The sequence below is a fragment of the Amphiura filiformis genome, chromosome 1 (genome assembly GCF_039555335.1).
Source record: "Amphiura filiformis chromosome 1, Afil_fr2py, whole genome shotgun sequence".
Classification (NCBI taxonomy): Eukaryota; Metazoa; Echinodermata; class Ophiuroidea; order Amphilepidida; family Amphiuridae; genus Amphiura; species Amphiura filiformis.
This window is the reverse complement of record NC_092628.1, coordinates 51,039,137-51,161,032: the sequence shown is the minus strand read 5'-3', so window position 1 is coordinate 51,161,032 and position 121,896 is coordinate 51,039,137. Positions and strand designations below refer to the sequence as shown.

The window sequence follows — 121,896 nt, the reverse complement described above, 5'->3', positions numbered from 1 at the left end:
GTTAAAGGTGGGTGATCCAATTGTAGCTCAATATGTTTTCTACCTCGCATCGAGACCCATCACCCATACATCCTGATTCCGAGTTTTGAGCTTAAAGAGGAAGTCCCACTTGGCCAGTTCGCCACAGAAGAACTGACTTATACCTGTTACTTTGATGACAAAGAACAAAATTTACATGGATAAATTTTCACCTTGACTATGGACTTTGATGGATTAAAGTGGGGGGGGGGGGGGTGAAGCTGTCAATCGGGTCACATACCTTTACAAATGAGGACAATTAAAATGGATTTTCAGTTGCCAATAAGTCATTTTGTTTTGATTATATCTCATGTCTAACATGGCTATCAAACCTTTTGGTGTATTTTTTCAAATTTTCTATTTTTACAACTTTTCACCCAAGTTTAATGCCTACATAAAATATTTCATTCCTGTTGTTTACCTTAAAATTATGATATGTTGTTGTTATTCTTGTGTAAATCACTAATATTACAATACTGTTTATAGTGTTTAATCAATTTGATTGAACAGACCTGTTTCAATTTAATGAGTGATATCATGAACTCGTCTGTTTTGTTCCATATTATTTGTCTATAATTGTTTGACTGGTCGTTGAAAATTGTAAATTACCAAAGACTGGATCCGTAAGGTTTTTCTCCTGACATTGACAATCTGTGAAATGCCTAGGAAATGAACTGTTAGAACAAATCCTGGTCAAAAGAAACAAATATGGTTTAGGAAATGTTGCATTTATGTGAGTTTTTTTCTTTGTAAGAATATCTTTCTTTCAAGATTTCATATAACTCCCTTTCTGAACAGTAACATGATACAAATGTATTACTTCCATTGCCATTTTTACATTGTAGTATAGTAATATATTCCAGTATTATAAATAGGGATATCATTGCATTCCACTATTTTTTTGTATAATAATATTATTAGCATGATATCTCATATCCACCATGTTGTCCACCATCACCTGTTGCACCAAGCTGTACGACATTCCATTCGGTTTCAGGGTTGCCAAAAGATTTCAGCCCGAATCGCGGGTCAAATAATCGAAAAGTCACCCAATTTTTCTCTTTACCATTGGTTTCTATGGGGCAGGAAACTATCGGAAGTCGCAGGAGCCAACATGGAAAAGTCACCCAAATTTTTCTTAACCATTGGTTTCTATGGGACAGGAAATTGTCGTAAGTCGCGGGAAAAATCTTCAAAAGTTGCCCAATTGGGCTACTAAATCGTGGGTTTGGCAACCCTGTTCTGTTTATAACAGGTGAATGTATTGTGTTATTGTATTATTGATTTTAATGCAAATAATGTGAAAAGAATGAGTTCTATTAGTTTATGAATGCATTTTGGAATGCTTAAACAATATTATCTGAATCATGTAATAATATTTTGGGAAAGTAGAACAGTAAAATGATTTGTGGACAATTTTAGGAAATGGTGAAGTTATTACTAACCATTAGGTGTGTGGGAAAGTGATTAGAATATGAATTGAGAACAAATAACACTGATGCCAAGATTGTGACTTTGATAGGATTCTTAAACTGGGGATGTAGAAATAGAATTGGGACCATATAAAACATTGTGGGTAAAATGCTGGTGAAGGTTTGGGAAATGGGTATTTATCTTATTAATTGTTTATTAAATTTGTTAGTGTTAAATTAGGACAGTGTGGGTGAGTGATAGTGTGTGTATTGTAGAGGGCACAGACAGTAAATGTGAAATGAACTGATCCAATCAGATCATAGTCGGCAATAATGAAATTGAAATATTGGCAATTATAAGTAGTAAGAAACAATGAAAACAGACATAAATGTGACACGATCTGGTCCATGGGGGCCAAATGCGGCAAATTTGAAATTGAGATAAAGGCAAAAATATGGAGTAAAAAACAATAAACAATAAAATACATAAGAAAATAGACATCACAAAACTTCATAACTTTAGAACCAAGTATGCTAGACCTTTGGTGTTTTCAGTATATGATAGCCTAAAGTTTATATATGGTGATAATTATTGTAACTCAATTTTCAAAAATGCCTCCTTTGGCCCCCATGGAGCAGATCGTGTCACAAATAGTCATAAACTTTGCAAACCAAGTAGAATATTGGATTTTAACACCCAGTAAGCTTAGGTACTGAGCTAGTTAGTAATGGTAGGTAATAACTCAACTCGTAAATATTCTTCACTTGCAAACAAAAGTAGAGAATATGGGATTTTAACATCAGTAGGTACTGAGCAAGTTCGTAATGGTAATAACTCAACTCATAAATATTCATAACTTGTAAACCAAGTAAGGACTATTGGATTTCAACATCAGTAAGCCTTTGTACTAAGCAAATTGGTAATTGTAATAACTCAACTCATAAATATTCATAACTTGCAAACCAAGTAAGGACTATTGGGATTCAACATCAGTAAGCTTTTGTACTGAGCAAATTTGTAATGGTAATAACTCAATGTTCAAATTTTCCAACTTTGATCCAAGTGGATAGATCAAATCACATCATGAAGAGTTTAGATGCAAAATGCGATATACACCATTTTCAAACTTACTACTACACTACTTTAAAAATCCAATGTATATTTTCTAAAATTGAGAAAAATGGATATATATCGCCTTTTGCATCTGAACTCTTCAAATATATTATTTTACATATTGGACTTGTGTAATTATTAATTGGCCTGCATTAATTACTCTGTGATGTTTGTCTCAATAGAAATGGTAGATTGTTAGTTAGAATCTTGGGTCCATAAAGCATACTAATTATGCTTGGATTAGTTTGATGCCACAACCATATACGATAGCTCAGTTTGTTAAGACAGCTAAACTAGAGGCTCAGAGATACCAGGTACCAATCCTGGTCAACATAGCTTTTTCTTTCATTAGTCGAATGGAGGGACAGAAAAATTTACGACCATACCATTAACATCGAGTATCAGCAAACGATTCTTCATGATGACATCAATATTCAATACTACATGTATTGATATTTTATTTTCTAGCAGAGCCGTGTTATTTCAAAACAATGTTTGAAAAAAGTTGAGCTTTTCAAATTAAACAGATAAAACAGAAATTGAAAATAAGCAAAGGTTTTAAACGATGAACTCCAAATTGGTGAAGATTTCTTGGCACAAAACTATTTGTGTGCCAACTTGTATGCATGAAAAGATTATGGGCGACCCTACACGGGAGGCAAGGTGTGTGCATTAATGTTTGTTCCACAATCACTTGTAAGTAACTGTCTATACGTACGCATTAATCTGGATAAGGCATATCCACATGCAGTGCAAGTATGTAGCACACACAGTGCAAGTGCAAAATACACGCATGCGAAATACACGCAATGTAAGTGTATATAATTTGCAAAGCGCTTGTGTCGTCTGCACGTTCAGGAAGTTCACATTAATTTGGATTTCATTAATGCAGATCTTGGCTCCCGTGTAGAGTTGACCAATATTGGCAGTTACATTCACAAAATTATACTTTATATAAATATTTGTACAAAGTGAATATGTGGGAATGTCAGTTTTATTGTGCTGTAAACTTATTTTTGTCTATGAACTTCTTGGAAATGAGAAAATGTAATAAATTGTCACAAGTAAATCTTGTGATACGAAATAAAAACCATATTATAGACTTGTTACTTAAGAGCAAAGTATGTATGTAGCAACCTTTATTTCTATTCTTTTACCACAAAAATAGTGTGATTTCAAGAGAAAATATCACTTTTTTTACCAAATATTCTACACTGTTTACATCAGGGTAAAGCATCATGTACCTGTATCCATAGTGCAAATGATATCGCGCATCACAGAATGTTCCAACTATACTGCATTCCAGATACAATCGGGGCATATTTCAAATATGGGACCCTCGCGTTACGCATTTACAACAGTCGGTGTACAATTTTGAATAATGGACCCATTGGACGTTTAAGTATTGATGATGATTTTAATTCAGACTTCTGTGATTTCCAAGCAAGTGGTTGGGTCAAATTGCCTATAATAAATCATAACAAATATTTTTGATGTGTTGGAAAAGTACAAATGGCCCACACAATGAGAACATCTGTCAAATCCAGTGATGTGAAAAGTCATTTTTCCTTATCATAAACATGTCATACATATTATTCAAATAAACAAAGCTGAGTCAGCAAGTTAATAATTGAACACAAAAAGAACCAATATCATGCTCAGTCCATTCAATGACCAATTGAAAAAAAAAGCCTTTCACATAGGTTCAAAATGATACCAACTAAAATCATTTCTGCTGCAACTACCATTGCATATACATGTACATGGCTCACATCTGCCCTTTATTTCAGAGTTCTGATGCTTTTTTTATGTTGGAAATATAAATATGATTTTGCCCATAAATAAAGCAATAAAGAAATACTTTCACAAGTTGCACTTTTTATGCATAAGTTTGCATAAAATTTAGAAGGAAATTTACACACAAAATGTGAAAAACAATGTTACTACTCAAATGTCAGAAATGCCATGAAAGGTTATGAAACAAAACACCCTGTGAACAGAGCCAGGTGTGTGGTCCAATTGTACAACTACATTGGTATTTTGTACCTCGCATTGAAACCCATCGCCCAAACATTTTTATTCCAAGTTGCAAGTTAAATCAATTGCTCCAGCAATATGGATTCTACAAGCAAAATTGTGTATCGCACTAAGTGGTCGACTTCAGCAGTAGTCAGTCACTAGGGTGATTCACAAAAAATGAAATTGGTATTTTTCAACGGGACACCCCCTCATTTTGTTCATTTTGATAATAAAATCATACCTGCAAAATATGAAAAAAATTCAAAAAAGTTTAGGGGGTGCTACCGGTCAATGAACTTTTGTACACAAAGTCAATGGGATTTTTGTCAAAAATTTCAAACTCTTATTTCAGGGCCTAAAAAGTCTACCAGGCTTGCAAAACTGAAGTAAATGTTCAATGATATGTTAATTTTCCCTGATTGTGCCAAAAATATTTGATCATAGTGTGAGTAATGTCCTTAAAATAAATGCTAAAGAAAATTGTAAAAATGTTAACCTGCTTTCCAGAAAATTGCATTTTTGTGAAAACTGTTACATTTGGGGCAAGGCAGTTGCTGGAACAGCCAAAATATTATGGTACTTGGCTGTAATATAAAGGTGTAGTTTTGAACTGGCCACTATCCAATGTTGTGACCCCAATTTATATACATTTCTTTTCAACCATGGTGAATCTAATCCTTCCTGTGGTCATTCAATTCAAACAATACAAATCTTCATCAGGTATGGCCATAATGACCACCCCTGATACAGATGTATGGATTTTGATAGTTACTATTACATAAGATTTCAAAAGCTGGTATCACCATTGGGGTAAACTAATATGTGAAGAATTTTAATCTTTTTTTTATCAACAGTTCAGTTCAATAAGGTATAAATTTGGGGTGCCTGGTGGGATTCCAGGGGATATCCCAGGGTATTCTTTTCTTGAGCTACACTCCCTCTGTCACTTTCGAAACATTTTTTATTATTACAGTCAACTATGAACTTTAATTTGGTAAAAACCCATGTTTTCACAAAGTTAGGTATATCATTGAACATTTACTTCAGTTTTGCAAGCCTGGTAGACTTTTTAGGCCCTGAAATAAGCGTTTGAAATTTTTGACAAAAAATCCCATTGACTTTGTGTACAAAGTTCATTGACCGGTAGCACCCCCTAAACTTTTTTGAATTTTTTTCATATTTTGCAGGTATAATTTTATTACCAAAATGAACAAAATGAGGGGGTGTCCCGTTGAAAAATACCAATTTCATTTTTTGTGAATCACCCTAGCCAGTCACTCAGTGGCCGACTTCAGCAGTGGTAACCACAATACTAGCATGTTCCATGTCTAAAAATTTCACTAGGGTTATATGAGAAAATTAAAGTTTGCACCCAGTATCAAAATCTGCATTCTTCATTACACTCCCAAGGAAAGACTTAATGCCTGCCAAAATAAAACACACAAGACACATATTTTGTGTTGTGTTGGCATTTTTAAAAGCTGAATGAAGTTTTTTTTGGTTTGAGTGACTTAGGCACAACTTTGAACGTGGTGCCTTACCATTGAGAATCCCACGCTACCAACAAACCATGAATGTGTAATAAATTACAACAAAAATAAGACAAAAACAGTACCAAAGAATGATTTTAACCCCCTGAGCACTACCTGCCGATCTAACATTGCCTCTGATTGGTCAACTACATGATATCTTCACTTTAATCACCAATCAGAATGGAGCTTTGCAAATAATTCACCCCAATTTTTTTGTGTGGTGAAATTATTCTAACAATGTTGCTGATTGGTCCCATTGATAATGAGAACTTCTTTTTGGCCAATCGGCAGGTAGTTCTCATGGGGTTGTATTACTGCAGGTTTAATACAGTGCATCATTCATCAATTTTACAAAGGTTTACAACTGACATGCATTATGAGTAACAATGATCTATAACAGGAACACATTGTGAAGTTATAACATGCAAAGATTGTTTGGGCTATTCCATCTAAAAACATACACCCTACCCCTTGAGTAAGAGTTTGGAATTCCAACCACATTCACCAGTATAAATTATTTCATATCCATCCATTTCATCCATAACAAGTGGAAAATGAGTGGAGGATTTTGGAATTCCAAACTGAATTGTTTAATTTTAGGGCCAAATTGTACTATGTTCAACTGGAATTTAACAATTATACTAGCAAAAATGTCCAGCTGGACTGGGGGGGGGGTGGATTTATAGAATAGCCCACTGTCATTCTGCAATTGGTAAGTTGTCAGGGTTTACTTTAACACACAAAACACGCATATTTACGTGTTCACGCACTTTGCAGACCCCTTCAAATCCCAGAGTTCAAAGTCCAACGCGTACAAAATCTTGAAAACGTACTCGTTCAAATATTACAAGATTTGAATATAGAAACACCCAATATTGTTAAAAACGGTTTTCCAAAATAAAAAAATACCCCTTGAGCAAAGTTTTGGACCCCTTCAGAGTAAACATTCACAATTGAAAGGGTCCAACAAATTTTAAAATACCCCTTCAGCAAAATGCTTAAAGAAAACCCTGTTAAGTTGTATACCTCATTTACACTAAAGAATAGTTGCAATTCACACTAAATAAAATGGCTGTTTATAATTTCAATATATTGAAGTTGCCTTCATGAAAATTCAATAACAATGTTTTGTTTACTCAGAAGATGTGTATGAAACATGAATTAATGTGACAGAGACTGTGTATATGATACAAATGAAATAAGTCAAATTCAATTCCCGTAAACGAGTGTTCCTCTGCAATATTTGATAGTGGCATTGTAAATTGTATGTACTCATAGATGCAAAATATACAGACCATTTACCAACAGGCAAAGTCCCTGTGCTTTATATGCTGAGAATTCTTGCATATTCATGAGGGCCGATGTCTAACAAATCACACACACACACCATTTGTGCCTCTCATGGAGCTATATTTACTGTTTTAATTATGGCTCTACTATAGTCTGTCCACATAGAAGTACAAAGTAAATAGACCTCGGAAATGGGAAGTATGAGAATAATTATTTCAGCGCAATGCTTCTTTGGCGCGCCAACTGCTGCGCGATTTGTACACCGCGCTCTTTACGCGTCGCGTCGCGCTTATATAATAATAATAATAATATAATAATAATAATCTTTCTTTATTGAGGGTAATTCCACTTCAGTGTCAAGCACTGCTTTCCAAGCAGGCCCTCATACAATTATAAAATACTGTAATACATATTGATACATAGTAAATTTACATCTTACACATGGTAAATCAATAACATAATAAATAGTATTGAACTCATATGGCAAAGATTATACAAAATACAAGCTAAAGCTAAAATGTCCTTATAAAAAGTACAATTTATAAGGTAATAGAAATCCCAAATTATTTAGCAGAAGTATTTGTTCAAGCGCTTTAAATTGATACAAAGACATATTATTTAATTCTTCGCGGATTTGAGGTGCAATTTCATTCCAAGTATTAACAGCTCTGGCATGGAATGTACGCTTGCCTGAATTTGAATTACATTTTGGTACAACAAGAGTATTTGATGAATGATATGAGTGTGACACAAAGCATCGACCCCCGATGCCACAGATTTGGTTTGTACTTCTAAGTGGACAGACTGTATGCCTATACGTTTCTGCTAAAGATGTCAAGACTGCTTTGTAAAAAAATGTGGTAACAGGTGCAGAATGAAGGTAACATTTTTATGTGCATGCACCCTTCATTGAATAATTGGCCCTCATTAACAAATGTTGCAGGACTTTGGCTATTCGTGAATGGTCTGTATATTTTTGTCTATGTATGCACTATACTTGGCCCTGAATTTCTTGCAAATAAGTCCAAATCTAATTGTGAATTTCTCCAAGTGTTAACAGGGTCTTACAAAAACACCTGTTACAAAAACTTTTTGAAATGATGACCGCTTGGGACATTCTCTTTTGCAGCCAACTATAATTACTTAGAATTCAAGGTATATCGCTATTTACACTTCCCCTTAAGTCACCAACAGTCAGGGAAGAAAATTGCGATCCGGATTTGAACCTAGGACCTCTGAGTAAACTGAAAAACACACTCAGAATTTGGTTAACTGATTGAAACCCTTATTTAGCATGTTTGTCTTTACAACATAGTTACAAAATTCACAGACTTGGCGTAAGTCTTAGCATTCAGTATCTCAACTGCAGGTTAAATTATTAAAAAACACTTGTCATGTGACAAAATGAAAAACATGTTTACCAAAAATCAAAAAGAATTTTCTGAAGTAAGCCTTTGAGCTTGATTGTTCAAGCACAGATAACTGACAATGCAAGTTTTTGGCAAAGAAAATATATTGACAAAATATTAATATTGTAATGCAGTCTAATCTAAAGAATGATGTGGTCAATGAATGGTGCAAAACATTCAAACGGAACTCTGGGTAAATGAACAAACTTGTTTACAATACACTATAGAAATTGCAGGTTTGCATATTATGGTGAACCTGGTAGACTGTTTGAGCATTGTGTTACGCTAACCTCCTCTATAGTGACGGACCAATGGCAATTTACGCTCCAAATTTGACAGATTTTTTTTATATGCAGCAGATATTCATATATATTTTGATACAGAGTATATCATTTTGGCTATTCAAAATTCCTGTCAGAGTTGTCAAAAGATTTAAAACTAAGGTCCAATCAATGAGGGATAACCAAAGAGTAGCGACCCCACCATGTTTGCATGTCGCTCATGGAAATCAAATAGTCTACCTACGGATAAGTTTGCAATGTGCCTGGCAAACTAAATATTGGCTGTTTGCGTTCTGCATGTAACATATGTTGCGCCAAAAAGAGCATGCTAAGCACTGAGTGCGCAAACCTTTGTAACGCTTTAATAAGATCGGGCTCTTGCTGAAAAATGCTGGAGGTACACAATTTGACTTTCATAAGCGATAAAACAATCCAGCGATTTACCATAGCGTTACACGTGGGGCAATTTTGAGTTGGTACTCATTGGGTATCATTTCTTGAGTGTAACGCTTAAATAAACACAAAACTTAACATAACACTAAGTACTGTTGTTATCATGTAATATTAAATTATGATCAACAACTGAAACTGTGTATAATGTCATAGAATGTCCGACACTTGAACTAGGAACTGTAATCGTTATTACAGTGACCGACTCAAATGACATTCTCCAAATGTCCAAATACACACACTTTTCCATGAAGGTGTCCCTTCTTATCACCCTCTTCCCAGTCTTGCTGCTTATTTTTTTCCTCCTTAAAAGAGCTGTACATATGTAGTTGTACCACCATCCCTCCATTTTGGGCTCTCCACAATTTTTGCCCTACACATAGGACAGGTCCTCTCTCTGTCAAACCACATGGCGACACATTCTTCACAAAAAATATGCTGAAAGATTGAAGCAAAACAAGATATTTACATCATCTGATGCTAATACTAATGAAAGTACAATTATGAATATTTATTTGAATACTAGTAATTGCTCGATGAATGAAATCCATGAGATTTTATAACATGGAAACTTGCCGAAGTTGGAAACACAGAATAACTCTGCAATACCCTATGCACCCGAACTTGAACCCTTGACCTACTCCCTTATCCTAAATAAGACTAATCCTAATTACCCTTGTCCTGACATTGATGTTTTAAAGCAAACCCTATCCTAAGCCTCAACTCTAAACCTCAGAGTGCAAAGGGTATTCCAGACTAGCCAAATCAGTCACAAAATAATTCTGAAATACACTCCTTTGGTTCACCCTAAGTTTGTTAGTGACATTAATGTTTTTTCACGGTTGTGCACAAGTGTGCCAACAACCTGTTCTTGTATGGGTGTGTGTACAATCTGTGCGATTTAATTTAAGGTGCAATTCTTATGTCACAAACCAACTTGAGGTGAACCAAGTGTTTTAGGTTAGTTTATGCATCCTAACGTTTAACTTCAACACTACCAGGTCTAGCCGATTGGAACCCATAGGTTATAGTGATTATAAATGTATAAATGTATGGACAAGATTGTCACATCCAAATGCAACATAAATTTTACTTTTCAAGTTGATATTTGATGGTTTGTTACTTACTTTACAATGAAGCTGTATTGGTTCTTTGAATACATCTTGACAGATTGGGCAAGCATCGCCTGCATTCTTCATATCTTCTTCTGCTGGTGAGTTACCATAATGCTACATTACATGCAAGGAAAATCAATAAGTCATCAAATACAAGGTTTACATTATCTACTAAATGGTACATACTTATGAAGGAAAGTTAGAAAATGTGATGTTTATGATGTTTCATTTTATGTCAGATGTGTCCAATTTGAAATGATTTTTATGGACTTTATCAGCAGTGGGCATTTGTATCTTTAAAGTCGGACATTAATGCATGTAACAGTGCAGAATGTTGATGGGGGATCCATACTTTTTTGTAGGATATTTTTGTTTGGGAAATCCACATAAACGGCCTAGTCATTCCGATCGATTTTTATTATCAAAAGAAATTTGGTTATCAATAGGGAGGACGGCAATAAAAACCAGGTGCGGGAGAAATCTTTCTCTCACTCTCTCACTCAAACTCATCGGACCAACACACATTATTGGTTGCTCTGTATTCAGTTATCATTTATGTATTTTGATGTTATGGAGGATGAAGATAAATAAATTCACTACCAAACCAATTCCTGTTTATCAAGAACTTTTATTTAACCAGTGGCCTACCGCATTATCTTTGATATTACACTAACAACCTCGTTATATGCATATTGACAACGTTTAGTTTGACCTCACTTTATTTGGTACATTCCATAAGTAAGAACAACTCCACTGACAGTTCTTACATAATGTGGAAAATTATGTCATGATATCAAAAGTTGACATTCTACCAAAAATGTTTATGTTAAAACTACTATTTAAAAGGCTTATTCAGCGATTTGTTCATCGGTAAATCGTAAAAATCATCAATATCCAGGTTTTGCACCTTTGTTAGCAGCATAGATGTGCTACACATAGCCTGTTAAAGGAAATCTGTACTATAAACTAATCAATGGCTAATATAGTTATATACCCCTAAATTAAACATACCAGACGGTCTATATGAATTTTGGAATATTCCTAACAAAGAAAAAGCACTTTTAATCCTTCGTTTCTGTGATTCAAGGAAGCCACCATGATAGCTGCTTGCGAATCCTTTCTGCCACAAGCGGTAGTGTAACCTTTCACACAGACAATCGGCTACCTTTGACGAGCGTGTGTTGCTGTGTGGCATTCGCGACCCCACAGCGAATTTTGGTTTTTAGTGCTGTTTTTACACTTTTCGTTCTCAAAAGACATTGTTGACCATAAATATTACTTAAAATACATTTTTTATGTTCTGTAGTTTTATGGGTAAAAATTGACGCGTTTTCTTTTGAACGAATGTTGAATCTGAACTTTGGTAGTATTCGCTTCATGTCACCAAAGTTCACGAGGGACGAGGCTTGTGGCACGGATTTTGCTGGTTTCAAAATCGGGTACCGTTACAGCGTAATAAAAAATACATTGGGTATCAATATGGCAGCCACCATGAATTGCAAACTGATCGCTGATCGTCGTACGGAATTAAGAATTTCTCCTTTAATATTTGGACGTATATAAGCTTGGGACTTTTATTATTACTGCAACTATATATAGCCATTGATTAGTTTATGTACAGAATTCCTTTAATGGTTAAGCCAAAAGCCATGTCAAAATAGAACATTTTACATGAAACTGTTATGTCTCTACTTAAGGTTAGCCGAGAGTTTTTCATGCGCTTGATATCAGAGGGGTGTAAGTTCATAACAGAAACAGCCATGCAGAAAATGAACAAGCGTGTACACTGGGATGTAGGCCTACTTACAATAGCATATCGATCCACGGTCAAGACATGAAACTTAGCTCGTGCCCGGAGCTCGTCAGTCGGTTGGGGGGGGGAGGCGGGGGTGGGGGGGGTCACGAGGGGCGGCATGCCGGGTCGGATGCTGGGGGGGCACCAGCCGTTTTCGGCAATTTTCATAAGGATTTAAAAAAAATTAAAATTGATTGGGGCACTTCGTCAAGCTACGCCCTGGAAAATGTGTTGATTTTGAATTTATAGCCTTGATATCTTTGATGAAATAAATCAATGCTGCTATTCCCCTGATTACAATGTAATAGGGTACAACAATAACATCAACAACAATATCAAAAAGCAATTATTTGCAAATCGAATTTGGGAAGAACACCGGGAAGAACAACGAGACAGACTTTAGCAGGCCTACAAATTTCTGAATTATATAAAGTGAACAACAATCAATCATGATTCACTGCAGTCAGCGAATCAATCAAATAAAACTAAAAAGAAAGGAGCAAGAAAGAATAAAGAAATAGTGAAAAGAGAAAGAAAGAGAGAGAGAAAGAAAAAGAACGAAAAAGAAAGGAAGAAAGAAAGAAAGAAATGGAAAAAAAATGAAAAAAGATAAGGAGAAAGAAAAGAGGAAAGAAAGGAAGTAAAATGAGAAAAGAGAAAAAAAAAAAGAAATTCAGCCTCACGGGACTCGAACCCACAAAAAAGTTCACAACAGATTCCCAGTCTAACGCCCTATCCACTCGGCTATACATCAACTTACGCAATTGCTTGTTCTCGAAGCGGATATATAACTTTAATATGACGCAATTACTTGATTACAATCGCGTCCGCACAATGGCTCTTAGAATAAACAAGCATGTCGGCGCTGAAATTTTGAACGAACTGATGGAGGAAAAACCTCGTTTTTTGCCATACTAGCTTCAATTTGGAGTGAAAATCAAATGGGATAGCAATTGGCAGAATGTTGAGAAATAATGTAGGTATTCAGATGTCTAAATTAACGTCCCGTAATCAAGATATCGATAATTTCACAAAACAGTTTTTTCTCAGGCAAGATTCTCGAAAATGTTCCCCAAAAACGGGCTTTTAAAATTTAATCGGTACTGTATTTGGTTCTTCCCCATGGCAACATTATTTCTTTAATCGATTTGTAGTACAATGCAAAAAAGAAGAAAACAATCACTCGTCGTGGTTTTATACGAGGCGCACATTTGAAAAAAACGTCATGGAACGCGTTTTTGATCTTGTGAACATGGTGCGTAAAACGGCCTTAAACGAAGGATTTTCAAATTTATTCTAAAATGTGTATAAACACACAAGAAAAATGTTAAGTTACATCCAATGCACCAACATTTCACTTGCTGCGATATTTGATTACTGAGAAAACTCTGTTTTAGAGAACAACTTTATACGTCTTTTATACGTTTTTTATACGTTTCTTTGTATAACCTTAAGTAGAGAAATTAGCTGCAATTATTTAAATGGGGGGGGGGGGGGGCTTCAACTTTGTCAACATTGCAATTTTCCTTGTTTTTTGCTAAATTTTTCATTTCAAAAATACCCAATGGCCATTGCAATAACTTGATCCTTCACTTTAAAGCAATTTAGCCTATATCAATTTTTTTTTTACACTTCTGCTGGGATCAATGAATGGGCCTTTTTTTTATTAAAGGTAATCCAATAGAGTGGATGTTCAGTGTTAAACACTGGACTATACATACATGTACTCTGGTCATCTAAGCCTATCTTTAAATAACTTTCATCTTAGGAGCACTAGAAACAAACATAGCATACAACTATTTGCATTACCATGGATACTTACAACATCATGGAATACAGTTCTTACAGCTGTTCTTACTTCCTGTCCCATCACATACACAGCATTGGCCTGAATAAAGTAATAAGTAAACATACTTTGAAAATTAAATAACAAACAAATAAATATAACACAATAAATAGTAGGTAATAAAATACCTCAAACATGATGCAATTCTTTATGAACAACAGCTAGGGCAGTGTATAACTTTCAATGAAAGTAGCTTGTAAATAAAGCTTAAATAACCCAAACAAATGATCCTGTAACATACACAAGTAATAACCAATTTTCAGTAGGGCATTTTAATACATACTCAAAATGTTTCAAATCCAAATGAGAGTATTTATCTACATAACACTTAAGACCACCAATGGATAGCATTTTAATGGTTTCTTGGAGTCAATGACCTTACAGTTTGAAAATTTAGGCTGCATTGAATCATTCCAATGTTCCTATTCCATGTTTCCTGCATCCAGAGAGGTCAGTGTTCCATGTAGAGGTTACATGTGGGTCACAAGAGTAATTTCATACTTGTACGTAAAAACAGTACAAGATATATTACACCATAGAGTCTAAAACACCCCATGCCACTAAAAAAAATAAAACAAACTAAGACTTGGAGTGTCTTCTTACCTTAGCTAATATGTAAACAAAGGTGAGTAAATAACTAACTATCCAATGTGAGTCTGTATAGTCTGAGAGATACGCTATCCACACGGGTACAGGAGTTAACAGGCGATATAACTGAGATACTTGTTCTATCATCATATAATGTTTACCCTGAAATGAAATTATATACAAAATTGATAATACCAAGTACGATTGAACTCATTAATATTCATGATATAGTAGATGGCAACGGAATAGTGTGTTCCACACATTAATGCTTGTTACAGCAGTGGTGGAACTATTCGGACATTGTTACTGTAAAAGTCAATATTTTCGCGAGAAGATATTTTCACGATTTGTCAAATGCGCGAGAATTAAATTTCGCGGTTTTGATATTGATACAATAGAAACCTAATGCAAAAGGTTATTTTCGCAAGTTTTTATTTTCGCGATTTTATGTCCACTCGCGAAATTTGCGAAAATAAAAACCTCGCGGAAATTTCTACTTTTACAGTATGTAAGCTTACATAATTGTATGCTGCCCGGAACCAGTCCTGCTGAAACACTCAATCAATCAATCAATCAATCAATCAATCACTGACATTTAGAGGGCCAAAAAAAAACCCAAAAAACCCCCACCACATCACTAAATTCCTGTATTTACATCTGTGTGCAGAAAATTCAAATTAATAAGCTGATGCAGATGCTTTCAATGAATTATTCAAATATAAAATGCTTCTTTCAATAATTGGGTGATTAAAGTCTGCAACAGCCTCATTCCCCCTGATTTTTCTCATTGTTGTTTTTTCTTTGGTATCACATAATAGATCCTATTTGTTTCATTATCATCCTGAAATTTGACACTCCAAATCAATGTATTAGCGACGAAATTGTGAAAAAGCAATGGATTTGTGGTTCCCAAAATTGGAATTGTGGACAGTCAAAGAACGATAGTTCGGGTCAGATATGTTATGATATATACTTCAAATTTCCTCAATGAATACCATGGAGTTGATAGCTCAGTCGTATCAGCATTAGGGGGCTGGCATTTTCTTTGGAAGTGGGGGGGTCACAATAATACAGGGGGGGTCATAGAATTTTCAGACCAAAAATAGGGGGGTTATAATTTTTTTAACACCCAAAATAGGGGGGTTATAGAATTATTAAGGGCTGGTGACTCAAAATTTTGGCTGCCACAAGCATTTTAAACTTCATGAATCAAGTGTGCATACAATCTATGCAAAATTTTTACACTCATGCGCCTTCTTTACACTTACAATAAAAATTTTAACGCTACTTCTTTACACTTACAATAAAAATTGTAACGCGCTACACACACTTTCTTCACTATTAAGTTTTGACGCGATCCGCGACTGAGTTCCGGCGATGAATAATTTTTCTTGAGTCTGTGTAGTTGGAAGGGGGGTCATAAAATTTTTCGATCCGCGATAGGGGGGTCGTAAAAAATTTGCCCGCGATAGGGGGGTCATAAAAAATTGACTCGGTCACCGACATATTTGGGACCCCCCCCTTCCGAAGAAAATGCCAGCCCCCTTAGACTATCACAATGGAATCCTGGGTTAATTTCCTGGTGTGGTGGCTTGATTTTTTTTCTTATTCTATCCATTTTAACACAAAATTTTTTACTTTCATGTTAAAATTTACATATTGCACTGAAAAAAAAATTTTGGATTCTTTTTTTTTTTTCCTGAAAAAATAACACTTTGAGTTCAAAGTACTACAGGTAGTGTTGTACTAAATATACTCGAACGGGAATACTGCACACAGTCATGACAGTAGTGTTGTTTTGGAATGCCCGACCAGAATGCAATTCATGCATACCAACTTATCCTTTAGTTGATAAGAATTCTGCAATCTTATTGGTCAAACACCACTTGGATAAAAAGTTGTATTACCTACGTACTCCTCCTTAATATACAGGCAGGTAGTATTTCCCGTATTACCTGCGTAGTCCCAACACTCGTGCGTCTGCGTAACATGACTCACGCGATATCCTAAACTGGCGCGCAAGATCGCGCATATTTCACGCGCGGCATGGCTGCACTGTCAAAAAGCAAGGAAGAAACTGGCCTACTTTTCAGTAAGATTATCAAACTAAATTCCTTCAGCAAAGTTTACGAACAAGTCGGAAGATGATTCATGTTCACTAAAGGATAAAATCGTTACCCCCTGTTTGTTCTCACGAAATACGGGAAAATATCTACGGTCTGATGTCGTATTCCATTCAGCCTTCGGCTTCATGGAATACGGCACCAGACCGTAGATATTTTCCCGTATTTCGTGAACAAACAGGGGGTAACTAATAGTATTGGCTTGCTAATTGTGGTATGGAGAGCGATTTATTGGTGCGTAACCGAAAGCATGCTGATAATGTCATAATACTCACCCTTCTTTTAAAGCTGAGGCAAGATCTTGGTAAAATAGCTACTGCACATTTGGCTGCAATTGTCATAAATTTGATCACTGTATCAGTAATACCCGTAACCCAAAGTAATGTCCACAAGTCGTAGTTCTCAAAGTTTGGTTTTAAGAAAATAAGACTGAAATAAATTGAGGATGAAAAGCACAAGTTACAATAATGTTGTCAACAGCTAGAGCAAGAAAGTAGAAAACAGATTTTATGAACAACCTTTTAAGAATTGAAGCCATTCCAGTGATTTTCCTTTTAACACATTGACCCTTTGCGCGGTCATCTCAAAATGAGATTCTGCTCAGAAAGTGTGTGTTGTGTGCGTGTACGCCTAAAATTTTAAAACCGTTTACGCTTTGCAAGAAGAACCTTGTTTTGGTAACAAGATGGTGGATCCGTGCAAAGGGCGAATAGAATACCAGAATAATAAATCAAAGAAAATATTATATGAGGATATTTGACACTGAATTTAAAGGCCAACATACACATGCAGCTCAATTCATATGCAAAAACATGGTGATTCTTTTGATAGCCACACACAGGTTGTTGCAAGTGTAACTGTGGTATAGGCTGAATTAAAGGTCCTTGACCCAATCGACAGCCTCATTCCCCATTTTTCTTCATCAAAATTGAGATTTTGGTATCAGAAGAAAGCTCACATTTTTCTCATTATCACAGCGCATTTTAACACCTGAGATATTTTTCCTTTAATGGTGTGAATAAAAACGTAGTGATTTATGGTAACCACGCCAGAACATTGTTATACACATTTTTGCTTCCCATATCAAAACCGCTGGAGCAATTCAACTCAAAATTTGTAAAATGTATTATTTTAAGGGTACTACACCCCTGGCAAATTTTGTGCCTATTTTTGCATTTTTCTCAAAAATTATAGCGCATTGGTGACAAGTAAGATATGTATATTATAGGGCAAGGACTACAACTACTGCACAGAAAATTCAGCAACTCAAGGCAAGTAGTTATTGATTTATTGATCAAATATTGGTTTTCCCCATTTTTGACTGTAACTCCACAACTGTTGTCTGTGTTGAAATAAAATTTCCAGTGCAGTAGTTGTAGAGAAAATGCAAAAATAGGCAAAAAAATTGGGCAGGGGTGTAGTACCCCTTTAATGGTAGGCCTCAATGTAAGATGGCAAACAGAACATTTGCCTCTTGAACTAAACCTTACCTTTTATATAGTTCTTGTTCTAGAAATACATAGTAGCAGAAAAATATATTGAAAGGCAGCAATACAAGCATGATTAGTAGAGAGTGGATCTGACGTTTATCCTGAAATACAAGAGAAAAGAAAATGCATTTATAAACAGAAGCAGAGATGCCACTCAGTTCCACTCAAAACACTTGAAACAGGTGAGAATTTAAACCCTGATTTTGGGCTAAAATACCCCAACCCCAGTATATAGTTGATCTGACTTGTATCTTGAAATAAACAAGAAAGGTTCGAGCCAAGTGTACCAACTTGATGTGGGGAACATGACAAACACAAAATTAGATCAAAACTAATGCAGTACATGTATGTACACCATGGAGGTGTACACTGACACCGCACTAGCAAAAATCAAAAACCACAGGGAGGTAGACAAAAGTAAACAAAATTACAACAGACGTTTCGGGCAGATAAACTGCCCTTCTTCAGGGACAAACAATACCAGCAATGCTATTGGGTATGTCATGCTACAAGTGCAATGGTAGGTGTTTTTGCCTCCTATGAAGGGAGAGTGAGGATAATTGGATCTAACTGTACAAAGGGTGCTACAATATACCTTATTTCTTCTCTTTTTTCCCTCCCTTCCCCTGAGCATATATCTCCAAAGAAATTTCACCTGATTCACACATCATCAGTAGTTTACTTCTTGATTAAAATCAGTAAATTATTCTTTATTACATATTCTACATGTAGGTAATCATACTTACCCTTAACATGACTTGTCTTTTCAAGCTGCTATTGTGATGGATAAATGTTCCTATAAGGCCTATTAGAACTACAACACCTGCAAACATAAATGAAAATCAATGGTCAATGTGGATGGATGATGTGATGTCACAGATTCAGCCTTAAATAATATTATTTAAAAGAATTGCAATGAGCAGGGACAGTTGTTTAAACCATACAACTAGCATTATTTCATATGTCTACTCAAATACTCTGTTAGTATTTCTCTTGCAGGAATCTTTTCTATTTTTGAAACAGTTTTTTTGTATGACAGTGCTAAGAAACTAGCATTTAATCTCTCATAATAATAAATTTGGATTGGATTTGTGTAGAATTATTGGAATTCTTTTTTGATGTTGCCATCTAATATGGCCTGGTACACAGAAAGATATGTAGTTGCGGAAACGGGAGAAAGAAGGAGAGAAAGAAGAAAGGGAAGTGGATAGAAAGTAACAAAACAAAAGAAAAAAGGACACAAAGAAAGACCAAGATAAAAGCATAAGAAAGAAAATTCAACTTACCTAATCTATGATCATACAGAATTTTGACCAGTAAGATGAGTACAAAGGGCAACACCCTTTCTAAGAGTGGTCTAACAGCTCTGATTTCAGATGCAGTGTTTCCCCTTGCCTCAGCATTGTTTCCTGCTTCATTGCCATTACCCTCTGCTGGGTTATCTCCTGTTCCACCAGCGGCGCCCTCGCTGGGCATATCAATAATGATAGCGCCCTCATTGTTGTCATTCGCACGTGGATTACTGTTCAGACTGACTGGAGCGTCCATGGTTGATAGTCCAGGGATGAAACCTTGTAGGACATTTCCTAGTCTATTGGAAAGAGGCTCCTCCATCTTGCAAAATCTGCCTTGTATTTGGGTAATATGCTTCAAGTATTGTTGGTTTCGTTCGTCAGAAGGTGATCATTATCGCATGAAAATATCCTGTTGAGTTAATAAATATAAGTGTTCATGGTAAAAATTGTTTGTATGAATTATAGGTTAATGAACGCGTAATACTTGTTGGGAGAGAAATTAGACAAAATAATGCATGCACGCTGATGTTGATGCGTCTAATGCACACTCCCCCGTTGTCCACAGCAAGTACAAGGTACAATTTACACTGTAAGAATGGATAATAGTATACCAGCAGTACAAAAAAAACCCAACCAAAACACAAAACACTCTTAAATTTGCTCACAAATATACTTAAAGTTCTTGACACTGGATTTCAATTGGGCGTATTATTATGGAAATTAATAATACTACATGAATGCACGACCTTGAATGTAATGAAAAACTAACCAATCATGAGTGAGTTGGGTTCACATACATTTGTAAACACCTACAATTCTTCCCACAGACAATCATAGAATGGAACTCCCTACCTCCTTTTGTATTATCATGTATTGCCAAATCAGCTGACTGCTTCTAGAGTTGTATTACTGATAACATGTAATATAAGTCATTTTTTCCTTCTTGTCAATTTTGTATAGCAATGTTGATAACAACTGGTAGCCCCGGGCTGGTAGCTTTAATCACCTCAGCTCAGTCTTTGAATTATTTTTTTTACCTTGGGGCACACTCTTGCACCCAATTTTGAAAGTTGTGGTGCAATTTCATCTGACCCAGAGCAATTTGAAGTGCAGTTTTAGTCAATCAACACATAAAGTCACTGGTACACTGTGGTATCTCATTTGCACCACACTTTTAAAGTTGTACCGTATCGCAACAGGCGAAATTTGGGGTACAAATTGCACTGCCATAGAGCTTATTTGTTGATTAATTTTATGTAGATGGAGACAGCTGATCACGATGGGCGATCGCGAGTGGCTTCCCGAGTGGCGCACAGCGCCGTTTAGATTTTTTTTAAAATAAATTTTAAAAAATCAAATCAAATCAAACCCTTGGATCAAACTTCATCCATCAGGAATATCTCTATTCTACATTTCAACATTAAACAATGCGATTCCCATGTTATCCTTGTAAAGACAGGCTAAAATAGTACAAAATGTTGCACCAAATGACGTCATTTGTACCTCAAATTTCAAAAAATCAGAGAAGGAAACCTCCCTTTGACTCCCCCCGGCGGTGCTATACTTTCATCAGCACCTAATCGGCGGGCCTTATAACATCGCGGATTAATATCAAAATATTTTTCTTTGAGAATTTTTTTGTCACACCTCTCCAGAAGCATCACAAATTACTAATGCAAGTCCTATATTTTGTCTACTTTCTTTAACACACAAAATAAAGGCCGGACAGGTCAACTAATGGCTCTCTTAACGTGGGTCTACTTTCGGCGTAATGGTAAAAGCCTAACAAGTCCCGCCTAATACGAGCTGATCAAAGTATAAATCACTGTGATGGCTGCTTCGCAGCCATTGTGTGGTGCTTTACAGTTTTCTTTTATTTCATGTGGCGCTTCAAGAAATCTATTTGAGGAATCCTCCTCTAGCATGTCTAGCCTCGAATATACACACTACGTGCTATTTTGTGCAAATTAGATAGAAGAAAGCAGAGTTTTCTAGTCAATCATAATAAATAAGTGATGAATTCATGGGTGTAAAATGCTAGCTTCATTATTTTCAGAGGGTCATACCATATTACAATACAACCGCTGGAGTAACATGCATGGGCGCTAGTAGTAAATTCCAATTTTCTTTGCTTTACCTCAATTGTTCGGCTCAAAATTAAGGGGACATATCTGACAGTAAAAGCTGACATTTTATGGAAAATAATTAAATACTAATCTATTTTTACAGAAATGTTATAATATGGCTTTAATAATTATATTAAAATTTATTCGAGAACTCTAGCTTCGAATTTGCACACGATAGACTGCGTTGGTCAAAATTTTAGCAACATTTCAGATGCAATCGCCTGTCGTGATCGGCTGTGTTTCAGCCCTCGAATTAAGGATCTGAAGGGGCACGGCAACTTTTTAGGGCAAATTGATAATTGCCTTGGATTTCCATTGAAAAGGCGAGGCAGCACGGCAATTTGTAATATTTCAAAAGGGCATCACGGCAACTGTTTAAAATTTGAGAAGGGCACCAAGGCAATTTCTCAAAAGTGAAGAAAACTCATGTTAGCAATCATGATAGATGATTTTAGTGCTTATCGAACATTGGTCTTCAAATATTGAAGTTCGCAAGTATGCGGAAAGAATTGGGGAATTCCCTTTTAAATTTCAGTCTGTAGCTATATCGATTTGGATTAGGTTTATACTTGTGTGCAGGGTATACCAGAATTATTCTGTCCTTTCTAACACCAAAGGTTAAGGTATTTTCCTTAAAAAATTGCAAAATATAAATGTGCAAATTTACTCATTATATATGTGACAGGCCCACAAAATCCACGGGACCGCGGGTCCCAGAAAGAAATTAACAGCTGCAGAAAATTTTTAAGCCAATAAAAAAAATTTTTAAAAATGAAAAAAAAAAAAAAAAAAAAAAAATCGCAAAAATTGTAAGTTTCAAACTCTCAAACTCAACTTCAAGATTTATTATTTATTGTTTTCCACCTTATTATATGCCTCTTTGTCCATTTTCCCCTTCCCGCTCCCTATCTCCATGTTCAATTTCAGTCATTATTATCCATAAAATAAACTCAGTGCGTCGTGGTCGTCGCCAGCGACTCGGTGCTCATTAAAATTCTGCAAGGACAACGTTAGTCTTTTGTACAGTCTTTGTGAGCCTACTTCTACCACGTGCTCCAAGTACCGGATTGACACAATACGATGCATGCGGAAGAGACCAGTATTAAATGACAGACACCCAACACGCTATTTTTAGACATAATTATCTTGCTTAATTTAATTATTGTTTGGTATGAGTTTCGTATGAAAATGGTATTCCCAGCATCAAGAAATATTTCTCATTTTGTTTCAGCCTTAGTATCAACTTTTAAGTCCTTTTTGAAAAAAAAAGGGTTTTATTGTCAAGCTATTTCAAACTGGCCGTATTCAACAATATTCAACGATGGGACCGGGCCTGTATGCATTGGTATGGCTGGCATGGCTGCCGAATTTTGCAGAAACTCATGAAGAAATCAGATGCAAATGATAAATAGTTTTGTTGTAGTATGATTTATTATTTTCATTGTAATGTGACAAGAAGATCATCAGTCTGAATGTCATTACAGTGTGATGGTGACCATCCATTCATGTATAATTTATATAAAATTTGTTATGTATTACTAATACTATACTCATATCATACTGTAATAATACAAAAGGTACCCATTTAAAGGTGCAACATTACATATTTTCACACAATTTTTATCAATAGCAGGTCATTTTATGCTATATGTGTTAATGTGTTTTGAAATTTAAAGTCCTAAACATTTCCAAAAATGGTCCAAAACTAGGCCCAGATCGCACCAGAGAGCATCAAAATACCTTTGGCTTCCACGGCCCTAAGGCGGGCCCTGGACCCCAGCCGTGGGGACTTCGCGCTACGCGCTCGTGATGTGCGCTTCGCGCACATATTTGACAGAAAATATTTGCCATTACAATTTAAGGTCCCAGAAAGAGTCAACATTTTTTGGGGCCCTGATATGTGACACGATCTGGTCCATGGGGGCCAAAGGAGGCATTTTTGAAAATTGAGTTACTGTAATTATTACATTATACATACAATAGGTTATCATTCACTGAAAACACTAAAGGTATAGCATACTTGGTTCTAAAGTTACAAATGTTTTTGATGCCTATTTTCTTATGTATTTTATTGTTTTTACTCCATATTTTTACCTTTATCTCAGTTTCAAATTTGTCGCCTTTGGCCCCATGGACCAGATCGTGTCACATATGTAAATGCTATGTATCGGCATCTCCTGGACATCATCAGCTAGCATCACAAGCATTAAGCATAAAGTCATTTTAGTCTACTGATCAGCTTAATCATTTTCACAAATATGAATGTTATACTACAAAACAGGTTTCCTTATTTGGTAAAATATGCAAATTAGCTCATTGAAATATTTAGTGACATGACTGAATGCACTAAAAATGTGTTTTTAATGCAATGATATAACACGATAGATTTGAAGTTGTTTTACTCCACCAGACAATGATTTTGGCCAAAAAAAACAATTTAACACCATGGGATTTATAATCATGTCTAAGTGAGGGTATATGAATCCAACAGTTATAAGAATTGATTCGAAAATGTCCAGAAATCAAATAATAAATCATCTTAATTATGCATAGTGTTCTTTCAAAAAGGTCATGGAAGGGAAAATAATAAATGTAAACATTTAGTTGGAAAAGTCGGCAAAAGTGACCTTAAGCTTTGCATAGGTGTCCCTTCAAAAGGTCATAGAAGGGGAAACAAATGTAAATAGAAGTCGGCAAGACTCATCACAAAGGAGTGCACAAAGGGGTTGTCGGCAAAACTGTCTTCTGAGGTAAGCTTTGAGCTTAGCATAGGTGTCCCTTCAAAAGGTCATAGAAGGGGAAATCAATGTAAATAAAAGTCGGCAAGGACCTTAGAACTCATCACAAAGGAGTGGTTGGCAAAGTGTCCTTTGAGGTGCAGGGCACCGACGGCAACTTCTTTAAAGGGCACGGCAAGTGACTGCCGTCGGTAAAGGACATATTTTGAGGGCATTACGGCAATGGGGGTGGGCACCCACGGCAATATGCCGTCGGTGCCGTGGGTTAATTCGAGGGCTGCTGTGTTTACTTCTGTACTTCCATTGCTTCAGCGAATCCGACTAGATTTTGAATGCAATGTCTCTAGCCTAGAATGTGAAGCTATCGGTGAGCAAATTCTTGGCTAGACTTCTCGAGCAAATTAATATCCCCCATTTATATAATTTTAATATACATGTTGTTCGAAAAATTCTAACTTTCGTATGAACAACCGATAGCTTGTGATACGAAAGTTAGAACGTGGAAGGATTTGCGATCATGTAACGTACCTTGTTTGGTACATGTACACGGTTGGCATGCAGGGCCCAATATCATGCATATGAATAAAAACTTCTTCCTCAAGTTAATTATTGTCTCAAAAATATGAGGATATATTATTCTTGACATATTAGTGACATCATGTGCTATATTCCTTCATAAATTCATCATGACTTTACTCACGAAAAACATCATTTTGTGCCAATTTTTCTCGAGTGATCGCCAGACATCGCACAGTCCCCATTGTAAATAGGTGATCAACACGTGTAGTGCTGGGCTCACATGTTCAAGAACCGGAAGGGTATCACCATCAGTTTGCAATGACAAGTCAACCGTTGCAAATCGGGAGATGGATTGATTTGCCCAGCACTGGATTTTCTCAAATCTTTAATCACCGACGCAGTGGCAGTTGTCAAAACATCTTTGATCAAGGAAGGTTGCAGAATTAAGCGGACTCATAATATGGTCGGAATTTGTACTTCAGGGCCTGTGTTTCCAGTTAAAAGTAAGCAAACACTTCAGCTAAGATGTATGTTAGCCAAGCTAAATTGAAGCCAAACTGGACAATCTAAAAAATTGTTTTGCTGCGTTTTAAAACTGAAGACGCTACGATGACTGACCGTGTTATACTAGCAATCTCTATCTTCTATTCACACATTAACTTAGTCACGATTATCGCACTTTCAGTTTCCCACACGCTTGAACGGGAATTGGATTGCGACTTTTTTCGATGTCTAGTGAGCAAATTTTTTCAATATTTTGAGAAAATGATGTCAAATTTTCTATTCTGTATTGTTTGGTAATAATGTCTTTTGCCAATAGTATGTTTAAAGTTGTAATTTTGTGTTTTTGATCGCAAAGATCGGATATTTTCGCTTCGATTCAATTCTGAACCCTTCGCAAGGGTGCCGATTTCGCAGAACTTTGACGATAATTTTGCCTTTTTGAACACTAAAATGCTTTCGATCCTTAATTTTGTTTCAACCGAGTCTTAAATTAGCAAGCACAATACGGTTGGTACCACTTTTATATACATTGATGAAATTTTAAAGATTTTTTTCAAGTTTCTAACCGGCGCAAATCATTAAGTGTGTATTTCCCATTGACATCCAAAATGGCGTAAGCCAGTCCTCAATATACATAGGTACGGGCGATATAGGACTGGCAAGTTTAGTCTACATTAACTATCGTGGTCGTCGTGGATAGTAGATAGATTTCTCGATCAATATAAGTAGGTATCCCAGGCAAACCTTAGTTTTAAAACACATTTGCTAGTCAGCGAAATTCGCCGAGACCGGGGCCCAAACACAATGCATATTTACATAGAAATTTCAATTTTTTTTCGAGAATAGGTCGGTGAAGGAAACCTTCATAAATATGTTTTCTATACTTCACTTGACCCAAATATATGATTTTTTATGGTGATAATCAAGTCACACATGGAATTTTAGAGGGATTTTGATAGCAGTTCCATTAAAAAAAGCTGCTATCACCATGAGACTAAGTCTAAGATCTAGAAACACCCCTAAATGCCGTTTTGGGGAATTTTGCTAACCAGAATCTTTTTGATGAAAGTCAATCTTTGACAAGATGTAACTTTGTTACGGAAAGTGCTATGACAAAAACGTTTTCAGTTTTGGCTTTCTTTACTCAAGGCCGGGCTTTAATTTGATATGTAAAATGATGCAGTTTGATGGCAAATTTGAATTCACCTAGCATACCTAATATAAGCTAATATACATGTAATGAATGATATCAACATCTGACTCTAGTACAAGGAACTTATACGATGTCCTCATTCACAAACTGATACTATCTGTCCATCGTATAAGACTGTTACCGCACGGCAACTGGTTGAAGGAATATTACACAGTCAAGAATAGGCTCCATCATTTTTTTGTTCTGAACCCTCCCAGTCTCCCAAAACATCAAAACATCAAAAGCGTTGCACTTATACTTACTTAAGACTGTCCTTGTTCATATAACTCAGACAAAGTAGGGCCAACTTGCCTAGAAATGGTCAAATTTTGGCAAGAAATATCTCTGTGTAATCCTATGTAAGTCCCATATCACATCGTTTCAGGCGATCGAGGTTTTTTTTTCTTTCTGAAGTTTGGTTAGTATCCACCAGCGTCATGCATGTGACGTGACACGGCTAAAATAAGCGACCGGAAATCGGGGATCGTTAAAACGTCAACAAATTTCAAAACATAGAAAGCAGTAAACTTATTGGCGAGCGGTCCGAATTTTGAGCCATAACATAAGTTTACGTGGTGAACTAATCTGACTCTGAGTGACTGGACATCAATGTCATGTAAGCTTATGCATGCCATTCGGCCCGGGATTACGCCGGTATTTACTTACATCACAATGTCAATGTTACCTATGTTGTGGACCTATTCTGATTCGCAGAATTCATACATGAATATTTTCAAATGTTGTTTTGTACATGATTGTACATAAAACATTCACTGTACTGCCATTCGGATTTCGGATGACTGATTTTCTATTTTTAGCACGATTTCGTCATTCTTGTTTATAATGTTTCTAGGGTTTTTTTTGCAAATTCTCTAAGTGTACAAAATAAGAAATATTTCAATAATAATCGACATACTCTTGTGCAAAATGTTACAAATAATGTTGAAAGTATCTGAATATTTTGTTTTTTAGCTAATTATGATCAAAATACAGTGTAAATTAACTCATAAATGACCAAAGTAAATTTCAGACCATTTTTGACAAATCAAACGCTACCTGTCACTCATTCTCAGAAGTGATATTTTCTTTGTTAGCCTTTAGATTTAATAAATTAATGTCATTTAAATCGACTCTGTTTGAAAAATATACAAATAAATTTTGATTAAAGATTTTAAAATGATAATTCAATATGTTGATATTTGTTTTATTTGACTACTTTTTAAAATTATGAGAAATATAATTATAAATTTTAATGAAAGTATGACGATATAAAATAAAGTAGGGGTCAGAGTTCGAATAAATTTGACGTTGGCAATCTGAGAAAAAAGAAATCAACCATTCATTTTAGTGCCGCCCTTGGTCACAGTTATGTTCGGTATTTATTGTAAATTTCGTTGTAATTTCATATTTGATTTGTCGTTAAGTTACGGATGTTTCCGTCACGTATTCTCAGGAAGCGGTGGGTGTTAGCAGTCATATTTTTGATCTCGCTATTTTACTTCTTGAACAGTACTCTAAATCAGGTAAGCTTGCTTTGAAATTGAACATTAAAAATACTTTTGAATTGAGTATTAAAAGTAAACTTCAATGTACTGTAAACAGATATGAACAAAATACAATTAGGGATTCAATCATGTTTCACCGGTGTTCATCACCGATTAACAACGATGCGTCCGCGTCGTCTGCGTGGTTTACTTCGCGAGCGCGAGGGCGGCTACCTTTAGCTGCCCACGCGAAGTAATGCAGACGCGCCGGACGCGAGTTGTTAATCGGTGATGAACAACGGTGAAACATGTATGAATCCCTTTCAACAACAAAAAGAAGCTAAAGATCGTATAATTCACGATTATTTTACGAGGAATGTCAGTCAATCATTGCCACTCAGCCTTACAAAAACTCCGATGATTTCTCTGTTGATATCAGCAATAAAACTACAGAATAAAACGGCAATGTTTAGCCTCTACCTGAAAAATACTGAATTCAAATTGAAAGTTTGCATACGCACAAAGGTTCCAGGCGTGACAAATTTTACGCGCTCTCGCGTAACACATAAGTCTTGCTCGCGTTCGCGTATACGCTACAGTAAAAGTGTGGATTCATCATGGATTAACAACGGTTGGCTCCTGTACAAAGGTATAGGAAGAGTTGTTGAAAAAGAATTGAAAAAGACCATAAAGCTGAATTTATACTCGATCGCCGAGCGATTGCGATGTACCGCTTTTGAAAGTGATGGGCAATCGGCGAATCACCGAATTTTGCGATGCATCACCATCGCTCATCGCTTTTCCATTTATACTTAGCACAGCATCAGCGATTGCAGGCAACAATTAAAATGTTCTAAATGCTACAAAATATTTTTTTAGAATGTCAATTGCTGTCAATAATTATTGCTTTGAATTAATTCAGTACCGAAAGTTAATAATTGAGAAAGGTAAATTAAAAAGCAAAATAATAGATCCAGTTGGTTGAAAATTATTGGTTAATGCATTCATGTGTCGAGCGATATCGCTGGGAAGTTGAGATTTCTTCAACTTGCAAAAGCGACATCGTTTTTGCCTCAGCGATTTGTATCAATTGATCGGCTTGATGCTCTGAAAAGTGAACAGAAGTAAACATTGAGCATGTGTATCATGGATATTTCATTTGATTGATTTATTGTTTGATTTGTTTGATTTGTTTTCAGACACCCACTGGTTTAATCAGCGATCAGTTTGATGAAGCTGCTCCCACCAAGATTCAATTCCCATTGAGACCCAGACTCAGAGTACTACCCAATATAACTACTTGTAGAAATTCTGTGCAAGGAAGAGTATTGCTTGTAGATGAGAAAGGTATGTTGAGTTCTGCATTTTTGTTTGAATGCTCATTGAGTTTGACATTATTATCTATTGTTAACCTTTTCAGCGAAATCTTGGTATTTGGTATTTAACTTGTACTTAAGGTGGTAATGGAGGCATTATGAAAGTGCTCTAAACATGTTTTAAACAGATTAATTGAGTAGAGCAAAGCACCCTCATCAATATGCCTTTTGTTTGAAGCAGATCGGACATACGGTTTTCAAAATATATCAATTTATATTTTCTTTATATCTTATTGTTTTTATCAATAATCAATATAGTTAATGAGCTAAAATGACTGGAAAAGCTCATTAACATATAACATTTGCCAATATTTTGCTAAAAATCCATGCATAAATGTTCAGGGTACTTTTATTTTGCATACCTTTGCTTTGAAACTTGGTCAAAGTGTTCCTAATGTGTTCTAATGTATTCTATAATGAAGCCGCCCCCTAATTTGCATATTTGCATAATTAATTAGCATTTATGCAAATTAGCTCATTAATTATGCAAATATGCAAATTAGAGGGCTGCTTCACTATATAATACATTAGAACATATTAGAAACACTTTGACCAAGTTTCAGGGCAAAAGTATGCAAAATAAAAGTACCCTGAAGATTTATGCATTGGTTTTTAGCAAAATATTGGCAAAAATTACATATTAATGAGCCTTTGCAGTCCTTTTAGCTCATTAACTATATTGATTATTGACAAAAACAATAGGATACAAAGAACATATAAATTGATGTATTATGGAAACCGTATGTCCGATTTGCTCCAAACAAAAGGCATATTGATCAGTGTACTTTACCCTACTCAATTAATCTGTTTAAAACATGCTCAAAGCATTTCCTAATTTCTAGAAAATGCATCCAATACCACCTTAAAATGTCTTTGCAACAACTGACTGGTGGCCATGTGACTGCAGGAGTGTAAACCCAACACTATTAAATCAAATTAAATATTGGTTACTACTTTCAGGCTATGTTTGCAAACGCAACAGTGTTTTAGCCAGTGGATGCTGTGACTCTGAAGCTGAGGGCTCTAAACAACATTCCTGTGATGGTTGCCTTGGTAATGGTTGCTGTGGTATCTACGAATACTGTGTGTCATGCTGCCTACAACCAGATAAGGTGAGAAAATTTTTAAACATGGTATCACACGTCTATACAAATGAATGATTTGTTGTTGTTTTGTTTGTAAAGGGGGAGGTAGAATTTTGAAAGTTTCTTTTTTATGATCAAGGTTATCTTAAAGCAAATGAGACCTGCTCCCACAAAACCTGAATAAAGTCATGAAATTGTGATTTGGAGATATGTCCAAATTTAAAATGCTCAGACTGTCAACTTTGAAATAATATACATATCATTTTTTTGTCCTTCAAAATTCATCTTTAGCTTTGTTCTATCTATTGATTTTTGGCATGTTTATTGAACTATATCTCAAATAAAGCTTCGCTGACTTTTGTCAGGGTTTTGTGGGAGCAGGTATCATGTAGTAATATTCATCAATCAGCTATATGCTTGAAAATACAAGTTTGAACTTCACAGTCCTTGCTAACACCATTTTTTTATCACCTTTCTTCCTCTCTTTCAATAGGAGATAGTACTACAAGGAGTTTTAGGCAAAGCTAGTAATACATTTAAGCTGTTATTCCAGTCTGTTGCGGATCACTTTGAATTGTGCCTTACTAAGTGTAGGACATCCTCAGAAGTAAGTCTATTCACATCTCTGACCTGTATTACAACCCATATTGCAGGAATATGATTTAACTTGGACTTTAACTTTTTAAATTTTAATATCCCTTTGTGGATTTTGAATTAGGTATACAAATTATAGGGTAACTGCAGAGTAGTTGCAGCTGGTACAAAGCAGGGGTCCTTATAGTAGAATGGGAAATTTTCATGTTGTGCACATGACTACTCCCCCCTACTTGAATATAACCAACTCTAGGAAAGTTGCTAAATGTTATAAAAATACATCACATACCATTGGCATCTTCAATAGAATAACACACATTAACTCAAAATGTTAACATAGGATGTTATCATAATTGAAGTCTTTGTTGCGACTGACATCAAAATGTTAAAATAGTTCCAACTATAACTATCTTCTCTACAAAAATACAAGGCTCATTTCTTCATATTTTACCAGTTTACACTTTCAGCGAGCATTACCATCCTCCATTTATATTTTTACAGAGCGTTCAACACGAGAACACATACCGAGACCCATCAGCAAAGTACTGCTACGGTGAGAGTCCACCTGACCTAATGCCACCAAGTAGATGATCCATGCTGCAGGTGCATCTGTACTTACTAAGTATTGCTGCTGTTGTCCCACGAAACAGTATTACAACTCCTATGCAATAATAAACAGGTAAAAGTGCCAATTGTGGCTCAGTGTTTATGACGACTCAAAGATTTCCGTTCCTATATGCCAACCTTTGCTGGTATCTGTTATAGAGCAGTTTGCGTTTCTTTAGGATGGGTTGAAGTTAGGCATTAAATGGGGGTAAACTGTAAGAAGTACCAATATGATCTTGTGTGCAGAATAGAGGCCGTCAGCCTTTTCTGCGGGATCCGCCATCTTGTGGGTACTGCCGTTCTGCATGTCATGCGTTAGACATTACGCCTCCGGTTACGCGGAAGTCACAGCGCGTGACGCATCTCTTCAGTCAAGCGTCAACACAGCGATCTTAGCAACAAGGCACTCCGTACCCACAAGATGGCGGCGTTGACGTCACAATGACTACCTCTATACAGATAAGGAGATGATTAACCATTAAAACTGGCAAATATTCCTGAAGATGAACGGGCAGCTTTCTTGTGAGAAATCTGTAAATCCATCCTTTGAGTATTTTGTCATTAGCAAAGAGCTTTTGCAAAGCAGCTCTGAGATGCTGAATGGTCTGTTTAAGTGCTATTTGATTTGCACTTTTATTGGATAAGCCTGATTTGTTAGCTTTTATCACTTGTGGTCCAAATTAGCAAAATGTGTGATAGCAATTTGTACCTTTAGGCAGGGAAAGTCATCACAGTTTATACAGGGGGCAAATTTTGAAATTGCTTGCATCTTTGCATCTGGTTTAAAACAAGCATCCTGTGGTAACAATGATTCAGATGGGGCGGGGGATAGCTCATCCAGTGAACTGAATAACCTGTACAACTGGAAACCACCTGTCTACCCAAATGGTCACATCCATCCTTGAAAGTAGTATGCAGAGGTGTAAGTCTTCCGGAAATTCCTGGAATTCCAGAAATGTGGCCCCCCTAAAAAATTCTGGAAATGTAAAAAAAAAAAAGATTTTTTAGTGGGGGGCGATACCCTGCAGCCTATTTCCCGGACAAGCCGATTGCACTTCCGGAAATTTGGCGAGGTGCTCACATTTGGCTCGCATGTTTTTCAGGGAGTGGATCGTTACCTCACTTACACCTCTGAGTATGGTATGGGTTCTTTGTATGTATTGAAAATGCTTGCAAGTTAACATAGCATTGCAGCCAAAATATTGGACAGCAAAAATTCAGAATCATTGATTATGTGATTTGTAAAAGCAAATACATATTTTAAATTTGTACTGTATTAATAGTAGACATCAATATTGATTAACCTCTTATTTTACTATTAAATGGGGTTGTGCAATTATAAAAGGGTCATTTATAGCAACTCACAAAGAAAAATGCTCCTTTTTATGTACACAAATATCCAAACCATACCAACACATGCCTAGGGGCTGTCTTTTGGTATTTGTAGGAGAACATTAAATAGCTCTTCTGGAGTTTTCAAGGAGAGCTGTTTAGAGTATCTACAATATAATGTAAGGAGGGAATGGTCAACTAAGGAGAGCTAAAAATAAGAATTATCCACTGATTTCAGTTTGAAAGTCATGTCAGTGAAAAAGATTTCAGTTTGATATTCATAAAGTATTGTATTATTGGCTAGAGAAACAGGGTATTACCGTCATGTGAGCATACATAGCCTAGTAGCAAAACAGGAATTATTCAGCTTAGTGGATAAAGCTCTCTAATTCCTTAATGAAGTCTTGATAATAGGTTAATTTTGTATATGTTAACATGAAGGATAGACCAGCAGCTTTTACCAAAGAGATTAAAGAGACTCTGATCTTCTAAATGTTTGTGCGAGAGTAGTGGACCTTCAGATTATTTTGACATGCAGAACGCAAACAAGCAGCCACTATAATTTGGTTTACCAAAAGTTTGGTAGTGACATTGTATGTGTATATTGCTCGCCGCAGTATCGAATCGCGCACGTAAAGTTAAGTGCGCTGATTGTACAAGCACAGGTACAGGAGTGGTTTGTCAGCATGCTTGTGGGTCAACCGCGAATCGAAAACCACAGTATCGAATCCCGCACGTAAAGTTCAGTGCGCTGATTGTACAGGAGTGGTTTGTCAGCATGCTTGCGAGGCATTGACGTCACTACCGAACTTGAGGTGAACCAAATTATAGTGGCTGCTTGTCTGCGTTCTGCATGTAATAACATGTGCCGATAGATGGAGGTACACTATTTTGGTGTCCACACATCACAATTTAATATGGTGGATTTACCATCTAGTTATGTGCAGCATGGTCCACAATCAGAGTCCAGACTATTTTAAGTCTAATCTGTTTAGCTTCTATACTTTTCAGCTTTGCTTTTTGAAAAATGCTGCGTCCCATTGTTCTGTCCAAGTATATTGCTAAACGTGCATCAATTGTTTGTAAAGAGATGAATAATTGAGAAGTATTTATTAAAAAAAAAAAAATATGTATGTTGAAAATAAATATGACATTGTTTCAATTTTTCAAACTAAGATTCACTTGAGTGAGTCTGCTCTTCCCTTACAAAACTATCATGCATTCCAGGGTCTCCTTTTTAAGTTGTCAAATTTAAAGCAGTGACATTATATGGCAGAATATTCTACAGTGTTAGGGCGCGTTCTCACTATGACTGTTTGATACCAGGACGTGGACTCGATCCTACATCGAGTCCACTTCCAAGCATAGTGAGAACGAGCGAAATAAGTGGTCTCGATCCTACATCCAGGATAGCATCGAGACCACCTCATTGAGGTAGTCTCGTACCTAGGACGTGGTATCAAACAGCATAGTGAGAACGCGTTTACAAGTGGACTCGATCCACTTATACCGGAAATGCTCTATGCACGACCTTGATGGCCGTCGTTGTACTATAGGCCTATACAATACAGTCTACATTATATAATTTTCCATTATAAAATTTAAACATGCATTTTCAACTTTAAAAATTCATAGCTGGTATTATAGAACAAATTTCTACAGGCTTTATTTCATGTAGTAATTTACAACATTTATTTTTTATGTGGAAAAAGCTCGGAGAAAGTGGCTATACACGGAAGTTCGTTTGAGATGCTTGCCGTAGTTTGATGAGCAGCATGCTTCTCGTGCAGTGTGAAAACAACGGCATCGCATGGCAAGATACAGATTTTATCCAGTTTCAGAATTAAACAAAACGACATTGAACTTTACAGGATAGTACAAAAGGATATTATTCAGGTGTAATATTCGTTTTTGAGGTGTACATTTTGCTAGACTGAGTCAAAATTACCAATCAAAAATAGTATTTTTGATAGTGATTTAGAGGTTGTGTTGCGTGTAAATCGGTGTGCTTGACCAAAATCAGAAATAACAACCCGATGTATTTCTCTCATTTTGCACGTATAGGCCTATATAAAATAATAGTTTTTAGAGCGTTTTATTTCAGATCTTTCCTAATTATAGGCCTACATATCACAAAATAACATATCCATAGATTGCAGAAATATATCAGGGGGCCTGGAAATAAAAAATGATCTTTCAAAATTGATAGTCTAGTAAAGTTTGATTTGTGCTGTGAGTTCGGCTCAAAACATGTATTGCAACAGAATTTGTGACGTCATGCATTGATATTATAACATCCGGGTAAGTGGAGTCGATCCTATATCAGCATTTTGGTGTTAGTGAGAACGCTGAAATCAATGTGGACTGAGTCCACTTGTATGTGGACTCGGACCTAGGTACGAGACCCCATGTCTGTAGTGAGAACACGACCTTAGAAACAAGATAGGCCCTTCCCGGATGCCCTTGGCCAAAAGCCTTTGAAAATTACAGCGGGCTCGCTGATACACTCTCCTGCGGGCCCGTTAAATTGTGTTACCAAAGTCCTTCCCTGCTATTTGATTTGTGAATCTGATATCTTTGAAAGTGTCACAAAATGTGAACCAGTGTAACATACAAATCTTAAAATCATTAAACATTTTCATGTTGCATTGTGTGTCAATTTTACATTTCAGTTAGGGCCCATAAAAACTGATGCATACCCAATAGCTATTCAGACCTGGGGGCCTGAATGGCCCTTGAAGATTTGTTCTTATTTCTAACACTGATAATATATCTGTCCATTTATAAATCTGTGAAAATGTTAGTTCTGATTTTTTGTACTGACTTTAATATGTAATTATGTGTTGCTTTATTATTGCAACTTAGGTCATATGTAGCATAATGTAGCATGCATATGATTCAAATCCAAGGTGCATGTGATATGTAGAGAGTGCACATATTGAGGTTAAAGGTTAATTAGAAGTCACATAGGGTCATATTTCATAATGGTCAATATTTCAAAGAATTATATGAATTGGCATTCAGATTACATGAATTCAGCAGGCATGAATTCTGAAGATTTTCACTGAAATGCACTATTACATGTAGCTCCAAACGTGGTTATTGTTTCACTCTATCCTCCTGGAATTGAGCATGATAGTTTGAAGGGAATTTAGTTCAAAGGTCAATAAATGTATATTTATCAAAGGTCAACTCAAATTTACTCTTAAACTGTTAATTATTTGTAAAAGTGAAAACTTTATTTTGTATTACAATGTCAAGTAATAAATGTTGAAAACAAGTTACGACAATATCGGCTTCTGCTGTCCTTTTATGTGTGCACTTTCTATATCTTGAATCATATGCATGTTGTTTGATGTGCTGTATTAACAAACAGAGTAACACAAATTTGGAACGTTTTTGGATCCATTTTGGAAATTTATGTACTTCCAATTTGAGATGTTTATGGCCAACACTTCTTTTGCTCACAAATTCTAAACTATCACAGATCTGTGTTAATGTTTGCTTCAACTGCTGCTTAATACTACTGTCTACATATCCACTGCTTTGCTTGTTACCACCCAGTCAATGCAAGTGGTGATTGTTGCAGTGGCGTAACTCCTATGGGCTCTGGGGGGGCGTGCCCCCGGGCTAAGGGGCACCCAAGCCTGGATAGCCTTTGACACGATAGTACTTTGTTATAGGAAAGAAGTGGAAACCTTTACCCACCATGCATTGAATTACTCTTCATTTGGGTGCCCTTCAATACAAAATTTTTTCGCTTGCAAGCATTGCAACTATATAAATTGTTATTTTAAAGACCTAAATTCAACTTGATTAAATACCAAATTAGTGGTATTTATGCACATTTCAGCGCTACCAGACGCAATTGTTTTAGGAAGAGGGGGTATTTTGTATTCTTGCCCCCGGGCGCCATATGCTACGTCGCTGCAGCTAGTGACGAGTCTCCAAAGTAAAGACATTAGAGAATATGAAAACATTTTGTTTTATTAACATGAACTGCATTGAAACATGATATAAATTTAATCTGAAACACTTCGTAAGTTATTCGGTAGGTCTATGGCTTTCAACTTACTACAATTGATTAGCTCTGCACCATGTTGGTCAGGGGCACCCGAACTACTTTCGCCCCCGGGCACCCTGACCCAAAGTTACGCCACTGGATTGTTGCAGAATCTGCATTATTCTTGTTGTAGGACTATGTCAAACAATGCAGTTGTTAGAAGACACAAAAAGATCAAATTTTATGTCAAAAAGAGTAAAAAGGGGATTTCTCTTTTTAATTAATTACTCTTTTTACTTGCAACCTAAATTTTGTTTTATTTTATATTATTGATCTGTTGTTTAAATCCCAAATCTTGTGTCTCATCATGTCCCTAGAGACAAACTTGTGCATTTATTTGATTAAGCCTTAAACAATGATGTTACATGGTCAGTCCAGCACCAGTGACCTCATTACATTCCATTGACCTTTGAATGTATTGAAATAAGTATTATTAGCCTTTTACTTTGAAAAATTAATATAATAGGGCTGACAGTAGTGCTCTTTTTCGTGCCCCTGCGGTAAACATATAATGACAATCTTACCCAGGGCAATCTGCATGAGGTGTCATTGGAATTGGAATAGGTAATAGCAATATTCAATTTGAGGCAATGGATCAGAGACTGATTTTACATACCGCAACTCCTAAACCTATCGTAAGTCCCCAACCAATCGTATCTCTTCCACAGGATATATTTATTTATATACAGGAGGTATTTTTTGACGAAAGAGACGAAAGGCAAATACCCTCTGCAAACACATTACAACAGATTGATCTTAGAATAATGTGTTTGTACAGCCGCCTATATCAGTAATATATATAGTTGTTCAGACTCCAAATAATGTTTTTGTGGAGAGTGTCTGCCTCTCGTCTCTTTCGTCAAAAAAATGCTTGTAGACAAGGTTTTACGGTATGTGACGTGCTTCCACAAAATGAGTGTAAAGTCGCAAATTGGGAGTTTTGAGATGTTCCAACTGTTGAGTTGATGCCTGTATTGTTGGTATGTGTTCCAACTGTTGAGTTGATGCCTGTATTGGTGGTATGTCCTTTGTGAATGGGGACAGAATTTAATACATTGTACAGCATATATGTCCCCATTCACAAAGGACATACCACTGACTTCAAACAAAGAACAGCAACTCAACAATTGGAAGGTCTCTAAACCCCCAACTTGTGACTTTACAGTTCACTCATTTCGTGGGAACAGGTCATATGTGAGAGTTCTGATGGGTTTGGACTTGCAATGGGTTGAAGAATAAGTCGCAACTGTAAGTAAAATTGACCCCAGATCACATTTGTGAAATCCTTGAAGCATGCAGCCTGAAAAATCAAGTATGATGTTTTTCATTCCTCAGAATCTATTTTGGAGATGATGTGGCGATGACATGGCAGTTTAGTCGGCAGATGTAGAATGCTTTTTAACTCACAAAGAAAGTGTTGAAATTTAGTTTAGTTGAATATAATAAATGCTAGATGTGCCGCTGTGGATTGCCTTTTGCCTGTGGACAGAAGAATATTTGCATCACAATGTGAAGGCTTAATTACTGAAATACCAGTACATTTTGTATCTTTGTGAAACAACTCAATGTTATGATTCTGGTACCTGTAACTTGTTAAACGATATCATCACAGAGCTGTTATACATCTCAAACATTCAACTCGAGCACATTGCTTTTTTCATGGATCTGAAACGGAACTAAGTTTGTATCAAAATTGATTGGATACAGTGAAGACATTTGTCCAACAAATCAAGCAGACTACAAGAAGGTATTCAATTCTACAATGAGATTTGAATACTAGTAGTGACATATTCAGATACCTGTGTAAAAAGTGTTGAAGATAGAAATTAAACACAGGTGGTACACACTGCAGCAGTTTGCAAGCCAACATTCAGTCAGGCATACTTTCTACGGGCAAATATAACGCCCTGTTTGAAACCCAGATCTGTCCAAGTACTCAGAAATCCAAAGTGCCAATCATGGATGACACAAGTGCAGCTAATTCAGGCAACTGGTCACATGGGTTAGAAGGAGGAGAGGGCGCTTCATTTCGTCCATTCGGTGTTCATTGGTTAGATTCGGCGCTACAGGAAACGCTGTTGCCAGGAACACCATGGGAACAGGTAAGAACATTGCCGAGGTAATATTTATGTGAAGAATTCAGTTGCCAACTGTGGTTTATGTCATGTGGTGGATTGTGTCATTGGTTATACCGGTATTGACCTTTTCGGTAAATCCCATAAGCCTTTGTGAGTATACCTGAGATGTCGTCATTTGACATCACGCCGACTTGCAATGCGCAGAAACGATGTTCCCTAAACAAAGGATCGGTGTCAGACAACGTGACGTCAAATGACGACATCTCGGGTGTACTCGCAAAGGCTTATGGGATTTTCCGAAAAGGTCAATTGTTATTTATGGCTCCTATTTTATATTTTGAGTAAATATTTCTTTTACATTCACTATATTTAGTGCCACTCTCCAATGACCCATTACAATAATATCTCTACATACATCAACAATAATACAAAATGTACATAAGGGAACAAACCAAAAGATCGATGAAGTCCTATAAACGAAACTAGTTTCGTTTAGGGGGAGGGGGTAAAAATACTAGATTACGTTTGTAAAAAACATCGGTCTGAAGAATGTGTCATTATTATTATTATGTCAAAATGTTTCAACATTTCTTTATTACGTTTCTGGCAGGGAGGGAGGGGGTCGGCTGAGAAACGAAACCAGTTACGTTTATAGGACGTCATCGATCTTTTGGTTTGTTCCCTAAGGCAGTCTTTACATGGATATTGAAGTTCGCATCCGAACTCTTCATAAAAATATTGGAACCAATGTCCATTCCAAAGAGACTGAGATGCACACCAAACACTAAATCAAGATCCCAAACATCATCCCTTGGCCTTTTTCCCACATGAGATGAGGTAGGCATAATCATCAAACTGTTTTTGATATGTCAATCATTTGTAGAATATACTTCTAGACTCTATTAGTAATGAATGGATCTAGGACTGCCCATAATAATATTGCAAAAGTGACTAAAGGAAATTTGGGAATTCTAGCATGTGTAATAGTACACAGATCTATCTGAGCATGTCATGAAAGTATAAATCCCTTCAAGCCATAATGTAAGATTTTATAATATGAAATTGGTTATTTATTTTCAAACCTGAATTTTTGCTGTATTATATGTTTGTACCCTAAATTGAATTGGATAATTTGTTGTGTTTGTAGGTCAACAGAGCAATTTCAACATAAAATGAAATGAAACCCCTTTGGACATAATAATAATATTTCAGCATTTTGAGAAAAGAAGAATAAAATCAAAATTTGACTAATTTATTTCTATTCTAGGTGGAAGAAAAAGTAAGTCGTGGGCTTATTGGTAAATTGAGAAGTAGCCAGGAGTTTAAAGACATGGAGAAGAAACAGATGATTTTACAGTTACTTGGAGCAAAATTTGTAGAGAGATACCTGAAAGATGAACTGTATGTGCCTAATATATTGGTAAGAAAAGTAACAAAGTGGTTCATTTATACAGTAGATATAAACATATTTTGATATTTGATTTACTTATTTGATTGAACACATTTTGGTGTGCAGTTGCAGGTTTTGTAGGAAACAAAAGTTGTTGGGCACATGTCTTGATTCCCCCGACTGTTCTGAAATTTTTGGCTTGCTTTGCTTGCCTTAAAGGTCCGTAACCCGATCGACAGCATCATCCCCGATTTTTTCATTGTTGATGAGGTTTTGGTATCACATAATAGATACTATTTTTCTCATTACTATCCTGAAATTTGACGCTCCAAGTCGATGTATTTCGGAGAAATCATGAAACACAGCGGCTTTTACAGGCTACCAGTTTGTAAACAATGGTAAATACTTTGGATTTCTGGGCCGTGAATTATGAACGAAATAGCTCGAAATATCAGTCTCCTCAACAGCTACTTTGGTTTCAAGCGTCATACACATTCTGTGAAAAAGCGAACCACACTAACTGCTGAGGAGACGCGTCTAAACGGTGTGCCGTATTTAATTATAAAATTTCCACGATGGAGGCAGCGGGCCGATTAGCTCAGTCGGTTAGCGCAAGCGCTTCATGTTACTACCGAGAGGTACCGGTTCAAAATCCGCATGCGGAATGGGGTTTTTTCCTCTCCATTTTTAACCCAAACTTTTTTTTTATTCATTTGAAATGTACATATTGCAAGGGGAAATATATTTTGTTTCCTTTTTTTCTGAAACGGTACGAAAAAAACAAATATTTTTCGTTCAATATGGGCCGGGCATTGATTGTACAGCATGTCAGCATTAAATTCGTCATACGAACGGAAATGGTTGTTGTTGCTTGCCTACCCAGAATGCAATTCACGTATACCAAGGTATTGGATTGCAAATTTGGCTATTTATTCACATTTACGCCGAAAATGCTCTCGTTTTTTCACAAAGCAGCATAAAAGGGGGCGATATTTGATATTATTATGTAATTTTAAAGACAATCCATATCCAAAACCAATAGGGTTACCCCCCTTTAATAGTTAATTCCCCAATTTCCCCCTGATTGGGTGCATTTCCCCTGACTTTTGACAAAACTGGGGTGCACATGCCCCCCCCCCCTTTGCATGCACGCCACTGGTAACAACAGCAACAACAAATATGGAGCACCAACAGATGGCATTTTAATTAGCTGCTTCTTCAAAATGCCAAAAGTCTGAGAATTCCTAATATTGATGAGATAGTTTGTTCCAACTCTTTGGTCCAAAGCAAGATAAAGATCTATCTGCAAATAACATGCTGGGGGTTCTGAATTCAAGAAAATGAGGTGATGATGTTGATGACCGCAATTGTCTAATAACTGGTTGCAGCTGAAGCAACTCGGAGATGTAATAAATAAATAAATGTAGATATTTATATAGCGCTTTATGCCGTAAACAGCCTCAAAGCGCTTTACATTTATTCCGCCGTTATTAGAATATGTCGGAACCACGTTTGCTGCCTACAAATGGCGCAGGGTTCATCAGTACAACGACTGTGACTACCCCTAACAGCTTCCCATTGCACCTGGGTGGGGTGAGGCAAGCGTGACAAAGCGCCTTGCCCAAGGGCGCAACACGGTGGCGGGACGGGGACTCGAACCCACGCACGTCAAGCAAGCTCTCAGATTATGAGTCCAAGGCCGGAACCACTGAGCCACCGTGCCCACCGTAATAAGGTGACAGTTTGTGTTGAGCCTTGTAGACCAAAAGGAGGACTTTGGATATGGGAGCCAGTGGAGCACTATGAGTTCAGGTGTGATTGAGTCAAATGTTCTACACTTGGCAATCAATGATCCTGGCTGATGTGCATTGAACACTTTGGAGTGTTATGAGAGATTTGCTGATACTAGTCAAAAGACTGTTGCAGTAGTCCAGTAAAAGTCATTTTGTAAGATTGCAGCCACCATTGCAGTTGAAAGCACAATTTGATCAACATGAAAATGATCAAAATTGGTATCAATTGCTTGTCATAAAGTGTTATATTACATTTTGCCCATTACGTCAGACAGACCTTGCATTGAAAGATGTGACTAGTTGGGGACTAGTAAGAAAGGTACTGGTGGAGGATGTTTCTTTAAAGTGCTGTCTACTGGCATCAAACATATGCTCAATAAGTTATATGAATTGTTCTTTAGAGGAGGTAAACTTTCTCCCTTTAATGTTTCATTTGGTTTGGCATAGAACGAGGCCACCTTTCCATTACTATCACTCCACATGCCAGCAACAAAACGCAACTTTATGCCTTTTTCATAGAGGGCTCTGACTTTTTCAGACTAATGTTGCTTTTCCTCCAAGTCCAAGTCACAGTGAGTCAGGTCTTCAACAATAAAGAATGTTTCTCCACGTAGAGCTTGTCCTGTACTTTTCATGATGTACGTATTGTCTTTGTAACGCAACAGTTTTTGACGAGGGCGTGGGACCTTGTTTCCTCTCCCTTGTTGCGCACGTTCAATTTCAATATCATCTTGTCCAAATTTAGTCTTGATGATATGATCCACCGTTTCCATGACAATTTCACTTGGACCTTCCGGTATGCCAACCAACTGAATATTATTTCTGTGTGAGTGTCTTTCAAGTTTATTGGTAGAGTTTAAACCGTTACACACAACTAAATTTGTTCACTTATGTGAGCTTTCGACACGACGACTCTGTGTCTCTTTCAAACTGATGATGACTGGTTTATTGATCTGGGATGTCACATGACGAGCTGACGATGTCATGTGACAGAACAGGTTCATAGACCGGTGGTAGCTGGTGGCGGCCTTTGTCCTTATTCAGTGAACTGGGGTGGCGTCTGATGTTGATGGCTTCCCTTACACCTCGATTAAACCAATTGGAGTCCTGGTCTAGCACTTTAACATCCTTCAAGTTTGTTTATGCTCTCTAATAGAACTTGAGCCTGGTTGGTTTGACTATCGATAGGCTGCAAGGCATTGTCAGTTTTCGTAGAAAGTTCCTTGAAACAAGTATTCTGCTTCTTTAATTGGGATTGTAAATTGGCTATTTCCTCTCCTTGGAATTCAGCAGTTTTACAAATATCAGCTTTAAAAGTGTCCAGCTCAATCCTCACAAATGTATGTGATTTTCTTTTAATCTTTAAAGGAGCCACCAAGAATCACATTGCTAAAAAGACAACAGCTCCAACGTACCATGCAGAAGTTCCTCAAAGACAAGCTAGATGATGTTGCACGATTTCATGATTATCTTCCTGGCACACCTGATGGTGGTGGTGAGAGCAGCCAGAGGGGTGAGGACAGCAGACAACAGTTGCATTCGGTAGAAATGAGAGTGACACAAGAACACATGACAAGTGTGTTTCAGAAAGGTTTGAATAGACATCTGGCGATGAATGGGTTTACAGCTGAGCAGGCTAGGACAGACAATATACCAGGTATAAATGCATGCCCCATCCATAATATAAGCATTCCCCTATTAATGGTCTTGAGTCCACTCTGTTTGCATGTCTCTTGTGGAGGGCAAAATAGTTTACTTTTGGATTATTTTACCATTAGCCCATCAGTTTTTGATTCATAGTGAATGCCATTGGACAAACTTTTGCAATATGCAAGCTTAAAGACGCTGATTATCGTTTGATTTAAGGCTTTTCCTTTCAGATGCCGGAGACCATGCAGTGCAAAAGGCGATTCTGAGTATAGAAATATGGTCTGGATATTGAATTGCACTGGCTGTAGCAAATTAACTGTATACTGTATTTCGTCAAATAGTCGCCCCCCCCCCTCAAATAAACGCCCCCACCACTTTTTTCAACCATGATGTTTCAAAAATGCCGATATGTCCATGTTATCTTGTGTAGTAAGCTTACCAAGTTGCCCACGCTATGTGTAAATAAAACATCCCCATTGTGTACCGTTACAATTGAACAGTATCAAAGACAACAAATATGTATGGTATTGTAACTTCAGTTCTTCATGTTTTCAATAGATCCCAGTCTGCCATCCATGAATTGTTGGAGTGGTGCCAGTAACCTACTAGGCCATTCCCTGTGTGCAATACTACAGCGAGATCCAAACAGATTGTCTTATATCTGTAAGCGTCTCGGAGGTAAACAGCTACCAGCTAGTCTCAGGGAATTCTTATGGGCTGAGATGCTGTTAAGACACAATGATAGCACAGTCTATACAGAGAAGTAAGTAATTTGCTATTGAGTTAGCTCATATTGTGCTGGTATTGAACTTTCAAAAAGTGACTGATTTTTTGACATTATTTCAATAAATTTAAAAAAGAAACTTACATCATTTTTTACTTCCATTTGTACCAGGACAACAGAGAAGTCTTTGCGGAAAACATTTGCTAAGATGGTGTCAAAGGGCAAGCTGGAATTGAAGATTTCTAAGGCCACAGAGTGCCCTATAAGTGGTTTAATAAAGAAGGCTGTGCAAGAGGTTAGTAACCACATGTGACAATCTTATTTTTGATGTTTAGTAAAGTTTTGATATGGTATAATATCTTGGCTAAATTACCAGCTTTGTTGTCAAATCAAGCTTTCAGACAAATTTTGAGCTGATCCCAGTTAGGATGGTTATTTCTAGGTGTAGGTTGATCAGGGTTATGCACCTGTGTCCCTGAATACTTTCAAAAAGTGACTGATTTTTTGACATTATTTCAATAAATTTAAAAAAGAAACTTACATCATTTTTTACTTCCATTTGTACCAGGACAACAGAGAAGTCTTTGCGGAAAACATTTGCTAAGATGGTGTCAAAGGGCAAGCTGGAATTGAAGATTTCTAAGGCCACAGAGTGCCCTATAAGTGGTTTAATCTTGGCTAAATTACCAGCTTTGTTGTCAAATCAAGCTTTCAGACAAATTTTGAGCTGATCCCAGTTAGGATGGTTATTTCTAGGTGTAGGTTGATCAGGGTTATGCACCTGTGTCCCTGAATGACGCTAAATGATTTGTGCCATGTCTTGGGCCATAGTGATCACTGATTTTCTGTAAATTGAAGCCTGCGGGTTTGGTGCAGCACACTATTGACCTCATATTTTTATCTTCATTGTTGTATAAATGACATAAAAAGAAATATAAGAGGCAATAAATAAGATTTGCCTAGAATGGAGCTGCCAATCCATGCACCCTGTCCTTGTCTGGCTCATCCAGGCAAGCCATATATACTATTTTAGGGGATGCTGGTGACAGGCCAAGTTGGTGACATGATCTACTTCTTAGTCAGTAATCTAGAATGACATGTATGGGAGAGCGTGGCGCAATGGTTAGGGTACTTGCCTTTAGTGGATGAGGTCCCGGGTTCAATTCCCGGCGGTGGTGATTTGCTGGGATATTGACTTGGAAAAAAAAAGTCTGAATTTAATTGGCAACATCTGTAGATTAAATTCAGACTTCCACTCTCCCCATGGTTCATTTAGAATTGGGTAAATGAATCATGAAAGTACTCCGTCCTTCGGAGGGGATGTTAAAAACCGTCGGTCCCGTGTGCAGAGACCCATACCTATACATGTATCTCACAGCCAGTTTCGAAAAAGAGTAGGGTGTTAACCCCTGACTGTTCCCAATCCGTCCCGGTATTCAAATGGACCCCAATGGAAATAAGCTTCAATAGAGGCTTTCTTGGGTTATCCAGGGTTGTCAAAAACCCGAACAAATCAAAATGTCTCCACTGGTTGAGTATTGTTCTTGATGCATACGTATGTCACTGAATTTTCAAATTACCATCCAACAATAACATGTGGTTCATCTGAAATGTTATTTGGAAACTTCTGTGTATCATTTTTATTGCCAGATACTGTTCCAATTCAGCATATTTTTTTCAGTGGACAAAGTAATCAAACTGATTTTGATTGCCATTTTTAAAATGTTACTGTCAAATACTTTTACTTAAAATTCATTAGTTCTGATATAAAGGTATTGCAAGAGAAAATTTTGAAAATACAAATATGTTTAAAAGAAATGTGATTTGGAAGTTATATCGCCACATCTCTTCATTCTGTGTTTTTTACTTTATCAGAAATATGACAAGACAGTGTGTATGCAGCAATACAAAGGAACCTCTTATACATCTCAGTGTAGTGAAGCCTTGAATGTGTTATATACATACAACAGAAGCTATGAACCATACCTGGTACACTGGCTATTCCCTCTACAAATTGCTTTCCATGACATCGGAGGTGAACTAGGTGAGGGTTTTTTTTTTTTTTTTTGCAGCCAATGAATGACATTATAGTAATGATATCATTGTGGTCTGTATGTATTCAATTTGATTGAAATCAATATTCTATTATTGACGCAGATAAAGAAAGTGGCATAGTGTCTCGATATGTGCATTGTATTATAGATTTGTGATTTAATATTCAATACAGCACCTGGATCTGAGCTTAGCTTCCTTTATATGATTACAATTCTCAAACAGTTAAATATATCACAATTTTGATGTACGATTTAAAAATCGTTATGGATAAAATGCAGTAAAATATATCCACAGCAAACAGCAATCGCCGCTAATTAGTGTATAGGATTACCAGTTAGTGTATTGAAAACAAAACCTGGGTTTTATCTGAAAACAAATCAAATTTTCTTGTAATGGCAATATCATATGGGATACTGAGCATGCGCAAATCATAAACATGTGTAGAATAGAAACTCGGTGGTATCTCATATCGTGTAAAATGGTATGCTTAGCCTGAGTCGCTCGGCCTATCTCGAACAAAATCGCCATGCGTAGCTGTAGAAAAACGAGAGGATTCGCCGTACTATCACAGCAATTTTTGATACAAAGATATAGGGATGATGACACTGTGCAGTGCTGAATGTTGATGCAGAGCTTGTTGATTAGACTAGCATCAATATTCAGTATTCAATATTCTTGAGATATAAGTAATACATAGTTTTTAACCTAAAATTAGCATTTTTTGTTCCACCATTTAACTGGAGCTGTATTACAAAACACACCTGTGGAGGTTTGGGTCAATGGACTATTCCATTTAAAATCCAATATTATAATATACCCCCTATGGAAGGCATGACCTTAATATAATCCATACAGGGGTGTAGATTTCAAACGGAGTCACCCATTTAGATGAAATTTATACTCACTGTGTGGAAGATTAAGGTTGTGTCTTCCATATAGGGTGTATGGATTTCAACTGGAACAGCCCATTACAGAACAAGCCTGTGGATGTATGGGCCAATCTTATTAATTAGGTTATCAACCTATTTCTCCATTTGATTATCATTTCACAGAAGACCACCCTTATGAGCTAGCCTTCTATCTCAACCTGTTACAAAGCAATACCTTCCCTCATTGGCCAGAGATATATGCCATTGCAGAGCAGGCAATGGCAAGGTTACAATCAGGAGATATGGAGCTGTATCAGCATCTTCAGACATGTTCTACCACCAATGTCAAAGTTGATCCAAAGGTATGAAAGAGGTTGAATACAAAGTGTCTGTGGAACCACTCACAGAGCTGCCAACCCTTCTTGACCCTGCAGAAGACTTCCTCATTTGCTGACAATCTTCTGTATTCTGCAAAACATATTAAATCTTCTGCATTTGCAGCCATCTGGCTAGATCTTCTGCATTTACAGCCATCTGGCTAAAAAAATCAAAACAAAATCAATTATATTCCCACTGTCCTGTCCTTTTGCAAAAAAAAAGTTGAGTACTAGCCTTGGAAAGGCATTTTTAAGGGTCTCAAAAAGCTAAAATCCAGGAGCTCTGGGGTGCTGATCCCAAGCAAGGGCCGCTGCCCTTGGCCCAAGAGCGCCACATCCTAATCTTTTTACACTTCATAGAAATCTTCTGCATTTATATATTCCAATGTTGGCAGCTCTGCAATCAAAATTGAATATAAATAGTGTTTGCTGCAGGATTCACACCCATCACTTGCTACATTCAATTAATTTAATGACTGGCATTTCTATTTTCTGAAAATGTTAAAGAGTTTAATGGTACCTCTAAGATAACTGCTTATCCAAAACACAGAATCTCTATCTAATGTGGATAGTACCCATTCTTTCTGACATATTTATTTTATGCCTTTTAAATAGTACAAAACACCACTGTTATAGGGGATTTCAGAATGAGGTCACTTCCTTCATGCAAGCGGATCATTAATTTATTTGTGCTTAGATTTCTAAATATTTATTGTAACTAATAACTGGTTTTGCACTATTGTATTGTAAATCTGTGAGACATCAACCCTGGTGTTTAATTATTTATATAAACACCAGTTTACAATACAATATATTAGCTCTTTGTAAGCAAGACCAACAGCTTTATTCTTCCTTCCAAAGGACAAGGCACTCTCTCATGGCATATTTGTTTTACATCCTACATAGCATGAGGAATAAAGAGAGCAGAATTCCTAATTGTTAAGTTAAATAGGCATACAATATCATACCAAATCACTGTGTGTTAATGCTTTAGAGGTGTTTCTGTTTTAACTTGATTGAAGGAATTCATGGTTCAGTTATTGGAGGATGAACGCAAGAAGGCAGCATCGTTGAGCTGGGCAACTCAGCAGAATTCATCCTCTACAGATGGGCTTGCTGATAACTCCAAGAGTTTGTTGGCCAATCCTGTTGTATTTCTACGCAAATGGGTGGGAGAGGTGAGTTGATATATAATGTATTTTGAACAAATAAATACATTTGTTTAAAACGACAGCATTTGAGAGCAATGCTATGGAGATTTGATATCAAATATGCTTGGTTATTTTGAAGGACAATTTCTAAGGGGTAATGTTCTTATAGTTATATGAAATAACTTGTATTTGTAAAGTGTCATGTGCAAGGATGGATCCTAATGTTTTGCTCATGCACTCCTAGTAGTAGAACCCATTGATATGTGGATGGGGAAGGATGGCAGTGTGATTTGCAGAGTGTGACAGCTTTACATTAGAGAAAACACACTATAGAAAAAATATTAAATTTGTGTACATCGTGGAACATTCAACTACGCTTGTTACTCGCGACTAATTATGCTAACTACACGCTGCATACAACGCTACTCTCACGCGTCCGAATTAGCGAGGCTATCTCGTACAACTGCTTACTACGCACAGCCATACAAAGAGTATGTTCCACGATGTACACAAATTTTATAATTTTTCTATAAATATATGTTAAAACAAATGCAAGACAAGACTGTTATTTCAGAGGTGACCAAACTGTGTTTTGTCTGCTAGTGTAGGTAGCATGCATCTACCCCTGGAATGATCCTGGCTATTCAAGCTGCAGAGCACTAGTGATTTGAAAGCCAATTATTTTCAGAATTACCGTTGTTTGCAACATATAGAATCGCTATCATATGTAATCACTCAACCTTTAATCCTTCATTATGTTTACAATGGAAAAGGTTATTTGTTTTCAATATGAGAGTTTCAAAGCATGTTTGTGCCGTTAACTTGAGACCAATGTTTTTAATAATTGTTCAGGGCTTTGTTAGTGTGCTCGACACCCAGGCTGTACTTCTCATATGGGACCAATGCTTCATGAGTGATTGGAACAGAAGGGTATTAGAAGATGTATGCTTAGCTTTGGTGCTCCTGCTTAGAAGGGATTTCATGGAAGCAACAGATTACCATCAGATGAGACAGGTGAGGCATTTTGCATGTTAGATCTTAGCCTTCAATCAGGCCGGCAACACTTGATCACTAGTTGGAGGACAACTACCGCCCAACCTATAATATATAAGGATGGCATTTTGTGACTCTTATTAAATTATAATAAGTTATCCATCAAAACGGTCTCTTTTAGCAGAGCCCTATAGAGGGCTCTATGGTATCTTTTAATTACACAGTACGTAGTAAGACCTGGCCGATGTATGGTTTACCGAGCTGCCATTTTGTGACCCTTGGATAATTTATTATAATTGATTAAGAGTCACAAAGTCACTTAACTCTCTTACAAAATGGGCTTTTCATTTTTAAATGAAAAGCCCATTTTGTAAGAGAGTTAAAAAATCTATACAACCTCCTAGAAAAACATGACCTTAATCTCTCACACATGGGGTGTAGATTTCAAATGGAGTTACCCAGGTAATCTTTTTGAAATTCACACTGTATGGAAGATTAAGGTAATGTCTTCCAAAGGGTGTGTATGGATTTGAAATGGAATAGTCCAATGTAGAAAATTAAAATCACATAATTCTACTGAAACTAAAACCAGTAACCTAGAGATTACAAGATTAATATGTTTACATGCTACCCCGTGCTATCCTACCTGACAGAAGCTTGAAATCATTGTAATCAAATTACTATTTATTCTTGTTGAGGAGCAGTAAAGCAAAGTGTTTTGTACAGAAAATCTCAGACATGATTTTATAGCCAAAATTTAGACTACATGGGTTCATTAATTTTCAACATGATTTGATTTTTGGTTTGATGCCATTTTTTTCACTATGAGGGATTATTCAATATCATGCCTGAAATTTCAGACTGTCTCTTTATAATATTTGACTGTGTTATTGACAGGTGTTTTTGCTGACACCATGCAAGCTGTATACAGCTGATATTCAAGCTGCCTTCAAGCATTTACAAGGTGGAGGAGCCGTAATTGAAGTCCCAGACTTGGACAGTCGCAGATTGGAAACGTAAGTCTAATTTCATTGAATTTCACTGAATATGTGCTTGCTAAAACCAGAGTTGAATGCAAAAAGCATTATACAATCTATTCCCTTCTTAACATTTTTCCAGAAGTAATGTACCAACTACAACTCCAGAACCATACAACCCTGTACCTATACCAATCAATACAGCTCCACCTGAGGCCGATATGATGATAAAAGATCAGAAACTTAGACCAGTATGCGTGACAAACATCAACCTGAATCTAGTAATAAACCAACCTGACATCAGAAAAATGGAGGATGAGGATTCACCACAACTGGATGTTATGGATCAACTGGTGAATTTTCAGCCAGAGAGACTTTCAGTTAGCGTGGCTGTATTGCATAAAGGAAGAAGCCTAGGAGACAGGAAGTGTGAGAACAATGGAGTCATGGTGCAAGCGCCCTCGCTTGAAAGAGGAAATCCTTTGAATGAAGATGGATACACCAAGGTATTTCTTTAAATTTTTATCACTTACCGTATTCGTCTGAGTATAGTCCCACGTTCGAGTATAGTCCCACCCCCCCCCAAAAAAAAAAAAAATTCCAGAAATTGTAAAAAAAAAAAAAAAATTTAAGTTATTTATTTTTTCGGTTTTGGAGTGTCCCTGTACCTAGACCTAAATGCTAGGATCATTCATGGTTTTTTTTTAATTCAAGTATAATCCCACCCCCCAATTGTGAAAAAATTTCACCTAAAAAACGGGTGGGACTATACTCGGACCAAAACGGTACATTTTTACCTGATATAGGAATTCAATCGTATTTCAACTTTGTTCATCACCGTTTAACAATAAGAGAGTAAACAATAGGAATTTTTGTTTTTACTGTCCTCTACCGTGTGATAGATGACAGGCAGGTCCAATATTTTGAGTAGTGCGCTACAATAAAAATATTGGACCTGCCCGTCGTCTATCATAGGTAGAAGATAGTAAAAAAAATGTGCTTTTTCTTTTCAGACATATCAAGTTTCATTTTCAAGTGACTCATTGATATTTGATGATGTAACCCTACAAGCAAGCTCATATGATTTGAAGTTCAAAGAAAACCAAGCTGTAGCATTATTAACAGTGACATATCGATTACTTGGTAAGTAAGCTGCATGGGAAGGTAAACTGACTGACTTCCTATGTGGGAGGCCGAGTGGTAGAACACCCACAGCAATGTTGGGCTTTTCTAGTCATATGTCCTTAATCTCCCACAGTGTGCATTTCAGATGGGGTTACCTGAATGGGTTACTCCACTTGAAATCTACACCCCTGTGTGGGAGATTAAGGTCATGCTGTCCATATGGGGTGTACGGATTTCAACTGGGATAGCCTGATTACACAGAGGAGTCTGGCTGCAAGATGTTTCTGGAAAGAGAGATGAACCTTTACTTTCACCTCAGCATAATGACAGGGGAGTGTGGCCTAGCGGTTAAGGCGTTGGACTGTGAATCCAAGGGTCAAGGGTTCGAATCCCAGGTCCGCCTGAGTTCGGCTGGCTCTTTGTGTCCTTGAGCAAGGCACTTCACTCTAATTGCACATGTCAAATTTCAAGTCAAGAAAAGTGATCTATCTGCTACTGTCAGTAGTAGGAGAGTAAGAAGCTGCCAGCTGTAGTGTATTTATATTAAAGATGTAGTATATATGTCACTATTGCTATATCTAATTAAAAGTCATCAACCATTGGCTTTTGAAAACAAAATGAAGGGAATCGCTTTACCTCTATTTCTCTATACCTACTCGCATAATTTCCTCCCCTGTCACTCTCTCTCTCGTACTTACATTCTCTCTCCCAAATATCTCTCCTTCCTCCTCCTTTCCCTTCTATTTTTCTACCATCTTCTTCCCCTCCCTCTCCCACCTCTTATTTCTTTCTCCCTCTATATCCCCTCCCGGGATCCCCTCTCCTTCCCTCCTCTCTCTCTTCCTCCTCTCTCTTCCTTCTCTCTCTCCCTCTGTCAGAAAACAGGTGTGATCTATATAATGCATAAGTGGTACCTATACTATGTCTGTCATACACTTTTTCACCCTGATTTGGCAGAAACGTCAGTACTCATTTCATTGAGCACAGCTTCAGATCGTTAGCCTCTATGTCACTGCCACATCAGGTTGAAAAATGGTATAGATAATGAAATGATTGACATCTTATCTACTCAACAGGTGGACACGAGTATCTATCTTTAGGGTGGGCTAAACTACCATTATATGAATATCAAGATGACAATGCACCCCCGGATTCAAATGGAACATACTGTGCATCATTGAGAGTTCAACTAGGCAAAAAGACTCTTCCACTTTTCCCAGGGGAAGCACCAGAGATGATTTCTGTTTCTATCGCAGATCCTGATTATGAAGTAGATGGTATGTTGTACACCAAAATGTTGTTATTTAACTATCACTAAGCTAATTCACCAACTTTGGAATCTGATTTGCAGGCCTTGTCTTTTGAGGAGAGTGAGAGTGATCACTCGCCTAAACTGAAGCTGAGGAGAGCTTTTTATCACTCGCCTACATTTCGTCTAATAATAATACAAGTGATTAAAGCACTCGCCTACAGCTCACCTGACAAGTTTTGAGGAGAGTGATTTGTCACTCGCCAGCAATTTTCAAAAGACAAGGCATGGATTTGTAATTAAATGCAAGCTGAATGACTAAACATGTGGTTGATAATGAAACATAATCTGAGATCCATCAGATGAGTACTATTGTTGTATATGTTAACAGATAATTTGATTTGTTTTTAATATGTTTGTGACTAGATTATAGTTCAAATATCATTTTTGTTTTCAATACAATGTCAATCAAATAAGTAGACAAGTAGGCTTACAGGGTGTAACAATAAAATTTGTACAATTTTGAAAATAGAATGACACAAGTATGCCGCTTAATTTTTGGTTTTATATTTATATATCTATCAAGATAATTTCTTTAGCCACCAGATAAGCTTTGCTCCAATAAAATCGATGGTATACAAGTGAAGATATGGCCAATTATGTAACCTAGTCTTAAAACCGCTTGGGCCACTTTTGTCTAAGTGTTACAAAAGTTACTGAATAGAGTTGAACCATGGACTAGAAGGACAGTGCTCTTAGGTAGTTTTAAACAATAAGGTATTCGAAGTGGTAGAAATGATTACATAATCCTTGAGTTTTTGAACGTAACAAAACATAAGCACTGACATGGCAATCCCATTTACTAGGAATCATGGCTGCAGCTTAGCAACTTCAACCCCAAGTCACGTTGGAAGAGCGTATTTTTATGGTTGTGACTTTCGGTAGCACATGGAGTCAAGCAGAAGCCATAAGATTGTTTATAGCTCATTTTCCAAACTCACATCTTCCATCAAGGCATACAATTACATAATAACTGTGAGAAGTATGTAGAATTTGTTAACAGAAATGCTGGAAAGAGTGGTCGCCCCAGAACAGCTAGAAAGCCCAGCTGAACTTAATTTCAACATTTTATTGTTTTGTACTTATGGATGAAAAAAACTGTTCTTAGTTGTATCAGTGATATCTCAGGGATATGAAAAATTAATGTACTTTATTTTAATTTGAAAGAAACTTCATGACTTAATTTATAGAATTTAAAGAAATATCATATTATTAGTTCATGTTAATTATAATATGAAGAAACACCACATTATTCTTTTGTGTCAGCTCTTTAATGCACGCGGTTCAAACTTGATATGCGCAAACATGGCAAAAGTGGCCCAACATGTTTTCTGGACAATTTAATTAATCGGACATAACTTTTGAACCCAAGCTAGTAAAGAAACCAACTAAACGTCTTCTTTTAGCCAATATATTACTGATTAAAGTGCATGTAACATTTGTGCCATAACTCTTTTAGTTTTTTCCTGAGAAGTCAAAATCCAATTGTACAAATTTTATTGTTACACCCTGTATACAATGATCACAATAAGCTACAACAACGGACCAACAAAATCAGTAAATAATACAAAAAGTGCACTGAAAGAAGTGACCAAACTGTTACTATACAGGCTAAACCATTATAAAACCAAAATGATGTGATGAAACAATGTTATAATTTTTATTTTTTTTGGTTCGTCTGTAAATGTAAACATGAAAAAGTTTTAACACCGTATTCCTAATTATATATAATTTAAACTTCAAAAGTTTTGAGCATTGATTTTATTTACCATGGTTATTAATTGTCTTTCATAATCTTAATCAAGTCTTAATATTTTTTTCTTATTTCAGATCATTTGCAGCCAGGTTCATATATGACTACAACCTGTATTGATCCATCTGATGCAGGAATACCAAGGTGGGTATATACCAATATATATTAAATCACTTTAGAGTGACAAATATATACAGCACCACCAAGGCTATAGACAAATCCAATTTCACACATTCCTGTACCTTAATGGCAGCCAAAGTTGGGTCCCCGTCGGCTCAATCTTACCTAAAATGTGACATAATGCGGCCTTGGAGGGTATTTTAAACTGCATTCTATCACCCGTGTTACACGTAGACAAAAGAATGATGACAGTTTAAACCACAAAAGAATCTAACATCGATTTTTAAGCGGCTTTTTGGTGTTGCAGGGACCCAAAGATGGCCGACCAAATCCTGACCATGACTTGGCTTAATCTTGTCCTTAAATCTGTCAAATGTTCTAAATTCCAAGATCTAACCTTGTTAGTTACGAACAGTGATTCATTCCATCTACAGTCCGCACATGAAATGAACTTCTGCCTCACATACTAGGAATTGTGAAACGTACCAGCTTCAAAAAGGAGGTTAACAGCTATCTAGGCGCCAACCCGTCAGCTTTATCATAATGATAATGACAGACCTAAAAAAACAAGATTCTCATTTCTTATCACATTGAGATTGGTAGTGATGTCATGGCATGTTTGAGGCTGCATAGACATGATACAAGGTGTGTTGTTTGTAGAATCACAGAATGTACAAAACAAACATTTCTATCTGTCATTACAGTGAATCTACATCATCACCGCAACCACAAGCAGAGGAGCCTTTATGGGTGCCATATGATAGTGACATAGGTGAAAGGTCAACACCATGGAAACCTGATCAAGGATTTGACCTTTATATTGATCAGGTCAGATTTCTACCTGATAATGCAACAATAATTAAGGTAAGAATGACTTGATTTTGTGGAAAGGCATTCAATATTCTATATAAAGACTATTCGATGTCGTAGTGTGACATCAAAATCAAACGTTATCAGATCAACTGGTTCACATTCTCTGTGTTCGGAACCATGTTCTGCATGAAGCTCCGTTCAATAACCGTAAACAAGCTTAATACACGCATTGCTGATAATAATAGCAATTTTCTTTGTTTTACCTCATTTTTTTGGCTCAAAATTAAAAGGGGACATCATGTAATCAGGGAAAGCTAACATTTTATGGAGAAAAAAAATAATAAGAATCTATTCTTTATGGAAATCACACACATTATTGCTTTAATGTTTGTCCTTTCTGTTGTGTCATTGAGATGGGTATTTGTTTTAACCCCCTGAGCACTACCTGCTGATCTAACATTGCCTCTGGTCAATTACATGATATCTTCACTTTAATCACCAATCAGAATGGATCTTTGCAAATAATTCACCCCAATTTTTTTGTGTGGTGAAATTATTCTAACAATGTTGCTGATTGGTCCAATTGATAATGGAAACTTCTTTTTGGCCAATCGGCAGGTAGTTCTCATGGGGTTAAACACTGAATCTAATAAAAATACCATAATATCATCTTGTGACTATTTTTTCAATTTTAGGTAACAGCACGTATTGTTCAGCCCCATGATCCAAAAGTAGCCGATGTTCTTGCCACTCCCCTGCTAGACTCCCCAGCAAGATGCCCACAGTTTGAATACAGAGACACAACAGAGAAGGCAGAAGAGACTAATCTTGTTGTTCTCAGGGTGTATACAGTAGACAAAGTTACAAAGGAATTAGTAGCATTGGGAGCAGCTATTCTACCTTTGTATGATGAAGAGGAGCACTTGGTAAGAATATGATAGGAGGACGGACAAACGGATAGACAGGGAGGGAAAGGAAGAAATGAAATTTGTATAATTATTGAAAAAATGGTTGAATGATGGAGGGAGGAAGGAGGGCATTATTTTTTGCCTTGGGTTATATTTTTTTGATATAATGTTGGACTCAAAGTAATTTTACCAAATGCTTTTAGAAAGCTGCCTACGAATGCTGGTCAAAAACATTGTGAATACATGAACAACATCTTCAGTGATGCAATGAATATACAAACAAAGGAAACAATGCAGTTTTTAAAAGAATTAAGCATAAAAGAATTAAGCATAAGCATAATTCGGGTTCATAGCCCTCAGTAGCTTCATGTACATGTATGTAAGGTGATGTAGGTACACATGTATAGTACAGCATATGCACAATGTAGACACGTTTAGGTTCATATTAAACAATGCAAGAGTTCTCAACGGATATAGAGGTTCAATAAGTGATCATATCTGGTTCAACTGAAATGTTTTGTTTATGCAGTATGAATAAAATCATGGCAGTTTGATGCTTCCCATCCTGGAAGTTGTGTACTGCCACTAAAACTTTGAAAAAGATCATATGTTATAATCAGACCACCTACTTTTCTTGTTATTTTGTTTAGAATATGTTCCCATTGCGTACCATGTAATAGTAATGAGTTAACAACAATTTTCTTTCCTATTTACAGTTACATATGGCAGGCTTTCAATTGCCGTTACGTAGTGGCATTCCAGATGAAGATATTCCACTTGATAAAGCAGCTTTAGACAAACTACCCATTGTGCCTGGTACATCCATACTTGTCAGGGTATTGCCAATATCAAAGGTACGAAGTTACACTATATCGTCAGCCTGCTACGCTAATTGCCTAAGTCATTTTTTGTAATTTTGAGAACAAAGAACAAAATGTGGTTCAAGCATGCATCAGTTACGTAATCACTCTAATTATTTCGGATTATTCCCTTTCATTTGTATATCATTTGTTCTTGTGCAAAGATTGGTGAATAAATATGTTTAAATGTATGCTTGAACCATATTTTGTACTTTGTTTTCAAAATTACAAAAAATGACTTATGCGGCCCACACACGATCAAAATATTGATCAATATTGGGGACCCTAGATGCAGGAGTGGATACAAAATCTACCATTCCGCATGTTCAACGGTAGATTTTGTATCCACTCTTGTATCTAGGGTCTTTGATATTGATCAATAATACTGAACGTGTATGGGCCGCATTAGGCAAAAAGTGTAGCAGGCTGACGATATAGTTTCAAAGCCTTATGAATAAAAATTATACTTTAGCACTGATGAAGTGAAAATTGTGATGAAAATAAGTTGTGAATCTGAATGAGGAAAATGTCATGACAAATCAAATTATCATACTTTTGCATCATGATAAGTTAATCAGCTTTAATTGGATGAAAATATCATCAAAATGTGACATGAGAAAGCCAAGTAATTGTTGAAAACATTGGGTACTGATATAAATTGATTTGAATCATCCCATAACTCAAAACCAACTTCAGCAACATTGTCCTTATTTTGTGTGAGGTCACATTTTGAATTATTGTTATTCTTTAAGATGAACCTTTATTGATAAAGTGTAAGATGAGGAGAATTGTTTCTTCAAAAAAAAGGTGAAAAGCAAAGATTTTTGGATTGGAATGGATCAGGGGATATAGGCAATGGCAATCAAACAGTTTGAGGACTATTAGAACACAATGTATTTTCTTATTTGTTTACAGATATTTATTCCAGCACCTAACTATGCCAGTGGTTACTATAGAAACAGCTACCAAAGCAAACCTACAGAATCTCACATGACTGTGATGGAGCATTACAAACGCCAAGATAACTGGGTAGAAACGGTACAAGACATCATAGAAAATATGCACATGGAAGACACACAAACCTCTCAAGACGGGGAGGCAGAGTCATCCCCTCTAGGCAGGGAAGCAATGACAGAATGGTTGATAGATAGATTGCAAGAGGATAAACATTTACCAGAGGGAGTAACCACACCTGGTGACCTTGATTTGACCCGATGTGTGAACTATGACCTCAGCTGTGGCTTGCATGTTTTTGTACGCATGACTCCTGGTGTAAAAGGTAACTTATCCAGAAAAGATTATCATGGCTTGTCTTATAAGTTGTTGTAGCCCTGGTTTAAATTCATCAGCTACCATAGTTTTTGTCCCATTACTGCTCCTGATAGAATTACAATTGTGTAATTTAATGGTCTTATTTTCATATGAAAAACACGATAGAGCTGGTCCATGGAGGCTAAAGGAGGCATTTTTGAAAATTGAGTTACTGTAATTATTACATTATACATACAATAGGCTATCAATTACTGAAAACACCAAAGGTCTAGCATACTTGGTTCCGAAGTTATGAATTTTGTGATGTCAATTTTCTTATGTATTTTATTGTTTTTTTACTCCATATTTTTAGCTTGAACTCAGTTTCAAAGATCGTGTCATGTATGAGCTCACTAGAAATGGCATGTTTGATGATTTGAGCATGTTTAGTAACATTGCAGGTCTGGAGAGAGAGGCAGTCTGCACATCTTGCTTAACAAATTATGCTTAACAAACTCTGCTTTCAAAATGACCTAATTCTTGCTATATGATATTGCATTCGTCAGGTACAGGTCTTTACACCCATGCTGTGTGTCAGGTGTTGCCTGGGAGACGAGCAGCTGACTTGGATATCACATCTGAAGGATATGGTGTTGTAGATAGATTCCATACTAAACAACATAAATTCAACAGCCTACAGACTGCACCGCAATGGAAAGACCCACCCAAGGTAAGGGCTCATGTCAAATTTGGTACTTGCACATTGATAATTGTGAGTTATAAATATGTGACCATCCACCACGAAGTGGTAGTAAAGTCGGCTCTAGATCATTTTCAGTTTATTGCAGATTTTGAAAGCATGCACTTTTAGCTTTAAAATGAGACCTCAACCAGCTTTATCGCACATCTGGAAGTGAAGTTATGGTTCATCAAAGGTCAAATTCTTCATATATTTTACATAGAAATCCATAACTGTTTTTGATTGATCTCAAAATGGAAAATGCCGACTTGACTTTACGACCAGTTTGTGGTGGATGGGCACATATGTTAAGTAAGTTGGAAATGGTTGCTACTTGCCTGGTTGTCTTATTGTAAATATTCATGAGTCTTGTTTGTTTGTCTGTGTAAACACTTGTGGGGTCACACTTGAGTCCCGATGGGACCAGACTCAAGTAATAGGCGTAAGCCAGGATGAAAAGGCTTTATTATAAGTATGCTGGACAATATAATATGGTAATAATAGAAAGAGACAGGATTGTAGTTAAAGACCATGGAAAAGAAGGCCACTCCCAACAAATCATGTAAACAAACAATTTTACTCTCAGCCTTTGGGTCAAGAGAGAGGAAATTCTTAATCCAATCTCATCTGCCACAGAGGCATACAATGTATTATCCATTTCTCTTGCAAATCCTGGATAACCATTGGAACTGACAGGAACCAGACCAGCTGTGACCTTGTTCACACCAGAAAATGCCATCGTTTATCAAGATTAGTTTGACTACTTTAGTTAATGAAGTCTGCATTCACACTATTTTAATTAAGGATTGAATGAAGATACAACCCCCAATCAAATCTAGTGTAACTTAAGGGAAGGGGTATAAACGTTTGGACAGTATTTATTGTTGGACATTAGAGCACATCAGACATATCGAATTGCATTCTGAATACGAAGAATGTCCTTCTGATATCAAATAATTTTGATTTTTTGAAATTCACAATGTAATACACATTTTATTGATATTTTTGATATTTAACAGTACTTGAAGTAAACTTTATAAATATGATGATTTATACTTAAAATGTATGTAGGTGTGATGAAAACCCAAAACACCAAAAAAAAAAGGTCTTTTTGGGGAAAAAATCCATATCTTCAATATAAAAGGTCAAAATTTTCAATTGATCGTCGGCTTTTCCTCCCAGCTACATACACTTTAAGAATATATCATTAGATTTATAAAATTTATTTCGAGGACTGTTATATATCAAAAATTTGACAAATATCAAATTTTAATAATTTGTCATAAAATTTGTATTATATCGTGAATTTCAAAAAATGAAAATTATTTGATACCAGAAAGACATGCTTTGTATTCAGAATGCAATTCGATACGTCTGATGTGCTCTCATGTCCCACAAAAAATACTGTCGAAACGCTTAAAACGCTCATTCAAGATCCCTTAATGAAGATCAAATTCATCAGGCTAAAAAATAAGAAGCTATGTCTCAAGGCCTCCGCACGTGTTTGTTTTTCTTAGTGCGTCCATGTCAGGTCAGCTGAAACGGCGGATTCATTTTTTTATTTTTTTTTTATAGTTTTTTGCTGTAAAATCTTGAAATTCTGAGACATATTTTGAAGAAAATTTAATTGTTTAGGTATGAAACGATTGATATTTGTACTTAATTTTGTGTAAATCAACCACAATTTAATGCTGTGTACTTTTGAACACTCAAAAATTACATTTTAACTCAAAATTAAGTTTTAAAAAAATCTTTAAAAAATGAAAATAAAAATAAAAATCTATAAAAAAAATGCATTCAACATTCGTTTTTGAAACTGCCATGGACTTTGAGACATATCATCATTAGCCTCATACATATGTCAAAGTACTGTAACTGGAAACACACATCCAGGAAATTAAGTATCCAAAAGCAGCTACTTTTAGATAAATCATGTTTTTTCTTTTGTGTGTCACAGCATATCCATCCACATTACGACACCCAATCAGTCCTCTTTATTCGTATTATCGGACTGACACTCCTCTACAAACCGGATCCTAACCAGGAAGGACCAGGAGTCATTAGGGGCAAGCATGGCAAGAAACGTGTCCAGCTTGGACCAGAATCTTATCTAGGATGGACGGTGCTACCAATGTTTGATAAGGGGTGTGTAGCTCAGGGCACTTACATCTTGCCTATATTCCAAGACGACACTAACTTGGTGAGTTAACCAAACTTTGACCAAATTTCTCGGTCAGATTTTTTTAAAGTTCTAAAAGGTATCAGGCTGACCCACAAAATTCTAATTTACACAAGAACTGGTCATCCATATACCGATGCGTGGCCGCAAACGTAACCATTCCGGCTGAAAAATGAATAAAAAAAGATACGGCAAGAATTTTTCCCATCACATACGTCAAAGTTCATTTTTCAATGTGCAATGTCAATGTAGTTAGGATAATGAAAACAACTGGTAAGCAAGTCTACTAAATGACCTCAAAATCTAAAGAAAAAAATTGGTGGACATATCGCTGGACCCTTTCCAGAACAAATACAGCATATTTTAGCCATATCATCGCCAGGAATATTTTCCTTAAATAAAAAACTAACACCTCCGCTATATGGTATTTCATGATATAAGATTAATGGAAAGAAAAGTGTGAATGTTTTATGTGTTTCGAATCGGGGGAATGACAAGCTCAAATGACATCATGATGTAAACAACGTAATCGTCATTAATAAATAGGTAAACCCAAATATGGAGGTATCCAAAAGTATGCTAATTAGAAGTTCAATGAATCAGAATACGATCCTGGTATCCAATTTTATGCAAATGAGTTGAAGGAGGCTATACATGAACATGTACACTAGTTCTGATCTAGCTTTACTAAAAGATCTTTGGGCTGACCTGAATGCCCATTTTGTTCATTGGAAGAATAACATCATTCCACAAAGGCTTAAAATTGCTGAGTTGAACATGACTTGAGATATTAAACAATGTTTCTATTCTATTTTTGATGACAGGATTTTTTAGAGGATATTGGTAGAGCAGACAATCTTCTTACATGGCTGAAGAGTAATATCAAGAAGAAAGTGATCAAAATAAATCGTCAGTATGCCACAGCAGTAGTGTCTGTCTTTGATGGTCATTATCATGTCAAAGCTGAATCAGTACCTTTACCTGTAAGTAACTAAACTGGCCTCAAAAAGAAACTTATAATTTTTCACAAGGTCATGTCTTAAAATCCTGTCCATAAAAATGAACAAAAATTGCACACAGGATTACTTTAATACTCTACTCTAAACACATGTCAGTAACCAAACAGTTGTCCAACTGACACAACAGCAAAATGCACTGACGTGGAACACCTTCTTGGACCACATTCACAGCCCAACAGATTTCTTTTGCTGGGTTCCAATTATTCGCCTGTGAATGTGGTCCCGGAAGCTGTTCCGTGTCTGTGCATTTTACTGTTGTGTCAGTCGGACAACTGCTTGGTTACTGACATGTGTTTAGAGTAGAGTATTGAAGTAATCCTGTGTGTAATTTTTGTTCATGTACATTGGGGGTCACAGGTCATTCAAAAAAGGGTCGCGAGCAAAACTCTTACAAAATAAAATCTTTAAGCTAGGATTATAAACGTTAACATCAATGAAAATTTAACAATCCCAACTATAAATTGCGTGTGCTATAGCTGCATCATATATTTAAATTCACAATTTCCGCGCACTACGCATGATTTAGTTCCTTTGAACATATTGAAGTATATTCAGGGCAGGCTGCATCTTTTTATAAGTCAACATTGGCAATTTTGTGTGCGATTTGTTTGCATCTTGTAAAATTTGTGCTAGTAATTTGAATGAGCTGGACAACTCAAACTTTGTTATCTCCTATCCTCCACATCTGGATATCTGCTGGTATATATATAATATATAGTTTGTGGGTTGCAACAAAAAAGTTTGGGAACCGCTGGTTGTTTACGTTGTAAGTGCTACATTTGATTTGTTCCTATTTATCTATTTTTAAGTAAAGCTGTGTATTATTTGTTGAGAGAGAAATTGTGACATAATCTGGTCCATGGGGGCCAAAGGGGGCAAATTTGAAATTGAGATAAAGCCAAAAATATGAATGTAAAAAAACAAGAAAATGTTTACATACATAAGAAAATATATGTCTCAACACTTCATAACTTTAGAATCAAGTGGTGATTTCAGTATATAGCCTAATGTTTGTAGATGTTAATGATTATAGTAACTAAATTGTAAAAAATGCCTCCTTTGGCCCCATGGACCAGAACATGTCATAATTACACAAATTGGTGCAAAACTCCACATACAGATTAGCCTGTCATCATAAGACTATTATGATTGTGTTTTCCCATATTATTTCCAGAAAAGAGACTCATTTCTGGATGTAGATGATTTTGAGAAGTTTGCCGAATCTGCCCAACTTGGTAAAGAAGGACCACAGATAAGTCAGCATATACTACGACATCTACCTAAAGAAGTACAGGACGAAGAGATGGATAGTGTGTTATATCAACAAGAAGAAAAATATTTTGAGCAGCTGGCACTTATTGTCTTTGATGAAGTTCTGGTAAGTGTTTTAATCCGATAGCTTTATGGCATGGTTTTTACAATTTTTACAATTCTGAATGAAACTGTTTGATTTGGGGTTTGAAATTTGTAAACAATACTTTTGTTGGCTTTATAAATGGTATTCCTGAATCTGGTTGCGAAAAGGGTAAAAATAAACACCTTGTGAAAAATATTTGCTATTCAGTATAAACTTACATCTTTTGTATCGGCCCTTTCCTCTCCAAATAACTTAATGTATGTGTCTAATAGCATATGTTCCCATTAAGGCAGCTGTGTACTCTCAGACATGCATGTAGTAAAAGTGCAATAAGACATATAAAAGTATACATTTTTATGAAGGCAAGATATCAATAAATCTTAATATAAATACAGATTTGGGGTAAAAACAACAATTATGAAGAAAATCACAAAAAAGTGAGTTTTTGGCAATATTTGTTAGGTACATCATAACAAAAAAAACACTCTTTCCAAAATATTTTATTTTGTTTTTAGCTCAATTTTGAGGCTCCATTCCAAAACGTTTTTTTAATTTTTTTGATATTGGCCTTATTTTTTGAGATATTGACCATATAAGGCATCAAATTGAACTTTTTAAAATTCACAAACGCCTATTTGCACAAAATGATGCCTAAAATCGAAAATAGACCAAAATATAAAAAAATGAGAAAACCGTTTCTTGAGTCGATCATGCTTTTTACGATGATCATATTTGCTTACCTATAGATGCTGTATTTATTGAGTTTTCGTGTACCTAAATCGTCATTTTACCGAGAAAATGAACATTGAAACAATGGCCGTTGAAGTTTAAAGTGGTCACATTTTGCACTTTCATCGAATCTCGCAGGAGAATGCGGCAGTTTTTATTTTTCTACCTTACATTACATAAACATCGGGTAAATCCACGGCCCCTTGAGAAGTTTGAGCGAAATCCATTCATAACTTGATATTTAAATCGGGGAAAGAACTTGAAAAACCCACATTTTATCAGCTAAAACGGAGCCATTTGACCACTAGGTTTTGTGCTTCCGTGGTGTTTCCATAAGATGCGCCGCGCATGCAGATAAGCGTCGCGTATGCGTAGCGATTTGTGCGTTAACAAATTGCGCGACACGTCACGAACGCGATGCGTTGTTGCTTGCGATGTACCCTGCTGGTACAACAAAGATTTTCTTTCCTTTTCAATTTCAAACACGAGTGGAATAGTGAAATAAAATCCTTAAAATATTGCAGTTGGAGTTTACAAATCTGGATTTTCATTCCTTGTGTTTATAAAAAACATAACAAAGTACAAACATATCAAAAAAACTCAATTTTGCGAAAGAAACAATGTCTAGAGTACACAGCTGCCTTAAGGACACTGTACACACACTTCATCCCTTGCATAATATCCAGTTGCAATAGGCTATTCCAGTTGAAATCCTTACACCCCATATGGAACACATTGACTTAATTAACCACACAGGGAGTGTGAATTTCAAATGAGGGTTACCTGAATTGGTGACTCCACTTTAAATCTACACCCCTGTGTGGGAGATTAAGGTCATGTCTTCCATAGGGGAGTATGAATTTCAACTGGAATAGCCAATTATATGACACAATCTAATCCAACCAACTAAATGAGGTCAAAGGTGAACATTGAGGTATTATTATCAACTTAGTAACCAAGCTAAAATCGTTACATCCTTAGTATTATTTGGTGAGATCAGAAAGTCATACATTGACTTTTCTTGTTTTCCACTGGCTGGTTATTGTTTGTTGTTGGTAATGTAGTTTTGTGCGTTTAGATCAATTTTTTGCATAAGCGCCTTAAATCACCTTTATGTATGTATGTATGTATGTATAATAAGTAGAGCAAAAAAGAGAGAAGAAAATTGTGAAGAAGATCATTGTGGAAAACTTGGCATTTGTGTAGCTCTGCAACAACAATAAATGGGCATACAGCACTGTGTACAGTGTGCTGTACTCTTAGGCCGAAGAAAGAAGAACGTTGTCACTGATTCATAAAATGTGCAGATAATATTTTTTTCCTTGTTTTTTCTTTTCTTTCTTCTTTGTTTTGTGGTGGGGGAGTTTAAAATTTTATATGAAAGAAGTATCCAGCAAAATCGTCAAAAAGTCTAAAAATAATTATAAAACCACTCAAAAAAAAATCTGCACAGGTTGCATTTCCAATGTCCTGTAAGACCATAGACAAACCTTTATTCTTTGATCTTAGTTTGATACTTATTTGAAACTAATATACATGTAGTAACTTAAAATTAACATTGTCGGTGCAACATTTTTGCAGACCAAATTAAATTTATCTTTGTTGTTTCTCCTTGTTTTCTTTACAGGAGGATGTGAAAGAAATTGGATTAAAGTAGAAGCCAACAAACCATGTCAGCATTAGTTAACATAATGTGATGAGAGAGAAGGCAGCAAGTTTAACTTCATAGTTGGCGTATCAAGTGATATGTTTTTTAATAACTGGTGCAGGAATTTATGATACACATAAATAAATTATAGAGTTGTGTGACCCAATCACCAAGACTGAGATTTAGATATCAGAAGAAAGCTCATGTTTTTCTCATTGGGCATTATACACATTTTTGCATCTCATATCAAAACTGCTGCCTGAGCAATACAACTCAAAATTTGGAAACATTGTTTTAATGGTAGGCCTCAATGTAAAATAGAAAACTGATCGTGAAAAAATTAGATTCAATTGGGTACTTGCCACTTGCAACTTGAAAATTGTAAATAATGTGTTATATAAATTGTTATAACAGGCATGTTGCGATTTTGTTTGCCAAGGTGTCTATGTAAAATCTCAACTGAAGGCAGTGGCGTAGCCAGGGCAAGGGGCAGCTTCCCCCTGTAAGAAGTTCAATGTCCCCCCTCCCCGGATGCTGGCCACCCTGATATTTACCAGTTTTAGCCCATTTTGACCACTTTCATCCTGAAAAAGTGCTGGCTATGCCAGTGACTGAAAGTACTCAATAAACAAAACTTTATTCATTAATAAGTTAATTATTAATGTTTAAAATATATCTGGGCTAATTGGTATGGTCACAGTAAAAACAAGTTGTGAACAAAGTAAATGGTACAGTACACAAATAGGCAAGTAGGCACTATCAGTGATTCACTAACACAGAAAATCATCCATTACATTTTGTTACCTGGAGAGATTTGATCATGTCTCACCTCCTTTTTCAACCAAATTGATGGTAATAACTCTTACTGAGGGATCAACATTTAACCACAAATTGCCTCAGGCAAAACTCACTCCCTGGAAACTGAATACCACACAAGGTCACTTTGTGTAACTCATTGACCCATTTGTGTTATATACTGCCTCTAGCTATAATGACATCCTTGTGATCTGGTCAACTCATTGACATATATCAACCTCAGGAGAGAATTCAATTTTTGATCAATTCTCTCCAGGTAGTGAAACGTAATGAAAAATCATATTTTTGCATTTTTGTAAGTAGAATGGTTGTGCGAATCTATATACATTGTACCCTGCATAGGCATGCAAGGGATAAGACCAGAAACAACCTAAGGGTACAATAGCACAGTTTATATAGTCCATGCTTGTGGAGTTGTAAGCTATGTGCAGTTGAATGGAACTTTGTATTCATATTTATCAACACTGTCATATTCTTCCTTTTGCCAGTTTCCCCATTGGAAAATGATAATTTTATTTACTTATCCTTCACTTTGAAGCTATTCTATTTCCTACAGAATTTATTTTTGTACACTTTGGCTAGGATCAAGTGGTAGTGCCTTTAAGCATGTGTCCTGATCTTGATATTGTTATACAAGCAAAATTAAACTTGAGTTGTTTAATATTAAAAGTAGTGTATATTGAGGATTGAGAGCGTTAACTCATCACCTGCTCACACAAAATGAGCATCAAGTCGCCAGGACACTATAGAAGATACAGTCCATTAATCATGAAAAAATTCAATAGAACACATTCCACAAAGCAAAGAGCCATCCTCACATGTTTGGTATGATTTTAAAAGGTATAAAATAAGGAATCTGGAATATTATTCTGTCAACTTAATACTCATTTTGTGAGAGCAGGTCATTGTGAGTTGATCGAGACTCTCTGGTTCTCAACCCTTGGTATGTATATGTATCAGAGAGAGCAAATCTTTGACAGTCTGAATAACTTGTACATAATGTGAAAATAAAATAAAATATTCAAATTCTGACAATTTTGTGATAATATATTTTATTTTTAGTAGAGCTATTGTCTATGGTTATCTCTTGTTATCAAAGTAGCAGACTATTTTAAGACTAAATCGTGTCTGACATACATACTACAACAGGGCAAAGGTGCACAGTGATTGGTTGCCATTTTCTGTCTATTTGTCAGAATTTCAGGCGCGAACTAGTCTTTTTATCTCTGTCTTTCATTATAGCTATCTCCCTGCCCAAGTTATCTGCCAAATCGCTGCCTCTAATAATAGCTGCTTCATCACATTTTACGCAAATATTTTCACAGAATAACCCCTATTGAGCCTTATATGAACTTTGACCCCAATCTGTGGTACACCTTATTTGAAGCTTGGGCCAGCGGTTCTTGTGACCACGTTTAGTGGTCATAACATGTAATTTAAAGGAGTAGCATTAAAGATTTTCACAAAATAACCCCTAATAACCCTTTTGTGACCTTTGACCCCTATCTGTGTAGGAGTTATGTTAAGCTTGGATCTATTGAGCCCATATTTATTGATCGAGATATGAGTTTTAAAATATTGGACGAGCGTAGTATTGTAAAACTCATAGCGAGACCACAAACAAACAAACAATAAATATTGGGCGTAAAGCATCCAATTTTATCAATAATTATGACAGCTCCCTCTGGGGATAAATTTCCAAACGGCTAGCCAAAAATCGCTTGCCCGCCCCTCGACCCGCCAAAAATCGCTTGCCTCCACCCCCCTCGGCCTGCCAAAAATTCTTTGCCTCCCCTGCACATGCCAAATTTTGGGATCCCAATTTGCAAACTTATAAAATGGTCTGGATACATGTTGCGAGCGCAGCGAGCAGGAAGATTTGCATATCTAAGCGTTTCCGTATTGTTTTCCTAATTTCCTAAGCCTTTTTAGACTGAGCATTTTATTTAAAAGGCATCTCATGAATGTATGCCAAAAATCGATTGACCCCCACTTTCGACCTGCCAAAAAATGCTTGTCCCCCCCCCTTTTTATCACTATTACGAAAAATGTCCACTATACCTAAGGTTCGATATCACTAATTTTGAATAAGGTTCGGTATTTCTAAGGTTCGATATCACTAATTTTAAATAAGGTTCGCTATCTCTAATTTTAAATAAGGTCCGCTATCACTAATTTATTGAAGGTTCGCTATTTCTAAGGTTCGCTATCACTAATTTAAAATAAGGTCCGCTATCTTTAATTTTAACAATCCCGGTATCCATAAGGTTCGTTATCTCTAATTTTAAATAAGGTCCGCTATCTCTAAGGTTCCCTATCTCTAAGGGTCGCTATCTCTAAGGTTTGCTATCACTAATTTCAAATAAGTTTCGCTATCTCTAATTTTAAATAAGGTTCGCTATCTCTAATTTTATATAAGGTTCGCTATCTCTAATTTTAAATAAGGTTCGCTATAGCGGGCCTTATTTGAAATTAGAGGTAGCGGTCCTTATTTGAAATTAAAGATAGCGGTCCTTATTTAAAATTAGAGATAGTGGACCTTATTTAAGATTAGTGATAACGAACATTAGGTATAGCGAACCCTAATCGAAATTAGTGATAGCGAACCTTAGAGATAGCGAACCTTAATTAATTAGGGATAGCGAACTTTAAACAAAATTAGTGATAGCGGACCTTTATTGCAATTAGTGATAGCGAACCTTAGAGATAGCGAACCTACAATAAATTAGTGATAGCGGACCTTATTCAAAATTAGTGATAACAAACCTTATTTTAAATTAGTGCTAGCGAACCTTATTTAAAATTAGTGATATCGAACCTTAGAACTAGCGAACCTTATTCCAAATTAGCGATATCGAACCCTTTTCTCTATTAGAGATAGCAGGATTCTGATATCCATAGACTTTACACGTTAGTGATAGCGAACCTTAGAGATAGCGAACCTTAGAGATAGCGGGATGTCACGAAAAAAATCTCCCCCCCCCCCCTATAATTCACCACCCGAGGGGTATACATAATTTATTGCACCACCCCTCGCAGTCCGTTTTGTTTTGTTTTGGGGTTTTTTGTCATGTTTTTTTGATATAGTGGTGCAAGCCCTTAATAAAAGTTTTATAATAGAAACACTAATTGGTTTGCTATAGACAGCTTGTAACCATCAAAATTGCTCCGAATCTTGCTATTCAGTGTCTGATTTTCTTGCTAAATTATTGTAAATTTAGTTAATTTACATCGTAGTGCAAGTGTCGTAAGACTTTGATCTTCTTCGACCGTTCTGCACATCAGAACATTTCTCTGCAGCTATCAACCATCTTTGGGTGGTGGGTTGCACGATCACGATCCGATTGCATTGAAGGTGCAGTATACGAATACAGTAGACATACATATGTAATTGTCACAAGTTACATTACAGTTACACACATGTCAGCCATAAGCACAGGTAAGCTGTAATTTCTTCTACCAGTACATATATCAAAAAGCCTATCTCTGATCCAGTAACTTGGCGAATAATTGTGCAGTTTATTTGGACTATAATTGTGATGACATTTTATTTTTGTTATTTGGCACTACTCTATTTCAAGTGTGCAAAACTCCCTCCAGATTACATGGATTAAGAGTATAGTCTAAATTATGTTGCGAGTTGCGACTCTAACAACTGGACAGACAGAGACTAGTTACCAGACCCTGTACACTTTAGTGCATAGTGTGGCAAGCCCAAAGGGTGGGCATTGCCAGGGTTTCGGAATAAATCGTAAGAAATTGATTCACAAGTATTCAAAAGTGTTCTAGCATTTTATTTTGCGATACGATGCCAGGAAACTAGAACACTATCCACGTTCAGAAATTTGGTACATCGCAAGTGCTTAATATTAAATTTAGAACTTAAAAGGGCATTTCGTGATCCACAGCCTCATCCCTCCACTTTTGTAAAAGAAAAGTTGAGATTTTTATACCACTGGATACCTCTGGCTGCATAATGTTTATGTACCAAATATTTCTTGCAGATTAATTCGTTTAGCAAAAATATCGCCAAATTTGAATTTTGTTCTGGTAAGTATACCAGAACGAAATTACAACAGTGGCCTATGGGGCAGTGTAATACACATAATCATGCATAACTCGCAAACGCAAAATCGGAATCAACTGAAATTTTGGGTATTAGCTTTTTTCGTGGATATCTACTGAAAAATGTCATAAAAAGAGGATGATAGGATCATGAAATCCTCCTGTAAGGTAAAATCTGACTACATACCGGTACTTGGAATATATACTGCGCCAAGAAAGTATCCTTACACTTGGAAAAATAATCATAATTTCAACACTGAACCATATTAGTAAATTTGTTTTTTTAATAGATGCACTATCTAATCCTGCACATTATTACACAACATTGAATCCAATGTGACCTAAAGAAATAAAGTTACAAGCAATTGAATGGACGAAGGTCCAGTTTTAAAAGTGACAAATTGGCCTATACAAGGCACAAAAAGATTCCAACAAGCGCAACAAAGAGACAACACAGTTTATTTTTAAAAAGCAGTATTCATTTCAGTTTTTACTTCTCTGTACTTTTCATAACTTCCATTTTATTTGTCAGCTCTTTTGTTTCAGTTTTCTTTTGTTCCTTTTGTTTAAATTAAAGGCACACACAAATTAGCCATTTACCACTCTCAAACCAAATGTCTAGTCCGTGGAGTTTTGAATAGGCCAGTGCGTCACTTTTAAAACGGGACCTTCGTCTAATCAAATGCTTGTAACTTTGCTTCTTGAAGTCACATTGGATTCAATGGGGTGTCAAAATGTGCCGGATTAAATAGTGCATCTATTAAAAAAACAAATTTACCCCAATATGGTTCAGTTTTGAAATTGTGATTATTTTTCCAAGTGTAAGGATACTTTCTTGAAGCAGTATATTGCCAAATTGGCGATACAAAGGGTTTTACAAAAATGCAAAAATTATGTTTCACATTTACTATCCATGTTATCTGTAGTATACTATCCGCTACCCATATCTTCGGATGACCTATCTGGAACCGCCGTCCTTATTTTTTGCCAAGTTTCAATTTTAAAAATACCCAATGATACAAATTTTAATGAATTAATTATCCTTCACTTTTTAGTACCTTGTACTCATTGTTACTTGAATGGGTTTTTAATTGCACTCATCATAATATAGGGTATTAATTTACCCATTTTCAATTGTATAAAGTTCATGACCAACACATTTTGGTGTAACAATTTTATGACGCCCTGCTTTATTATGCCAAAAATTATGACTCGCCTTCTAACAGCCCAATGCATACATACAATGTCTCTTTTAGCACCTTTAAGGGGGTACTACACCCCTGCCCAATTTTGTGCCTATATTTGCATTTTTCTCAAAAATTATAGTGCATTGGGGACAAGTAAGATACATGTATGTAAACTGCCCTCAAAAAGAAACTTAAAATTTTTCACAAGGTCATATCTTAAAATCCTGTCCATAAAAATGAACACAAATTGCACACAGGATTACTTCAATACTCTACTATAAACACTGGTCAATAACCAAACAGTTGTCAAACTGACACAACAGCAAAATGCACTGACATGGAACAGCTTCCTGGACTACATTCACTGCCCCATAATTGGCACCCAACACAAGAAATCTGTGAGTAAATGAAATAGTGTGGAACAAGACCTGTTTCTTGAAGAAAGTGTGTGAAAAGTAAAAGCAGCCCATTCCACACTATTCCACTTACTCTTTGGAAATTAATCACCTGTGTAAGGATCTTGTACTCATTCTCACAGATTTCTTTTGCTGGGTTCCAATTATTCGCCTGTGAATGTGGTCCCGGAAGCTGTTCCGTGTCAGTGCATTTTATTGTTGTGTCAGTTGGACAACTGCTTGGTTACTGAAATGTGTTTACAGTAGAGTATTGATGGAATCCTGTGTGTAATTTTTTGTTCATTTTTATGGACAGGATTTTAAGATATGACCTTGTGAAAAATTATAAGTTTCTTTTTGAGGCCAGTTTACATTATAGGGGCAAGGACTACAACTACTGTACTCTGAAATCTTATTTCAGCACAGACAACAGTTGTGGAGTTACAGTCAAAAATGAGGGAAAACCAGTATTTGATCAATAAATCAATAACTACTTGCTTTGAGTTGCTGAATTTTCAGTACAGTAATTGTAGTCCTTGCCCCTATAATATACATATCTTACTTGTGACCAATGTGCTATAATTTTTGAGAAAAAGCAAAAATAGGCACAAAATTGGCCAGGGGTGTAGTACCCCCTTTTAAATCATGATATTAATTATATTCTTGAACATGATTTACTCTGTGTTTCCATATCTAGGTCTATACATCATCAGGAACATTGTTTTCTGTTATGTCAACACACCCCACACATAATGTGTGTATTTCAAAGATAGTGGCTGTTGATAATATATGAACAGAAAGTAGTTGTTGGATTTCATAATGGAACACCAAACATCAGACAGTGGCTCTGAAAAGGGTAAAGCTAGCTTGACGACTGCTACAACTTGTACAAGGTTTTATCAGGTAGGTGTAGTTTCCTATTAATTTGATACTAACAGTGGGTGGTCAGATTTTTCATGTTGTGTTTTGATAGCTAATAAAATGAAATGAAAATAATCTTAAATTGAGGCCTGTACCAAAATAATATGATTTTGAATTCAATTGGACCAGCGGTTTTGATATTAGAAGCAAAAATATATTTCACCGGGACAGTATAGGTGGTAAACACCATGGGGATGAGGTTATCACTTTTTCATTCAAAGCATCTTAACATCTATTTCCGTCAAATTTAAATTTTTCTATAGGTTAAGGTTTTCAAGTCATCAGTCACAATTTCAACATCATATGAAGGCTGTCATAAAGTGTAATAATTTATAACATTTAGTGATGATTTGTTTAAAACATCTTAATTATACCTCACACCACACAGTATAAATACAGTGAACACACATTGAAAAGAATAGAAATTATATAAATGATAAGTTCAGTGGATTTGTAAAACTTTTATAGACCTCATGGCCCTCAGTTCTCTGACCTCTTTGGGGAAGTTCATTCTGTAATATGAGGAGCACCAATGGAAAGTGATTTCTAATTGAGTGAAGGTATGTGAAGACAAATGTCATCAGATGAGGAGTTCAGACGATCAGATGATAAGTAATGACAGGTCCACTACGGTATTTGTATCGTTGAACTGCCGCACTGATAGTGACTTGCCATTTATGCCATATTTTTCCACCAGACACGTGTATTCAAATGCTTCATAGCAGGTGCTTTTAGTGGAACATGTACAACAGTGCTACTGCAACCCTTTGACCTCGTCAAGACTCGTCTTCAAGCTGCAATGTTGAGTAAAACTCACAGGGGGGATGGAATGATCAAAACAATTGTGGGTGTGGTCAAAAAAGAGAAATTCTTTGGATTGTGGAGAGGAATGGTACCGGTAAGTGCTTTCAAGTGATTTGAAAAAAATTGCAAGAATATTGTTAATAAAGATCTTGTTTGAAATAATGCATGGGAAAATACAAATTAAAAAAAAAGGTGCATGTAGGAGGGAATAAATAAAACTTGATTGAGTTATGACCACAGAGAGGCCCAAGTATATAAAAACTTCTCATAAAATATCTAAATTACCTTAATTTTAAATCTAATTTCCTTTGAAATTGGTTTACGAAATTTAGGATGTTTTAGGATGACAAATTGTATTAAGTATATATCGTGGATTTTTTGATAGCAATTTATTCTTTCTCTCAAAGACAGCCAAGGAATAAAAATTGTTATCCTTGCCCAGGATTTGAACCTGGGACCCTTGGGTATCTAGCTAGTGCTCTTAACAACTGAGCTATGACAGCAATACATAATGGTTACCATATTATACTAAATAGGCCCATAGTTGCAAATCTTGTTTGTAAACTTGTGTATTGTTGTTGATTTTCAGTCCTTGTACAGAACAGTGCCTGGAGTAGGTTTCTACTTTGGATCTCTCAGCTGGCTTCAAAGCCAATTGGGGTGAGTACTTCACACATCAAAAATAAAGAAACTAGATCTAGCAATAGATCTGAACCTAACTGTAGCCGTTAAGCAGAAATTACCCCTAAATGACCTTTGACCCCTATTAGGAATTTATAGTGCATCAGCTAAGGTTAATGTATACATAAGTACAAGTCTGCACTACTTAATTTGAGCAAGACTTGGCATTTTATAGTATTTTGTGAATGGAAGTGATCCTAAGAACATAATTCAAATTTCACAATAGTTTTGATAAACAAATTAATCTGCAAGAAATATTTTGTACATAAACATTATGTAGCCAGAGGTTTTTTGAAAAAAGTGGGGGGATGATGCTGTAGATCAGGAAATGTCCTTTTAATGACCTTTGACCCCAAATTGGAGTTAAACTTTGGTGCACCATCTAAGGTCAATGCATGTGTGTAAGTTTTGGGGGCAAAAGTAGTACCAGTTGCATTTTCAATAATGCTGATCTACAAAGTAAGATATTATCAACACAGCAGGCAGTTTGGAATGCTACTAATTTCCTTGTGATCAGTCAACTAGCTCATTGTTAATTGTATGTATAGCATTAGTAAAAAGCTTAAAAGCTATGGCATTAAAAAGCTTAAAAGCTTTTTACTAATGCTATACATAAGTATAAGCTTATTATCCTCTTCAACAATAGGATTAAAGATTGGTGTTTGACTGGACTAAAATGAGAAATATGTCGGACAAATATTAGGGACATATGAATACAACCTCTATGCATATTTTGCACTGTAACTCGAAATACAATTTGCCGACTTTACAAGCGGTTTGAGATGGATGGTCACATATGTGCCTTTGTTCATTTATAATGTTAGTTATAATATCAAATGTTGTTTTCATTTTGGTACACAGAACCACAGATCCTTCTCCTCTTCAAGCCATATCATTAGGTGCAGTATCCAGATGCATAGCTGATCTTATACTACTTCCAGTCACTGTGGTTAAAACTAGATTTGAAGTGAGTAAAATTGATACAGTTAACGCGGCTGTGTACTCTAGCCATTGTTTCTTTCTAAAAATTGAGTTTTTATGATATGTTTGTACCTTGTTATGTTTTTTATAAATTTTATACAAGGAATGAAAATCCAGATTTGTAAACTCCAACTGCAATATTTTAAGGATTTTATTTCACTATTCCACTCGTGTTTGAAATTGAAAAGGAAAGAAAATCTTTGTTGTACCAGCAAGGTACACGCGCAACAACTCATCGCGTTGCGTATCGCGCAATTTGTTAACGCACAAATACGCGACGCATACGCTGACGCTTATCTGCATGCGTGGCGCATCTTATGGAAACACCACGGAAGCACTGATTTCACAAAAACCTAGTGGTCAAATGGCTCCGTTTTAGCTGATAAAATGTGGGTTTTTCAAGTTCTTTCCCCGATTTAAATATCAAGTTATGAATGGATTTCGCTCAAACTTCTCAAGGGGCTGTGGATTTACCCGATGTTCACGTAATATAAGTTACAAAAGCGAAAACTGTCGCATTCTCCTGTGAGATTCGATGAAAGTGCAAAATGTGACCACTTTAAACTTCAACGGCCATTATTTCAATGTTCATTTTCTCTGTAAAATGACGATTTAGGGTAATACGATAACTCAATAAATACAGCATCTATAGGTAAGCAAATATGATCATCGTAAAAAGCATGATCGACTCAAGAAACGGTTTTCTCATTTTTATATTTTGGTCTATTTCCGAGTTTGGGCATCATTTTGTGCAAATAGGCGTTTTTGAATTTTAAAAAGTTCATTTTGATGCCTTATATGGTCAATATCTCAAAAAATAAGGACAATAACAAAAAAATTAAAAAAACGTTTTTGGAATGGAGCCTCAAGATTGAGCTAAAAACAAAATAAAATATTTTAGAAAGAGTGTTTTTTTGTTATGATGTACCTAACAAATATTGCCAAAAACTCACTTTTTTTGTGATTTTCTTCAAAATTGTTGTTTTTACCCCAAATCTGTATTTATATTAAGATTTATTGATGTCTTGCCTTCATAAAAATGTATACTTTTATATTTTTTTTGTTATTTATTACAAAGTTATTGCACTTTTACTACATGCATGTCTGAGAGTACACAGCCACCTTAAGGGATGGGGTATGAACGTTTGGACAGTATTTATTGTGGGACATTAGAGCACATCAGACATATCAAATTGCATTCTGAATACAAAGAATGTCCTTCTGATATCAAATTATTTTGATTTTTTGAAATTCGCAATGTAATACACATTTTATGGCAAATGATTAAAAATTGATAATTTTGATATTTAACAGTACTCAAAGTAAATTTGATAAATCTGATGATTTATACTTAAAGTGTATGTAGGTGGGATGAAAAGCCGACGATCAATTGAAAATTTTGACCCTTCGTATTGAAGATATGGATTGTTTTTCCAAAAACACCAAAAATATTAGGTCTTTTGGGGAAAAAATCCATATCTTCAATATGAAAGGTCAAAATTTTTAATTGATAAATCAGCTTTTCCTCCCAGCTACATACACTTTAAGAATATATCATTAGATTTATAAAATTTACTTCGAGGACTGTTATATATCAAAAATGTGAAAAATATCAAATTTTAATAATTTGTCATAAAATTTGTATTATATCGTGAATTTCAAAAAATTAAAATTATTTGATATCAGAAAGACATTCTTCGTATTCAGAATGCAATTTGATATGTCTGATGTGCTCTCATGTCCCACAAAAAATACTGTCGATTATTATTATACATTGCACACTTATTTTTCAAAGGAAACCGACTGTTTGTTGAAATTAAAGGGGCTATGGGTGATTGTGCAATCAAAACATCCTAAAATTCATCAATATTCAGATTTGATTGACAATAAACTATGTAAATGCCAAATGTGAATGCAATCTGGTATAGACAAAAGCTGACATTTTATCATGAAGGGAGGATGAAATATTACATACTTGCATGTCGAGGGTTAGGAGCCAGAAAGCCTCAACTCATGATCACTTGCTCCCACAAAATTAGCAAAGTCATCAGGGCACTATAGAAGATACAATCCATTTAAGATGACAGAATTCAATAGAAAATAAATGAACATTATGGAGGAAATATTGATTTTTGAAGACCAAAGGAGCTGTCCTAACATGTTTGGTATGATATTATAGGGTATAAAATAGTAGTTTTATATCAGGAATATCTCAGAAATTTATTTTGTCAACTTTATGCTCATTTTGTGAGAGGCGATGTGATTGAGAAAAGCAAAGCATGAAGTCAATAAGGATCCCAAAATTCAGTGGCAGGGTCATTAAAATAATGTAATAGAATTGGCAAAGTACAGAGGTAAACAGGAAGTTGTTTCCATACATGTGATTTGGGCAGAAGCCAAAATTTCAGTTTAGCTGGAAAAAACCCACCAAACCAAATTGTGAACTTCATATTCTCTGGCCCCTTTGGTAATTTGATTATCAGTCAATCATTTGGCAATTTGCATTAGAAGCACTGTTTGAAACTTCCTGTTTTATCTTTCTTTTTTTTTTTTTCTCTCTCTCTCTCTCTTTCAGAGCACAGCATACAAATACCAAAGTACATTTGGGGCTCTCAAAAGTATATATAAGTTAGAGGGAAGAAAAGGTAATGATAATTCGGCAAGGTACAGATTATTTCAGAGTTGGTAAATTGTTCATTTTCGGTACTAACTATTGGGTAGAATTTGTTTATTTTCGGACACCTCTTGTTGGTGCTGTGGTGCCGATATAGTATGTTATGAGAACTTATCATGAGATATACTCTGATCAGCTCGTAATAGGCGAGGCTCATAACATTGTGGATTGATATAGAATGACTTACACACAGCTGAGCGCAGCACCTACGCGAACTGCGCTTTGCGTATTGTGTGAATGATGCAAAAACCGATTCCCGCCTATTAAGCGCTGATCATAGTATAGGATCAAATGGATGATAAATATGCACCAGCCTTGAGGAGAATGGTAACATTTTGAAAAAGAAAAAAGAAAAAGGAGCTAAATTTACAAATTCTGAAAATATCAGATTTGTAAGGCAAGCAACATACCCACAACAACAAGTCCGTTCAAAAATTTGGATGGCTCTATTAAATTTTAAATATATTCTATTTTTGCTTTTACTTCAATGTTTCCTACTTGGCATGGTGGATTTGTGTAAATTCTACTCGTTGCACATGATGCACTAATTTGACCTGGCACAAGCTCTTGATGGCTATCTTGGTTGGGCAGGCAATGTGAATTTCAAAACTGCTCATAAGGAATAATTTTTTGAAATGTTAATAAAGTAATTGTAGTATTTTTTCCTTACTCCCATATCCAAGATGGCCACCACTGTGTTCTACACACAGCTCGCAATATTGTGACTTGTACTTGTAGCGTGACTTTGTGCAAGTGTTAAGGGATGGTGTATGGACGTTTGGACAGTATTTTTTGTGGGACATGAGAGCACATCAGACATATCGAATTGCATTCTGAATCTGAAGAATGTCCTTCTGATATCAAATAATTTTGATTTTTGAAATTAGCGATATAATACGCATTTTATGGCAAATGATTAAAAAATGATATTTTTGATATTTAACAGTCCTCGAAGTAAACTTTATAAATCTAATGATATGTACTTATAGTGTATGTAGCTGGGAAGAAAAGCCGATGATGAATTGAAAATTTTGACCTCTCGTATTGAAGATATGGATTTTTTTCCCCAAAACACCAAACAAAATTAGGTCTTTTAGGGAAAAAAATGTATATCAATAATATGAAAGGTCAAAATTTTCAATTGATCGTCGGCTTTTTATCACAGCTACATACGCTTTCAGTACATATCATTAGATTTATAAAGTTAACTTCGAGGACTATTAAATATCAACAATTTTAAAAATATCAAATTTTAATAATTTGTCATCAAATTTGTATTATATTGCGAATTTCAAAAAATCGAAATTATTTGATATCAGAAGGACATTCCTCGTATTCAGAATGTAATTCGACAGGTCTGGTGTACTCTCAGCTCCCACAAAAAATATGTGAAAACATTGCTAAACGTTAATATCCCATTCCTTAAGTAGGTGCCAAATGTTTCCTAATACATTTTGCTTATTTGTGATACGATCAAGCAAAATCAGTCGGAACTCGGAAATATTACATTTTCAGTTTCTTATAGGCTACTAAATAGCATTTACAAAGCTGCTTTTGCAGAAAAACCCATTGAAATTGGACAACCAGTTCCAAAGATATTAGCAATTAAAGTGTTTCCAAAACAATAGGAAACAGAAGGAAATATTCGTTTTGTTTGGCTATATCTCAAAATCAATATTGCCGAGTTCCGACTGATTTTGCTTGATCGCGTCACATTTGTCATTTGCAGGTTTATACAGTGGCCTTGCTGCTACATTATTAAGAGATGCACCATTCTCAGGGATCTACCTCATGTTTTATACTAGTTTTAGAAGAATAATCTTAGGTGAAAATAGAAGTGAGTATATCGGACAATAATAACGTTAAGAATGAACAATAATGATAAAAATTAAGTGTATGATAGTGGGTGGATGAAATTATATTGAATAAGTGAAATCTTTAGACAGCCGTGCAAACTGCAAGCTCTTTTAATCTCATGGGCACCACTCCCTTCCTTACAGTGCATCTGATTGGTTACTTATATGGTATAATCATCTGAGTAACAAATCAAATATGGGCTTTTGAATCTCTTAGAAGTTCTAAGCTTAAGGGGGTACTACACCCCTGCCCAATGTTGTGCCTATTTTTGCATTTTTCTCAAAAATTATAGCCCAATGGTGTCAAGTATGATGTGTATATTATTGAGGCAAGGACTACAACTACTGCACTGGAAATTGTATTTCAGCACAGACAACAGTTGTGGAGTTACAGTCAAAAATGAGGGAAAACCAGTATTTGATCAATAAATCAATAACTACTTGCCTTGAGTTGATGAATTTTCAGTGCAGTGGTTGTAGTCCTTGCCGCTATAATATACATATGTTACTTGTCACCAATGCGCTATAATTTTTGAGAAAAATGCAAAAATAGGCACAAAATTGGCCAGAGGTGTAATACCCCCTTAACCCCCTTCAATCCCAATGAGTATTGTTATCACATCTCTGATTGACTCAATACATGATCACTCTTTGTAACCAATCAAAATGATTCTTAGAAGCAGATAATTGAGTGAGTTTTGCCCATGGAGTTAAGGGAACAACCCAAAAGTTCAATGAAGCCTTATAAACAAAATTCCTTTCATTAGGGAGGGACGGATGTCAAAAAGTCTGATTACGTTTGTAAAGAAGTAGTTAAAACATCGGTCAAATTTGATCTTTTTTTAAGGATTTAATATATAGGGCCTAATTGTAAAATTTTAGTATTTTCTGAAGTACGATATTGACATTTTACAGTGGTTGCTTGAAAATGATTTCAAATAAATATAGAGTGCAGTACTTGCAACCTGCAACTTGTAAGTTGATTTTTTAAAGCAGCTGTACCACACTTTTATTCTTTTTTATTTGAAAATCCAGCAACTTCTAATTTTTAAAAGAAAAATATTTCAAAATAAAATAGAATTATTGTTTCTTAAAACGTGATCAGTATCTTAGCAGTGGGGTAACTAGGGGCAGGGGGGCAATGTGCCCTGGGCGCCACACTAGAGGCCACGTTAGAGGGGGAGGGGGTTAGCCTTCTAACGAAAGGACTTTCGTTTATAAGGCTTCATCGAACTTTTGGGTTGTGTCCTAAGGGATGAGATCTCATGCTCCTCTCTTTACTGATGCCATAGACTCCATCACATCCAATAAATCATCAAAAATAGTGTTGCACCATTTAGGCTACTTATAAAATGATGGCCATTTAATTACTTTAAACATTAAAAACAGGGTTTTCTGGTGTTTTTTGTTTGTTTTCTTTTGCTACATATTTGGGGCCTAAAAAGTACATGTATATTGCAAACAAACAAAATATGGTGTAAGAATATACTGTCAGCCACTGCTCAAAAAAGTGTTGGCATCTTACTAAATGTTTTTTATTATTGTTTTTTAATGTATGCTTTCAGGTTTACAAGGAAGCCTGCTTGGACCAGGCATTAATTTTAGTTGTGGAATTTTATCAGGAATGGTGGCAGCTGTTGCGACTCAACCTGCTGATGTAGTAAAGACACACATGCAACTCTACCCAAAGAGACACAGTAATATTACCTCTACAGTGCAATATATAGTCAAGGTATGTAGTAAAGACACACATGCAACTCTACCCAAAGAGACACAGTAATATTACCTCTACAGTGCAATATATAGTCAAGGTATGTAGTAAAGACACACATGCACCCCTACCCAAAGAGACACAGTAATATTACCACTACAGTGCAATATATAGTCAAGGTATGTAGTAAAGACACACATGCAACTCTATCCAAAGAGACACAGTAATATTACCTCTACAGTGCAATATATAGTCAAGGTATATAGTAAAGACACACATGCAACTCTACACAAAGGGACACAGTAATATTACCACTACAGTGCAATATATAGTCAAGGTATGTAGTAAAGACACACATGCAACTCTATCCAAAGAGACACAGTAATATTACCTCTACAGTGCAATATATAGTCAAGGTATGTAGTAAAGACACACATGCAACTCTACCCAAAGAGACACATTAATATTACCACTACAGTGCAATATATAGTCAAGGTATGTAGTAAAGACACACATGCAACTCTATCCAAAGAGACACAGTAATATTACCTCTACAGTGCAATATATAGTCAAGGTATATAGTAAAGACACACATGCAACTCTACCCAAAGGGACACAGTAATATTACCACTACAGTGCAATATATAGTCAAGGTATGTAGTAAAGACACACATGCAACTCTACCCAAAGAGACACAGTAATATTACCACTACAGTGCAATATATAGTCAAGGTATATAGTAAAGACACACATGCAACTCTACCCAAAGAGACACAGTAATATTACCTCTACCGTGCAATATATAGTCCAGCTTTATGTAGTAAAGACACACATGTAACTCTACCCAAAGAGACACAGTAATATTACCACTACAGTGCAATATATAGTCAAGGTATATAGTAAAGACACACATGCAACTCTACCCAAAGAGACACAGTAATATTACCTCACAGTGCAATATATAGTCAAGGTATGTAGTAAAGACACACATGCAACTCTACCCAAAGAGACAGTAATATTACCTCTACAGTGCAATATATAGTTAAGGTATATAGTAAAGACACACATGCAACTCTACCCAAAGAGACACAGTAATATTACCACTACAGTGCAATATATAGTCAAGGTATATAGTAAAGACACACATGCAACTCTACCCAAAGAGACACATTAATATTACCTCTACAGTGCAATATATAGTCAAGGTATGTAGTAAAGACACACATGCAACTCTACCCAAAGAGACAGTAATATTACCTCTACAGTGCAATATATAGTCAAGGTATATAGTAAAGACCATAGACATACCACCTAGACCTGTAACTGCCCATCCCTAACCATGGCAGTAGGTGAAGCCACGTATCCAAGGTGATTTTGGTCGGGTGGTGGGACGCGGATAATTTAGCGTTCATGTCTGGACCGAAAAACGCGATCGTTTGCGTGATTGCTGCGCCGTTATCGCCAGCGTGAAATGCAACATGTTCTGTAGGCCGCGAACATGTCTGCTTGTTTGCGTCAGGGTTGCGTCCTTGTCAAAATCGTTGCTAAGCAGTGTTGACTTCACTACGCAAACCAAAGTTATAGGTCTAGGTTCTTGTTTGTCTGGGGTAAAGACACACATGCAACTCTACCCAAAGAGACACATTAATATTACCTCTACAGTGCAATATATAGTCAAGGTATGTAGTAAAGACACACATGCAACTCTACCCAAAGAGACACAGTAATATTACCTCTACAGTGCAATATATAGTCAAGGTATATAGTAAAGACACACATGCAACTCTACCCAAAGAGACACAGTAATATTACCTCTACAGTGCAATATATAGTCAAGGTATGTAGTAAAGACACACATGCAACTCTACCCAAAGAGACACAGTAATATTACCACTACAGTGCAATATATAGTCAAGGTATATAGTAAAGACACACATGCAACTCTACCCAAAGAGACACATTAATATTACCTCTACAGTGCAATATATAGTCAAGGTATGTAGTAAAGACACACATGCAACTCTACCCAAAGAGACACATTAATATTACCACTACAGTGCAATATATAGTCAAGGTATGTAGAAGACACACATGCAGCTCTACCCAAAGAGACACAGTAATATTACCTCTACAGTGCAATATATAGTCAAGGTATGTAGAAGACACACATGCAACTCTACCCAAAGAGACACAGTAATATTACCTCTACAGTGCAATATATAGTCAAGGTATGTAGTAAAGACACACATGCAACTCTATCCAAAGAGACACAGTAATATTACCTCTACAGTGCAATATATAGTCAAGGTATGTAGAAGACACACATGCAACTCTACCCAAAGAGACACAGTAATATTACCTCTACAGTGCAATATATAGTCAAGGTATGTAGTAAAGACACACATGCAACTCTATCCAAAGAGACACATTAATATTACCTCTACAGTGCAATATATAGTCAAGGTATGTAGTAAAGACACACATGCAACTCTACCCAAAGAGACACAGTAATATTACCTCTACAGTGCAATATATAGTCAAGGTATGTAGTAAAGACACACATGCAACTCTATCCAAAGAGACACAGTAATATTACCTCTACAGTGCAATATATAGTCAAGGTATGTAGAAGACACACATGCAACTCTACCCAAAGAGACACAATAATATTACCTCTACAGTGCAATATATAGTCAAGGTATGTAGTAAAGACACACATGCAACTCTATCCAAAGAGACACATTAATATTACCTCTACAGTGCAATATATAGTCAAGGTATGTAGTAAAGACACACATGCAACTCTACCCAAAGAGACACAGTAATATTACCTCTACAGTGCAATATATAGTCAAGGTATGTAGTAAAGACACACATGCAACTCTACCCAAAGAGACACAGTAATATTACCACTACAGTGCAATATATAGTCAAGGTATGTAGTAAAGACACACATGCAACTCTACCCAAAGAGACTTGAGTAATATTACCTCTACAGTGCAATATATAGTCAAGGTATGTAGTAAAGACACACATGCAACTCTACCCAAAGAGACACAGTAATATTACCTCTACAGTGCAATATATAGTCAAGGTATGTAGTAAAGACACACATATAACTCCACCCAAAGAGACACAGTAATATTACCTCTACAGTGCAATATATAGTCAAGGTACGTAGTAAAGACACACATGCAACTCTATCCAAAGAGACACAGTAATATTACCTGTACAGTGCAATATATAGTCAAGGTATGTAGTAAAGACACACATGCAACTCTACCCAAAGAGACACAGTAATATTACCACTACAGTGCAATATATAGTCAAGGTATATAAACTCAACCAATAAAGTATCGAAACGATTATAGATGGTCAGATTTATCGGGAACTGAAATATATAGCAAAAACTTATTTAATGTATATAAAGCGCAGCTTTCTCCTGCGCATTTGATACCTCTTTCGTTTGCTCACGATATCATTTGGTCGAAGAGTTATGGGCGTTTAAGTGGCTTCAAGTCGGATTTTGAAAGTTGCACTTAGCTCCTATTCAAGCCAAATGCGTTCGTCGTGTACACACACACACACAGCCCCACACACCATCAAGACAAAGGACTCCGATGTGCTCTGTTTAATTAACCATGAACTTTACTTTATTTTACTCCTTCGACTTCCAACTTCAATACTTGCTACCCTTTACTTATCTCTGACTTATCTCATGAATTCTTTCTGCTGACATCTCAATACTTGGTGTGCCACCATCACTGCCTGGATTCGTTGTCGCATGCTCTGAACAAGATGTCTTATCTTCCTTGGTCAGTGTCTCGCCATTTCCTGCGCAAGATGCGCCGAAGGCCTTCTAAGGTGGTGTCAGGCTTGATTGATTTGTTAGCTTTGCTTTGAAGTTGAAAGTCGAAGGAGTATAATAAAGTAATGTTCATGGTTAAGTGCACATCGGTGTCCTTTGTCTTGATTTTGTGTGTATGTGTACACGAAGAACGCATTAATTTGGCTTGAATAGGAGCTAAGTGCAACTTTCAAAATCCGACTTGAAGCCACTTAAACGCCCATAACTCGACCAAATGATACCGTAGAGCAACAAAAGAGGTATCAAAATGCGCAGGAGAAAGCTGCGCTTTATATACATTAAATAAGTTTTTGCTATATATTTCAGTTACCGATAAATCTGACCATATATACTCGTTTCGATACTTTATTGGTTGAGTTTAGTAAAGACACACATGCAAATCTACCCAAAGAGACACAGTAATATTACCTCTACAGTGCAATATATAGTCAAGGTATGTAGTAAAGACACACATGCAAATCTACCCAAAGAGACACAGTAATATTACCTCTACAGTGCAATATATAGTCCAGGTATGTAGTAGCAAGGCTCATCAGACCCATGGTATTCAGCACAAACTGCATTTAAGAAATAAAGGTTAATGCATTATCCTTTACATCCAAATAATGTGTCTGAGGCAGTAAAAATGTAAATAATGGGCGAGGCGCAGCTGAACCTATTATTTAAACTTAAGATTTAATTTAAATCTGGTCAACCAGGCATACTTATTTTTGACGGACAATCTGACGTTGCGACTGAAACCTTCAGTCTTCAGCTGGGTTGTGATGCAAATGACCTTGAATACCGGTTAGATGACACATGGCTGGGACAGAATCATAAAGGACATTCCTCACCGATTGTCATCTATACCGGAAGTGTCCGTTACTCAAGATGCAACTTTTAACACTGTTTGAAACAATCTCTTTTTTTACATAATGAGCCATTGTGACTGAACGCAATGATGTGTGACTCTGTAAGTTGGTCCAGATGTGTATTAATAAAGGCTACACATATCTTTTTACATGTTTGCATTTTGTCATATATTTTTGATTTATTTTAAAATGTATTTAGAGGAACTTATAAGTTGTGGACCCTATATTATGATGGATAAGATATATAGTTTATCCTTTTTAATAACAGATTTTACTTTTTTTTGCACAATCTGCATCTTGGGAATCAATTTAATTATATGTTCACCTTGTGTTGTTACAGGAAAATGGTGTTCATGGTTTATTTAAAGGCATTGCTCCCCGGTGCATTAGGAGGACATTAATGGCTGCCTTGGCATGGACGGTATATGAAGAGGTAATGAAGGTTGCACTCATTTAGATTACTAACTTTTAATACACTTGTCAAATGATGTCCCACCCCCTGGGTACCTAGTGATGGCCGGAACTTGTGCCGGGCTGTATTTTTTAAAAATCATGTAGCGTACTAGGCGTGTACCCCAGTGTAAAGCATGTGCATGCTATCGTCTGGATAGCATTATATGTGTGGGCCAAGAAGTACCTAATATACCTTTAATATATTTATACTTATTTCAAAAATGCCAGGATCTGAATGTTGATGAATGTTAAAGTAATTTTATTTGGCCGATCACTGATTAGGACATCTTTATTCCTTTTGTTTCCTAACTCTGGGGCCTCTCTTAATGTGTTGATTATGAGTGTGCAAAATCCTCAAAACAACCGGTGTGCGGTCATAACCTGTAAATTAATCAATGAAACATCTCATTCTTGAAATCTCATTATCTGTACATTTTCTTTTGTTTGTTTTAACAGGCAATTGTGAAACTAGGATTGAAGTAATATCATCAACTTATCATCAAGTTCTCTTCCTTACCAACCAGTTTCATCTTTACCAACCAACTTCAGTTTTGATTATCATGAAAATATATTGAAAACACACTCAGGTTCAATTTCTTGAAGCTTGGCTAGTGGGCAGGCTTCCTAAGCCAGCAGGCTAGCCCTACCCATGTGGATCCATTTGAATTTATCTTTCTAGGTGATGTATGATGTGAAATTGTGAGCACTCGTATATAGGACTATAGGCAAAATATTTAATTCTCGATCATGAGAGCCAACTTGGGGGTAAGCACAGATATTTGCGTCGAGCGTGCTACACAAAGACGCACACTTACGGCACAAGCACATCTTTTGAGAATTGACCAATCATGGTCTGCGATCCTGTTGTTCCAAAGAAAGTATGCTGACGCAACAGTACGCAGAAGACACATCCTATCATGATCGAGAATCAAATATTTTGCCTGTAATTGGGCTTAAGTCTGATGGTTTAGGAAGCCTGACCACTAGCCATACTTCAAGAAACTTGCCCTTAAAGACTTGTGTCAACAAAAGAAGAACTAAATTGAGAAGAAATACTTCATGGTGCTATATGGTGAAGTCAGGAGTGTTGAACATTGAGTCAGATCAAATGCGAGTGGCTCTTGGATGTCTTGGTTGCAGAGATATATATGGCAATTTTCGTGGTGTTCAGAACAATCAAATACAAAGAAGTCAAATTAGAATTACTATCTCAAAATCAATATTTAGTGACAAACGTTTCGTTTAGCATGATCGCATCACATGATACAATTTGCCAAGAGTTCGTTGGGTATTAGGGTAAATGCAATTCAGAGAAATTAAGCAATGTATTTCTCCAGTTACACAGCACTGAATATTAGGGGAACCTGACAAATCTTTATTGAATAATGATCATTATCTGAAATAATATTTGCTTTGATAAGTACTAATGCCAAAAACCAATAAACCTAAAAAGTGAATTTCAAACATTAGACTAATTTCATGGTATATATATGTATCTTTGGTTTTTAATTTATTATTTATAGGAACATGTCACATAATTAATTCTACACACTGCTACTTGTATTCTTCTGCATTTGGTCATATAAAAAAAAAAGTTTGTTTCACAAATATTTTGCAAAAAAGGCCATGTGTACAACTTTGTGACATTAACCTTTTTTGACCTTAATGCAGAATATTATGCTTGTTTGCAATCTATCTTTAATATGATTTTGGCAGTGTTGAGATACTCTTTGTAACTGTCATGTTTTTATTATGCACAATATTGTTCAATTGGCCTTTTGCTGATTGGAGATGCACAATTTCAGTCCCATCCGTGATAATCCAATATAGCTCATTTCCCATGGTGCATTTGTTATGCTTCTCATGCCAAAGAGTCTGATTATCAAATGGTACAAAAGCAGCAGGATTTGATCTATATGTACTGCATTAAAGGGGCATGACCCAATCGACATCCTCATCCCCATTTTCTTCATCAAATCTAAGATTTTAGTATCAATAAAAAGCACATATTTTTCTCATTACCTCAATAAAATGTAATGCCCAAGGTAAGTTTTTTTAGATGGTGTGAATAAAGACGTGGTCGGGAGGGGGGGGGCACTCACATTAATGATCTGTATGCATGCGTGACCAAAAAAACAAGTAAAAAGGGGTGGGTTTTTTAGGCAAGACAAGTTACGTGTGTGACGCATTTAGGGTCTGAAAAACACTGATTTTCAAGGATAAGGGTAGTTTTCTGAAACAGAACAACTTGTTTAGGGTACCTTTTCAAATTTTTGGTAAAATACGTGTCTAAAAAAGTACAATTTTTTCATTTTTACTAGTCAAAAACTAATTTGGGGTAAATTTTATTTTAACTTACTTTGTTAAGGGGCTAAATTTGCTGGTAGGGTAAAACTTGTTTAGGGGGTGTTTCAAAATAATTTGGTCATGCATGTGTATACTATCATACCTGGGAACATGGTGAATTGTGGTGACCACAACAGAAGTGTATACATGTATGATCCTATGCGTATTGTTATACACATGTTTGTTTCTCATATCAAAACCACTGGAGTAATACAACTCAAAATTTGGAAATATGTGTTAATGGTAAGCCCCAATGTAAGATAGAAAACAGAAGTTGAAAAGATTGGTCCATGCCCATTTAATGTGATGAATTTGATTATAAGGTTCTCTTTATTCCCTTTTTTTAGCACCTTGTTTACTTCAGCATTATTTCATCTTATTATTGTATCTATATTATTAAAGTTAGTTATTTTCTTTTTTCTGCAAACCCTGCCATGTTTTTCTTTGTCATAAATACTAAATTATACTAAACAGGAGGTATTGTGTAAGGTTTACACCTCAAAACATTGTGAATTTTCATCTTGACCAGTGCAAGTCTTGACTTCAAATCAGGAGTGACTAAATCTACTTTGTTATAGACAAAAATGAAATTGTACAGTATGCAAAATATACTCAAATAAGAGGCATAAATGGGGTCTCCAGAACTAAATTTACCCCGGGTTTTGGGTTGTTGTTGGGGTTTTTTTTGGGGGGGGGGGGGGTAAAATGGCACTCTTCAACAGTAGATGTGGCAAATAGCCTTGACATCGATAATCATATAAAAGGAAAACAAAATTGAGATCAAATTTTAGTATTACATCTTTGTATAAATGATATCACATGATTAAATTTTAGTGTAAATAACAGTCTCTTTCATCTCATCCACACCTGGCTCACAGCCTGTGCAAAGTCAAAGCTGGATCTTGTTATATCGGGATAAAAAAAATGTGATACAAAGTTGACATGGGTTTCGTTTTTATTTTATATTTTTATTTGATGTGATTATCGATGTCATTATACAACTGCTGGAGTGTGCCAAATAGAAGGATGTCTATATCAATCCACAATGTTGTGAAACCTGCCTCTTAAGAGAGTAAAGTATAATTCATATACAATTTTAGTTTATTATATATTCACAAACAGTACAATATAGTCAGTAAAATAAATATGATCCAGTTGCTTTGCAAGACTAAGACTAATTCAAGAAATGGAAACAAAGAGTAGTTCATTGTTTGTATGCTCAGTTCAGAAATCATAAACCACACCGAAAGTGCCACAATTTTTTCTGAAATAGTGTACTATTTTTATCCATATATCCGTCATTTTGTAATCAAATCGGTCAACGATGTCTTAAATTGCAGTTATGTTGAAGTGTCTTGTAAAAAAATGAAATCATAGCTTATTTTGCTGGCCTAAATCAAAGTCACTGGTTAAAAATCCCTATAAAATACCGTCATTTCAGTTGATGATTATGGTTCAATTAATCTTCTTTGGGTATTTGAGCAGTTTTCATCGCTATACTTATTATTTACAGTGTCAATTTGTTGTTTATGAAAATATTTTTAATAAAATGAAAAACAAATTAATACATATTTCAGTTTCTGCATATTTTATTAGTCAACTTTTGGTATCATACATATCAAAGTATTCTTATTTGGAATGAATTTCGATGTTGTTATTCTATCTGTCCAGTTTATATTGTAAAGATGTGATGAACACTAGCAGTACAGGGTGTATCAAAATGATTGGTACCCATCAATATCCAGTGAGCATAGGCAAGACTGTCACATCAAAAAAGAGCATATCATCTACCAAATTTGTAGATTTATGTAATGAAAGGTCATAAAACTATAAACGGTACGGTAGTCATTTTCAAGAGGATCTAATGTTGAATTTGTAAGAAGCAGGTGTTTCATTAGACAACAAAACTGATGGTTACCAATCATTTTGATACACTCTGTATAATATGGAAGTCAGGATGACCAAAATGTGTTTGACGGAGCAGTCAGGTTTTTGGTGGGTTTTTTTTTTGTACCTTTGGACAAAAGAGATATCGTTTGCTTGATCAAGACACAAAAATACCCTCAAATACATTGAAATTCAAAAGTTACTCTTGCAGGGGTTGATGGGGTATACACCCGAAAAACTGGATGATGTATTAATCTAACCCAATGTAAACTCAGTGTGGTCTTGCTTGGACCAAGTTAAATGGAAAACTTGATGCTCAGTGGAGTTAGGGCAAAATAGTAAAACTCACTAACATGCTTACCTAATTATGGTTAAACTATTCTAACCAGGGGGTCTATTTCGCGATGACTTATATAATCGATATTACATTTGTGAAACGGGGCTCAACAGCTAGAGTCGTGTTCGCCAATTTCTTTGAAGTCATTGCAAAGTTCTTTTCTAAAAATATTTACATAATATATTGGCAACATAAGACGCCTAGCGTTACAACAATGCACAGAATCCATAACTGAATACTTTCCTCTTTTCAGTGGTGTTTTTAAAGGGATATACAGTAATTTTTTATTTCTTTCAATTTTGACATCCTTAAAGAGAGAAAGGTGAACAATACTAAACGGAATTGCCAGTATATGATGGCAGTCATTTATAAGAAATATATAATGTGACCATCCACCTCAAACCGCTAGTAAAGCCGGCAAATTGTATTTCGAGTTACAGTGCAAGTTAAAGGTTGTATTCATATGTACCTAATGTTTGTCCTACATGTATCTCATTTTAGTGTCAGTCAAACGCCAATCTTTAATCCTATTGTTGAAGAGGATAATAAGCTTATACTTATGTATAGAGTTAGTAAATAGCTCTAGTCTTTGTTTGCTTTGGCCAAATCCTGTTCAAGTGGTGGGTTAACTAACAATCAACAATGAGAGGACATTCCTGAACCTCGTTGACTTGGGGATGATTTGAAGTGACCGCCCGATGACAATTTGATATGTAATACCAGCGATGTGGCAAACAGAAATAATGTAGCATCAAAATAATGTACCCTTTTACTGAAGGAGCAAAGTTTAACAAGCAAAACTCCGCTTCTGGATATTGTTTGAAGTCAAATGTTATATCATTGCAAAGCTTATGATATATATTTTCTAAACACGGAAGAAAACAAAATTGACCAGGGGCCGACTTTACGAGCGTTTCGACGTGGACGGTTACATATAGAAGAATCAATTTTCGAGTCGTATTCAGTAGCAGGGTTAGGAGGGTTTTTTTAATCACACATACACATATGTACTGCTACCAAAATATCTAAGTTGGTTTTTGTTTTGGGTATTGACATTAGATGTCCGCAATCCCTTTAAGAAATTGCCTCCAACTGACAGCCCTTCTCAGATTTTGGTGAAATTATGATTAAGTACATGCTCTTTCTTTTTCTTACTTACATTATGTCATTCAATATATCAAGAAAGGGTATATCGTGAAAGCTACGGCCTACAGTAAGCGTTTGGATCTTCATCCGTGGATAACGAAAGCTATATTTTGTGACGACTTTAGTCACTCAGGTCTTCAAAATGCATGTTGGGATTTCGCAAATGGATTACCAAAATAAAATATTCATTTCGACGTCTATGGCCGTTTTCCGTTGCAACAAACACAGTGGCACATTTCTGCAGTGTCTCGAAAGCACCGAGAAGGAGAGCAAAAAGCTACAAAGTCTTAAGCAAAGCTTCACTTGAGCGGAACTCCGGCCAAGAACCCAAAATCGCATCGGGCTGCATCGGACTATGCAGAAAAGAAACTGAACTGAAAAGCCGAAGTGATACGACGGTCTTTACTTCAGGCAATACTATTATGGTCAGTTTACCTCTGCTGCGATGTGCTGCTCAAATGATGAGCTTAATTCAGGCTTTGTTCTTTTTCTTGACATTTGTCGGTGGAAAATGCTGCTGCAAAATTGCCACTACGTTCGTTGACTCTTGACGGCAAAACGTCGACTTATAAACTGTTATTAAGATCTGTCGATTTTCATAGATCTGAACAACTAAGTCCATCTTAATTTGATAGTTCGTCTCAAAGCCCCCGCATCACGCATTAGTAAAATCGCCCGTTTTTGCGCGTTATTAATTTTAGCTGGGTTGTTTCCCGGGTTGTTTCGGCTGTTTTTTCCAAATCCACGACACAAAACGTCAAACTAGCCTAAACCGTATTAAAATCTCAATAAAACTCTTCATATTGACCACAGAAACCTTGAGAGATGAAAAGGTGGTTTATTCTTGTCAAAACGCTCGTCCCACAGTATAAGTAAAAGTAAAAGTAAAAAGTAAAACCATTAAAAAAAACGCATTCCGCATTAGGTTTTTAACTTGGGGAGGGCTTTGAGACAAAAATAAGATGGCCTTAACTGTTCTTTGATATTCAACGCAATTAACAAGGACTTTCCGCAATTGAATATACGAGACAATGCAGTTGTATTTTAACCCTAAATTTAGGGAAAGTTGGCTTACCCCTCCCCCCTCCCCTCCCCTATTGTCTTGCTGTGATATTACTGCTGCGAAAAAAATGTAAAAATAATATCAAAACAAATCTATGTACATGATTTACAATTTGTTAATGATTTGGTTTAATTGCCGTGACTTGGTGTTCTTCTGATGGACTGATGCCTCGTTCTCTCAGTTCGTCTATATCCACCATCAGGACTCGCTGTGAATGTGGAACCCAACTCTATTGAGCTCCTTCCGCGCTGATTATATATGGTGTTATCGAAACGATCGTCATTCCTATGCCTATTGCCGAAACCTTGTCTCCCAGGCTCTCGGGTCGTACTTGTCGGCTCGCGGTTTGCCCGAAATCTTGGCGGTACGTCGTATTGTTGGTACCTGTACTCTACACCCTTCGGAGACGGCGGTGGTAATGATGGTGGTGGTAGCTGAGGGCTGCTCGTCGCTTTCTCCAATTCCATCCCTTCGACCGGCAAACCATCGTACACGCCGGGTGGACACGGCATCATATTATGCACGCCTGGAGATTGCTCCAACGGAATTCCGTAGTTTTCTGGCGGAACGGGTGGATAGTACGTGGTGGCGAGAGGGGATAACTGTGGTTCGGTCTGTGGCCCCGGGGTCTGTGGCGGTGGTCCACTGAATTTAATATGCTGGAGTTGGGTCTTCATAAAGTGATTCTCCATGGAGAGCGCTTCGATACGTTTTTCGTACTGCGTCATTTGTTGAACACTCAGGCCAACGTCGTCATTGGGTGTGATGTGAAATGCCAAGTCACCTTTACCTGTAGGCAAACCAACAAAATCAAAATATCATCCGTACCCCCAAATTCTTTTTTATTATCATCCAAAGTAGTGTTCCAACAATTCGATGTTTTAGCTATAGGCCTATATCTGCGGTAAGATCGTCATACAATTTGCTTATTCAGATTTGACATTCTTCTTTGTTTTCAAAAACTTTCAGAGAGCATTTTTTCACTTCTGTACAATATGCTGAGAAAGCCGTTATCGACTGGTGCTTAAAAGTAAGTGACCCCTCCATCATCATGATGACATTACAAAGGCTCTGAATATTGTGAACTTTTTCCAATATTAATGTTGCTGTATGCTGTCTACTGAAGATAGCATTTAATAGGTTTTGCTCCAATCTATTGGGAAGCTTTGGAGTTTTTTGTACATTTTCCCGAATCATCTTTCTCCCACCCCGTCCATAAAATTTACATCATTCAACAAATGGTAGGCTGTATCATATATGCTCGTGGATTATGATTTGTCAATACTCACCATCGTTTTGAGATTGGCATTTAAGACTTCCACCACTGAGGTCAATGTTAGGGAGAGTGATTCCGTCTCGCTGGTAGCTACGACGAGCCCGCTGGGGAAGTCCATTGTATGGTCCCAGGCGATATCCAGCTTTTACTTTTACTTTGAATAGGCCAAGAGGCAGCTGTGGATGAGATGAAACCCAATATTATTTCCTCAAAAACGGTATGACCTAAAAGTGCATGGGTTTTGGACAATGCCATGTTTGTCTGTTACTAACTTGTTTTTTTCCTTTGACGAACCATTAAACCGAAGGCTGATGACGCTAATATTCTCACCCCATAAACCATGGGCGCCGATAGCTTGAGATGGAGATAGATAGAATCAATTAAGGTTTTTTAAATAGATTATAGAAATATGTCAAAGATATATGACCTGCTTTTAGAAAATGCGCGCGAAACAAAACACACCAAAGTAGTCATTTTGGCCTTTTTTGTGCTAAGGTCAAGATCCCAGTGCAGTACCCCTTCCTGTCGGCGGCCTGTGCAAAGAATAATACCGCAATACCAGGGTTAACACCACCCTTAAAGAAAATAATACTTGAATGCTTACCGTGGTATGGTCCAAATCTTCAACGTCCGTGACGCCCATCTTCTCAAGTGTATGAATTAGACAATCCATGTATGCCTCAAGTCGCCAGTTGCGATCTCCAACAAACGCCAATTCACAGCAAAGGTCTTTTATCTGCGACTGCAACTCCGCGATTCTTATTCGTAGTCTATCGTTGACTAGTGCTAAACCACTTTCTACTTGCTCGTTTTGTTCTGGTTCAGATACACGATGCTTATTCTGAGTGGCCATGGGTTCTTGAACATCATGAACATTGTTTGCGGGCACACTGGCCACAACTTCCGTGCATCTATGTGTCGCTGTACTCCTTCCGATATTCATATCTTTTGCGATGTCGACGCCATTGCCAGTAATTGGGTCTCTCTGATCCAAACATTCTGTTGCCATGGTTTTCGTACTGGGAAGATCCGCTGAATCTTCTTTTATTTCATTCACCACCACCGCGCTTTCTTTGTTCGCAAAGTTGCTCTCGTCATCATCTGTCTTTTGATCTGTTCTTGAAACTTGTTCATGTCCTTCGTCTTTCTTTTCATGTTCTATTGATGCTTCTCGTTCTGTCAGATCAAGAGAATCCCCTGTTTCATCTGCTATATCAAGTCGGGCTCCTCTTTTGTCCTTTTCTTCAAAACACTTTTCATCTGCATTCTTAGCTGTTGTTTCTCCTTTCATTCCCACTTCCTCCGGTACTGAACTCTTCTTTGATCCTTTCGAGTCCTCAATTTCTACATTTTCTTCTGGTAATTGCAATTCTTCGGTTTCATTTAACATTGGAGTTTCAGTTGCATGTAATTGATTGCTTTCGACAGAGGCTGTTGTTTGCTTCCCGTCATGCTGGTCCCCTGTTTCATCTGCTGCATCAGGTCGGGCTCCTCTTTTGTCCTTTTCTTCAAAACACTTTTCATCTGCATTCTTAGCTGTTGTTTCTCCTTTCATTCCCACTTCCTCCTGTACTGAACTCTTCTTTGATCCTTTCGAGTCCTCAATTTCTGCATCTTCTTCTGGCAATTGTAATTCTTCGGTTTTATTTAGCATTTGAGTTTCAGTTGAATGTAATTGATTGCTTTCTGAAGAGTCCGTTGTTTGCTTCCCATCGTTTTGCTGGTCTTGTTTTGAATCTGTATCACCGACATCCGATGACGACATGATCGAGTCGAATTCAACTGATGTTTCATCGTTCACTTTTAAGCTATTGATTGCTTCTGATGCATTTTGATTTGGTTCTTCATAAGCCGCTACATCTGAATTCCCTGTTGATGTATCGGAATTTACAGAAATGTATTTATGTGAGTTTTCATTTGACTTGCTGGACGTAGTTTCTTCCACAGAAGATTGAATAACATTTCGTGCTTCGGCGTCTGTATCTCCTTCAGGATGATTCTCACCATCTTCAGTTTTTGCCAACGAATCTGAGGACTTCCTAGGTTTCCCTTCCTTTGTACTAGCCTCGATTTGTGGGTTGTCGCTAGATTCGTTTCCTTCATGCATATGTCTAACATCAGTTGCCGGAGTAGATGGCATCGTTTGATCAAGATTGGCAGAAACTTGTTCGTCGATAATATCATTAATTTCTACCATATTGAAACCAGTAGATCTCATGGCTTTCGCGATGGCCTGGTTGACGAACTGTAACACTTCCCTATCCAGTATGATGTCAAGATCAAGATCGTCAGCTTCTTCATCGGATTCGCCTTCAACTGTCGATGTGATACACTGGAGTGTCGATGTAGTATCTTCGGCTATCGATGCTCCAGATTCGCCCTCAACTGTCGATGTAGTACACGGGAGTGTCGATGTATTATCTTCGGATGTCGATGCTCCATCTTTGATTGTGGATATGTCATCTTTAGTTGTCGATAAGTCATCTTTGATTGTCGAAACATTATCTTTGGTTGTCGATGATGTGTCTTTGGTTGTCGATACGTCATCTTTGATTGTCGATACGTCATCTTTGATTATTGATGTTTCATCTGTGATTGTTGATGTATCATCTTTGATTGTTGATACATCTTCTTTGATGGTCGAGGCGTCGTCATTGGTTGTTGGTTTATCATCTTTAATTGAGGTTGTATCATTCTCAATATTTGTCGATGCACAATCTGTCACCATCGATATGTTATCTTCCGCCGTCGACGAAACACACTTTGCCGTCGATGTAACATCTCCAATAGTTAATGTGTCGGTTTCGTTTCCCGCTTTATCATCAACGTCATTCAATGGCTTACTACCATCCATTATCTTTGTTTGCTTTTTGACATCATTTGGTGGAAGATATTTCATCTCTTGTATGTTTTCTGCTTCATCGTCAATCTTGATGGTTTCTTCATGAGCGATACTCTTTTCTTCAGTTACCTGTTGAGTTTCTGACGATGACGGTGTTTCGTCCTTCTCGAGTTTGTCATCATCAGTTAGATTATTAGGTGGTTAGTGCAGTGGTTCGACAAATCCATCACAGGCCTTGGGTGTGGTTCTATATTGATGAAGTAGCTTATAGTGAGTCAAATCTGACGAACAAAAATGTAAAACAGGAAGATTGTTCGTTTGTTTTTTTAACGATAAAACAGAGCACGTGAGTATAACATGTATAATGTTGTTATAGGAAGTCCCGGTTCTCTTGTTTTAATTCTGCGATTTATTTAAATTGTGGGATAGGCTTTTACGACGGGAATATTCATAACAATTAGTGGTTTTTAGCGGGTTCGCCGTCGGACAAGTTTAGAACTGTCAAGCTTTCGTCAGGAGTAGCTCTGACTTCTTCAGTTAAATGAACGGTTCTTTTTCAGAGCCACCAAAACCTTTTATATTAGCAGATAGGCGAGATCTGCTTGTTCTCTGTTGACAAGGGGCAGTCTTCAGTGAACGGCTCTTTTCAGAGCCGTCAGTAGGCAAGGGCGGTCTACATGTCTCATTCTTAGGTACTTTGTCCTGAAGAAGTCAGAGCTACCCCTGACGAAAGCTTGACAGTTCTAAACTTGTCCGACGGCGAACCCGCTAAAAACCCACTAATTGTTCTGCGATTTATATTATGTTGCAGTTTGTTTCTCATGGAAATAAATTTAGGCCTAACTAGTTAGAGATATCGAGGCCTTGCAGAATTGAAGGGTTTCGTACATTTTGGACAAAGCTTTTCATGGTGTTAAAATCAATCTATTTACTCTGTCATGCCTGTGTCCTTTTATATATCGGGCAGTCATTTCTGAAAAGTTGAAACATTTAGCTCGAAAAAACATTTAAATGTAAAAGTTATAAACATTTTTAAGAACATCTGCAGAACATTTCCAAATTTTGCCACAAAACACTTGCAACTATTATTATGCTTATGTTGCCGTCGTGAAGGTAGCGATGATCTGATTGTTCTAGTAAACAGACATTCCCTTTTTTCCCAAGTGAATGGAATGTTAAATTTAAGCATTTTAGGCCTAGGCCTATTCCGGTTAGATCGAAACTACAACTGGTTAAGATTGGGCTATGAATATTTACCAAAGCCCTGCCCTCTTTCTGATACATTTAACTTCAACTTATTTTAAAATCTTGACTCAAACTCAAAGAAACTAAACCTTGTTGTAAAAAAAGTAAATATTGATGGAGAAGTAATAAATGCAGTCAGGCGACTCGGAAGTTCCAGCAATTATAGAGAGCTTGCAGCTTGCGATTTCCAAACGTATCATACGCCCGTGCATATAATATATTCAAAATCACTCTCATGACGGCATTTTGAATAGATGCACGGGCGTATGATACGTACGTTTGGAAATCGCAAGCTCTCTATGCTCTATTGAACTTGAAAAGAAGCACTTATACTAACAGCAAACACAAAACGTTTTACAGAAAACGTGTATTTGTCATAAAGAGTATAAAATGTTTTAATAACATTTAGAAAACTTCAAAACCGGTGATGTCTAAAAGAAAAGATCGCCGTTTTACGCTCGTTTTTACGAAAATTTATGCTAACGTATCATACATTTCAAGCGCGTTTGACACCTTTTTACTGCGTGACGCTGCTTTTGACACCCTTTTACTGCGTGACACTGCATTTTTTCAAGATCACCATAGGCTCCGAGCGAATTTCTCGAAAAACGTGATGTGTTTTTGAGGCATCCCCCTCATTTTTCAAAGTCATTGCTACTTTTCTTTCATCTGAATTTATGAAGGTATATTTCGTGCTTTTTGGATAAATTTTCAAATTATTAAAAACTTACTGTTTTCAAAACGTTGTTTTGATCTTGTTTTTTTTACTCCATAATGTCCCTTGGTTATTAAAGCCCTGTCAACCTTCCAATGCATTAAACCCTTGACTCCGGGATGTTTGGCATGCAACTGTTTTAACCTTTATGCAAAACTAAATTTCAGTTTTTAAAGAGGATCACCCAATTGTTTTACTGACAGGCTACCGTCCGCAGTACGGCCTTCACCATCCGTAAGCCTGAAATCTCTCAACTTCTACTCAGTCTGTCCATTTGAATGTTACACAGGAGTAGTCTATAATTAACGAGAACAATTAAGTTTTACCTTTTGATGGTCGTGTCACCATTCACGTCAGTCCAAAGCAAAGGTCCAAATTCATCTGCACGGATCGGCCAAATCAACAACGATTTGTTCTACCCACGTAGTCCGAGATGTTGGTCGATCGCGTGTTCGCGCCCGCCGGCCACGACACTTTGCGTATGGCGCACGACGCAAAACTGCGCATTAAGATTAAAATTTTGAATTTTCGCGCCGATTTTGCCAGATTGCACGGACACGACTAGACTAAATCCTAGGACACGACCCAGGCAAGCAATGCCAGACCATGTAGACTAATCACCTCGTTTGTCTGGGATAATGCCCCTGGCCCACCACCAAAACAAAACCGTGAAGACATTTTTATTTTGCCCCCTAACTACGAAAGCTGGCTACACCCCTGTGCGTCTGCGTTGACATTTAGAAAAAAGTATATTTATTTCCTTCAAGTTGCCTAAAAGTGCGGAGCTGTTACAGTATAGTTACTGCTTCACGGGCACCCGGGGCATGGAAAATCAGCATTACTTCCAACATTGTCCATTCACTGCACTATAGTAGTGCACTACCCAGGTCTTCATCAATTTATGTAATTAACAATATCCTGCATTCTTATTATATATACATTATTTGCCAATAAATATGGCAACTATCATCAATGCTATTATTGCATCATGGACACACAGGACCTGGAAAGTCAACATTACTTCCAGTATTGTATCACTGTGATACTGCATATTAGGCCGTACAGTATAAAATAAATGTTTTGGTTCTCTTCCCCTCCCTCCTCAATTTTTGGGATTTGTCAGATTTTTTTTATGTAGATTTTTCAATTATTTTAGACTTTGGAATGATTTATGAATTTTTCATAGATATAAATAAGTTTATTAGAGAACAAGGACCACTTCCAAGTCTGTTTGTGGTACTCTAGGGGGTTTATCCCTCAAAATCTCACATTTGAAAAAAAAAGTGCCTCGTCGTTTCCTCGAGCACTGTTGAAAAAGACCGAAAACTACAGACAATGCTGATTTTACACTGAAAAAACAAACAAACAAACAAAAAACACCTCCCTCCCTCATCAATACATGAAAATCCTCTGGATGAGAACCAAAATATTAATTTTATACGGCCTTAATACTACATGGCGCTCTGCAGTGATATTTGAGTTAGCATTTTGTCTTGCTACACATTAGTGGAACCAATGTTTTTGGCAAATGATAAAACTAGAAACTATACTATGCCCCTTGCGCTTCGCACGAGGGGTTGAAAATCCTATGGGGTCAACATTTTAAATTTGTTCTGTCATCTTGTAATATAGCTCGAATTGTTTCTCTGTCTAGTCATATTACATTAGAATGTGTAGTTCAGGAATTAAAGAGCAAACTAGTCATAAAGAATAAATTAATTAGATAAATAAATAAATAAATAAATAAATAAATAAATAAATAAATGAATAAATAAATAAATAAATAAATAAATAAATAAATAAATAAATAAATAAATAAATAAATAAATAAATAAATAAATAAATAAACAAATCAACAACGATAATAACGATGATAATAATAGTATAAATGATAATAATAATAATAATAATAATAATAATAATAATAATAATAATAATGATAATAATAATAATAATAATAATAATAATAATAATAATAATAATATAATAACACTACTACTAATAATAATAATCTTACTATTTAGGGGAAATGGAACAACAACGGGTTGTATCTGATATGCAAATTTTGAATTAATTTTGAATTATTTTGCATCATTAATTAACATAATATTTAGCACGAACAATATTTTATCGAAGTCACAAGAATGAATATATAAATAAGATAAATATACATGAACAAATTAACAACGAACACTAATAATAATTACAATACTAGTACTAGGGGGCCTACTATAACACTAATAATTAATAATATTGATGATAATAATGAAAATTTAAATAAATAATAATAAAAACAATAATAACACTAATATAAATATAATAATAATAATATATGACGAAATATAATATAAGCATTCAACAAAATGTTGCAAATGATTCCACGTATGAAAATATCCAATCGACTGAACTTGATAAAGTAATAAGGACCGTTCACAAACACTTGTAAGGGGGGGGCTGATGCAAAAAAATTTTATCGCGAAAATTTTTCGGCCCCCCCCCCTTTACAGACCTTGAAAATTTCAGGGCCTTCCTTTTTCGACATGAAAATTATCGGTCAACCCCATAGAAAAGCATATAAATTCCATTTTCCCAGGAAAAATCGTGGTCATTTTTTTCAGGGCCCCCCTTATGAGGGTGAAAAAATTTCAGGGCCCCCCTTTTTGCATCAGGCCCCCCTTACAAGTGTTTGTGAACGGTCCCTAAGTCTCTGCTCTACCTTTATACCTATAAACCAAATTCCATTCTATTGTCAGAAACCACCGAGTTTGACTGACAATGGCAGTATATTAATGGTTGGTCGATCGTAAACTAGTGACCTCAGAACACAGCTAGTGAACAAAAGCATTATATTATTATTTCGATCAATTCTGCATTGTATTGTAAACGACGGCTTGCCATTGCCAACATTTACATGCATACACAAGAGCGTAATAGAACTGTGTAGTAACCAGTGATTTTTTAGCCTTTTTTAGAGTCGACTAGTACTGAAGAATGGCTGAGGAAGGCGTGTCAAACCCAGCATTTGATCCTGACGAAACTGTTGATAAAAAGAACGAAAAGAGTCGAAAAAATAAGACGAAAGAAAAGCACGGTGGAGAAGAACCAAGCAAAGCAAAACAAGAGGAGAAACCTAAAGTAATAACAGCGGCAGGTGGTGACGTCGAATCTGGTTATCGTCGTGTGGAACCTAGTGCACCAGTTGAGAAGAAGAGCAAAAGAGTACATTGTGTAGGATTAATCTGCATTCTTATATTACTGCTTATTGTTGGAATTGTCTTGCTGGCAGTGTTTTTATCGCAAGGTTCTAGTACAACAGGGTCTGCGACGATAACTTCGTCGCCAGTTACGATGGCCGGGATGCAGGGCTCTAGTACGACAGGGTCTGCGACGACGGTAACTCCGTCGTCAGCCGGGTCGACAGCTACCACGGCTACGACCAGAGCTACGACAGAGTCTGTAACTACCATGACTACGAACGTGTTTGAATAACTAAAATAAACTGATAGCATTTTTTAAACTTCAGTTTACTCTTCTCTAAGAGCATCTGAGTGCCTTGTTGTTGAACATGCATGTCTACGGAGGTTAGAAGCTCTTGAAAACTCAACTCAGCACAAAAATATTGTGCAAAAATAAACTTTGTTGACACTGTTTATGAAAATCTAAGACCGGAAGAAGAGAGGATTGGAATAATTTTAATGCTGTCAGACTCTTGGAAGCTTATGGAACTAACCCAACCCACCATTGTTTGAGACGAATTTTCCCGTCTTAACATACTTTTAACGCATTTTAATTTTTATGTAACCTCTATGCATCAATGAATCCGGGGAATGAATGTTTCGCAATGAATGACTCGCCCTCATCATGAAAACGGATTATTAATGATATGTAGGCCTACCACGGGCTGTATCTTGCATAATTGCTATCTGCAGTAGATAGCACTATTCGCCTTAAATACACCATGCACTGCACTGTGAGAAGGGAACTCTATAATCTGGTAGAATAATGCACTTGTAAAGTGTAATTATGTACGACAAGTGCATGACATAGTAGGCCTATTATAATTTGTAAAGGGTATTTGAAACGTAATTACTCAAAATGAACTTCAAGTTCAAAATGGAGCCATAACCATAACCATAAATGTCTTGGTTTTTAAATGTAAACGATGCAATATGTTTAATTGACCTCCCCGGTTCTCCGCAAAGTTTGAATAGTTAATATCCGCCTTGCTCTGAAATATTAAGATGACAATACTTACGTACTTTGCGGTTTGCTTTGCGCAATTTCCCAAAAAATGTTAATGTTGTAAAACTTTGTCTTGCCTGTTCAATTTTTCTAGGTATAGCTATTGACTTTTTTAATATCATTGGGCTGCCATGTTGCTTTACAGTTAGCCAGAAAATTGGCCTAATGCCTTTTGACTTAGTCCCTGTGTCCAATGTCAACACGAAAAATCAATTAGAATAAACTCAAAAAATACAAATAGGATAAAAAATATCATGGTCAAAGTACATTTTAGTTCTTTTCCTTTCATAATTAATACCAGTGTCGTACAATTTTTTCTTGCATTTTCAATTTCAGTGTCGTACAAATTTTCAATTTCCCTAAATACTTTTATGGATTAGTACATTTTTTTTTTTATTTGCTTCTTAAAAGAACGGTTATACATCTATCATGTACACGTTTTATGTACATGCAATATGTATATTTTTATAGTGAAATTAGGATGCAGTGTATTTGACTATTTGGAAACACGCATGTACAAAATATTTAACAGCCATATATTGCACTATGTGACATACGTTTAACGATTAACGGCATAGTGCAGTTTGTATTTATATACATGTAAAATTTTCATGCATCGCGTGTATGTTTGGAATTATAGCTGATAAAATAAATTGCTCATATCAATGCAAGTTCAACGACATTATTCCCAGGATTTTAAAATACACACTTGTATGTAAATAAATGTACATTAATATAATATACCATACACGACTGTGTAATACATGTCTTCTTAAGAAAAAATATTAAGTAGAACTTCAAATGGTTCTTGAGATGTCCTGTATATGTGGTACAGCTCAACTTACCGTACTTTACCTAACTAGACAGTCCATGCCAAAATTGTTACTACACCTTTACATTTCATCGAATCTCTTTTTGATGTCTGTCATTTTGAACATCACACTTGAAAGATGTATGCTATGTAGAAACTTTATTTTGCAATTTCATAATTTGCATATTATTAGCATATTTGCAAGAAAAAACATGAAAATCAATAAATACCTATATTTTTCACAATTTCAATATTTTATTAGAAATTAAGCATGTAGGCTGTTTGTTATGATTTGATGAATGAAGCTGTTAAAACAGATTTTGATATTTTTGCTTATTTTTCCTTTTTTGCCCCAAAATGTGTAAAAATCAACATTTTTGGATGACCTATATTTTCTTTGAATATTTATCAAATTTCTTAATTTAGGTATAATACAGTGCAGAAAAGATGTCAAAAAAATCTGTTAAAACAGATTTCCAATAAATTGTTCCATTTTCCATTTTGGGTTAAATACTCAATTTTCATGCGCGGGATATTTGAAACATAAAATGAAAACATGTCCATTGCACTTTTTCCTCGAGATGTACTATAATATCAAGGTTACGGATATATTATAATCCCTTCTTATCGTCACTGATCCATCAGATACCTATTGTTATGAATGATCAATGAAAAGGTTCAGAACTGGGCTACTAATGGTCTGTCAAGTATCTATAGTTATTTTCATGACTGTGTCAACTCAAAAATCATGCAAGGTCGAATGTAGGAAAAGTATGATCAGTTGAGCTGTGCCTTAAATGGTTCTACAAAGAACACTAAAGGGTTCTAGAAAGATCAGAAATAACCATTTCAATTTTCAAGAACCCTTTTCTTTATACTTACATATAGGACAGCCAAGACCTCATATTTCTAAGAGTGATATGTACATTAATATACACATTTGTATGAATGTTTGATGAATTGACCATTGATATAAATCTATTATAAAAATAAATGTTTTGTATATCAGGTATAGAAATCACCATTTTTTACGGCACAAACCGTAAAACTTTACGGTAATTTACCATAAACTGAATTACTATTTCTCTACAAATAGGCATTTAGTACCATGAGTACCGTTAATTTGATTAATGCGTTGGATCGTCCACATTTTTCAAATTAATTTTAAGATAAAATACTTGTTAAATCATCGTTTAACGGAAAACGGTTAACAATAGAACTGCCAGGTATTTTACTGTAAAATTTATGGAATATTTTTAACAATGTACATGGTGTAATGAAAATTAATATGCCTTCCGCAGTATGTTTGTGTTGTTAGATAGGCATACCACACTGTAAAAACAAGTGGTAATACATTAACAATATTTGAGCAACACTTTTTAACATGTAACATCGTTACTAATAAATAATGCCGTTAAAATGTTAACATTTAACACTTCTGTTATAATTTTAACATAAAAATTGTAAAATTTGTACGTGTATATCACTTACACACTGGTTTGAACGTGTTCACATGCTAAAATGTTAACACTTTCGTTAAACTTTGAATATGCCAAATGATAACATGTTAAAGCCATATTATAACATTTGCTGAGGAGAACGCCCTCAAAAAAATTTTAAATTCTGGTTTTTACACGATTGTAATGTACTACTTTAGTCAATAAAGATACTCTGCAAAAATCAAGACTTTAGGTGCTGTAGTTTTGTCAAAATCTGAGATTTTGAATATGGAACCGTCGTTTTATTATTACGATGGAAATATTAGTCGAACACGTATGCACAGTACGTACACGGCGTGCGGGATACACATACACACACACCCCGAGGATCGTACCGTATTACAACCGCGGGAGTAACATGTATGGGCGCTAGTAGTAAATTCCAATTTTCTATGCTTTACCTCACTTGTTCGGCTCAAAATTAAAAGGGGGCATATCTAACATTTTATGGAAAATAAATACTACTCTATTTTTACAGAAATGTTATAATATGGCTTTAACGGAACCATGTGTTAATAACGGTGTTACAAAAATGTATGTATTTATACTAAAGTGTTGGTCAATTAAAAAGTGGCACTTTCTTATTTTAGAGTTGGTGTGTGTTTCTGCTAAGTGATATTCTTTGTTTTCACTTAGTGTGAAGTATATTTTCTGGAGATCCCAAAATTTTTAGCTTGGTGTGAAATCATGTTATGTATAAGTGACTGTCATTTTCTGGGGGTCCCAAAATTAATTATAAATTTTTTTAAATTAGCGTATATGTGGGTCATGAAATTTTCCTTTTCAAATACAATTGAAAATGGTTAATCCAATGATGAGAGCTCTCCTCGTACAGCATCAAACTTGCGAGCTTCAGAAGATCTTGCAGCGCACCATTGTTGACGGCATTTGTTATTTTGTTGATGTGCGAAAGGGGAGTCATAAAAATGTTAAACTCCAGATAGGGGGTCACACAAACTTTCATGCAGAACCCTTAACCGTCGCTCAGGTTTATATTATGCTGTCACATTTTGAGGTTTGTTCTACCAGGAAAGCCATAATACTATAGTGCATAATGTGAGTGGCTTCAATTGGGGTTTCATTTTAATGTCCACTTAGAAACAAATCTGCCCCCCCCGACGGATTGACGCCCCTGTTAATGGGTATTGAAAGTTTGTATGAATGAACAACTTTTTGTAAAATGGTAACACATGATTTTCTTCTTGGATTCAGGGTCTATACATGTATGGTTAAATATTTTTATATTTTTGAAACAAATTTGGTAATGGGTAGAAATGGAAATAAGGGTAGGCCTAGATAAATATCTCAATTTTTCCATTACTATGTGTATATTTTGCACAACATTATAAATGCTGCTTATGTTTTGATACAAAATAAAACTTATGAAAAAAATTTAATATGCTTTCATATTGTGTTAATTGTTGTTACAATAAAGAGTTAAAAGCATTATAAAATTTAACCAAAAATAAAACCCGCGTGCTCAGTGGCGGCGCCAGGAAATTTTTTTTCGGGTGGGGGGGCAAAGTGAATTTCAGGTGGAAATTTACGTGATTTGGGGGGTTTCGCCTCAAAAGTGGGAGGGGGGCTAACTGGGGGGGCAAGAAAATATTTAGCGCCGCCACTGCGCGTGCTTAAAAACACTGTGGTGAAATACAAACGGGAAATTTGTATCATCCCCTCCAACGACTGACCCTAATCTTCTCTACTCTAATACTAATAACCCAGCAAACACAAAAACGTACAGCCTCAAACTTGTGAGCTTCAGAAGATCTTGCAGCGCACTATTGTTGACGGCATTTGTTATTTTGTTGATGTGCAAAAGGGGTGTCATACAAATGTTAAACTCCAGATAGGGGGTTACACAAATTGAGTAACTTCCACGCAGAACCCTTAATTAACCCCGGGAATTAACCGTCGCAGTTTAGTATGGCTTTATGCTGTCACATTTTGAGGTTTGTTCTACTAACCATAATAATAGTGTATAAATGTGCGTGGTTTCAATTGGGGTTTCATTTTAATGTCCACTTAAAAAAAAATCCCCCCTCCCCGCCCCTGATAATGGGTATATTGAAAGTTTATGAATGAACAATTTTTTTAAACGTTTTTCTGACAACCTTTTATAATCTTTTGCGAATGATGTCGAAAACGTTTTGTGTGTGCTGGGAAGCCACTATACCCGCATTAAGTAATTGCCAGTTGAAGTAAAAATATTGAATTTTCTACCCATCCGTATTAATTTTTGTAAAGTTTGTCAGGCAAAAGAGTGAAAAGAGAACATTTCACTCTAAAAGATTCCCGGGAAAGATTACCTCCAGTGATCATTCTAATTAGGCAGTTCAGTACTTTTTCCTACCAGAATCATACTTGGCACATTATGTTGCTTGGGTTTATCGGATAAAAAAAAGCCCACGGGCCACCTCGACTTTTTTTCCCTAAATCCAAGATGGCGCCCAAAATCACCACGTGTCCAAAAACAAAACAAACACAAAACCCAAAAACAAAACAATCAAAAACCAAAAAAACAAAAATAACATGTTCTGATACTATCATTATGTGCATCAAATGCACTATTTCGCCTAAAGTGTATCTAGATATTTAAGTAAAATATACAAACTGAGTAATTTCAGTCAATGTCTCATCACTTGATACTGAAATATCCAAAATGGCTGCCATTTACACTGTACAGGTTAAAAATCATATCATTGAAAAATGTTTTGACATCTTTAGGCTATGTGAAGTAAATGCCACCATGAAGTTAATGTGTATATTTGCTTATACATTTCAGGCAACAATGGTAGCATTCATTTCACATAAAGATGTCAAAGCATTATTTTTTCAATGATTTTTAACCTGAACATTGTAAATGGCGGCCATTTTGAATATTTCAAGGTCAAGTGATGAGACATTGACCGAAGTTAATATGTTTTGCTTTTACATGGTAGGCGAAAATGGTGGCATTTACTTCACATAAAGATGTCAAAGCATTATATTTCAATGATTTTAACAGTGCAAATGGCAGCCATTTTGAATATTTCAAAGTCAAGTGATGAGACATTGATTGAAATTAATCAATTTGTATATTTTGTTTATATCTGGATACATTTTAGGCGAAATGGCGGCATTTGATTTACATAAAGTTGTCAAAACATGTTAGTTTAATATTTTTGTATACGTGGAGATTTTGGGCGCTATCATTGGACATAGGAAAAAAAAAAATCAAGGTGGCCCGTGATTTGTTTTTTTTAAAATCCTATATACAACATATAGGGAAAAGCGTTAGTTTTTTCCTCGGATGGGCCTGCCTAAATGGGGGGGTGAAATGACAAGAGAAACTGATTTCACTTTGGAAAGAGTGAAGAAGTAGTGCAATTCACAAAAGATATTTTTCACTCCGTTGGCGTGATTGTAGTCATTGACTACATTTTACATGTAGAGAGTAATAATACCCAGCCCGAAAATCAAGGCCCTATTCGCCACTTGCACGGTTCCGCCATTATGCACTATATGCGGGGAGAGCCTCGAACTGGCAGCATACATGAAAGGGAGAATTACGTAACCTTACACAGAATGTTATATGACTGGTTCAATTCCCATTCATGTATGCTGCCAGTTCGAGGCTCTCCCCGCACATAGTGCATAATGGCGGAACCGTGCAAGTGGCGAATAGTTACGAATTTTTAAACTTTTTATGACTGCACAAATTGCATGGAAGACATTATTTTCATACTGAGGTCTACATTTTTTTCATTGACTCAATTTAATTGTCTACATGTAGGTCAACATGACGATACCTACTGAATTCATACACGGTTCATTTGATCATAAATGATGAATGCATACAACGGAGATATTCGTAACATAAACCAGTACCCATGAAGTTTGTACACACACATGATAATTATAATAGGCCCCCCCTAATAATAATAATTTAAAAAAATACATATATAACGGACCATTCCCTGTCAGCAATGGACATTTTATTTGCAGTGAAATACAGATATGTCTATAAGATATAAGGGTGTGGTCTAATTTTACAGATAACAGATTTTGAAATGGCTGGTTTATTTAGTCGGATTCAAAAGAATCTGTCATTAGGGACGTAGCCATGCAGCTTTTGAGAAAATACGAAAAACAATTTCCCGGTTGCATCATTTTGACCAGGCATTATTGGAGGGATATGTATCATACATATACCGTTTTTCTTAGAGACTGTACATGTAGAGTCTTCAAGCTTCCAAAAATGGCTTCATGTGGACATTGTGAGCGCGTAGCGCGAAAAACATGGTATTTTTTGGCCCATGATCGGGGTGAATTTGGGTGTGAAACCGGAGCTCCCTGCCCCCTTTCTTTTCCTTGCCTTCCCGATTTTCTCTTTCAATTTTTGTCAGGAGGGGCGCTCGCTCTTCGCTTTCATCTTTTTGTCAGGGGCACTCTGCCTCCCCCCCACCCCACCCACACACACCCACACTGGTATGCTATGTACTGCATGGCACTATTCAACTCAACAGGCGGCATATGAAGCGCGACCGTGACGTACGAGGCTGGCGAAGATACAGGGCTGACAGCCCCATTCAAAATACACGGTTAGCAATTACAAATGGAAAATTAACATACTTGCAGTGGGGTACTTTGCAGAACTCCGACGGTTTTAGAGTAAGATAATTTTGCTTTGACACCACATAACAAATTTAGAATTGTTTGGCAGTGAAGATTTCATGAATATGTGTTAATCCAATGGCGACCTTAAAATGGGCGATATCGCTTCCATCACCGCCTGAACTCAACTTCATTTTAGGAGCGCCATCATGTTTTCTAATTATTTAGAACTCTAATGAGGATGGCGCTATATAGAAATAAATACGGTAGTTGGCACTCTCTGACAATATCTTGGAACTCTTCATTGCCGCTCTGAGAGTTCATAGTCTTAGTATAACAATGTTTGATGAGAAGTTCAAACCTTCCCCTTCCCTCCCCAATTTCCCCTCAATCAATGTTGGGGGAACCGTGGAGAGCCAATGGGATAAGAGCTTTCATCAACATTGAACTGGAGGAGAGCCCGGGGGGGGGGGGGGAGGGGGGGCGATTTACATTTTAGTATGCCAGAGTGTGCCCCCGAGTGTGCCAACATTCATTTCCTTGATTGTCTGAGGCGAATGCAAAATATTTCATATAAATTTCGATTTTGTCTCATAACTCAAAAACGGAATGATGTAAGGAATGGAAGCTCATAGCTTCATATTTCACACGATTTGAGAGTAGATTATATGCCTTATAAGCTCCTATATGAATTATAATAAAGTTGCAGATAAAGAAATTGGTTTAATAGGGAGTGGTCACTGAAAGCCTCCCCCTATGCTAAATTACACACATTTATGTGTCTAAATTACACATTTTGCATATTTTATTGCGATGATATGTTTCCAATTCTATCAAATAGTACGATATTCACTCAATTTAGGGTAGGTAAATCAAGAAAGGAATAGTTGGCACGCTTTGACAATATCTTGGAACTCTTCGTTGCCGCTCTGAGAGTTCAGTGAAATTAGTATAACAATGTTTGATGAGAAGTTAAAACCTTCCCCTTTCCCTCTACATTCCCCCATGATTTACATTTAGTATACCAGAGTGTGCCAACATTGGTTTCCTTGATTGCAGCTTCATGATGAATAAAAAAGTATGTCCTGTCGAAACTAACGCAAATGAGCCAAAAGCCAACCAAACAAAGCACACCCTACACGCCAACCGGTAACAATATATAGAATTATATAGTTAAGTTATTCCTCCTGTTTTAGAGAACGCTCCCATTTACCCATCTAGCGGGGACCCGCGCGAACGGGTGTCAGTGTGAACAAAAATCGATATGAATTATACTACTTACGTTGTTTTCAAACTGTTATCCGACTCGCCTTAAGGTGAGGGAATATCTATTGATAGTTTGATCAGCTCATAATCGGCGGAAATTGTTAGTCTTTTACCTATTACGCCACAAAGTACGTTGACCCATGTTAGGAGTGATATAGTCCCGGGATATAGTTGACATATCTGGCTGGTCTATATATATGTGCGTGTTAAAGAAAATATACAACGCATAGGACTTGAATGAATAATTTGTGATATTACTGGCGAAATGTCACAAGACAATGATCGAAATAAAATATATAGATATTAATCCGCGAGGTTATAAGGCCCGCCTATTACGAGCTGATCAAACTATAAGTGAACCACAACTCATACAACTTACAGATACATGTAGTATATACCGATACATATAAATTTCAAGTGATTACGCGGACATCCAAATTCAACATCAGAGATCTACTGGATATGCTTAAAAGAATTCAATTGCAGCTTATTTTAATAAATGAGCATTGTGCATACATTATGTAACACGATCTGGTCCTTGGAGACCAAAGGAGGCATTTTGAAAAATAATTTTGATTTTTGAAATTCGCAATGTAATACACATTTTATGGCAAATCATTAAAAATTGATATTTTGATATTTAACAGTACTCGAAGTAAACTTTATAAATCTGATGATTTATACTTGAAGTGTATGTAGGTGGGATGAAAAGCCGACGATCAATTGAAAATTTTGACCTTTTGTATTGGAGATATGGATTTTTTTCCCCAAAACACCAAAAAAAAAAAGGTCTTTTTGGAGAAAAAATCTTCAATACCTTCAATATGAAAGGTCAAAATTTTCAATTGATGGTCGGCTTTTCCTCCCAGCTACATACACTTTAAGAATATATCATTAGATTTATAAAATTTACTGTTATATATCAAAAATGTGAAAAATATCAAATTTTAATAATTTGACATAAAATTTGTATTATATCGTGAATTTCAAAAATTAAAATTATTTGATATCAGAAAGACATTCTTCGTATTCAGAATGCAATTCGATATGTCTGATGTGCTCTCATGTCCCACAAAAATACTGTCGAAACGCTCATTCCAGATCCCTTAAAGCAGACCAATTGAAAACGGGATTAACTTTTTTGGATTCTTGCTATGCTTTTCAGCCCCTTAGCTTTTAGGGTCAAAAATGATTTAACCCCTAATAGAGTCAGTTGAAAAATAACCCTATTAGTGTCAAAAAATGACTATATCCAGGGTCATGATTACAAAATTACCCCTAACGTGGTTGAAATGACTACATTCAGGGGTCCCGGTTTGAAAATGACCCCAGAACGTGGGTCGAAAAATGACTATATTTGGGGTCATTTAAATATGACCCTTTTAGGGGTCAATTTAATATGATGTCAACAACTGAAAATTACCCCGACAGCGGTTGGAATAGGGTTAAATAAAATTGACCCCGTAAAAGGGTTGATAGTTTGACCCCGTCGTTTTAAGTGTGTAAAAAGTCTACAACTACTATACTATAACAGTATCACCGGCACAGGATCACCGGATTCGAGCATTTGTCGAGTGGGCAAAGATATGTCCTTTGTGTCTATCAACTTGCGATTAAACATATTTCGAATTCATCTCTAAAAAGAAAAGATTGACTTTTAATCTTTGGTTTTTAAGATTGTTCCCTCATCACATTCTTTCAGATTAAAAGGCTATATTTTGTTTTTAGAGAATATTATGGTACATAGATTTTAATGGCAATCTCTTCAATTATGCTTTGGGATGTTCTCCCGTTATCTAGAATTAATTCTGCTACACACTTAAAACTACGGGGTCAAAAAATGACCCAAACGGGGTCATTTTTGACCCCAGCATAGTTATCAACTAAACACCATACCACTAACGGGGTCATTTTGACCCAATTGGTCGGGGTCATTGCAATGACTACGTATTTGGGTCAAATAGTAACCCCATTGGGGTCAAAATATTACCACATTTCGGGGTCAAATGAAATGACCCCTTCAAAAGGGTTGCCTTATTGGGTTACTTAATGACCTCATTTCGGGGTCAAATGAAATGACCCATTTGAAAGGGTTGTTTTATGGGGTTACTCAATAACCACATTTAGGGGTTGTTTGGATTTTTTTAGTAGGCCTATGGTCATGCTGGTCCCACCAGGACATAAGTGTGTTTCTGCACAGAGAAAGCATTACATAAACAGCAAACTGCAAACTGCAAAATGCATCTGTGTATCACACTCACACACAGTCAGTCATCGCCTATGACAGTTCACGTATTATAAGCTTACATGATATAAGCTTATAACAACTGCAGCCAAGACACCAGCCACGACCAGCCACGACAGTATGAAAACTGAATGAATCTGCGTGCATAGACAAGGGTCTATATGCATCCTTGCAGTCTCACTTTTCAACTAACTTTTCATATTCCATCATGCAGACAAGCACACACGACAATCCGCTGAGCTGCACAATCAGAACAAATATGGCGCTGATGTGACCACGTGGTGGGAAGCCGATGCACACCGTGTGTGCAAATAGTTCCGAAATGCAAGTCATTATAAAGTTGACAAATTGGGTAACTTCGGTCAAAAAATTAGTTTTATTTATTAATCAACAAACATTAATTGCAGCTCATGTTTAAACTCATTTATGAATTGAGATTTTCAAAGCGGAAGATTGAAACTGATATCAATGCGCGACGGTATCGGCAAAATGACCACTAAGTTTTTGACCACGTTCGTCGTGGCTAAAATGACCTCGTAAATGTGGTCAAATTAAAACAGTACAACCCCCTTGAAGGGTCAAAACAACCCCAAACGTGGTCAATTCAAAATGACCACGGAAAATATAACCCCGTAGTTTTTAGTGTGTATGTATTAAAAATATATGTGCTGTAAATTGCCGGCAGCAACAAATTTGCCAGCCTTTTCCGTAACTTTCACAATAATAAACGCACATAATATGAAATATTTTTTCACTGGCATATTACGTTAGTTTTGTAAGAGATATTTTATGGAATAATCATAATGTATCATGGTTCTGGTTACGGCAACTTATAGTGGCGAAATTTTTCGTAAAATTACAACACGTGTTTTTTACAATGGAAAGACTATTGAGGCTTATCCATTTATGTTAAAAATGTATAATCATATTTTACCGTTACATTTTATTTTACATGTACAAAGAAAATTTTGTTTTCCTGTTCTACCAGAGAAGATGGGGTTTCTCCCCGGGTTTTCTCATCTTCTCTGGTTCTACCCCATTCTTATATAATGTTATCATAGTATTGTCAGCTGCAACAGAGCCGAAATAAGTACTGTTCAGTCATAGTCATAAGTACTGTTCACCAGTCCTTGTCGTTCTTTTTTTACATGGCGTACATTCCATTCCCATAATAAAGTTTCCATCACCAATTTCAAAATTCCCAAATTTAGGTAATCCATTCTTCACGCACTTGACCTGAACCGGATTAAGAGTTCTAACCGGTTTAATCACTAATACAGTGTTTTCCATTGTCAACTTGTAATACTATCACTATCAATTGTCCCACAGTGATTTGTCATTTGGTGATAATCCTTCGTTTTTTCTCCAAAGTGCCTTTCGGTTTTGGAACCATTTCTGTAAAAGAAAAGAAAGAGAACGAAATATTAACGTTTATACCAATAATTATTCTCAGAGTCATGGGATTATTTGTAAATTCATTTTATTAACCCAAACAGCTTAAAATTAGTATGTTCGAGTAATTACAGAAATACATTAGCTAACAATTAAACAAGAGCAACAAAACTAAATATCAATTTGAAGTTGTTTTGTTACGAAAATTAAAGCAATGTATATGGCAAAATTATAACAACAACCACCATAAAATAAAGCGGTCATAAAATAAAGCGGTCACTGGCATATTACGTTAGTTTTGTAAGATATATTTTATGGAATAATCATAATGTATCATGGTTCTGGTTACGGCAACTTATAGGGGCGAAAATTTTCGTAAAAATACAACACGTGTTTTTTACAATGGACCCTGGGAACCAAGGGAGAACAGTGTGCCAGTGCATTGATTGGTCACCCCAGGTTAAATAATTAATAAATAAATAAATAAATAAATAAATAAATAAATAATAAATAAAAAAGTAAATAAATAAATAAATAAATAAATAAATAAATAAATAAATAAATAAATAAATAAATAAATAAATAAATAAATAAATAAATAAATAAATAAATAAATAAATAAATAAATAAATAAATAAATAAATAAATAAATAAATAAATAAATAAATAAATAAATAAATAAATAAATAAATAAATAAAGTAGCGATGAAGACAAGTGACAAACAATAATATGTCTAGGCATCTAGATATGGTAATTTGCATATAAAAATATGTCCAACGTGCTAAAATTTATTTCTCCAGAGCAAACTATGGTAATAAAGCGTATGACGGAGGAAATAAAAGCACAGATACATCCTTTAGTTTTTCAGTTAAAAGGACTGATATGACTGCAATTAGTGTAGACCGTTGATATACAGATGTCGTTCCGCGTATTAGAAATACTATCCCCATCTACCATGTTGATTACGATAATATTGTTCGTCAGTAGAAGCTACAAAAACAGATGGTTATAAGTTTAGATTCTGTGTCAGGTATTGAGACTAATGTAGGCTATACATAGCCTGTATACAGCATGTACCGTACATATCAGGAACATTACTGGGCTATACATGTAGAGCATAATTATCCCGGGGGTGCCAGTTGAACCGTCAATGAAGTCATCACCGACCAAAATTTCGCGGTAAAAGGGTATCTTTTAAGCATAGGCCACGTCCCGCGCGGGACGCGAAAAGGGTCTCAATTTTGGTGTTTTCTGGAAAAAAGGGTACCTTTTTTACAATAGATAGGCTATGTCGGCGTTTTGGGTTCATGAAAAATCAAAGTCCAGCATTTGACGATGCATTTCTCACACCAACTAAGTCATGACATGGTGAAATAAATATTACATTTTACATGAATCTGTATTAATTTATTGGATAATTTATGACCTTAGAAAGTGCAGACAGTGTGCCTGCAATGAAATTCCTGGGTGAAATTGATCGAAATATCCAAGGTCAGTGATATGGGTACCTTTGTTTGCACCATGGCTGTGGTCAGTGATTTGGGTATCCTTTTTTCATAGCAGGTCAGTGGTAAGGGTTACCTTTCAGCCCTTGGGCATGTCAGTGTTTTGGGTGAAAAATAAAAGTGTCTGGTCAGTGATGACAACATGCAATGGTATATGAGTGGCACCCCCGGGATAATTATTAAACATGCAACCATACTCATGTGTGCATGATGACCATGAACATGAAATTGTCCATGGTTAACCCGGGGGGGGGGGGATCACTCACATAACAAAGTGGTATGCATGCTCGTCCCAGCCCCTCAAAAATGGACACTAAATGGCGTAATCAGTGTGGAAAAATTTCACCCTTATTGGCGTAAGGCTCTGTAAATCGTACCCCTAAAATATGGCGCAATTCGGCATAAGAAACTAAAATGGACCCCTAAGTGGCGTAAATTCTAAAACAAACTCACTGAAGTTGAAAAAATATACCCTAAACGTCGAAACTTTACCTGAGAAGCACCCTTTTTTCTAAAAACGTCGACGACGCGACGCCACAATGCCAAAAATCAACCCTTTTTCGACGATTTTGGGGACGAGCATGCGTACCACTTTGGTATGCGAGTGACCCCCCCCCCCGGGATGGTTAAACCATGGAAATAAGGGACCGATCGTTATTTACGGCAGGGGGGAATGGGTGTTTTGGCAAAAATATCGAAAAAAATTTCGCGTTCCCCCTCGCGTCCACTCAAAATTTTCGCGTTCCCCTTGTTTTCCCAATTTTGTCCATTTAAAATTTAACAATCCTCCTCCTGGTTCAACTAAAATTTCAGGTTCCCCCTCAAGACCACAAAAAATTTCGTGTTCCCCTAAATTTACCCATTCCCCCCTGCCATAAATAACGATCGCTCCCTAATAGATAAGAAAGAGAACATCGATCAGATTTCAAACATCCACAAACATTGCCGACCTTTGTTGCCCAAACAATGGAAATAGTAGATTCCATGGTTAAACAGAATAATAATGTGCCTAAATTAAGCGCGCTTCAGACTCCATATTGTACGTACAATATTGTATGTACAATACTTTTCGTGACGTCAAAAAGTATTACACGTGCAATAAATAGTATGTACCGGGAAAATATATATTGTGCTACAATCATTGGTTGCTTAATTGATACGTAGTTGCCAAATTTCTAAGAGTGGTAAATTTAGTGAGTGTTCGTGCGCGGAATGATGAACATCTTTTCATGTCTTTTTGTATGCAACTGTACTTAATATTAAAAGGCCTATTAATACTAACGATATTAATAATATTAAAATTGTAATAATAATATAAATGGCACATTCAGTTCTTATTTATTTATTTATTTATTTATAGATTTATTTATTTAGGCCTATTTGTTTATTTATTTATTTGTTTATTTATTTATTTATTTATTGATTGATTGATTGATTACTGATTGATTAATTGATTTAGCGATTCATTTATACTGACATTTAGTCATATATTGATTTAGTCAGTTTCTTAAGTATTATTTGTAGGCCTATGTATTTATTCTGGTTTTGATTTGATTGATACTGATATTTTCATTGTTTTTTAAAGTTTTGGCATATAACATTATACATTATAACACGTTGTGTTATGAATTTGCAACAGCTTTTTACATGTTGATATCGTTGAGGCATGTTATGATGGTGTATGTTATAGACCTACTTATACATCCATAAACGTGTTAATGTGAAACGAGATTACTTGAAATATATATTTCAGAGTTGAAAGAGTTTCAAATATACGAACATAATTCTGAAATATGTCTCTCTGATTGGTTGATGGTCAAGAGGATTACGGCATCCTCAAAGCCTCTTGCTGTAATTCTCTAATCGATATCTATTATAGGACCGATCTTCTGAAATCCATACAACCGTGTCAAATGAAATAGTCTCGAATCATAATTTGTGCACGATACAACGTTGATACGTCAGATTTCGGAATTTTATTAAAAATAGGCATCAATCACATTGAACAGGTTGAATGCTGGCAAAAGTAGATAAAATAACTATGGGTCGAATTTACATTAATCAGTGTCCTGGGGCCAGGATAACATTTAGGACTCCTTCGAATTCTAAAACAATACTTCGCCAAATGTCCTTGCTTTCATTTTCTCATTTAATTTGTTTTAATTTTAATTAATTTCTTTATCCACTGGCTCTCTGGTAAATCCGGTATTGCCAAATATTTCTTGTCCATTACCCGTGTTAATCTATTTATTTATTAAAATGAACCATCTATTAAATTCCTATAATACAATGTATAGGCCTAGTGTATTTGATAACAAATTTGTTTTTATTTTTGATTGGAATTTGGGTTCCACTTCCATTACACGATTTCATAATAAGATATGTTTGGGCATGGCGGAATTAGTATATGATTAAAAATAGACATACTCTTAGGCCCCTTTTTTAATGTTTGTAGGCCTACATTATTGATATCAATATTTATGTACAAAATGCAAAAGAATGTATATATATTTGATTGTTTTGTAAACATTAAATTTGATGTTTACTCATAATTATGTCTGGAAAGTCAGGGAAAAACTAAGGAGTATCGGTATTTAGTTTCCTGGGAAAGTGGATCAGATGAGCAGTGAGTAAAAACATTTGCCCTAAATCTTTATTTGATTTTTATTGTTTTATGAATTTATTAGGCTACTGGTAAAGTGCAGAAAGAACCTCCAAACGCACTCTAGGATTTTTCATCAGCAGCAGTAGAAATTTCTCTTGCATAGATTTTCTGGTGACCTCGCTTGGATTTAGCAAACAATGAACCGTCAGGGTTATAGCGCGTTATTTAATCTGATTCAACTCGTCGTGGCACGTATATTTATTGCACGTGTAATACTTTTTGACGTCACGAAAAGTATTGTACATACAATATTGTACGTACAATACGGAGTCTGAAGCTAGCCTTACGCGC

At 36.1% G+C, this 121,896-nt stretch overlaps 5 protein-coding genes across 7 annotated transcripts in view; 3 read left to right on the top strand and 2 right to left on the bottom strand.

Annotated features, from left to right (window-relative positions):
* Positions 1-9,387: 9,387 nt before the first annotated feature.
* LOC140148533 (E3 ubiquitin-protein ligase RNFT2-like) lies at positions 9,388-27,689 on the bottom strand. The gene is made up of 9 exons (XM_072170530.1): positions 27,523-27,689; positions 19,769-20,186; positions 19,229-19,305; positions 18,483-18,583; positions 17,268-17,421; positions 14,885-15,031; positions 14,258-14,323; positions 10,653-10,754; positions 9,388-9,963 (listed from the first exon to the last, which is right to left on the bottom strand). Exons 2-9 carry the CDS (start codon positions 20,094-20,096, stop codon positions 9,832-9,834), a joined length of 1,107 nt encoding a protein of 368 aa, XP_072026631.1. The 5' UTR covers positions 20,097-20,186; positions 27,523-27,689; the 3' UTR covers positions 9,388-9,831.
* Positions 27,690-28,159: 470 nt separating this feature from the next.
* Positions 28,160-38,922, top strand: LOC140148523 (SREBP regulating gene protein-like). 2 transcript variants are annotated; one of them, XR_011858494.1, is made up of 6 exons: positions 28,160-28,379; positions 29,540-29,687; positions 30,677-30,828; positions 31,295-31,408; positions 31,897-32,074; positions 38,732-38,922. XR_011858494.1 is itself a non-coding variant. In XM_072170514.1 (5 exons), the coding sequence occupies exons 1-5, from the start codon at positions 28,287-28,289 to the stop codon at positions 31,984-31,986; spliced, it is 597 nt and encodes a 198-aa protein (XP_072026615.1). In that variant the 5' UTR covers positions 28,160-28,286; the 3' UTR covers positions 31,987-36,623. The 2 variants fall into 2 exon arrangements, 1 of the variants encoding a protein (XP_072026615.1); XM_072170514.1 differs by lacking the exon at positions 38,732-38,922 and having other exon boundaries at positions 31,897-36,623.
* Positions 38,923-39,249: 327 nt separating this feature from the next.
* On the top strand, positions 39,250-69,145 carry LOC140148499 (uncharacterized). Of its 2 annotated transcripts, none has more exons than XM_072170493.1 (23): positions 39,250-39,498; positions 40,742-40,894; positions 44,026-44,314; positions 44,866-45,070; positions 45,203-45,326; positions 46,907-47,075; positions 48,139-48,317; positions 49,355-49,510; positions 50,336-50,497; positions 51,374-51,492; positions 51,599-51,959; positions 52,467-52,596; positions 53,655-53,855; positions 55,718-55,784; positions 56,465-56,624; positions 57,269-57,499; positions 58,198-58,335; positions 59,257-59,620; positions 60,159-60,322; positions 62,289-62,531; positions 63,335-63,493; positions 64,704-64,907; positions 67,243-69,145. In XM_072170493.1, exons 1-23 carry the CDS (start codon positions 39,355-39,357, stop codon positions 67,270-67,272), a joined length of 4,152 nt encoding a protein of 1,383 aa, XP_072026594.1. In that variant the 5' UTR covers positions 39,250-39,354; the 3' UTR covers positions 67,273-69,145. The 2 variants fall into 2 exon arrangements, with proteins under 2 accessions (XP_072026594.1, XP_072026585.1); XM_072170484.1 differs by having other exon boundaries at positions 51,596-51,959.
* Positions 69,146-74,427: 5,282 nt separating this feature from the next.
* On the top strand, positions 74,428-91,562 carry LOC140148514 (mitochondrial glycine transporter A-like). The gene is made up of 9 exons (XM_072170502.1): positions 74,428-74,629; positions 75,345-75,545; positions 76,041-76,111; positions 76,994-77,099; positions 79,689-79,758; positions 81,517-81,624; positions 83,209-83,375; positions 88,414-88,506; positions 88,983-91,562. The coding sequence occupies exons 1-9, from the start codon at positions 74,546-74,548 to the stop codon at positions 89,007-89,009; spliced, it is 927 nt and encodes a 308-aa protein (XP_072026603.1). The 5' UTR covers positions 74,428-74,545; the 3' UTR covers positions 89,010-91,562.
* A 25,594-nt stretch (positions 91,563-117,156) lies between these two features.
* The window catches only part of LOC140148488 (homeodomain-only protein-like), a 15,679-nt gene continuing 10,939 nt past the window's right edge, over positions 117,157-121,896 (bottom strand). The window contains exon 2 of the mRNA XM_072170473.1: positions 117,157-117,437. Within this exon, the coding sequence (XP_072026574.1) occupies positions 117,357-117,437 (81 nt within the window). The 3' untranslated portion in view covers positions 117,157-117,356. The remainder of the gene's footprint in view (positions 117,438-121,896) is intronic.

Coding starts and splice junctions, on each gene's coding strand:
- LOC140148533 (XM_072170530.1), bottom strand. CDS start 20,096: ATGGAGGAGCCTCTTTCCAATAGACTAGGAAATGTCCTACAAGGTTTC. Junction 18,584..19,228: donor AAAGACAAGTCATGTTAAGG/GTAAGTATGATT, acceptor CTTGTATTTCAG/GATAAACGTCAGATCCACTC. Junction 17,422..18,482: donor GAACAAGAACTATATAAAAG/GTAAGGTTTAGT, acceptor AATTTATTTCAG/TCTTATTTTCTTAAAACCAA.
- LOC140148523 (XM_072170514.1), top strand. CDS start 28,287: ATGTTTCCGTCACGTATTCTCAGGAAGCGGTGGGTGTTAGCAGTCATA. Junction 29,688..30,676: donor ATTGCTTGTAGATGAGAAAG/GTATGTTGAGTT, acceptor TACTACTTTCAG/GCTATGTTTGCAAACGCAAC. Junction 31,409..31,896: donor AGTGTAGGACATCCTCAGAA/GTAAGTCTATTC, acceptor ATATTTTTACAG/AGCGTTCAACACGAGAACAC.
- LOC140148499 (XM_072170484.1), top strand. CDS start 39,355: ATGGATGACACAAGTGCAGCTAATTCAGGCAACTGGTCACATGGGTTA. Junction 59,621..60,158: donor CATGACTCCTGGTGTAAAAG/GTAACTTATCCA, acceptor TGCATTCGTCAG/GTACAGGTCTTTACACCCAT. Junction 63,494..64,703: donor CTGAATCAGTACCTTTACCT/GTAAGTAACTAA, acceptor TATTATTTCCAG/AAAAGAGACTCATTTCTGGA.
- LOC140148514 (XM_072170502.1), top strand. CDS start 74,546: ATGGAACACCAAACATCAGACAGTGGCTCTGAAAAGGGTAAAGCTAGC. Junction 76,112..76,993: donor TGGCTTCAAAGCCAATTGGG/GTGAGTACTTCA, acceptor TTTGGTACACAG/AACCACAGATCCTTCTCCTC. Junction 88,507..88,982: donor CATGGACGGTATATGAAGAG/GTAATGAAGGTT, acceptor TTGTTTTAACAG/GCAATTGTGAAACTAGGATT.